Source organism: Corvus moneduloides, chromosome 1, assembly GCF_009650955.1.
Source record: "Corvus moneduloides isolate bCorMon1 chromosome 1, bCorMon1.pri, whole genome shotgun sequence".
NCBI classification, from domain to species: domain Eukaryota; kingdom Metazoa; phylum Chordata; class Aves; order Passeriformes; family Corvidae; genus Corvus; species Corvus moneduloides.
In genome coordinates, this window is record NC_045476.1 from 34,998,077 (window position 1) to 35,118,059 (window position 119,983).

Below are 119,983 nucleotides of genomic sequence, written 5' to 3' on the forward strand. Positions count from 1 at the left end.
AGGAAAGAGTGAACTGCTCACCTGATCAGCCGAAAAGGACAATGCATTACTAGGAAAACTGCTTTTCAACTGAAATTATCCCAGCACCACAAAAGAGTTGGCGAACTTCAAAAGGCACAAAGTACAAATGTTTAATAGATTGTCATTTTGGTGCCATTTGTGGTTTAACTGCAGCCAGCAACCAAGCCCCATGCAGCTGGTTGCTCACTCCCCCACCAGCAGGATCAGGGAGAGAATGAGAAGTGTAAAAGCTAGAAAAACTTGTGGGTTGAGATAAAGGCAGCATAATAGCAAAAGCAAAAGCTGCACACACAAGCAAAGCAAAACAAGGGAATAATTCAGTGCTTCCCATGGGCAGGCAGGTGTTCAGCCATCTTCAGCATCACACCTAAGAGTGACTTGGTAAGACAAACATCCCTCCAAACATCCCCCCATTCCTCCTTCTTCCCCCCACTTCATGCACTCAGCATGATGTCAGGTGGTCTGGAATGTCCCTTTGGTCAGTTTGGATCACCTGTCCTGGCTGTGTCCCCTCCCAGCCTCCCACACACCCTGAACTTCCTGGCCAGTGCGGCAGTAGGAAAAGCAGAAAAGGCCCTGGCTCTGTGTGAGCCCTGCTCAGCAATAACAAAACCTCTCTGTGCTATCAACCCTGTGTTCAGCACAAATCCAAAACACAGCCCCACACCGGCCACTGTGAACATTAACTCTACCCCAGCCAAAACCAGCACAGGGGCAAATTGTCTTGTGCTGCCTGTGCTGCCTGATACCTGGTATTTGTGTTGCCACAGCAGGATACCTCTGATTCATCTGCTGGTGTTTGCAGTTCAGCAGGCAGCTTTTGCTCGGGCTGACTGCCAGTCCTGCCTGCCACTGCCAAAGGCAACACCCTGCCTTTCTCAGAAGGACCCCTGTAGTGACAAGGCATTGCTGCAGAAGTGGACAGATGGTTAGAGGAGGAAAGGTCAAGAGGGGTGAGTTGGTCCATCAGTCCATACTGAAGGAGGTGCATGCTTTACTGTGACTATTATATTTTTATAGCCCACTTCTCTGCCATAGGAAAGCAGCCTCTTTTTCATTAGTAGGTATAAGTGCATTGTGAGTATACAATAGATGCCCATATTTCTTTCCTCATATGGTAGCAGACAACAGTCAGCTGCACTCGTAGGTTCACGTCGCAAGGATCTTACGTTGCTTTCACTTCTCTGCCCTTTACTGCAAGGTTTGCCTATGTTTTGTTTGCCCTTGTTGGGTTGAGTGTATGGTCTTGAGCCTCCACAGCATAAAGCGTGAACAAATTCAGTGGATAAATCAATCTGAATACTGGAGCTCTATCAAGTTGTGCATCTTAAAATAGCAGTCCCATTGAATAAGTCTATGAGTAAGCAGCTCCCACAAGCATGTGCTGCATTTGCTGTGTACTAGGAGTGTAGGACCCAGCTGGAATCAGAAGGCAATGTCAGACATTTCTGAAGGAGTTTCTAGAAAGAATACATCTGGAAGGACGGTCAGTTGGAGTCACTTGATCAATGAAATTGTTTGGTCAGGAGATACTCAGCCAGCTAAGAGTCATTAAGCAGGGAGAGAAGGCTGACCTTGCCACTCTGAAGGGCCTGAAGCTGTGCCAAATTATGCGGAGTTAGTTAAGGACTCTCATTCTCAGCTTTCATAGTTCATCAGTGATTCTTTGCTGTCATAGGGAAGTAGCAGAAAGATGGTGTGAATATGAGGGAGGAACCAAATAAAACTGATGTTAAAACAAGTGTGCGTGTATATATATATACACACACATTTAAAATCCAAATGCACATATACACATATATAGTTATATATGCATCTATACATATGCATTTATATATGCATGTATGTGTTGGAATTTTGCAGTGTTAGCTTCTGAGCAATACAGAGATCAATAAAATGTGTCACTGCTCTTCAAGACTGTACACATTGCAGAGCTTATTGGTGCTAATATTCCTATAAAGATACTTCTCTGCATGCAAGACATTGGAGTATTTTTGACTGGGTGAATATAAAATTAACTCTGAAGGTATGACCAGGTAAATCTGAAATTATCTCTGGAAGTAATGTTACATTAAAGCTGAAATACAAGATGCATGTCACCTTCAATTCTGGCTCCTTACAATAGATATAGATCCATTTGGACTGTGGAACTCTGTCATTTAAGCTCTATTCCACAGTGTGGCTCAGCTAAACATCACAATTTGTCCCTATGTTCCCTCATCTTGCTACAATGTGATCAGTGCCAGCTTCACTGATAGCCTCCAGGAATTTTTTCATGACAGAGTAGCTTGACTTTTTCCCCCGCTGTCCTTCCAGACAGACTTGCAAGCTAAGAAGTCTTTGAGGTCAGAACTGCTAGAGGTACACTATAGATACAGATAGATAGATAGATAGATAGAGATACAGAGATATAAATATAGATAAAAAAAATTTTTTATAAATATATGTGTGTGTGTAGCATTTTTGTCATGAGATACTCAGTAATGTTTTTCTCAACTGACCTCTCCATGTCATGCTTTTAATCAACAAAAGTGACAAAGTTTGCCCAGAGACAAAGCAGAAAGCAGGGACAGGTGGCCTTTTAGCATCCCTCCTCTGTGCCTTCTGCTGCTATTGCTTTTGGCATCCTCTTGCTACAGCCAGGAGCTAGTATGACCTAAAAAAACCTTCACACCATCCTGCAAAGGAAAAAGGCTAGCAGGGAAAGAAAAAAAAGCAAAGTGGAGGCAGCAGATTCAGGGGTCACTGAGTGCCCAAGCACTCAGGGAAAAAGGACTCTTGGACACCAGGGAGAAGTAGGCAGGAGATGAAAGAGATGGAGAGAAGGCATTCACTGGATGGAGCAAGGAGAGGGGGTAGATAAAAATATATATATAAATATATATATATATATATATATTTATATATATATATATAAAAATAGCTGTATAGTTACTGATTTCATTGCTATGGCTTCCAAAGAATAGCATCTCTAGAAGGAGAATCAGGGTCTATGCAGCAAAACCACTGGGAAGTTATGGTAAAATGGTACATTGACTTTATATTTTAGCAGTCGTCTATCATTTCTTCATCAGCTGTGCTGATTATTTGCAGTGCTTGAACCAATTCACTGGTTTTGAGGTTTTTTTCTGTAATTGCCATGTATCACAAGCAAACTCTAACCCATTAGGGATAGCTTTGTCTCTCTAAATTTAAAAGTGATTATTCAGTTCCTGCAATTTGAGATTTGGAGACAAGCCTGCAAGTTCCAGATGCTACATTGTTAGCAAAATAGTTTAGAGGCTATTTTAGGTTAAACTTGGACATGTTGACAGAGTATATATCTTCTCGGTTCTTCAAAGAATTTAAGTTAAAAGGGACATCAAATTTGTCAGCTAGGTAGAAGTGTGTTTCAGCACTGGCTCCTCATTAGCCGACTGAGAAAAATGACACCTCAGTCTTTTCATAGCTGGTCTTAAGAGTGCCTGGTTTTGACTGTTTGTGAGGCAGTAGAAAATAAAATGAAAGTATTTGCTTTAAACCCTTATTTTTGTTTTTTAATTATTGCCTGTGACGAATGATATGAAGCTCAGTAAAATTTTTCCAGCTAGGACACAGAAAGGGGTTCCCTAAAGTATAAACAAGCTGTGATCTGTAGAACTTCCTCCACTGCTACTTGATGATACAGCCAGATCTTACTGGACGGTGCTATGGAGGGAGTCTTTGTGTAGAGCACATTGCAGATATGGATTTATTGATGGGAGGGAAGGTGGCAGATATTTAAGATACTCAACTAAAGCAGCACACAACTTCCCTGCTCTCCACTCCCTGGGAGATCACTACGCTCACATGATCTATGTTAAGCACTATTGTGCTGGTAAGTCACTTTCAATTAAATTGCTCACTCCAATAAGAGTTGGCTGTTTAAAAAAAGTAAATGCATCATTAACACAGTAAAATGCTTTGATGTGTAATCCGACTTCAGTAATGCCCTTAAGTCTGCATGAAGAGTACAGAATCTTCCTACTCCGTGCCTACATCAATGGCTTACACAGCCATGATTGCTAAGATAAAATAATTTGTTCCTATTTGGTGTTCAATTTTAAAATGCACAGATTGTATTTCAAGGAGTGAAAGGTTTCACAAGCAAAGCAACAGATTGCACGACAAGTAAGGCGACAGGAGGGTGTAATATAAAGTCTGTCTTCTACTTTGAATTCTATTTACTACTTATCAATGTATGATAACCATCAGTTATCGCCCTAAACCGTTGCCCTGATGCAATTCCTCTTTTTCCATGGGATATCCCCGAGCATGAGACCCATCTCCCAGGGTGGCACATATCCTGCTAAGCACCCTTTGTCCCATGCAGTCTTTCCTCTGCTTGCCACAGATCCAGCAGATAATTACCAGTCACACCAACTATTACCAATTGCAGCGATGATGGTAGCTGATAATTATCAGAGGACTGCAACGCTGCACTATACGTGAGTTATGCTCGCTAGACTCCTGCAAATGCTGGCGCTATAGCCTCTCCGATGCTGCTGACACCTGGGGCCAGCCGTGCCGGTGCGATACGGCGGGCTGGTGCTCCCCGCTGGCGTCAGCGGGGTGGCGCCCCGGGACACGGGCCGCTGCACTACAGATCCCAGGGTGCAGCGCCCCCCCGCCCCGCCCCCGCCAGCGCACGGGCCGCGCGGAGCCCGCCGGAACTTGTAGTCTGCAACGGCGGGCGGGCGGGCGGGGGCTCTGCCGGCGCGGCTCCCGCCTGCCGGCCCGGGGCCAGCCGCGCTCCCCGGATCCGCCGAGGCGGCGACGCGGGCACATCCCGCGGCGCCGGGCGCTGCCTCCCTGCCGCCTCCCCTCAGGGCTCCCCGCCCAGGAGCCCACCGCGCAGGGGGCAGCCGGCGGGGCAGAGCGGCGGCGCTGCCCGGCGGAGCACCATGCTGGAGTCCATCTGTGTCACCGGTGAGTACCGGGAGCGGGGGAGGCGCGGTCCCCGCGGCGCCCGGGGCAGCCGGCGGGCCGCCAGCTCTTCCCTGCCGAGCGGGGAAGCATCGCCCGAGCGGCGCCGCGGGTGTCGGTGGGGTGTCACCTGGTCCCTGGGGACGAGGGTAGGGGCTCCACACCTGCCTGGCTCCAGGAGCGGGAGCCCCCCCGGTGAATATAAGGAGCGAGCGTGTTACCTGCTGACCCAGACCCTGCCCCGGGACACTGGGGAGTGCGGAGGTGACACCCGCTCCGCCGGAGCGAGAGACAGACCATGCAAGGAAGAATGCTAATAAAACTATTGCTGATTATATCTGGTGTCTTATACGCTTTGGCTCTACCCGTTGTTGCGTCCTCAGAGAAGTTAACAAATCCTTATAGTATGCGTGTATAAAAACCTTTATTATGACTATATAACGATGATATAGACAGGTGCCACACAAAACCGCTGTCTTCCGTGCTGTGTACATGTGGAATGCAGGAAAACCGACAATACAGTTGCTGCTTCAAAACAGATGTTCTCCTTGTTTAAATTTGACATCCTTTCATGTGTCATTACTTCAGCCGCTCAAGCCAATGTTACTTTGCCATGGGGAAATCTATCTACAAGCAATCTGCTGGAGGTGTCTTAGTGTGCCCTCATTCAGTACCCTTGCAATCATAACTAAGATCTCTTACAGCTACTCTTTCTCTGCATAATTGATATGCTGTTCCATCTGGGCATAGATATGACTAGAGTGTTACTTCTGATAATGGAAACAGAAATACAGTTCATGGGATTGATCAGAGCATCCTTGGAGATGTGCAATAGCTACTGTAATCTTAAAGGATGAGATTTCGTGAAAGATAGTTATTTTGAGTCAATATCCCTCCATCAAATATTCCTGACTGCACCTGTGCTGCAGTAGAACAAGCCAGAGATCTGTTTGGATGAGAGTTTCGTCCTGTGCAAGTCTGCCTATAAATCAGTGTTCTGTGCTTATATCCTGAGTTTATTAAATCAGTGGGAGTTTGTTGCTTGATTTCATTAGAGCCAAGTCTTCACTTTTACTGATTATTACTGTGCCCATGTAATTTAATTTGAAGGACCCGAATTTAGAGTCAGTTACATAATACTGTATTTCAATATAGTAGAAGCAAACATGCAGGAAACTGCTCACAAGTCAGTCCATACTTTTTTTTTTTTAAGGTAGAAAGAGTCCATCTCAAATAGCATTGTCATTTTAAAGAAGAAAATCCAAACTGCCAATCAGTCCTATAAAGTCCAGAGCTACTTACAAACCCCGGCAGCTAATGAATCAGATATACAAGTTGGCTGATAGCTGAAACCTGCCCTTGGTTTTGAAGCTCAGAATTAAAAGCTGAATGACAGATAACACCTTTAAAGGAGGAAAGTAAATAGGTGGATATTTTTTGTGGAAAAAAAAAAGTCTTAGGTTAAATGTAAAAGTTCCCAATATACAGGGAAATAACTAAGTTAATAACTAAGATGTTTGTGAAAATAGAAAGTAACTCTGTCAGTGTTTTTACAAAACTCATTGCCTAATTCTACTGTTAAACCATTTTCAGTCATTATAGACAGAGCTTCCAGTACATTCTAGTTCGGGTTGCCTGACAGCTTCTGTTCAAAACTGGAGTGCTTTTAAACTTTAAAGGTGTTTGCAGTGGTGAGGAAATGGAGGATAGGACTCTGGTCAGATTCTGTTATGCCACAAATATAAGCCTGTAGTGTTTGAGTGGCAGTGGAACATTACAGGTTTATGTTGCCTGCTTTTTTTCAGAATATTCTTTCTATAGCCCTCTGCACACACAAACCATACAGTCTAGAGCTCATAAACTACAGGGTGTTGTGAGTCTATTCTAAGTGTCTGAGTATTGGAAATAATTATTTCTTTGTAATGTAATTGTACCTTTGCACAGTGTGTCAAAGGAGGAATCTTACTTGTCACATCTGTGTAGTTCTTTCTCGTCTCTCAGTTTCAGACTTAACTATTGCTTGTAGATAGATCACCTACATTATTTGCCTTCTTATAAATTTGAAAATTCAAGTAAGCCTTGAAATAATTTCTGATTTTGAGCAAAAAGAAACTCAACCATATTCTAGCATGGTAATGGTAATCTGAAAAACAAAAGTAGTGGCTCAGACCATTACATTCCTAGGACAGGAGAAAGTCCTCCATGAAAATGTTTGCTAAGCTCCTTAGTCACACATGCAGTTTGGAAAGGATTTGTTCATTGTGCATATATAACCTGAGTGACAGCTGCTCGGAAACTGCAGGAGCTGTCTGCTAGTTTAGAGTAAGGCTAGCCAGACAGAGAGATTTGTGCCCGCAAATACCTGTCATTAACCTCATTCCACCTATGGAACAGGTATTTAGGAAGCTGCTTGGATAGTTGCTGCCCTGTAGCCTAGAGGAAGGTATTTATACAACACTCTCCAAAGTCTAGAAAAATGCATACACTGGGACTTTACCACGCGTATTATTGACTTATTAGCTCAATCCATCAGTTTCTAAAGGATGGAGACCAATAATCTGGCTCCTGAATATAACATAAAATCTAACATTTTTTCTAACAAATAATCTCTGACAAGATTAGGCAGTGTCTGCAATAGTGCAAGGTTCAAGGCTAGTGACTGGGATGCAATTTATACATGGAAAGTGTTTCATTAGTGCAGAATCGTAATGAGATTTGTGGTTCCCACGTATTCACTGTTAGCAGTCTTGGACTCCATCCCTTTTCCAGTACTGCTGTGTCACTGGAATAGCTACCTGTATATAAATGGAAGTTACAGGTAAAACTCCTCTTTTTGCAAAATCAAGCCTGTGGTATTTTGAATTGTTCTGTGACATGTAGTACACTTGCGTCTGCAGGATGGAGTAAGTCCAGTACTGCCAGCTCCAACTGATATCTTGACAATGATGGGATTTTGGCTAGGGCACAACCTGCTGTCTTGTGAGATTCTTTAGACTCACAGGGGTGGTTGCCCTGCCAGCCCACCTTATGGGATAGCAGGAGCTGAACACCATGGCTCTAAAGAGGGGTAGAGCCCCTCTTGGCCCAAGACAGACCAAATTGCCATTAACAGGAGGGTTTCCTGTTCTTTGGTACCCTAATTGTGACAAAAGGGGGACAAGCAGCCCTTCTGTCCCCTCCTTGCTTATATCTACATCACCTTGCGCTGCAAATGTGGCAGATTGTTTCATGTAATACTTCACCTATGTCTCTAGGACCATGTTTTTATTAATGTGTTGTTGCAGAAAGGAACAAGATATAAATAAATGGAAGTAAACACGATGGAGAATCTTTAGGAAGAGACTGTATTAGTTTTGTTGTGGTTTTTCAGGGTTTTTTTAATTGCTGAAGGACTTGTGGCTTTGTGACTGTTGAGCGTCTGGAGGCAAGAACAATGAAAACAATCTTTGTACATAAATTACATGAGGGAAGTTCTCAAAGGTAACTGGAGCCCTGGGCATATGTTCTTTGGCAGTTTTCTACTGCAAAACCAGAAATAAGTAAAGTCAGCAAATTCAGATTTGTACTTCTCAGAACACGTGTAACACCCGTGGATGAGATACAAAAGATAAAACCTATGGGATCTGTAGCATGATATCTGTATCCTGGTATGGAGGATGGTGTTACATCATAGCATGGTGGTTTTCACTTTGCCTTTTTCATATCTTTTAGAAGTAATCTCCAGTCATCTGTTCAATGGTATCCAGAATTTAAAAGCTGGAAATCACTGCTAAGCAATCCAAGCAATTAATCTGGGTTGATAATCCATTACAACTGGCAACTTTTTAGCAGCATGGTATCTCAGTACTTTTTGAAATACTGAAGCAGCTTTTCAGGAGGTGCAATGAATTTGTTTTATATTCAGAATATTAGACCTCTTTTTCAATCACCAGACATTGCTAATAATTGGAAACTCTTGGATATAGTAAGTCAAGTTTGCTAGAAGACAGTATATTCCTAGTTTAGTTGATGCTGTCTGATTTACAGATGTGAGTTTAAAATATGTTATAGCTTAAACAAATGTTCTAGAGAAAGAACTTTAAATTTGGTGCTTTGCAACATAATTTGACAGTCTCAAATATTATTTTCTAATTTATTTCGTAATGATATTCAGAAGACTTTTACAAAATTTTAGAACAGCAGTTATATGACTTCTGTGAAAACTGCTTTGTTATCTATTATAATATTTCAGATTTGCTGGATTACCTGTTGATTCTAGGTTTCCAGCACAAATAGGCATGGAACGGTATCCTTTAATCAGAAGAAAATTAAGGACAGCCACACTTAGTTTGGCAGCTGAAAAATCACTTTGCTACAAGATTGCACTCGTAAAGTAACTACAGATTGGGGACAACTATTTTTGATACCAGCCATGTGCATGTGAAACCTGCCAGTGCATGTTCAGCACTCAACCACCATTTGTGACACTTCCAGGAGAATTCTGACTTACGACGTTCAGCAATTGTCTACATATAAATGCATTTATTACTGGCCGACTGTACCTCTTAGCTCTGACAGCTTGCTGTCATGAGTTTTTGGTATTAGATTGACACAAGCATTGGGGGAGGGAATAGGTGGTTTAAGGTCATTTTGAGTTGTTTCCTTGAATTCAGTTTCCATTTTTTTCTTTTCTATTTGTCACTTCGTAGATACATGTGTGGTATTAGTTCAAATTATTCCATTATAGCAGCAATTTAAGGCTTCTATATTCTTTGTGGCTTTTAGAAGTTGATTAGTTGGAGAAGGTTGTGTTGGAGAAGGTGAAGTGTTAATGCCTCTAGTGTGATGTTATTTCTTTGTCTATATTTTAAGAAGTAGCTGTGTAATTTCCAATTTCAATTTTGTCTACCTAAGCAAAGTCATGTGCTCAGAAATTGAATATGTGTTCAGACATTCTGGAAACCTTAGTTTTCATTTACCCTTCTTAAAAGTAAGGATTCACATACTGTAATAGTTGATACAAGTCTGAAGTCAATCTCAAATACTTGCCAAGAAATATGAGAGTGGTCATCCTATTCTGTTGTCCAAAAAATGTATCTCTCTTATGTATTTGGTTTGATGTTGTTCTCCTTGTGATGGGGAGCTGTGGTTTCTCACCACGACAGCTCATGGGAAAGCAAGATAAGCCATGTAGGCAGGTTGTCATGTATGTGATGAGAATGATCTGACAGAATTTGAACAGGAATGCCAAGGAGCACGTTCTGTGCCAAGCATAGAAAGGGGATTCACAAACTTACCATGGAAGAAAACTGAGTTTCCACAGGATACACATGCTTTAGTGAAAGAGAATAATCTAATGCTTCTATCTCTCTTCTTTCCAGTGGAGGAAACACTCAGGCTGCAGATCACCCTTCATATGTTCATGCAAATAGGACCTCTAGTCTGTTTTTAGGACAGGGTGTTCGGGAGAACTGAAGAGCACAGGTTGACATGGAACTGACAGAGGTCCAACAGCATGAAATGCGTTGGCATAGTGCTTACATTGGGAGCAAAACCTAATTTTACTGTGAAAATAAAGCTGGAATTAAGCCACTGTGGATTTTTTCCCTGCCTTGGAGGCATTTTAATGATCTCTTGCTAGTGTTCCATTCAGAGTATAATTACTGTATGTAAAGCAATTACTGCTCAGCTATGTATAACTGTGGGATGATGCTCAAATGCCTTTTGCAGGCTTTAATCATGCTCCAGCCACATCTCCTCTTCCACAAATCCTTTTGTTTTAGGTACAGAAATAGGAAACATTTCTCGGTGACACGATATATTTGTACCTGTAGTCTCAGCTCACCTACTGTTCTAGGAGGAACTGGCTGTCAAGAGGAGGGGATGGTTAGAACCAGTGAAGCGAGGTCACGTCTCTCTAACAAGGCAGCGCAAATGTTAAATGCAGTTTTAATCCTCAATGACTTTTCCGTGCAGCTGCTCTGCACCAGGGACCAGTCTCCCCCGAAGGCTATGCCAGGGGTCAGAGCAAGAAAGGAGGGTTCACTCATTAAAGAAACTTTGTTTGCTTCTTGCATTCATTTTAGTTTACAGTGTTTCTTCTAAAGTGTTTTTTTTTTAAAGCCAGCAGTTATTGTAGAACAACTTTGATTAGATGAAATAACCAGTGTGGTCTTAAGGGTTTTCAGGAGTGTAACTAGCTGATCTCTCTTCTCTCTCCTCTTCAAACAGCTTACTGTCTGTTTTAAGACTGAACACGTGAAACCGAAGTCTTTTAAACATATATTACTATCCATACGCTGTTGTAAATTGTTCACTGTGGCTGGCCCTTTCCAATGTTCTCACCCTTTTCTGAGAGTAAATTCTGTGAATCAGATTTTGCAGATGAGATCACACCAGACTGCTTGTATTGCAGCACAGATCCCTGTGGGACTTCACTGTAAACACTGCTCACATGCTCCTATACAGTTTCCCATGTTTTAAGTTATTCTTTATGCATACAGAAAGCCTTCCGTGCATGATAAAGATCAATCAGCTCAAAACTATACATTTTCTAATGTAGCAGTAAATGTTCGTGAAGCCCTGCAGAGTCTTTTTTTAAACAACTTAGTTCTTAGCTGCCAGCAATGTAGTTGTGCATGGAGATGCAAGCATAAAATATTTGTATAGCTGGACCTTACAAGTCCCAGTCTAGTTGTTCAAAAGTGATATACACACTCAGTTCTCCCCTATGCCTAGAAGTCAAGATTAGTGTAATGTGACTGCAGTTAAGACATTTTGTGTTTCCTTTATGTTGCAGCTTTGAGTCCTTAAGATTAGTATCCCTGTGAAAATCAAGTTTGTCCTCATTTTTTTTCTTTTTTTCCCCCTAAATACAGAAAAACTTCACTGGCCTAAGACAGAGCTTTCTAGGAAATCCCTCCTGAGTCTGGAAGTTCATAAGCTGAACATTAATAATGAAAACAGCCTCCAGCATCCACCTTCTGGGATCCTTAAGGACATTTTCACAACAGGAACCAGTAGCTACAACGTCCTTCTGCAGAGCAAAGAGGAGAAGAAACACCACACACAAAAGCAGTCATCCGCCCACCACAAGAAACACAGGAAAACCACCCGGTGTTCGTCCACCTCGCGGGGCAGCGAGCACCGCAGAATCAAGGTGCCGCTGCCCTTGCTGGGCGGCGGGTGGTGCTGCCCCGGCCGGCAGCCGCCCCTCCTGGTCACTGGCCCCGGGGCCACCAGCGTGAGGTTTGCCGGCGGCGTCTCGGCCGCAGGGAGCGCCGCGGGGCTGCCCCCGCGGCCCAGAAGTCGAACTAAAAAGCATTCTAATCTGACAAAGCCAAAGCAATCCCAGTCCTCAAAAAGCCACGGGAAGGAAGGCGATGCCTCTGGCCAAAAACTCTGCTTACTGACTGCAATCAAGCCCTCCAATGTGGAGAAAGAGAAGGTTAAATTTTTCAACTCAGATTTCACATACAATCCTCAATTTCAGTATGAAAACCCTGCTCTGCCAAATGTGTTAGCTAAGCACAGCCATGCATCTGACAGATTTCTTAAGCAGGTATAGTTACTTCTTTTTCTCCCTCCTTTTCCACTGATTATTTTTTCCTATACCTACATGATATTTGGCTTTGTTTATAGCAAGTAATTCCTCCTTATCATTCTCCCCTGCTGTTTTAAAAATGCATCAAAGATGAGAATGCTCTAGTAGAACTGAAATAAAATCATTCATTCTCCCCTGCTGTTTTAAAAATGCATCAAAGATGAGAATGCACTAGTAGAACTGAAATAAAATCTTTTTTATTAAAAAAATTTAAGCTTTCCTAAAATTTCCTAAAATTTACAGGATTTCAAAGGCATGGTTCCTTCTAAATGGGTTTACATGAAGCATAATTTAAATCAAGAAAGCTTTTTAGGCAAAGAAGCAGAGTCCAGTACAGGAAAAATACAGTGCCTAAACAGGCAGAGGAAAAAGGCAGCACAGAAATCCTGCCAATCCTCTAGGTGATGCAGGGATTGCGAGGGGATAGCAATTATTTGAGGTCATCGTTATTGAATAAGCATATGTTGATGTTCCTTGTTTTAACCAACTTTGAAAGGGTATTTGAATATACATTAGACTCAATCAAGCAACAGCCAAATTCCATTCCAGAGAGAGGTAAATTTTAAGAAGACAATTTTGGTTTTTCACAACATGCAGCCATACTGATAATAGCTACAGACATTCCCATTCTGTGTAACTGCCTTGGCTTCCTGTCTGAGTTACAAAAAAACCTCAACAGTGACAAAAGCCTTACTTTCAACTTTGACCTAAGTGACAAAACCCAGTGCTTACCTATATAGTAGCAGAAGCAGTATTCTTCCCACTTTTGCTATTTTTAAATGGTTTAGAGGATTTTTTATTTTAGAATGGTTTAGATCTTATTTAAGTTTGACAAGCTTTTCTAAACAGAGAACTCTGCTTTTCTAAACTCTCATGTTTTCAAGTGGTACTTAACTTGGGAAGACATCCTGCCTTTACATGAGTTTGACTTCTTTGTGATATGAATATTTCACTTAAAACTAAAATTCCTGGCAGAAAAGATATGTGAATTAAAAGGACTAGGGATTTTAAGAACTGATTCCTGACTTGTGAACAGACTGACTTTTTTTTCTTTTTCTAAATCCAAGAATGCACAGAAGTGTTATTGCCCATTACTTCATTGTATTGATACTCTCCATTTTCACATTGAAAATATCTGTATATTTTGACAACTCAGCTTCTGGGTTTTCATTAAAAATTTATTTTCTTTATGAGAAAAGAGAACAGCTGTTCTATTCTTAAAATATTCTTCCATACTTCTAAACAACGAACTAAATTGTAATGACATCAAATAAAACTGCTCCTTGACTAGAGCTTTTTAATAGGCTTTCCTATGATTTTTTTAGCAATATTAGCAACATAGATGACAGCAAATCAACAGCTACTTATTTGACAAGCCAAATTTAATACACATGATCCCTTTCAGTGTGGGCTAGCAGAGCCTTAAAAGTCCTTTTATGCATGATGATTTTCTGGAGCAAGGCTGTCTTTGGTTTACCCTTCTTTTAACAAAAACACCTAAGCCTAAATACTGAATATTTTAATAATGAATGATTCCTTAATATTATTCTGATTTGTAACTCTACCTTTTTTTCCTGTCCATAAAAAGTATGGGAAAAATAAAGGCTTTGTAACAACTTTATAAAAGGCAATAAAGGATTTAATATTCAATGAAGTATGGTATTTCTAACAATTAACAAGGAAGATGTAAATTGTTTCACAAGACTTAGTTTGAGTCACTAGAAAAGCATGTATTCAAAGTTTAGCTCCTAAAAATACCAAACAAAAATACCTTGCACTTAAAAATGCCCAAACCAGCAGCTTTAACACAGCTCCAAGCCCAGCAGGTGTCACTCTCTCTCTTTTATCTACAACTAGCTTTAGAAATTTTCATCTCCACGCAAATTTGAATTTAATTTCATGCAAATTTACTATCCAGAAAAAGCAGCATTAATCAAAATTTTAATCAGCAAGTATTGTAGGAGCACTTGCTTTTTCTTCATTTCTATTTTTTTTTCCACAAGGATTTTACTTGTCAGAAGAAACACGTAGGTATCTTAAAGGAAGTTAAGTTCAGAAAGGATGACTGCAGTTGCAAAAAAAGTACTCACAGTATCAAGAGCTGGGTCTGCAGTAAAAAAACCACAACTGTGTGTAGTCATCCTTTTTGCTACAAAAAGGATCAATTCAGTTTTGTTGGGGTTTTTTGAAACATTTTTGGCTTCTGTTTATTGCTCCACTTATTTTAGAAAGCCTTGGTATCTGTGAACAGAATTATTCCTATTTTTTTCTACAAAAGGTGCTCATGGCAACTGACACTTGCTCTTTTAGGAGTAAAAAGCTGTAAACCCAGCTCTTACTGACTGAACCCACCATTTTTATAGGGGGCTTTTAGGATGCTTAAGTGAAATGAGCTCAAAACCTGACATTTCGGAATTTTAGAGAATTTTTCAGTCATGTCAAAAATATTTTTACCCACAGCTGTGCATAGCCTGCTAGGACATTAAAACAGATTGTGTTTACTTATTACCCTTTCTGCATTTGTGCATGTCTGTGAAATTGGTTAATATAGTGTTACTGAAATATGTCTGGAAGACAAACTGCACTCTGCCCCATTTATTTATTTTTTTAAAGGCAAAGAGCGCTGAGGGTTTGCAAACCACTAACTCAGCAATGCTGCAGTGGGGAACACACAGGCTTGTGAGCACCCACTTTACCCCATGCTTCTACTTAACTCAAAGCTTTTAAACCTTGGGCACAGTCCAACACTTTTATTGATTGACTTTTCACAGACATAGAGAAAACATTTTTGAGTTACTCATACATTTGAAAAATGCTAATTTTAGTGTCTTTCTTCTCGTACTTTACTCTGTTTGTTTCCCTCTTTCTACTTTGTGATATTTTCTTCATAATAAGGTTTTTCATGAGTCACACAATATGTGCCTTTAGGGAAATAAACTTGAGAATAGAACGTAGCATGCAGATTTGCACTTTTCACATTGATTAACATATCTGATATTACCGAAGTTAATTCTCTTATCACCGTGTTTCAAGGTCACTGCAGCAACTGTGTGCTCTAAAAGTTTTCTGGCTCAAGCTACTTGTCCTTCACTTCAGTTTCTTAACACTCAAAGTGTTTGTTATTTTTACTGAGATGCTAGAGGTGGCAATACTTGCTTAGAAGTAGTTGTTCCCAGTGTTTGCAGACCAGATGAACTTAGCAGTTGCAATTTGCTGAACCAAATCAGCAAGTTGCAATTTTAGGTAACCTGTTTCTTTGAATTGTACAAGGCAGCAAGAATTCTATTTCTACATATGTTAAAAAAAACCCAACAAAAAACCCCCAGCCATTTTGTTGAATGAGTGATCCCCCCATGAAAGAGTTATATATCCTCTTCCCTTGTACTCATAAGAGTATAGCAGTTTTGGCTTAATAAATTAACCAGTTATGCCACATTGCAAGTGTTTGTGTGACACCTTTTAAGGCAGTAATACAAGTAGCCTACAATTAGCAAATTTATCAGATGTTGGGAAGGAATTTAGGTGGAGCTGGAGGGCTAAACAACATGGGATTCAACACTGAGTAATCCCTTGCTGTGTCCAAGTGATGTCACAGCTTAGGCATGTGGAAGATTCAAGAACGTGACACTGTCTGTAAAAACCACTTAATTGTAAACCACTTCATTCTCCACTAGCAACAAATTCCCTTCTTAACCAGGATTTATAGATAGGGTGTGCTAATACATAACACAAAGCATATCAGGCCATCCAAGTGGCTTAAGTTCTCAGGGTCTGACACAAACTTCTCTCTTCCCCTAGAGGAGACTATAGATCACTTCTCGTGGTACCACAGTAGGAAGATAGGTTTCAGAACATAGTCTTGTACAAAATCCCAGTGAGGATTAACTTTTAATTCTTTACAAAGTAATTCAAAAATTTTTAATTAAAAATATTTCTACCAGCTCTAAATTACCTTAAAGTGATCTTTGTACCACTAAGAACAAGCATGCAAAAGAAAAGCCCCTACAAACACTGAATAAAACTCAAAATACTACAGCCTGAGTGGACTAGCCTCAAAAATCTGCACTTCTCTTCCTCCCTTCATTCCTCTTGACCCAAACAGCCACCATTTTATGGCTGTTGATTAAACTATCAAGCTCAATCTTGTACTTCTTAGTGTTCTTCTTACCTAATGATGCACCCTGGACACTTCTTCCCCCCCAGCAGATAAGTTATGCAGGAAGAAGACCGATGGTGTGCATCTGCCTTGTCTGTCTTACAAATCTCAGCAGAGACTGAAACCCTTTTGCAGCAGAGCTGCTTCTGAATGTATGAGCTGACTGAAATAGGGGGCTGACTCCTAGATCACTGAGCCCCTTCTCTGACTTGCTTGCCTCACACTCCTCAGGAGAAGTCTCATCAGTACATATTTCTACAATAATTCTCAAGTAACTGTGTTGCTGACCATGGGTAACTTGGGATTCAGAGACCTGCTTGGCTGTAAATAATTTGTTTTAAAAAGCCAACACCACCATAACCTAAACCAGTCAATTAAACAGGCTTGCCTTGTTCTTGTTAGCGCTTCTGAGTTACTGCTTTCTTGAGCATCAGGGGAGTTTGCTGTGCAGGGGGGCTTGTCTTGGGACTGCTACTTCTTTTGGCGCTCTTTAGTAGTGATCAGAGGGATAGGCAGACCTTTAGGTAAGATTGAAAAGAACAGGAATTATTACTCCTAACCTGTAACCTGGTACAGCCACATAGTTCTTCTTTTCTTCCATTTTTTTAGCTGTTGCTGAAGAGTTTCCAGTTTAGCTTTAGGAACTGCAGCAGTACCAGTGTTCTGCTGGCCTGGAGGCTGGAAAATAAGCTCACAGTTGGATGCTGCACTAGGCAGCAGCTGGCGTGCTGGTCTGGATTTTCCCCTTTCCCATCAAGTTCTTGCAACACCTGACTGAGTCATCTCACCTTGGAGACAAGTGCAGAACCCCAAATTAAGGGCTTGGTGTTGTAGTCAGTGCCTGGAAACCAAACATTTCCCAAATCTTTTCCCCCCAGGGACCACTCCCAACTGGGATGGTTGTGGCAGTAAGTGTCAACACCAGGAACGTCACTGGGGATGGGGCTCCTCTCAGTGCCAGGGCCATCTGCCACTCCCCAGAGATTTGTGTGTGAGAGATGGCTCTCCCTGTTGTTTCAGTGCTTCCAGAGCCACACCTGCCCACTTGGAAAGAATTTTTGGGACTTTTTTCTGTTTCACTTGAAACAGAGTCAAGAGAAAAGGTGATAGGGGTGAGCACCCTTCTTAGTAATTTCTGAATATCTGTTCAGCAATGAGGAGGCTTAAACTTAATGACTTTCTCAGTATGCAGGAGTTCAAACTTGCAACACCTATCTGGATATGGCTGGAATGCCAGGATATGGGTTACCTAGCATGGCACATAAAGAAGTTTCCCCTTGAAGCTGTGAACTCTATCAGGTTGAGGTAGGAGAGGCCAGAGTGGGTATGTACTTTTTCAGGAGGTCCTATGTCTGAAAACCTGCTGTTTATATTGTGCTGTTGATTCAAGTGTCTCACAGCATTTTAGGGAAATCCTGAACAGCCCAGGAAGGTGCCTACAGGCAGGCAGGAAGAGCTAGAACTTGGGTCTCCACTCCAGGGAGTTTGCTGCTACAGCCAGCCAAGCAGGAGGTTTGATGTGTACTCAGTGCTTATTTTCTCACTGTTTTTTGTGATGAGATGGTTTTAGAAAACACCTGCACTCCAGCTAAGATAGGAGAGTCTTCTGGGATTTCATTTCAAATGAACTTAGGCATCCTAGAATTTGAGTGGGTACTTAGTGTTTAATCTTATAGACTTAATGGAAATTTAATATCAGCAAGTTGTGAAGACAAATTTCATGCCAGAAGATTGATTGAGAGATTACTTTTTCCAGAGTGAACAAATAAAGTTATTTATTTGTTCATAGAAACCTGATATACCAAACAACTAGTAGGTAACATAAATATCTTAAGGATCTGGCACCTGGCAAAGGAAACTGAAGAACTGTTACCATGAATTGTTCAGGCTGCTGGCTGAGGATAAAATTCCTGGGAAAGGGGTAGGAATATTTAGGTTATGGGCATCATGCTAAGCTTTGCACCTACAAGGGACTTCTTCTAGCAGCAATACATAAGAGAATCATTGATACCACTCTATTTATTTCATGAAATAGGCCTTAATTTTGGGGGGTTATAAAGAATTACTGTGGTTTAAATGAAAAGTTTAAATGAAAGTTCTATAAATAAAGTTCCTGCTCTCTCTCCTCCTTTCTGACACAGACACCCATGGTACAAGGGATACATTGTAAGGAGACATTTTTGGTTGAAGTATTATCATTAAAAATATTGTTACACATCTGCTTAATCATGGTTCATGAATCATGTTCCTAAATTAGAAAATGCCAAGAAATTAAGCAAGATGACAGTAATAGTTGATCTTTTTCAAATTATTTGGAAAAACATAAAAAGAAACATGCTGTCAAACTGCAAATGTCCTGGAGACCTGTTATGTCTGTTTTACAAGGCAGTTGTGCAACATTGCCAAAATTAAAGAGAAAATTGGTACTATTTCACTGGACTGATAATCATCTAATCATCACGCTGGCGTATGTGGGTCTGAGTTGATCTGAACCTTTCTTCAGTACTTTGGCATTAATGTACGTCTGAAGATGGTATAAATTCATTGCAGAGTGTGTCAGCATGTATTAAATGAGTACAGCCTGATAGTGACTGCCAATGAGTTAAGAAAAGAAGGATTTTAAACTGAAAAAAAAAAGATTGAGAGGAGAGAAAGAATACACATGCCAGTCTGACATGGGGATCTTAGTGCGTTATTTGCTGTGCTTTTTCATTTCATAGTCCATTAATATTATGAAGCGGACATTGCAGAAATATGGAAGCTACGAAAAATTTGAACAGGCCACTGGAGGCAGCTTGCTGACCAAAAGTCGCATCTGGAATCACGTCAGGAAATACATGGTGAAAGAAGGCTGTCTTGGTGAGGTAAGGCATGCACTGCATCAGGGAAGAAACACTTATGTAGACCTTAGACATTACACATGGATGGACCCAAGAGACCCTCTGGGAGGCCCTTCCTCCCTAATTCCAAGAATTTTCCTTACATCATACTTTTCTCATGGCTATGCCCAGTCTAATGTTTGAACAATTGAAACGACACAAATTCATTGTGAATGCTTCAGTCATCTCTCTGAGCCTGTTTCCTGATTCATATATGCTTGTTCTTAAATTCGCTTCTTTTGGGAGTACCCGAGAACGACACCCTTCCTTCCCTCCTTTTTTCAGCTACTTGGAGACCAGCACATTTCCATTTATTCATCAGTTCTGCCATCCGTTCTCCTGTATCAAATTATTTACACCAAAGGAAAGAGTTAAGAAAAGGCCAAAAAAAAAAAGCAGCAGCCCGAGAGAGTGATTTATAAGAAGCAACACAAATGAAAGTGACATAAGTGAATAAAAATGTCTGAAAGAGGTTGGCTTGTTGAGTTCATTTGAGTGCTGTTTTTTCCTGGCTTTAACCATCTAATTTTTTAGAGCCCTGTGAAAAAAAACTTATTTTCTATATTCAGGATTTTAAAAGACCAGTTTGATGAAGTTACATGACATTGCTTGGAAAAGTCAGATGAAATTGAATGTATAAAAAAGGGATTGATCCAAATGAAATCACCAGATGACACAGTCAAAGACTTGGATGAGATCACTGGCAGTAAGCAAGAGGAGTCTGGAATCATGAAATAAAAATTAATTTCCCAGAAACTAGGTTTAATTGGTAAACATAATATTATTAGGAGAAACTGCTGAACTCATCACACATTTTTGCAAGACTATGATTTGACACTTGATAACCAGACTTTACCTGTGTTTCTAAGAATGGGATTAATAAACTACAGTTTAGAGCAAGCAGAAAAAATTTCTATGTTTGGTGTGCTTCTATGTTTCCTGTGCTTCTATCTCCCTCTTCATTTTTGGCTTGGTTTGACTTCATGGAAGCTGGATCCTACACCCTCATCCAGCAGCCCATGTCCTTCTTAATGAAATGCTTTATTTTTCTGTGAAAATAGGGTTAATACAGGATAGTCTAAAATATGAAAATACTCCCTCCAGCTGAAGGGGTCTTAATAAAGCTAAGTGGCACCTGCCCTTTAAATCTAAATGCTTTGGGATTTACCTATTTTTCTTGCCTCTTAAATACAAGTTTTAGGGGACTGACCGTTTGCTGTTGAACTTAAAGCTGAATGGTCAGTTTTGAATACAGGGAAGTGTTGTATTCATACCTTTGATCCCTGGGTCCTTTTTTTTGGATCTAAAAAAAGTGATCTTTCTTTTAAGTACTCTCCCTTGTACTCTCCTGAGCAGTACTGTTTCTTTAGGCTTTACATGAAGAGGGTGCTTAATCTTCAAGAAAGAGAGTTTCACTTTTCCCTCTCAGTCACTTGTTTAAAAAGGCTTTTTGAAGATAAAATATATCAATATGCATTAGTTTCCTTCTCTCCCAGTTTTTGTTTTGATTACCAATTTTCCAAGAGAGAACAGGAAAGCAAGTGCTATATTGTTGTATAGAACGAAACAATACCAGTATTTCAATAATCTTACTAAGTCTGCATCATGTAACAGGAAAAAAGTACACAGTGCTTCCCCCTCTCATTCAAGTGGATTTAAAATTGCAACTGAAATGGTTTCAGACAGCTAATTATATAGATGCCTAGTCAATTCATGTGTGCTTACCTAGTATTTTTCTGTTCTCAGTAATACTAAGATAATTCAACCCAGTTCAAAAACTGTAATTTTCTCTAATTTATTCTGCATGCAATTGCTCCCTGCCCTCTGAGTCTAGTCAGTGTTGCCGTATTATATTTTTGAGTCTCATGTTGGTCTGGCTTCACCCTCAGCCACCCCACTGAGGTCTGAGGTTCTGTCCGTAGCACAGGTGAGTAGGATAAACTCAGCCAGCAGAGTCCCTCAAGTGATTGCTGATCGCAAGACAGAGTTATGGAGGGCAAGGGACCAAAGAGAAGTGAAATAATGGAAGGGCCAGAGGAAAAAGCAGGAACAGGAGCGAGAAGAGAGCTCCTTCAGCTCTACCTGAACTCTCTCCTTTTCAGATTGTGGTCCATCTCACGGAGGACCTGCTGTCGCGAGCCTCCATGACCGTGGTGAACGGCCGCCCCACTCTCACTATCAATGTCTCCACTGCGCGAGAGCACTGGCTGGAGGGGATGCTGAGGCACGAAATTGGTATGAGCACGACATCCCTTCTGCAGGCAAAGGGGAGTACTTGCATGCATTGTTACTTATTGCACAGTGATGGGCCAGGCACTGGACAGATACTGAAAGAGGGAACATCCCTATCCAAAGAACTCGTGCTGGAGGTGTGCTAAAGGGAAGGAGAAACCTTTTTATTACTGCAGCATGCAGTAAAAGGATTCCTAGGGTTCGTGTACATTAGCATTTTAGGCCAGAGCAAGCTTTTGAAGTAAGCCTACCAGCTAGTCCCACTTACTGCACTGAGGTTCCCATGCCAAAGGAATCTTAGAGCAAGCAAAGAGTAATCCTTTCAGATGATGATAGCCCAGAGGTTCTGCTCCAGGGCATACCTTCTGTGCTGTCACTGCTCAGGGACGTTTTGCTCACGAGAGCAATTTTTTTTTTTAACTATTCTGGAGTTAAAAAAAAAACAAAAGAGGAAACAAAAATAGTGTGACCATTCAACTTTGGCTCCAGCCATGTCACTTTGCAAACCTGCTCCTGTCACGCTGCACTGCTTGCAAATGTAGGCATGCTTTAGCTATGAAGAATTTATCCAGTGATCCCTAAACTGGTGTAAAATTGCTTTGGTTTTGCATTACACAAGGCTGGCCCAGCCCTGTGGAAAATTTCTACAAATTTTTCAGTGCATCTGTTTTAATGAAACACGTAAAAAATGGATAAACTTGGCTAGTGCCTGAATATTAACTGAAGAATAAGCCTTGCAATTGCCTAGAACCACTGTTAGTCCCATTGTAAGGGACACAGCATCTTCCAAGGCTGCAGTAGTGCTGTTTAATCACCTTCAGGAGGCAATATTTCTGCCCTTTGACTTTGCTTTTCCTTCCTTCTGTTCCCTACTATGCCTATCCTATGCCAGAGACAATTCAGCTTGTAAGACACTTCTGAAAATTCCTTTCCACAGATTTAGAAAGTCAAGTTCTCCTGATAGTTGCATTCCTTAGGCATTTTCAAGAATTTCACTTGCAGTCAGCAGGTGAATATTTGCATGGTGTAAATATCTCTGACAAAATTCTCTGTTGTAGACAAGGCTAAAGTTGTCTGTCACTTTCCCCAGTGCCCAGTCCTGCCAACTCAGTGTTCTGAAATGGGTATCTCCTTATATATTTTATATTTTTTTGTTAATCATTGGATGCTACTGTTCTAGGTGCCAAATTCCTTTTATTTTTTTTTTCAGGAACTCACTACTTTCGGGGTTTTAACAACAACAGCCAGCCTTGGTGCAACCGGAATGGTCGTAGAAAACACGGGTTAAAACCAATCAACCCTACAGAAGAGGGGCTAGCGAGCATTCACAGCGTCCTGTTCCGCAAAGACCCTTTTCTTTGGAGAGCTGCCCTGCTCTACTACACAGTGTACCAGGCCAGCCAAATGTCCTTCAGTCAGCTTTTCCAGGACGTGGGGAAATTTGTCAAGGACCCCAATACTAGGTGGGATTACTGCGTACGGGCCAAGAGAGGGTGGACTGACACTTCACAACCAGGTGAGTTCTCTATTTGTCTCCTCTGGTTCTGTCCTTCAGGGAGGCTTTCAGAATGTGCACAGACCTCCTTAATCATGTCACACGGTAAAACCTTTGCCAAAGGGAGAAATGAGACTGCACACTTTCTGAAACGGGGTCTCAGGAAAATAAGGCTGAAAATGCTCATGAGTGAGACCTTCAAGCTGAATCAGTAAAGGATTTTTTTTTTTAGTGGAAGTGGAATGTAAATGCAAAACTTTGAAAAAATCCATATTCACAGTTTGACCTGCTTTCTACAGATGTAATGTTGCCTGTGGTTATTCACAGGCACTATCTTCTGTGTTTGGTTTCTTTTACTGGCTAGTGGGTTTTGCCTTCTAGCTAGTTTTTGGAAAGGTTTTCAAAGTCAGGGATATAAATATCTAGGTTTTAAAAATAAAATTGTTCTGCTCTTAATGGCTTCTGAGAACATGCCTTGACCAAACAGTGATAGAGTATAACGTATCTCCATTCCTTTCAGGCTGTTTCAATAAGGACCAGGTGTACTTGGATGGCATCCTCCGAATCCTGAGATACAGGGAGTCCATTGATTTCCATCTTCTGACAGCTCTTGGAAAGGTGACTGAACTCATTATTCCCAAGGGTACAGTTTTATTATTTCAGCAAGCCTGCCTGTAACAACCTATGAGTCATTGTGCTTGGTTTTACTTTGATCTAGAATTCTCTGCTCTGTATAGCACCTTCAATTACATTGTGCAAGTTGCAAGTATTTTGAAGTCCTAAAAATTTCTACCAGCTTGTCCTCATTCTTCACTTATCAGATTAAGATTTATGGTCATATTTCTCAGACTTTCCTCCCTTTATGGGTTACTACCTGACTTGAAGCACAACAGACTGCCTTGGCCAAACAAGACAGGTACTAGATAAGGTGGTGGTCCTACCAGAAAACAAAATGAACTATTTGACATTAATGCATCCCCCTTTCACCACAAAGAGTATTTCATCTCAAAGTTCTCTCACTGATGGCAGGTGTTTTTCAAAAATGAGGGGTTTTTTCCCCCAGAATAATGGTATTTCTACATTCACAGAACATATTTTCGGTCCATTCTAACTGTCATGGCTTGTTTGTTCTCCAAGTCATCCTAAGAAGTGCAGAAATTTTGTCACACTTCCTGAACCAAATCCTTGGGTTGCTAAGCTTTCACAGTTCATAAAGCAGGATTCATACTCACATAAACAGGGAGCCAAATTGACAGTGAGCTTGAATTTAGAGCTGGTATACCAACATTTCTGCCTACTTAGCAATCAATGGGTGATAAAGGGAAGTGGCATATTATGATAGGGTGTTTTGGTCCACATTTAAGTTTTCCCTTTACTGTCAGAAACATCCTTGTTGATAAGCAAGAGCTACTTAGGTAACTGAACCAAGTCAGGAAGCTTTGAAAATAAAATCACACTGTCAAATAAGCCTGCAACTTTCTCTCTGAAGTTTCCTTTTGCTTTAAGCTTGCTTAACTCCACACACACACTGTTCCTTTGCTGCTTTATGCCTGTCTCTCTTCAGGGAGTCTGCAGGATTGTCAAGCCACTTGAAAAACATACTAAGTCATTCCTCATAAAATTACAGATTGCACTATGATCCACATTGCATGGCTCCCACATTAGGGGGTCTACAAGCAATTTATTTCTAGCAGCATGATAATTTATAAGTGCTTGACTTTACAACTTCTAAAATCAAGGGATCTTAAAATGTATTCTGAATGTTTTTGCTTCAGACATCTGCAGTCAAGCTGGAAATTTGTGTATCAGAACAGTGTCAGCTCTCAGCATCACAGATTAGCTGAGGTCTGCAGAGACCCCTCAGCATCATCCAGTCCAACTTCCATGCTTAAGCAGTGTCAGCTAGAGCAGTTTGCCCTGGACCATGTCCATCTGGGCTTTGAATATCTCCACTGATGGTGACTCCACAATCCCTCTGTGTGGCCTGTGCCAGTGTTTTTCCACCCTCACTGTACAAAAGTGTTTTGTGTTCAGATGGAATTTTGGGCATTTTAACTGGAGCCCATTGCCTCTTGCCCTGTCAGTATGCGCTGGTGAGAAGAGCCCCAGTCCCATGCCATCAGGTGTTTATACACACTGACAAGATTCCCATGAGCTTTCTTTTCTCCAGGCTAAACAGTTCCAGCTCTCTCACAGGAGAGATGCTCCAGTGCCTTAATCATCTTAGTGACCCTTCACTGGGCCCGCTCCAATATCTCCCTATAGTCTCATGAAAGAGACAAGTATAAAACTTGCACTGGGATCCAGCCTAGTGGTTTATCACCACTTTAAATGGGGGATTTATTTGTTTTTTTTAGGGTGGAATAGGAGGATCAGGTTGTTCCAAAGGGAGTATTAAGCTTCGCTGGCACGTCCTCCAGGTCATGCCTTCCTGTTGCTTCTGACATTACTTACAGTGTGGTGTGGATACATGCAAGCTGTTCAACGTACCTAGAAGTGACTAAGGAAAACACTTGAAATATGAGAAAAGATGCTTCTTAAAAGGAGCAGTTCTAAAACTTTGCAGGAAATAATCAAATGTGGGAAGCACTGCAGAACATCCATGTGGTGACTGCATGCAAGTAATACTGAAGAGAAACAGAATGCAGATATTGGGTGCACTTCAGTACAGCATAACTACCGTAGTTTTATAAAGTAAAGCAGCGCAATACCACCCACTATTGTGTTTCCCAAGAAACATATGAGCACAAGTAAGCCTGTTTTAGCCTCAGAGTTTTTTATCTAGTGCAATGACTATTTACATGTGGTAAAGAAAACAACCCATTTCCACAATAGGATGAGATTATGTTTTTGATCTCCTCAGGATGTCAACTTTGGTCATTGTTTACCAATTGCAAGGACTGGGGAAATGCATCCCATTGAAACCATACCTCAGATTACAGATATGTATTTCTTGTTTGCAGCAGGAACAGAAACCTCTGAACATAAATATGAGGAGGGAAGGATCCTTTTTCTTTCTTTAGGGAGGAAAAGAGGTAGAATTTAATTGCATGTGGTGCTATGTCTCCAGACTGAAAGGAGATGATTTGGTTTTGTACAGCTCCTCTGTATCCACTTCTAAGTAAGTTAATTAGGTGTAATGCCACATGATTTCAATCAGCAGTAGCTTAGTGACTTGAATAAGCCTAGGCATAGGTGTATATTTGTTTCTTAATTGGGTGCATCTTGTCCTTGCAACTAGAAAAGCACACTTGTGTACGCAGATGCAAATTGATTTTCTTTGTGGACTTTGCTCCAATTATCATCGCTGAGATACGCACCTGTCTCTGTGGATCAGGTTTAGCATCTGGATTACACTGTCCTGTCTTTCCAGAAAGCCCTTCCATGCCCCTTGCACATTGGTGAATCCTTCATGTGCACTTTAAATGCTGCTGAATAGAAACCATCACCTGCCAAGAGGGCAAGCTGCCTCCAGGGAAGCCAGACTGTGCAGGGCTCAGCTCCTTAGAAGAAACATGGGTCAAAAAGGTTGGAAGGAGCCGGCTCCACTCAAGCCACCTGGCACAAACTTCCTGTGAAGAAATAGAACGTGCCAGTTAATAAGCACAGCAAGGCTGGTGGGCTTTGCCAGTGCATATGCTGCTGTCTGCAGGGTGCCCAGAACACACAGCTTGGAGACAAAGTGACAACCACACAAATTTCATCACACTGGACAGCTGCCCAAGGAGTCCTGTTCTGCGCTTCCATGGCAGCTTGTGCCGAGCCAAAGCATTCATCCTTTCTGGACTATCATTCATGAGCTACTGCAATTAGAAGTCCTAGCTTTTAGAATCATAAGACTATGAAGATAAAAATATCCATTTTCCTTAGAAAAAAAAGCTATCAGGTCCTGTAATAGCTGGAAAATGAGAGTTCGGCACCCGTACCCAGAGGGCTCTGGTGCCATGAGGCAAACCCAGTCTCCAGCCTGCTACTGAATGGGGAAAACAAAAAAAAAACCCTAAAATTGGGATGCTTAGGTATTGTTCATGTAGTTAGTTAGTAGAGATGCATTTTCATTTAGCTGTGCATAAGCACATTTACTAGTGAAAATGAAATAGCAGAGTTCAGGTCAGCTGGCACTATGCATTTCCCAAAGTCTGCTTCCTGTGCCATGCCTATTCTGCACTCCCTTTCTAGTTCCTTAGTCTTTTGCACAGTGTTGTTTCTATTCTCGTGTAAATCTTTCTGCCTTGTTGAGAAGACATTCCAGGACTTACATGTGCTCCATTCTTTCCCTCTCTATTCCTGCAGCTGCTGTAGATGATTCTCATTCACATTCCTACAAGTCTGTTTACTGAGGGAATCAAAAGCACAATCAGGAATTATGAAGGCATTTGCTAAAATTACACTTTTTTTGCATCTTTCACTGAAGCAGACAGTTGTTCATGTTTTGAAAGACTTCTCCAAGATTTTAAATTTCCCTGCTCTGAAATATTTTCTCATTTACAGGAGAGAATTTATAGCAGCAGCAGAGAAGCAACGGGACTGTACTGCTAAATTGACCCATGTCCTTCCTTACAGATCTCATATGAGGATGTGGATCGCCTGAAAGGATTAGCTGTGATTGAAAACATGAGGGTGCCGCACTTCTTGCAAGACCATGCCCGGTACATGGAACACTTGAAAAAGATCATGGAAGTCAATGAGCTGACTGATGAGGAGCTCCAGGATCTCATAAATTAACAGTATTAGACCACTATTCACTTACTGCGCAACAATGTAGAGCTGAACTTCCCAGAGCTTGCAAGAAGGGACTTATGAGAGATGGGAGGGAAGAGTGGCCAGAATATGTGGAATTCAGAAAAAGCCCCTTTATGTCCTTCTGCATTGTGATTGTATACTGATTATTTTTAAAAGGGATTGTGCATTTTTGTAAAATTTGGCTTAGAAATTCCTCTGCAGTGATTTGTCCAATCATCTACTCTGTTTTGTATGCTTGGTATAGTGCTGAGTGCTGTCTCTTGTAATATATTGCCTTTTCCCACCCAAGTTCAGAGCTGGAGGAAAGGGGACAGAGGAGAAATTCCCCCTCAGTTCACTTTTGTTTGCCTTATCTTTGGTCATAGCTGTCATGGTTCATAGCAATAGAACTGGGGTAGACTATGCTGCACTGCTGTCTGCATAACTTTCCCATTTAGTCATCATTGCAATGAAAACAGAAAGTTTAAAAACAGTGCACAGAAGCAGGTCTTTGTGCCACAGCATCAAAGTCCATATGTTACAAAAAGTTTCAGGGTTTTTTTTAAGGAGAGAATTATCATTTAAAAAAAAGAGAAAAAAAGGTAGGGGTTGCTGTTTTAATGACTGTAAACAGGTAGCAAAGCTTTCCCCTTCATTCCCATGAATTACACCATTCCACATCTTTATGTGTATAGTACATGTTTCAGGAAGCTGAATTCTGGGAATGGCCTCCCTCCTTTGAGAGCAAGCATAGTCTGTCTAGGAAATTCAGCATGGTAGCGTTTTGGAAGGAGGATTGAGCAAAACTGTGATTTCATGACCTATGGTTCAAAATAAATTCAGGAACACAGGGCCATGATCCAGCACAGCAGGCAACACTCACTTCTTCGTTGGGTCGCCTGAGCCTACAGAGGACCAGGTCACATTTTTGAGCAGTACCCCCACATTACAGCAAGCTTGAGCTTGCAGAGCTCATTTCAGAAACAAGATGTGACTGTTTCAGAAACAAGATGTGACTGGGGGAGAGAAGACAATTCTCAAGTGCCCTATTCCTGTGTTCCAACAGAAGTGCTGCACCACTCTGAACCATCTTTACCTCTGTTCTAACTACTGGTGCTATATCCAAGACAAAGGAGAGAAAGCTCCTTACAGCAAGGAGCTTTCTCTAGTCATATGATGAATAACTTAGATGATGCAGGAGGACTTACTACATAAACTACATTTTCTGATTCTGGAGTATTATGGAACTGCTGAAGCAAAGTATTTAAGTATTCTGACAAAGGGTTTTGTTTTAGTAGACAGCATTTTACTAGGGCTCCTCTGAACTCCTGGGAAGCAGCTGTGGTTGGAGAGGCTGGGCAGGAACTAGTGGGAGCCTTTGGACAGGGCTTCTGCCCCTTCTTACCCTGCTGCTTTGCCCACTGGTAACAGGCCTGGCATAGGATAAGGTGAGTAGATGGAGCCAAGGCTTCCTCCACACCATGTTTGCATGGACCTGAGCCACAGTATCCCCCCTCCCCTTATCCTGTTCTTTAATGAAACAAATGGAACCTTGTCTTACACCCAGGACATTACCAGACATTACAGTAAAATCTTGAGAACACATTTTCTGATCCATAGGAAAATCTGTGAGGAAAAACTGATGGTTGGCTAAGAAGTCTGAAGGTTTACGAATAATCCCATAAAAGCAGCTGCCTTTCAGATACTATTGCAGGTTGTTTGCAGTGGCTGGCCGATTGCTGCGAAAAAGAAAATGCATTCAACAAGCATAATTTACTAAATTTAGTTATTTTCAAGGCAGGGACTGAGAACTGCTTGCAGCAGCCTTAATTTTGTGTTGTCAGTATTGTTCAGGAGCTGAAAGCCTTTCAGCCTCTGTATGCTGTTTTCTCTCCTTCCCTCCTTCAGGCTGTCTAGTTTGATCACTGGAGACTTTGCCTGCCCAGCTTTGTTTTAGAGCTGTGCAGAGTACACACGGTGTTGCAGCAGCCTGACAGGAACCATTTGCAGTCAGTCATGCACACACATGCTCCAGGTTTTGGCTCCTTTGCCAGAAACAGCAAGAAAGCCACATGTGACTGAAGTCAAGCCAAGGATTACAGTCAAAAGCTGTCTTTGGAATTAACTGGGCAGGGATCGTTTGAACTACACCATGGAAAAATCTGGCTCACTTTGCTAACCCTGGGGTATGCAAAAGGGACAGTCCTTGAAGAAAGGAACAATTTTGGACTGATTTTATTCTGACAGGAGAGATCCCTCCCTTTCTCCCATGACTTCTACATAAGCAAAGTGGTTTTCCTCCTCCCACAGTAGTAGCATCTTATAATCTAAATGCACGCCCGTAATGTGTCCTCAAAACCAGGAGGTTGTGCCAGTCACTGTTTTACCACAAAATGCCATGCCTACAGGCCTGACTCTTTTACCACTCTGTAGCCCTAAACACTACTACAGGCCTTTTTGCTTTATTTGAAGACCTGCATCACCTTTTTTGCAAAGCAGTAGGTGCCATTAAACTTCCATTCTTCATTATTCTAGAAGTAGATTTGCCTGGTGCAAAGTTTGGAGTCTGGAAGTGGTCAGGATCAATATGTAGCAATAGGCGAAGCTATCAGCTTCTGGTTTTGGCATCAGACATGTCATTCCTCCTTCGTAAAAGTGTTTCAAATTTTGAAGTGTAGCTTTTGTAAATTTTCCTGAATTTTTGTTTTTCACTGTGAAGAGGCTGGTTACTGAGTTGTGATACTGAAGTTCTGTGATAGAGTGTGTGGACAGCAGTGGTGAGCAGCAGTGAGCTCACGTCACTGCACGGTTTCATGGTGTCAGTGCTGTGTTGGCAGCCCTTCCTGGCTGGCTGGCTTGGTTGCTTTGCTGTGTATCTATGTCTTGCTATGTTATTCCTATACAGAAACCTGGTCAGCATTGGAAAAGCCTCCCCGTTTCACCAGACCAATTTTGAAAGGCATTTTATACAACTTTTACAAATAAAGACAAAATAATGACAGATGAGAGTACTGAAGTGTTACATCCTGTTGTGTGAGGGGGTTACTCTCTCCAATGGCCTCGGCTCTACAGCAACTTGGACATGCTATGTTGTGTACAGAAGAGGTGCCTTTCTGACTCTGTTTTCAAAAACACCACTTAGGGTTGGAGTCACAAAGGGTCTGTTGAAGTCTTACACTGGGTATGGCTCTCCCTGCTCAGTCAGAAGGCCTGGCTGCTCATGAGGAAATTATCTTCCTTTTTTCTAGGATATGGTCTGAGGCAGCGTTGGAGCCTCTTTGCTGCGATGCAACTCTCAGCACCATCCATGCAGGAAATGGCAACTCCAAGTGTTCCACTTTAACACTTTAACCCACCCCCCCCAAGCCCCCTCTCCCCTGCTGCTTCATTCCAGCACTCCCCTCTCACTTTATAAAATGTGCTTACTTATCTCCAGGGAGTCCCATCGGCTCAGCTCCCTCATGCATAAGTAAGGATAACATTTAAGGGTTGTAGGTTCTTTTTAATGGAAATATTTTGGAAGTCAATTGCTGATTTGCCTTGCAAGACTGCTAAGTATTATCACACCATATTCCCCTTCCCTTCCTACAAAGCTTGGAAAACACAGCCTGAAATCTGTTCCCTTCATAGGCTCCCAGATTACCACCATTCTCCCTTGCATCCCAGATACCCCTTCTACAGTATCAGCAGGGTGAAACACAACACTCACCCATCACTGAGCAGGTATATTTCAGTACTGAATAAATCTCACATTTGTCACAGGTGATCTGCAGGACCAATGCAGCTCTGAAAGCTTTTTTGCAGCACTTGCAAAAAAGTGCCAGGCTTATGAAGCTGGATGCCCTGCCAGCAGTTCCAGGAGCAACTTAAGCACCAAGGTTCTATGAAAGGAGGGAAAGATGGAAATAATTTATGCTGGAAACCAGGATGGAAATCTGGCAACCCAGGAGTCAGAATGGAAGGTGAGTGAGACCTTATCTAAGCCAAGAGAAAGGCAAAAGGAAACAGCTGGAACAATTCTTTTCTTTGGGTTTGTTTGGGGTTTTTTTGTCCTTTATTTATTTTGTTGTTTTTTTTTAAGGTAATAGTCATTTTAAAGTGTCTTAATTTTCATAATATATTAACAAAAAATTAAATTAGAGGGTTTTTTTCAGTATGCTGTTTAAAATGAGTTTGTCTGTCTTTAAGATACAGAAGGGAGAATCTATTTTGGCTTTGCTGAACAATTATGGACTTCTCACAGTCTATTTTAGATTAAATCCAGAAAATCTGGATATTGAATTTTAAACCCATTCCTTTACATTGATTCAATTACAGGAAGATGTCATCAGGATTACCTTCAAGGCATAGCCTTACACTTCCCATAAAAGTTGTCTAAATTAATTTTTTATGCTGCTGCTGAAATATTTTGTATCTTCCCCAATCACACAGTGTCTCTGGGAGACTTTAAACATCTTTTCCTGAGGTGTCTATGGACATGCAGGGTGAAGTACAGCATTATTTCAGCTTTAGATAGTGAAGAAACTGAGGCTGAAGTTGGAACTGCACTGGCTACAGCGTGAAGAAGGCAAGAGCAGAGGTAGAGACCACACAGATAGGGCTCTCATGAATGAGCAGGGTCGGCTGGTATAGCCGTGGTTTTGAAAAAAAAAAAATTCCCGAAAAAAATACCTAAAAAAATCAGTGGCGAGAGAAATGCAGATGGTGGCACAGGAGGGGCTGGCATGAGGCCACGGTACTCCTGCCATCCCACAGGGTCAGAGGGCGGTGGACACCTCCCACAGGGACCTTCTCCGCTGGATCTGTGTGATTCCACTGCACAGCTAACTCCAATACAGCAAAGCTGGGCTCATTCAGGTCTTGTCCCAACAGTGCCCTGAAAATGGCACTTGGAAGGTCTCACATTTGTAGTTTAGGGCCCAATTTCCATCCTGTGGCAGATTCCGAGCAAGGGAACTGTCAGGCTGTTTTCTCCAGGTTACTGGCTTATTTCTGTCCTGTTTGACTTTTGTCCTGGTCTCTAGCACTCATCCATCAGATGGCTTTTTTTAAATCCTAGTCCTTCACGTCCCTTTTTATCTAAGGAATATATTCACTACTATCTCATGAGTCTCTGAGCCTAGAAAGTAAATTCACTCCCACCCACCAAAAAAATCTGCAGGTGATCTGTAAGTCAACCTCTTCTTCCTCTCCTCCTGGCAGTATTTTAAAGCTAAGGTCCCCTGTATTTTTGATCTTATTTTACAGCTTTCAGCCAAGAAGCTTTTCCAGATATGGGCAAGATATGTCACCAGACACACAGGACCATGTGGAGAAGCCTCCAGCAGTGATTCACTCCTGCATCCGTTGTCTCATCTCCATCCCTCCCCATTTCCCAGCCTCTCTACCCCACACTCCTCCAGCTCTCAGCACCCTTGGTCAGTAAAAGGAACAACAGTCCTCCAGTTGAAGGAATCAGGTTAAGGTTTCTCCAAAGGAGGGTGTGGAAGAGTACCAAGGTGCCCAGCTAGGCATGTATGTGAGTGACCTTCGTGGGAGCCTGCTGAGAACTTCAGGCAGTAGGAATGGGGGAGATAAAGTGAGCACCCAGCTGCAAGGCAGCCCCTCTTGCCTACAGAGTGACAAGGGAGTAAGGAGGTCTGAAGGAAGAGCTTCCATGAAGGCCACTCCCTAAAAACTGGTGGGAAAATGCTCTGAGAGCCTGGTGCTGGTAGTACCCCTTGTGTTTTCACACAAAGTTTGAGCAATGTTGCAGTTCACGTCTGTGCACATTCCATTTTTTTTCTTTTTAAATGAGGCCTTTCACACAGCTGATATTTAGACATCCCTCAGGCTGGGAACATCACATCATGCAGGGTTATGAGATGGCCAGATGGATGGGTCATCAAAGGGTCATCCAGCAACATATTTCCTAAGTATACATGTAACCTGTAGGTACTTTAGAGTAAATCCTTTTAGCTACTTCGATTTTACAAAGGAGCTTTTTTACTTCCAGATATGGAGGTAAAAGTTACTTAAGGCTTAAAAACCTAAAAAACAGGCAAGCAGACAAGGGCTCTGTCTGCGATTGTGGTCATGTCCTGCTCTGTGGCATGTGGGATACAACCCAGAACTGCTGAGTGGCAACAGTGAGAGCTGTGCAGTCTGCTGCCACAGCCCTCCGTCACCCTGAGAGCAGCCAACTCCCAGGATCCCGCTGCTGCATCTCTTCTGGGGATGAAAAAAGCGCTGCAGGCTGTTTCCCACAAGAGCCCTGATTCACAGTCAGTGTGACTCCTCACATGGGGGAGAATTTTGCATTTTGCTTAGGAAAAACAAAGAACATAAACCTCCTATAAAGTTTTTCCCATCTAGAAACTCTGTACAAAAGTGTGAAAGTCAGAGGCCAGGAGATGCCTGCACGCCTTTGCCTTGCTTCCTGCAGCTAAGGAAAAGCTCAGAACCTAAACATGGGACATTTCCACCCCATTTCTGAGTGCTTAAATTTATGACCTGTTGTGCTCCCAGGGAACAGCAGCTGCTGTCCCAGGAGCTCTGCTTCCCATCACATCTGGCTCCTGCCCATGGCCAGCATGCTCCTTCAATACACCATTTTCAAGAACCAAAAATCAACTTGATCTCAGAAGGCAGCACTTAGAGGTCCAGGAAAACCTTGAACTCCCCTGGACTGACCCTTTTCTGTCATTTTCTAAGAATGCTGAGCACTGACTCCCATGAGGGCTCATAAGTGCCACAACCAAGGCTGATTAGCTTGTACAGTCAAGCCTCCACCCCTGCCTGCTGCATCAGGGTTTATCAACCTACTGCTGCCACAACCTGGTTCTTGGAAGTTCATCTCCAGGACAGTTATTTACTTGTGTTTGCTCCTCAGAGGTTTTTAGCAACTCTCCAAACTCTCCTATATCATACCTCCATTTTCTTAGATGGCTTGCAACACTGCAGTGCAACAACACTGCAAAGTCAAGTGACCAAATGGTCACTTGCCATGGAAGTTCTTTTAAGAAGCCCACAGGACAAAGCAGAGGCTTTTCCATAAAGCAAATGGGTCAGAGCAAATAGGAAAGGAGAATAATTTGGCTGAGAATAATTTAAAAGCTTTCATTGTGAGGAGCCAAGAGGCTAAACGCTAGACATGGCCACCTCAGCCTTGGTGAACTGGGTGCTGCTTTAAGCTTTTCCCAGAAGATGCTAAAAGGTAGAAACTCAAACATGTCCTTCCAGGAGCCACCCCTGCTGCCAGAAGGACCAGTGAGCTCCCTGCAGAAGCTCTGTGAGGTTTGACCAACCACAGCCACTGCAGGGACCATGTGCTGTGCATCAGCTGTCACTATGTCCCTGGTCAGGTGAGGTCTGGGGCTGGCATGTGTCAGCAGGAGACAAGAGGCAGCACTTTGTTGTAAGGAAGTGGCCAAGGCTCCATGTGCAGTGGGCAGGGAAAATCTCCAACAACCTTCACTTTGCACAGGCCTTACAAAAAATTAAACCTGGACCAAATCAGTCTGTAGCCATTGGTGAATGAAGCAGGACCCTGCCTCACAAAATTTGGGCTCCTGAAGGGACCCCAAGATGTGTAAGGTGTACCCAGCCTTCTGTAAGAAAGGCTCACTGCTTCTGTACCCCCTCAGTTGCTGCCTTCCTTGGCACTGCCTGGGCATTAAAGTTCCAGCAAGCTGGACCAGCAGAGCTTCCACTAGGAGCATCTTGAAATAAAATTGCTGTTCAGGTTTACTCCCTCAGGGGCAGCAGGAGCACAGCCACCACTTCAGCTTTTGAACAACCATAACATGACAGATGTTCTTGGGAACTCCAAAATCCATCAGACTCACAACCATCTCATCCTCCTACAAGGATGCCACAAACAGCAAACAAAGCAAGCTTTTTAAAACCAGTGAGACCACAGTGAGGCACTGCTGATTGCCAACATGAAGTAACCAGGCACATACTTCATACAGATGCTCTGTGCGAGGCAGAATTCCACCTATAGGCATCCAATTCCTCTATCTTCCTCACATCTTATCCCAAGGCATCTTTTTATCCACCAAGTAATCACCATTCCAGAGCTCTCCACTGGGCTGAGGAACCTCTGAGCTACAGACTAGCCTCATTAACTTTCCCTACAGCTCCCACATGGGCTATGAAGGAGGCTCAGCTCATTTCCCACACCAGCAGCCCCTGTTAACACACAACTCATCAGCCAAAGCAAGGGCCCCTGCTGCAGCTGTGAGCACTATCACCTGCACAGGGGGCTGCTGGTGCTTCTCTAGGCTTTGGTGCCTCTGCACTTACATCCACAGCAGAATAAATGCAATCTGGCCTTTCCAAGTTTTACTTCTAGAGCTATAAAATAATTACAGCCTCCAAACATATTTGTAGCAGAGAAACACTAGCTGGTACAAGAGAGTGAGTGTGCTCTTGGGAATTTTACTGCCCCTCACCTCATGTAATATTCATTTGACTAAGGCAATTCTACTGCATCTTCGCCTAGATTTTGCAGTTATCCAGTGAGAGTTTCTTGGGGAATCTGGTGCTGGTCAAATTAAAAGAGGGCACCAAAATTGTGCCTGTTTGAAAAGGACAAAGCTGCAGCAAGGATCCAGAATGAAAGCTGGAGCCAAGATCTTCTGCTAGTTTCTTTAATGACCAGAGATAAATACCTGCACCTCCCATTTTCAACAGGGAATGTTGAGCAACTAGAGATACATTTTTGATCTGATGCTCTGAGTTCTTAGTTATTCACTTAACCTCTTGAAACATCCATGAAGTCTCCCTGAGTCTGAGAGTCACTCCAGGCTATGCCAGCTTTTTCTGGGTTTAGTTTTGCATACTGACAGAAAAGCTGTTCAACTGTGTGTGTTTGCATGGGAATTTATTTAGTTGTTGAAAAATTAGTTATTTTTGAGTCGTTAGAAATGAGGTGATATCTGAGAAAGTTAAAATAATAAAAATACTGCAAGAATATGATACTGTTTTACTCTAAAACCCTCAGTTACAACATCTCCTTTGGTGTGGCATTGCTGTCAAGAGTAGTGAGCCATGCCACAGAATTTTCCTTTCCACTCAGCAGCAGAATGTGTGGTCATCTGCAGCCTGGAGCAGCAGGTGCTGGGTGAGTGGGCAGCTCAGCACCTTTCACACTCGAGCTGTTTCTTTTGCAGATGCTGAAGTCCTGATACGTTTCCCTTCTAGGTCACTGGTTATTAATTTCTGCATGAAAAAACTCATGTAGGTGGCAATTTCAATGCTCCATTCCCAGTGCTGCTGTGGCAGGGTGCTGGCTGAATTGCTCCCACCCAGGACACGCACAGAACCCAAACCCCCTTGGCAGCAGCCCCCATCCCTGCCATATGCATGGTGACCACACGCTGTACTTAAACCCCTGTTGTGGTGAGAGAATCAGGCTTATGCAGCAGTGAGGCTCAGGAAAAGGATGCCTGGTCTGCCAGAGGGGAAAACTGACAGCCCCTAAAAAAGTCAATGGGCAGAGGTTGGTCCATCATGTGGGCCAGCCCCTGCAGTGATCACATGAAAATGGGCTCATCTATAGACCTCCCACTGATGCACAGCCCATTTCTCCCCGATGCAGAGCCCTGCGCAGAACACCGGCTCCTAGACAAAGACCCGTGGCTACATCTCACTGATGCCAGCTGCAGGGCCAGAGGACAAGGGCTGTTCCTGGGAAATCCCCAAAAGGGAGCAAGGCAAAGGGTACTGGAGAAATGGACCAGGCTATGCAGAGGGACAAGTTGGTGGTTTCCCAGCTCCTGAAAACTATTGTGTGGGAAGAAAACCCAACACTGAACGTTGCACCTAACAAAAAGACAAAGCCAAGCTCCAGGAAGCTCTTCTGGGGCACAATGACCCTGTCAGGAGCATAAGGAAGGAGGAAGGAAAGGATGAGGGGTGCCTATAAGGGGCTATGGAGGAATGATGTCTCTCCAGGCTGGGGCAGAGGGACCACTCAGGTCTCACTGCAGCTCACATAGGGACCAGCTCCAGCAGTTTTTGCAAGTGTTGAATAGCATTTGCAATTTGCCAAGAATGTCCACCTTGTCCCTCTTTTTGGGGCCTCTCTTATTACCTCAATTTACAAAGGGGCAAAGGAAAATAACCATCACCTCCCCCTCACAGCAAAACCCTGCTCAGCTGCATTTTAGCAACAACCCTGTACAGTATTAAAAGTACACTTTATTTTCTGTACAATTCTCATCCAAATCTCCAGGTGTGGAAATGTCCACTGTGTCCCTGGAAAAAGTTGCAGATTGTTCTGCTGCCATGAGACTCCATCCAGAACTGTCCAGGAGGGGCACAAAGCCAGGACCACCAAAATCATATGCTGATGCTTTCTAGGTGCAGGGAAGAGAGCAGGAAGGAGGGAGAGGGGAAGGCAGTCCTGCTCTGCCGTGGAGTCGTGAGCGACCAGAGCCTTCCCTGGGTGGCAGAAGAGGCACCCTCAAATTCATGTCATCGTTCGTGCTTAGTGTGGGAGTCGTTGCGTTCAACCGTCACCCCGTTCCCATTCCGCGTCACCTCCTTCCTGTTCCAGTCCTTTTCCAGGTAAAATTCAGCAAGCACGGGGCAGTGCTCTGAAGCCACCCCACCCCAGGACCAGTTATCGGGGATCCATGGGTTTGTAAGCCCTTCTCGCACGACAGCCCAGTGGCCTGCATCAAAGAGAATCACAGGGAAGAAGGTTGAGTGATACTGCCCAAACTGGACACACGACGCCAACCCAACTACAGGTTACACAGCCTCGCTCAAGCAACCCTACCTGTGAAGACCTTTTTCAAGCTCCGGCTGATCCAGATGTTATCCAGTGACTTGGACCCTTGTGGGTTCTTTGTGCTGATGTTGGTGAAGGTGCTGGAAGGGACCAGGTGGTGGAACTTCTCCTTCCTCAGGATGTCATGGTCGCTGCTGTCTGGGGCCTGGTTAAAATCTCCAAGGATTATTACATCTTTTTCTCCTAGAAAACAGAAAAATAGAAAAGAATGGGAAGAATGGACATCCATCACTGAAGTACAAGAGGATAAATGGAAAGAGGAAAAATACAAATACTGAATAACAGAAGTGATGGTACTCTGAACTCCTGAAAGAAATGCTATTCAAAGCCTTTTTCACTGAGTATTTATTTACTCATGGCCATTCTCCTCATGACAATAAAACCAGCCAGTACACATCTGACGCTTGTTTTTTAATATTATTTATCATAGAGTCATAGAATCATAGAAAATGTTGAGTTGGAAGGGACCCATAAGGATCATCAGTCCAACTCCTGGTCCTGCACAGGACACCCCAAGAGTCACACCATGTGCCTGAGAGTGTTGTCCACACGCTTCTTGAAACCTGTCAGGCTCAGTGCTGTGACCACTTCCCTGGGGAGCCTGTTCCAGTGCCCGACCACCCTCTGGGTGAGGAACCTCTTCCTAATACCCAACCTAAACCTCCTCTGAACTCAGCTTCAGGCCATTCCCCTCAGGTCCCGTCACTGGTCACGAAAAAATGAAGAGATCAGTACCTGCCTGTTCTCTTCCCCTCTTGAGGGTGTTGAAGACCACAGTGAGGTTTCCCTCAGTCTCCTCCAGGCTGAACAGATCAAGTGACCTCATCTGCTTCCTCATATGGCTTCTCCTCCAGATCCTTCACCATCCTCATGGCCCTCCTTTGGACACTCTCTAACAGCTTAATGTACTTTTTGTATTGTGGCACCCAAAACTGCAGACAATACTCAAGGTGAGGCTACCCCAGTGCAGAGCAGAGCGGGACAATCCCCTCCCTTCCCTGGCTGGCGATGCTGTGCCCGAGGCCCCGCAGGACACGCTTGGCCCTCCTGGCTGCCAGGGCACTGCTGACTCACATTCAGCTTGCCATCAACCAGGAGCCCCAGGTCTCTTTCCACAATGCTGCTCTCCGGCCCCTCATTCCCCAGTCTGTGCACACAATCAAGACTGACCTATCCCAGGTGCAGGATTTGGCGCTTGCCCTTATTAAAACTTTATATGATTGGTAATTTCCCACATCTCTAATATGTCGAGGTGTCTGCAGGACCTGTCTGCCCTCTAGGGAGTTGACAGCTCCCCATGATTTAGTGTTGTCTTCAAACTTACTTAGTATTCCTTCAAGTCCCACATCCAAGACATTACTGAAGATGTTGAAGAGAACTGGGCCAAAGATGGAGCCCTGCAGAACCCTACTAGTGACCAGATGCCAGCCTGATGTCACCCCATTCACTGTGATTTTTGTGCCTGATCTGTGAACTGGTCGCTCACCCATCACGTAATGTGGTTGTCCAGCTGTGTGCTGGGCATTTTGTCCAGAAGGATGAGTCAGAGACAATATCAAAAGCTTTACTAAAGTCCAAATATTGGTGTCTTTTCCCTGCTATTCCCTAATAGCGACAAACTTAAAGACAAGCATTTGTAGTCTCAGAGGTTTTTAGAAATCTGTGCCTTTTTAAGATTTTTTTCTTTTTTTTTCTACAAGAAGCACCTATTGGCTTTCACCTATGCTGACATTTTTTAAAATAGATTTTCTGTAAGAGTCAAGGACACTTTTGTGAGGAACCCAGGAAGACGCAGCCTTATGCTGGTATATACCACAGTCCCAAAAGTGCAGTGCTCATTCTAACCTCTGTATTTAAGAAATCCCAAGGAACAGGACCAAGGAGCAGACTGCAAGCCTGATGGCAGAAGATGAGTTGAGAAACCACGCAGATACTCCCTGACTACAGCAACTTTGTTTTGCCTGGCTGTCTGAAGGGATACTGCTCAACTTGGATCAGAAAATTACTTCAGTTACAATTTGTTTCCAACCCTAATGAATGAGGATAGAGACTCTGGACCCTAATTTCATATCCCCAACATGTGCTCTCCTAGCCCCACAGATGTGGATGCAGACATCCCAGCTGTGCCCTGGGATAAGAGGACAAAGCACATGCCTCAGTGCCCATCTCAAACCACTGCCAGAAATACCTGAGAAGACAGCTGAAGAATGCTGACAGCTGACCAGAGATGCTGCCACGTCACTACTTGGCACTGGAGAAGGGGAAGGATGGTGAAAGGAGGCACAAATGCACAAAAAAAATTATCCCAAAGCTGCCTTCAGAAGAGCGAACTATGAAGAGCCTATAAGCTTTTTCTTTCCTGGGATTGAAGTGTGAGAGGGGATGAGGTGGACAGATGGCATCCTCTGCCATATTTGGTGCTCTGGGTAAACCTCCTCATTTTTTGCTGTTGCTGTAGAAGTCGCTATCCAGGAGAGGGAGCACAAGCTCAACAAAATCTACTTCTGTCTTGCAGTGCAAGAAAGATGAATTGGGAAGGGGCAAGAGAGCAAATGAGACTGAGGGCATATGACTTACTTCAAAACATAGTGCTTGCTAAGACGCAGAGGGGCAATGAATTCGTTTATTTGTGGTTCCTCTACCCTTTGTAGGACACAAATCATATTGTAAATAATGTGAAGTTTAAATATTCTTCCATAAAGCATTCATGATAGCAGTCTTCCCACCTTTGAAGGAAAAAACCACCTGAATCTGAACCTGAGTTATTTTAAGCTCCATCAGAACCCAAAAAGAAAAATCAGTTCTTGCCTAATGGGATGACCCTGCCTGCTGTGAGCTGGTGGTTTTGTATGCATCTCATGACAAAGATCTCTTGCAAGATCTCTTGCTTGGCAAGACCAGGAAGCCTGAAATTTAACTTTGGTCCTTCAGTGCTAACACTTGCTAAATGGCCCAGGCACCACCTGGCTCCTTCCATGCTTTCATCTCCACCCTATATGGGAAAAGGCCATTACAGAAACCTCTGGAGCACATCCTTGGTGTTTAAAAATGACAGAGAGGCCAGGATCTCAACAGCAGCGTCTTGATTATGCACAAAATCTATTCTATTTTATCCTGAACTACTCATGCTTCCTTAGCAAATCCTCAAGCCTATCTCCTGTACATGAAAAGTCTATGAAAAAAGCCCACCATACTTACAAATGAAAATTTTAACTGACTGAAAATTTTAACCTTTCCATTCTGGACAGATTAGAAATAGCAGAGGATAAAAGACCCAGCACTTGGATGTGTGCCTGGAAGGAGGTAAGATGAGTCCCTGCCCAGGGAGGGAATCACTATATTCTTCACTCATTTGAACTTTTGCATGCAGAATAACAAAGCATAAAATCAAAGTGTAAAGTTGATAGCCAGAATAGGCTGGAGCATGTTAAAGAAGCTGAAACCCAATTTGCCATTGGGGAGAGAAAGGAGTGTTTTTAGTTCCCCTCTGACAGGAGCTTCTAGGGTTCCTCCGACTGCAAAAGAGTGGGAATACATCAGGCAGCCCTGTGCTAAGCAAGGAAGAGCAAGCAAACAGTTCTCTAGACAACCACCAACTTTATTTCCCCTTGTCCTGGCTCACTCTCAGCCCTGCTCCCACCTCTGCCAGCTCCTGCAACAACAACATCATGCATGTCAGCACTGCAGTTTCGTGTTTTGTCTGCCTCCCAAGACCCTGACAGACATCCAGCCATGCAAGGGCAGGAAGCGAACCCGCCTGGATCCTGCCTGTCTAACTGGACACCCCTGGGCCTCCCAGCAGAGGCAGGGAGCAGAGCTGCCCACAGCAGCTGCAGCTCTCAGGGGTCTCATGGATGAGCCCCAATGGCTCTCAGCCAAACTTAGCAAAAGTTCTGGAAGAAATGCCCTTACTCATAATAAGGAATGATAACTGATCAAAAACTGCAGTCATGATTCCCATAGTCACAATCAGATGGAGGGAAAAACAGTAAATGAAGACAATGCTACTGGTGCTGTGCTGTGATTTTCCTCTTTTGGAGAAAATGAATTTAAGACTGGCGGGGCTTGATTCTCCTTTTCCCTAGGAGCCAGAGGCTCCTCAGCTGATGCAATCTGGTCCTCCTTCTCCTCAACAGACAGAGCAGCAGGAGCTCTCTTACCAACCAATCTTTGGCTGCAAAGGTCCCTGACACAGACTGTACTGTCCACAAGGACCCAGAGCCTCCATCTGTTAGGACATGGTGGCAAAGCCCACAGCAGCCAGGCATGTGTCCCGTTCATGACCTCTCAGCAGTGCTCCTACACACATTCACACCCTCTGGGCCCAAAGCAACCGTGTCCTTGTCAATGGAAAACTCCTCAGGTGAAAAAAAAGTCTGGTCTGTTTGCAAATGCATCTTCAAATTCACTGAAGCACCAGTGAATTTTGGCAGTGCCTGTGGGTGGCTCTTGGCCAGCAAAGCAAAGCAGAGCCGCAACTCAGCCCTGTGCCGCAGTGGCTGAGCTCTGGTGTGCCAAGGCAATCAGCTGAGGGACTGATAGTGCCTGCAGAAAGTCTGCAGTGTTGAAGTCTGCCTCTCTGCAGGAACCAGGAAACCCTCCTTTGCTTCATGGCAGGCCAAGGGGACATCTGTAGGACACACTCTGATTTTCCCATGCCCTGGATAATTTACCTCATGAATTAAACAGACTCTTAAACACCCAAATCCTTCCTGGACAGAGTGACACACATATGATGAGAAGGATGTGATGTTACATTGGCTGCTAAGAGGATTCCTTACCATTTCTCAGAAGTCTTGTAAGCCCAGTGCCTGATGCATGGATAACCCATGGAATATGGCAAGCCACATGGGACAAGGTATCACAGAATCACAGAATGGTTTGGGTTGGAAGGGACCTTTAAAGATCATCTAGTTCGAACCCCCCTGCCGTGGCCAGGGACATCTTACATTAAACCAGGTCACTTGAAGCCCCATCCAACTCGGCATTGAATACTGCAAGGGAGGAGCATCCATAGCTCCTCTGGGAAACCTGTACCAGTGCTTCACTACCCTCACAATAAAAAATATCTTCCTAATACCTAATCTAAACCTACCCTCTTTCAGTTTAAGGCCATTCCCCCTTGTTCCATCACTACATGTCCTTGTAAAAAGTCCCTCTTCAGCTTTCTTGTAGGCCCCCTTCAGGTGCTAGAAGACTGCTGTAAGATATTCCCTAAGTCTTCTCTTCTTCAGACTGAACAAACGCAGCTACCTTAGCCTTTCTTCACAGGAGAGGTGCTCTAGCCCTCTGATCATCTTCACAGACCATCTGTGGACTTGATCCAACAGGTCCATGTCCTTCCTATGTTGAGGATCCCAGAGCTGGATGCAGTTCTCCAGGTGGGGTCACTTGGGAGCAGATTAGAGAGATAGAATCCCCCGCCCTCGCCCTGCTGGCCACCCTGCTTTTGATGCAGCCCAGGATGAGGCTGACTTTCTGGGCTGCAAGTGCACATGGCTGGGTCATATGCAGCTTTTCATCCACCAGCACTTGCAAATTCTTTTCCTCAGGACTCTCTCAATCCATCCAGCACCCTGGTCCCTGGATCCATCCACTAGCAGGGCATCCAGAATAACATCTGTGTGTTGCCCATGGACACCACACTGCAGACAAACTGGTGGAGTTCTTGAGAGAAGACAGAAGGGCTGCTGCAAAGAGTTGGCTATGAGCAGCCAACAGCAACTGTGTCTCTCCAGTACTAATGAAAGAAAAAAAGAGAGGGAAAAAGGAACCAGGACCACCAATCTAATGGGAGAAATGTGGGGTACTATGCTGTGTGTTACAGGAGGCTGTGGGTGGTAAACAATATTCCTCAGATGCTCACATGCCTCTTGGTAAGAATAAAAGGTAATAGAACAGGCATCTGTTAGCAAAATAAGAAGAGAAACTCAAATTTACTGCAGTACCCACAGACAAATCAGTCCTTACTTCCCATATTTTGTGGACTGATTTGGAAGAAATTGAAGGATGCTGGTAATTTTAAGCATGAAACTCCTTTTCAGGTAATTCAGTACTTCAAAGTCACATGTGTGCACTACCATTTTCTTAGGAGACCACACCTGCATCCCACAAGTTTGGAGGAATCTGAATTTCTTCTTTTGTGAAAGACTAAGCCAAGAACAAGCATGCTCCAGTAACGTGCCTGCCATATGAAAATTAAAACATGAAATAAAGAGAACACCAACAGTCTAAATTTAGATGCAGTGGAAGTGCAACTCAGTTGACTTCAGAAGAGCTACACATTTATCCCATGTTTCAGTTCAGCCTTTGGGGATTAAACAAATGATCCTTTTGTTTATCTTCATCCTTTCCAATTTTAAAGTACATGGACAAATACTTAAATCAGTAGCTCTTAAAATAGCTCTGACTGGCTTCTGCAACTCAAAAGGAACAACAACAGAACATGCAGAAAAACTGCAAATACCTCTTGAGTTATACAAGAGGGATATTAATGCTTCCAAGTGACCAACCTTGCTGAACTGGGCCAAGTTGAAAACCATCACATGTAAAACCTTGCAACCCTTTCACATCTTTCTTAAGTGGTAAATGAAGGGCTAGATTTTTCTGTTCCTATAACAAGAGCAGCAACATTTAGAATCTAAAATGCTTTGTTCTGCTTCACAGGAAATTGACCGTAATTTGCAGGCTTCAAAGTAAGAAGCAAATTCATAGGAATGAAGTAAAGAAATCCAGCTGCCTATTACATTGCTCAGGCTCAGGTCTAAATTCTGGTGTCATTTCATCCCAGTGTAAAGCCAGAGCAACTTATTTGAAATCAACAAAACTATTCTGCATATTACATCCACGTACTAAGGCAGGATTTGGTCTCTTTTCTCATTAGCAATCATCTGCAGATTTGCATTGGGTTTTCCAAAGAGCTTCCAATTATCAAAAAATTAAATATATAGAACCTGTTTCTCTTGGAAGAAAAAAAATAATTAAGCTTTGCTCTGATACCAGGTAGGTGTTAGTTCCAAAAAACACTTAAAATAGGTTCTCAGCTCTGGTGACTTTTCTTTCCTTTGGCAGAACTTGCTGTTACAGTAGCATAAAATCAGAAGGAACTTAATTTGAAAAAATGGTGTCAAAGCCAGTAGGATCTCCTGTGCTGTTTGTGTTAATTAGGAAAAACTGTAAAACAATGAGCGAGGGAAAAGCACATTTGTCACGCTATGCATCGCACAAATATGAGTAAAGACAATTGTGAGGGGATATTTCTGAAATGCTCACTGAGACTAATTTTACTCTTTTAAAAATTCCTTTGGATTAGATTGTGTGCATGTGATAGCTGGCAGGAACACCCCTGCCCTACCTTTCAGAGTCTCCTGCAAAGTCTGTGCACAGGCTGCCAGTTTGTGGCTGTCGTGGTTCTTCCCAGTATTGTCTCCTGCTGAGGGGGGCAAGGCCAGGTGAAGGTTAACCACAGTTAGATCATTCATTCCAACCTGGGGGAGCAAGGAGGAGAAATCAATGCCATGCATGCAGGGAATGGAAGGTCACAATGCAAAACCACGTGCCAGTTCCCAGTACTTTCAGCAGTACATCTGGGGCAGTAGGACTCACACTGCTGTGTATGTGGTGTGTCTTGGTATGTCTCCATGTGGGGAGGAAGAGGAGGAAGGCATTTTGCAGCTTTGTTTGCAATAACCTGATAACCTCTCAGTTCTGGGGAAACTGGTTTGCATTAGCAAACAGCTTCCTTTCACCACAGCTGCAGAAAGAAGTCAGCTGCTTATGAAAATTAGTTTATGCAAAACCAGTTGTTAATAAGCTACAAATAATGTCATGGTCATTACAGGGGCTAATTACTACTGCCTTGTGATTAGCCCCAGCTCGTTACAGAGACTAACCAAGAAACTTAATGTACCTTGAAAGGAGCTGTTGGCTCCCTGCAATCTCCTGTTTACCTTCTGGGAATCACTTGGACCTAATTGTATAATCAATTAATTACTAATACTTTATTCATTAATAATTATTTGATTAATGCTTCTCTCAAAGCATTACCAGAGATGTCAAGTTCCCCAAACTGGACCCCTTCATCACAGCCTGTGTGGAGATGGGCTCTCTCTGCTCATATGTTTGCTCCAGCATATGCCCAAGAACTGGTTCCAAAAGTGATGATGTTCTTTTAAATAGGTTTGGCCCCAGTGAAAAAGCTTTAAAATGGAAACTCTGAAGTGTGACAGCAACATAAGATAGGCCAGCCCAAGTCTCACTGGAGCAGTGTGCCTCATACACACACTCATATACTCATAGATATATATGTATATCTGTAAAATCCATCTCCATTCTCCCTGCACTTATCTCTCTTTGTGGCACTGACAAGAATCCCAGCCCTATGGCCTGGAGGCTGCTGGGTACACACCTCACCTTTGCTGTGTTAATTTGGCAAAAGCCAAACAAGGTGACTGGTGACTTCTGTCACACTCTCAATGGCTGTGGATGCTATGGAGAATCCACTGACCCTCAGGTTCTCAAATATTCCCTTGCACCAGGGTTTGCTCCCATGGGAGCAAGGGAAAGGACTGACTGTGATGAACTACTGCATGTATTAAGGTGCATTAAGCACCCATCCATAACTAAGCCATGGGACAGTGATGAGGTGGGTCAGAGGCTCATGGAAATTTTTATCTCCTAGAAGGCGGTATCTCTTTTCATCTTAGCCAAATTCTTTTTAGTAAAAGTTCTGCAAGGCTGGACTGGCACAGTGGCAGTTACCTTGAAATGTGCAAGATACGGATGAGGATAGGAGTGCCTCCCGTTGCCATTAGTCTGTGCAGTCTCCTGTGATGAGGCATCTTTCAGCTCAATGCCAGCTGTTGTATCCCAGAGGAAACCAGAATATTCAACTCCCTGGAATTAAAAAAGAAAAAAAGAAATGCCAGTCATAAGATCGTAAAAACAAAATGTTCTGCCCAAATGTAGCCCCATATCTATACCTATATCTATACCTATATCTATATCTATATCTATATCTATATCTAGGCATGGTGCCTGCTGAGGGCAGGAAGCCCAATTGGCTGTGCCCAGGCATAAAGGAGAAACAGCTTCCTGGGCTATCAGTGGAAGATACAGAAGACAAGTGGAAAGACTTCTTCATCTCACCCCTGCCAAAACTCCCATCAGATGTGGGAGTAATGCTTCCTGGGAAGCTCCACTGACTTCACTGAAGAGTGAGTGTGCCAAGCTGAAACACACATCACTCTGCTACTCCCAGCCCCTCACACCTGCACACTGGCTATTCGACACCCAGTTAAATCCAGCACTGCTCCAGTCAAGCCAAGGATTTAATAATCTGTTTCATCTCCTACAGGCAGAACATGTACAAGACCACTGCAGGGTGAAGGATGCTGCCTCTTGTGTGCGTGTTTGGGTGACATGGTCCTCCTTTCCTCCTGCTCCAGGCACAGCATTGGATACCTCTGAGCATGGTCAGTAATGAGGTAGTTCTTTACCCCCACAATTAATTGTCTAACCATGAGCTTGGTGCCTTGAGGTCTCACTGGGTGACTGCTAGGGCTTGCAGTGGATGATGCTGTGCACAGTTGTTCGTTCTCCCCAGGCTTGACACCATCTCACAGACTTTTTTCACCCACAACCTAAAAATATCCAGGCCCCTTCAGTCTCTTGGTGTGAAATCTGGTCTAGACCTCTCAGCCCTGTCAATTTCTCTGTTTCTTTTCCAGCTGGAATGTTTCATGCTCAGCTCTCTGCTCCTTTCAGCTCTGCTTCTGTGATCCTGAATGGGCTTTTTTTTGATTACTTCACGATGTGGAATTGGCATTTTCAGAAAGCTGTCTACGCTGGTCGCACCAGCAGCAGTATCTAATTCAAAGCCTGTCAGCCTCTTCTCCCATCACCCAGACACCATTTTCTTTGGCATCATTCAAACCCACTTCCCATAGCAAATCATACTTAAATCCATTGCAAGGAATAGTTTTCTCCATTTCAGCTGCAATAAAAAAGTGTTAACTGCTCCGCTGACTTCCCAAGAGCCTTGAAAGGATTAAGGTTGGTTAAAATTCTTTGGTAGCTCCTTTGATAACTCACCTTTAAAATATTGACAAAATTATTCCACCAGTAAGGAGCCTAAGGTCTGAAAACTCCTACAGGAAAAGATTTGGAAGAATAAAACTGCTGTCAACAGCTGTTGGCTATTTCCAGGCTCCAGACTTCATATCAACATGGTGGTCAAAAGTCATTGCCTGGTTGGAATGCTCAGAATGCATGGAAGCACAAGCTGGAAGCACCATCCACCATTTTGTGTTATTTAGCCCTACAGAGCATCCCGAAATCAGCTTGTGCCAAAGATGCTGTATTCTTGGGGTTACACTGTGTTAACCTCATGCATTTGTGTACATGGTGCCCAAACCTGACGGACTCACTAACTACCCCCAGGAATAGAAGAGACTTTTTGGCTTAGTGGAGGGTTCTCCAGCACAGCCAGATTCCTGTTAAAGCAGCTAGAAGGAAGAGTCAAGTAGATAAAATTTCTATTCTTAGTTTGGCTGCACATTTATCCCATAATTTTGGGAACCATTTGTCCTTACATCCCTATCTGTAAAATGAGGTGGAAGATCATTTTTATTTACTCAGCCTGTATTCAAAGCTGCCATTATTATCTCTGGAAGTATAGCTCAAGAAAGAACTGACTAAAGACTCTGAATTTAACATAGGAACTCTGAGACATTTATTAATAATTCTTGGTTAAAAAAAAAAAAAAAAAGGCGAGAACAACTTTGACAACTTTGCACAACTATTTATATTCAGTGTTTTAATGATCTGGCCTAACAAGAGATCCCAAAGGAAAACTCCAGCCAGGAATAAAAATGACCTGAAGGGCATTTGCACTCTGCACTGCAATTAAGTGTGAATTGTATTAAACTTTAGACACATTCAGACACTCTGTATCTTTCCAGACCCTTCTTGACCTTTGGTGTCTGTCTAGCTAGAGTACAATCCTTGTGCTGCTCAGGTGGTGGGTTTTGGTTGGTTTGGGTTTATTTTTCCCTCATTCTTGGGTTTTTCTCAGAAGGGCAATAAAAGGAGGTGCACCTCCCAAAACATCAGTCCAAAACCAGTTAACAGTCATGCAACATGATTTGGAAAAGTCAAAATAAAGAAATGTGGATTCTAAGCAGCAGGACACAACTGCAGCCACATATTTAGTTACAACAGTGCTCAGAATAGATCATTCTGGATCAATAAATTGTTAAAGACTGCCCCAGTACTGACAGGCACCACTTGGTACATGACAGGTCTCAGATCCTGCTTCTACCCACAACAACGTCCACACTGCAATAACTGCACCACGAGAATGACCCTGTTCAGCAACAACAGGCTTGAGCTAGACGAGGACACTGTTCTGAAAACTCATTAGCACACTTAAGGGTGAAAAAGAGAGATTTCCCTTGGGAGAAACTGCTTTTGGGCACTGTTAGTGATGTCCAGCCCAGTGCAGCCCTACCTTGAATATTGTCAAGGGTAGCAGGTGCAGCTGTCACCACTGTAATAAATCAGTACCTCCCTGCAGTACATATATATATTTATATATATTTCCAGAGCAGAAGATGCTGCAGGGAAAAGCACACTGCAGCACGGTGCAGATTTCAGATGGAGTCCACAGCATTTTAAACACCTGTTCCGGGGACTCTGGGGAACACACAAGGTAAACTCTTCCAGGTGAGGATGGCAAACTGCACAGCTCCTCTGCAGGCTCTTCACTTGCAAATGAGCAAAATGGGGAGTCCTCCCAAATGCCAGCCAGTGCAGCACCAGGGAGCAAGCTCAGGTGACTAGCACAAAAAATGTCAAAAGTACTGCAGCCTGAGAGGGGAAAAACTGAGGACTCTTTCCTTGTCAAAATCTGTGGCTTTTCATCTATATACCTGTACTGCTTTTATCCACTTCCCCCAAATACACATATACCAAACACGCACACACATCTTCCTCCTTGCAAGTGTGCCACAATTCTTCCAAAACATAAGTCATATTAAAAGCTATAGGAACAGTCAGCTTAAAAAACAAGAAATACAAACCTTGCCAAAAAGGATTTGCAAAAAGCGTTGCCTTAAACATTCAAAATATGTCCTTGGTTAGAAGGGGTAAAAAAAAGCAAAGCCAAAGTTCAGACTTGGGGATTAATGTACCTTGTGTAGCTGGCCTGAGGGTTTTTCGGAAACAACACCCTTCCAACATCCTCTAGGGCCCTTCCACTTGCGGATGTTTGGCAGCGTCGGCTGGTTCAGCTCCATACAAAACTAGAGAGAGAGGAAAGGGGAAAAAAATAACATCAGCTTGTAGGGATTTAAAAAAATTGCAAAATAAAGTGTGTAGTAAAGCACTGGTAAGAGGCACAGTGGAGCACAGCCTGTGCTCTCTGCCTTCCCTGAAGGTTCACAAATGAGGTGGTCTGAGCCACATCCCAGACTGACTCACCCCTGACTTGAAGATAAATAAAAACTAAAATAACTCAGTGCAAATGCTGCAAGTAGAACATTTCTCCCTCAGACCCTGTTCTTTTCCTCCAGACCTACTTGTTTGATTGGAAAGGGGTTTTCTCTGTGCAGCCTCCAAAGATGCTGACTGCACCATATCCCACCCCTGCCGGGGGCTTCACAAACAGCTGCCGAATCCTCTTGCGGGCAGGAGGCCCCAGTAGTGTGGCTGGTCCCACTCCAATGACACAGCCACTGGCACGACATGAGAGGAAGGGTGTAGGCCAAGCCCAATAGCTGGAGTTTAGGGGTTAAGTCTCCTCTGACTTTATGCCAGGGACACATACTTGATTTCCTCCGTGCATGAAGGAAGCAGCTGCACACTTGCACGCAGTTCTAGCACGTCCTTCTCATGCTTCCCAGAGGTGCTCTTCTTCCTGGTCACTGCTGAACAGCCACAGCACTTGGAAACCATTATGTGTCCAAGCACATGGTCAGAGCTAGAGAGGCTGCATCCTAATGCCCAGCAGCTCAGGGATACCAGAACTGTGGACACTGTGGAGAGCCCCTGAGTCTGCCTGTCTAACACCTTGAGATTGAAATAAAAGTAAATAAATGATAAAAACCACCCTCGAAAATCTGGAATCTGAAACTCCTTGGTGAGGACAATATGGAATACTTTTTGTCAGGGGTTTCAAAATCAGGCTCAACAGGAGCTAGAATCCTTTGCAAGACTGATGTCAGCTCCAGGCAGGCTCTGGCTGGACAGGCAGCAGTTGGGCACCCTGGTTGTGGCAGAGGTTCTGGCTGCAGAGAAAGGGGCTAGTAAGAAGTCATCCCTGTGAAAGAGCAACAGGGACTTCCACCATGCATCATTTTGTTCTGATACTGGAGAAACTGGGTTGAAATGCAGAGGCTTTCACAGTGAAGAAGGATCCTCGGACAAAATCTTGGATCCAGAACACCCCTCCAGATCAAGCAGGAATTCAACAAAGGATTTTCAAGGCAAACAATAACCTCATGTGCACAGTGACTCTTTGCAGTGGGACGTGCCTAACATGGTTTGAAGAGCTACAGAGCTACATGGATATAAATATTTCCTACATGGATATCAGTAAAATGATAGGATAGTTATTCTCATGTTTATTTTATCTTTTGATTCAGAAATTAAAGTCAAATCCTGATCTTTCACTGACTCCCTCGTCTGCAAGTTCAGCATGCTGCAGGCTGAAGCTGCAAGCATTGATTCTCAGATACACACAACCCAGGCAGCCTTATTTGCCTCAGAAGACCAAGAGTCATTTTGGCCGCACGCCCGAAGCGAAAACGCTTGGCACAGCTTTTAGAACAGAGGTCGGCTGGGCGTTCTTATTCAAGATGCCACATTAACATACCACATTGTTGCCCATTATGTACCTCCAGGCAGTGCCGGGGCTTGGCTGATTTACAGAACAAGGAGGCAGGTAGGGTGTTTGCACAGCCTGGGAACGCAGCTCTGCTCTCAGCTGATCGCCAGGTGCTACCCTAGCTAATATGATAAATCACGGCGGCAATAATTACCCACTTCTGATGCCATTCTGACGTCTTCAAACAGAGGGGATTTGGTCAGTGAGTTTTCTAACACATAAATTGCTTAAATCAGAAAAACAAAGATATTGTTGAAATTAGGAGTTCAACTGTAACCTGACAGAAAACTTATCTCTAGGTTGCAGCTGCCTGGAAAGTCCAGCCAGCACAAAGCATATGACAGGACTGAATAAATCCTACAGAAACCATCAGTTTATTAAAAAGAGCATCTGCAGTCGACTAGTTTGAATAGTTTGTTTCCTTCAAATTGATTTTTTTTTTAAGGCCTTGATTTGACTTCGTGCAAACAAAAAGACGACAAATAAGATTACACGGTTTGTTCAGAAAAAAAAAGCCCATTCTGGGTACGGCTGCAGCTATGGAGAACTTGGCCTACAGCAGCTGATTTCAATCTGAACTCATTTTCCAAGGCTTACAGGCACACATATTTTGAAGCTGTGACAGCATACTTGCTGGGGTCATGTTTTTTTGCTGAAGTGAGAATGGCATTTTTCAAATCATTTTGTTCTGCCCACAAAACCCAACATCAACCAACATTACGCTTTCCTTCATGCAGCAAAAATACATAGACAAGCTCCTAGTCCACACTGGGAATGAAAAAAAATGCCTTTCCTCTTTTGCAAAGCTAAGTTAGAACTATGCCAACCCCTTTGAGAAGCAGTTCTTCAAGTGGTAAAGAAAAATCAAAATTAAAATCTCAATCAAAACAACTTATTTTTTTCCCCAATAGAAGTCCTCCTAAGGAAAAAAGCTCTAGTTTTGTTTTTCTCTAGAGCCTTTCAGGCTGCAGGTTTCCTGAAATTCAATCAGCTTCTTCATTACAACCTACACATACCAAGTCAAAGCTCACACACACACCGTGAGACCAACAGCACCAGGGCTTATTTACACAGATGCCCTGTGGTCTCTCTTCTAGCTGGGTGCTGGTTTTTGTGGGATAGGCAGTGCTCCCAGGGAGCAGGAACATGGCAGCACCAGGCTCCAAGGCATACTCCAAACAAAGAGCAGCCTGTGCTTGTGAGGGGTCACCTTGTGCCAGGTAACTACCTGCCCACTGGATTCAATGATATTAAAGGTCTTCCCCAACTAAAAATGAGTCTGCAATTCTGTGACTGACCTCATTTGGCATGCAAGGCACCAAAAAGACCCACTACCCCAGGAACTGGGACAAGCCCTGTTGAATTTGCTGATCAGCAACACGTCATTTTCCTAAGAAGGGAGGATCAAAAGATGCAATTGCTCTTTGTCCACCCTGATAAATGGCTGGCACCTGTCCCTCCCTGCCTGTCCAGAAGCAGAGACAGGTACTTATGACTGACTTTGGAAAAGAAGAGAGGGCAGCTGGAAGAAGCTGGAGAAATGCACATTTAAGGAGTGACTGTAGAAGTTAAGGCAAGGGGCCTTGGACTAATTTGGGAGCAGGGAAAAAAACATGCTGGGCTGGCACATGCCGGAGACTGTAAGGCAGTTACAGTCTTCCTAACACACCTACCTGCCTCCCCAGGGCACTCCAAGCACTGCAAGAACATCTAATTTGTGCATGAAGTTCGATCTCCTCCAGAGCAGTAACTCTGCCCACCAGTAGAGCTGCCAGAGAGCACTCTGCAGTTCTGCACACAAGCAGCTCCCATCATCTCTTTGTCAGGATGCCCTGGTTACTCTGTGTTTTATTTTGGGGTGCTATTTCTGCAGCCAGCCCCGTTTTTGCAGCAGGGTCATCCTTCCCAGATGATGACACCACTCCATGCTGAACATCTTGGTTTGCCAAGTGTTACACTCCTAATACCAGCTCTGGGGACCACCCTGAGCCAGTGACCTCCCTCGTGGTGAACACCTTTTGCTCAAAAAGAAGACGGGCTACTCCTAAACCCCAAGGAAACTAAATGTGACCCAGGAAAACAATGCCTTCGGGTTTCATAAATTACATGTTTCTTATTAGCCAAGGGATTGGTCTTTGGAGGATACCTTTGTTTCAGACCTGGAGTCAGAGCAGAGGCTGTGAGAAGGGCAAGGGGAGAAAGAGCACTGAGGAGGAGATTCCAGGGTGAGCCTGTTGTTGTGGCGTGGTACATCTAGGCACAGTAATCATCACCTGAACTTCAGAAAGGCACTCAAAACAAATGGCCATTTTGGTTAATTACCACAGATGCTGCCAGGCCAAAGGGGCACTGCAGTTGTGGTGAACAACTACATGCTTCATGAAAGCAAAGGTGATTTTCATTCCCCTTAATGGAGAAGAGAGATGAGAGCAACAGAATAAATATTCCCTTTCTAGACGTCACATATACACATTTACTTTTCTTTTAATAAGCACTAGAGGGAGCAGCTTTAGTGAGTACTAGAGATGAGTAAGAAACTTCTATAAATTCCTTATAATCTCTGCTATGTGGAGGTGTCATATTAGCAAAGATTTGTCTTTCCGTGGGGAAAGATACTTGGACTTTAAGGTAAGGGCTGTTTTGTACTAAAGAACATCTCCCAGTATTGGACTTGGTGCATCTGGGAAGAGTAAACAGAGGAGCTCTAAGATAGACCTTGTAAATTAAGCCGTGGCACTTGAGGAGAAGGCCCAAAACACTCCTCAATAAAAATCCCATCCTGAAACATGATGTAATATATTTCAGATAGAAGATACAACAAAGTTGACAATGGCTTCATGAGACCATCTGGCACTGATCATTTTTAATCCATCCCTATGTACTGTATAAATTAAAAATTAAATTCACATTATCCTTTCTTTATTCATCCAACTGGACTGTACTTTTATTTCAAATTGAAAAAGCAGACTTGAACACCCATAATCCAAATCCAATCTACCATAGGACACAGCTACAGTTGGTGCACCCTAATGAAGCCTGACCCAGAAAGCCGGGAGCAGAAACACTGCAAATATTTCCAAGAATTTGAAATCAACACCTTTGGTTTTCAAGCAAAATTTTGATTTGACTTCCAGAAGAAGAATGTTTTGTTAGATCATGTTTGTGAGGAGGAAAAGCAGAGTTGGGGGATGAAGAGACTTGGGGGTGCTGTATTTTATTGTACTGGCTAGTGAGGTAGGTATAGGGAAAGGTCAGAGGCTTCAGGATTGTTGTCCTGGTGCAGGCACACGTGACAGTGCAAGGCAAGTCAAGAGGGGATCAAAGACACAGCAGGGCCAGGAGGCTCAGCACACTTTTGCAGCTGGGTAACACTGAAGGCACTTCCCACAGACTGGAGTAACTCAGGAAGGGGACACATAGGAGCATCAGGTGTTTCAGTGACATCTGGATTCTCCTATAACCAAATGTAAAATCATGGAAGGAAGGGTTATTATGGTTAAAGCCTGAAACTGAGACTCATCACTGGATCTCATTTCCCACTGACAAAAATGTTGTCTCAGGCCTCCATTGCTTGTTTGCCTTTCTCTCAAGCATATCCCTTTCCTGTTTGCAACACAGTTGAAAAACACACACAAGGAGATGCATCCCCTGCTGTGGGGGGTGCATTCACCAACTCCATTCCACATAAGTAGCATGTGGGAAAACTGGGGTGACCCTACGTTAAGTTATAACATCTTTCACATGCCCATTCAACTAGTCCCTTTCAGGAAGGCTTCAATAAAGACTGCATAATCTTTACTGCTTGTGTTGTTCATGTATTGATATTAGGCAAAGGCAGATGGGGGTCTGAAAGGCAGGTAATTACAAGTTTTCAAAGGAGAGCAACCCCCCTTCAGGGAATCACTTTCAGTCCTAGCCATATGTATGTATTTGTGATAGAAAACGTTTTCTATTTCTCCATGTTGTACAAAATTCTACAATGACGTTACAGCTGAGAAAATAATTTTACAATATTTAAAAGTTTGGGAGAAAAATTCTAGGACAAAGAAGAAAAAAAAAAAAAGAATCAATTCACTGAACAGGCAAAGGCCATAGATTGACACCTGGAAAACTTATCTTCCCCTTTGGCCATGCCAGCATGTCCTATTTGTACTGGGTCATTGATACCTGGGGCAATACCTTCCTGTCCTTTCTGTACTGGTTTGTTGTTCCTAGAACTAAACCAAAACATCCAGATTCATGACCAAATAAATTCTTGCTACCCTCCACATTCTTCACAAACATTATCTAATTCACCCTTCAAGAAGCTCTATATACTCATTGTGAGAGGTAAAAGCAAGGCACAGACAAATATTAATCCCTTATCTTTCTTCAGAAATAATACAGGACCCACAGGCACAGTCACCACCTCTACATACCTTTGTGTGCTATGGACATGCAAAGATCATTTGTTGGGATAATGTGCAAATTGGGGTCCCAAAGCTTGGTCCCTCTGAAGGCACCTATGGCTTCTTCCTCAACTCAAGAAGGACTCAATTTTTCCTGGAAAATGTGCTGCTTCTGCTTCTTAAAGAGCACATCAGTAATTCAGACACCCACAGAGGAAGGATTTCTTTCCTCTGAAGATCAGATTCTCACTCAGCTCCTGAATGACAGCTCCAGACACTATGTTATGGACCACAGAGCAAATGTTTACCATACTGCAGCCTCACCCCCCTTAGCCTTGTGGTGACCTGAATTCCCAGCTTTGCTGCAAAAGCCACTTCTAAGCTTTGTACTTTTAAAAAAGGAAACTTCCAGGACTGAGCTTCTCAAAGGAGATAGGATGAGGAAGGATCATTTTTCAAGCCCATCTATAGGCTAGAAACTAAGTGGTCCAGTCCCTCTGCCTGCTTCAGAGGTGGGTAATTCCATGTCTGCAGAGAGGCACTGCTCAGCAAAGCGTCAGAGGAGCCTGTCACCCAACACCTCGGGGTTAGGCAGCAGCTAAATGATGCCTGGCAGGATTGGAAAGTTTTTCAAACTGAAGGCATTGTTTCCCACATCAGGTATCTGAGCCCCTTCATGAGCTTGACTCTCTTTTGAACCAGCCCATGGATGTGGATCCAGCTGGACACGTGCCCCTCTCCTGCCGCTGCTGTGTTCAATGTACCCATTGTACTGCGGGAATGTGCGGGGAATAATTGTGCTGATAAGATCAACATTATCTCAGTTATCAAAAGTGTGTGACGGTTTGTTTCCTATATGAACTTGTTGGAATCAAATCTTTTTTTTTTTTTCTTAAGTCAGGCTTTACAGGATCCACTGGGGAGTGGTAGGAGCCTAAGTGTGCACTCCCAAGTTACTTGCTTTCCCTTTTGAGTACTTATTTTGGAAAAGCTTAGCAGTGAATTATTACACTGCCCTCCCAAATGAATTAGCTCACCACAACCACCCAAATGCTTAATTTTCTGTAATATCTAAGAGGAAATTACTGTCTTAATCTTTGAATGTATGATTCAAAAAACAGATTGTAGCCCATAAACCCAGTTCTTTGGTTGCCTTTAAACACCGTGTTCCCAGGACAACAACGCAGATCATTCACTGGCCTGTTCTCCTACCTTCATCCGAAACAAAGGTGATTATTTATACAAACAACGTCTTCTTATAGATCTTCAAAAGGAAGACACAGAAGAACCTTTGGTGCAGAGCAGCAAAACAACAACTGAAAGAGGCAATACAATAACTCCACTAACACATTTTTAGTGCTGGGGGCACTAGTGAAGAATTATGGGATGTTCAGCTGCCTATTGTCAAAATTGAATACTCACTATCTTTCATCCAGTTTGCCATTTAATGGGAAGGTGTCTACACAGGTGCTTGGTGGAAATCTATGCTGCCCTTTCCCTATGGAAGAGGACAGCCATATCTACCAGGCCTCCATGTAGAAAATTAGTGGGCCCTTAATTTTTAATGTTTCCATTCACAAGCTGAGCTTGTTCCTTGTACTTCATGGGACAGACTCATTTGGCAGAAGACACTTCCTGACTACTTCTTTCCGTACTCCTAAAGACTTTTTTTATTTTAAACATAATTCAGGAATTAAGGCTCAAGAGGTCATCAAGGATGGTCACAAATTTATTCCTGAAGTCTTTTCAAGACAATGTTTTATACTTCATAAATAGGCACTATAGTCATTAACAGCTATAATGACATGCCAAGGGGACTGACATGACATAAAGAAGAATAAAAAGAAGCCCTGGTGACTATGAGGACATCTTTTTTATAAAGCTGGTTTTATGAGAGTTGAGTGTTTGAGTTCTTGCACTATGCTGTCATAAAACAGTACCCAGCTCAACTGAGTAGCTGTGCTAAAATCACAGAATCACAAATTTCATCAACATCCATGCCGCAGTTGTTTGGAGACCTAAACTATGTGTTAATTTGGACTGGATATCAGGTACTGGGCAACCAGGAGTCAATGGCTTCCTAGGAACATCTTTTTTTGGGTTTTGTTTGTGTGGGTTTTGGGTGTTTGTTGGTTGTGGGGTTTTTGTGGGGTTTTGTTGGGGGTTTTTTGTTTGTTTGTTTGGGAAGTTTTTTTGGGTTTTGTTAGGGGGTTGGGCTTTGGTTTTTTATGCTTAATCCTGGGTCGATTATTTTCCCAGGAATCGATTTCTGAGGTGCGGTGTAAAATGACACCACTGTGAGTACAACCTTACTCACCCAGTAACTACCCGGAGCGCAGGAGGTGACAATGAGTTTATCAGAACCTAGACCTTAATATAGAAAGCAAATAGAAAACCATCCAATGAAACATGAGATACAAAAGTGATATGAAACAGTATCTTATTCACTGATCAAAATCACCCCAAACAAACTGGCCAGTGAGCTATATTGATTTGCCATCATCTGAATCTCCTGATTCACACACCGGCTTCAGCCAGAGGAAAAGAGGAGGGGGGGAGATGTGCCAATACAAAAGAAGAACAAATAAAACTGAAAGAGAACAGGGAAATCACAATATTTGAATGTTATTAATCAAGGAAAGCTGCTTAAGCATGTAAGATAACTAGGTCTCCCTCCATTCTCCTGATAAAACTTCACTAATTTCTAGAGGTAATAGTAAGTGAGTTGGGTGTTTTGTGGCTTCATTTCTTTCCTACTGTTAGTGTTACTGTTTTCCCCAACTGATTTACATCTCTGCTTAGAGCAAGCATTCTTTCCCATGGTAAGAAGACAAAAACAAGGAAGAAAGAAACATCTAATATGACTCACAACCATTGCCAGCCTCAAATATTTATTCTTCCTTCAGGCATTGATTACACCACCCTACAGAACACTGTGCCACCTTCTGTAAAGTTATTTAAATCTGTCTCACCTCCTTGTTTCTTTTTCCTTTTTTTAATGCTTATTATCTGGAGGATCTCTTCCAGGCTGCAAGCACTAGGCCATGTTATCTTACCTTTAAAAAAATAAAAAATCTCATACTGCTTTTTTTTTTTCCATAGCTCTAGCCCTTAATTTAAAGAGCCCAATTTGACACCGATTCCTCGCTGAAACAGCTCATTCTTTATTTATAAGTTTGCCTGAGTAACAATAGATGTTTTTCTGCCCATACTTACTAGCATGACCTCCACAGAGTCTACAGGACTGTCCTTGAACCCTGACCAAAGTTCTGCTCTAACAGATGCCATGGATTCTGGCTTCCCATAGAGAGCACATGCATTACTATCAAAAATTATTTGGTATGACACTAAAACACCCTTGTTGCTTTGTCAATATATTAAAAAGGAAAAAAAATGCAACAAAACCAAACAACACTCTTCCCCAAATTGCTGATTATTTAAAACTGGTCCTGTTCTTTGAACTTGCTTTGCCTTCTACCATCTTCCAGAAGAAATCCAGGAAAAAGGACTGATTAGGTCCCCTCTTACTTCTACCATCCACAACCAAATCTTAACCCATGCCAGCACTTGTAAACACGTATTTTCTGTTTCTCCCTGCTCTGGAAGTGAAGAGAATGGCTTCACTATTGGGTGAATTTGGCTTATGTTCAGAGATAAGACCAGACGATTTACAAGAAGTGCCAAGCTATTATAACAAGGAATCTCCATACCACCACTGCTCAGAAAGGCAGAGTAGTGCTCTAGGGAAGAAGAGGGCACCTGTGGCTGTGCACCTCATAAAGGGCAGCATTTTAGAGAATTTGTGTTCTCTGTAGCTCCCTGTGGTGTCTATAGCATGGCTTCTAGTGTTTTGTTTATTGAAGTCCACTGATCATCACAGAAGAGAAAACTACAGAGAAAAAAAAAAATCCAGCCAAGATCAAAGACACCAGAAATCCTAGTAGATGAAAGCCTGTGCTTCCAGTGCTGCTGACCATGTGATGATAGTTCGCAGCTGAGGGGCCTGGAAAAGACAAAGTGGTCATAGGTCCTCTTGCAGAGAGCTACTGAAATCATCATGGACCTGGCTAGAACTGTAAGGTCCACCAATACATGTCCTTAAACTTCCAGCCATCTAGATCCCTTCTAGAGGACAAAAAGGAGGAAAATATGAAAGGCCAGAAGCAAACACAGTACAGCTGCAGTGTTCCTAAGACAATTTAGTAGATAGGATAATACCAAAAAAGCCTCCCATTCAGTAAGAAATGCTACATCACTTGCAGCTCCACTCAGCCAAAAATTATTCCTTCCCAGTTACACCTATTCTTCCCTTCACTCTGAGACTTCATGACCCCACGGGATGAAGTCTGAAAAAATGAATACTTTGTATTCCTGAGTATTACCTGCACTTAGGTAAACAAGCAACACAAGGGAGAGAGGGGGAAACACAGGGAAGGTGTGGGAAAGCAAAAGGGTAAAGTAATAGGGAATAAGGTGAGAAAAAGAATTAAAGCAAAATCAGTGGGATGATTTGGAATAATCTCCTTTTACTCTAAGTGGTCAATCATTAACTCCATGGTGGCTTTGAAGGAAGAGGGCAGGAGGACCTACATCAGCTGATGGACTATGCAGAAGTCCACCCCATAGCTCAGAGACTTGACTCCACCTATCCTCTGGAAATGGGGAGCAGAAAAATAAGGCACTGACAGGGCTGAAAGAAACTGATCAAATGTCCTGACTGAGTCAGTGGCCAAGCTGACATCTCCTTTTCCTGATCTCTGAAAGCAAGACTGCTGTTTCCTTATCTGACTCTAGAGGACATCCAAATGTACTTGATTTTCAAAGGGCCCAACTGCCTTCTGGAAAGGATAGGTTTAAGAACAGGCAGTAAATACAACTCCTTTACAGCAACTAATTCATTCATTGCAAATCGCCTCATGATCAGCCCAAAGCAAGATTGCAAGATGGGGCTCACATTGTACAGAAGGATTATGGCAATTAAAAATATGCACACAAAGACTCAGTCCTGAACTAACTGCATTTCTGGGGTACACATCTGCTACATTTAAAAAATAAAATCACATCAAATGCACACACAACCACATTTGTATCCATGCAAGCAATATGCAATGTGCCTATGCTTACCCCTGCAAATGAAAAACAGCACCTCTCTTTCAAACACTGAAAAGCTCCTAGGGATAACCTTTCACAAATAAACAACCTGCTCTGCTCGGAGAGGGATTTTATAAAGAACAGAGATTACAATGGGCTTAATCATGATTAAACACTGATCTGGCTCAATCTACTCAAAAGCAGACAAAAGATAAATAAAAACCTCCAGCAGATGCATTTCATACTGGAAATTCTGGAACCTCAATTGACGTCATACTTTTTATGTTCTGATAATATCTGGAGGAAACAGTACACTGGATCAAGAAAACAAAAGCAAATTTTTAGTTAAAATTCTCTGTGTGCTGTGTAGAAAGAAGGTAGCTACAGCAGGGAACACACAGGGCAGCTCAGCATTTTACAAACCTGTTTTTGACTGCAGCTGAAATTGCACCAGCAGAGCGATGCCACGAAAAAGAAATGAGCACTCCCTTTTGCCCTCATCTCCTGTGTCTTACTCTGTAAAACTGTGCAACAGTAGTCACTGAATTTCTCCTCAGACAAAAGCTACTTCTGATCAATGGCAGGCATGTTAAATTTCTTTCAGTAAAATAATGCCACCTCATCATTATCATCCCAGTTGTGCTTCACTGATTCTTCATGCACAGTGTGAAAAGCCTGTGTGATGGAAAGAGGCTGTATTTAGCAAATGTCTCCCAAATACAGACATCTGGTCTTTCCTATGGGTGAGGAAATCCGGGAAACTGATTCCACATCATGGGAGACAACTCTAGCTGTTAGTACTGCTGAGGGAGGTGGGAAAAGTCAAAACATGAGCACAGATTGTAGCGATTGTTTGCTTACAGTGCTAAGCTTTCCATTTAATGCAACAAGGTAAATATGAGGAAAGATAAATAGCTCTTTATATGGGGTGGGAGGAATCTACCTGGAGGAGTAGGCTGATCCGAGTTTTCTCATTCTATCATCTCCATCAGAAATTCCCAACGGAAGACCAAGTAAGGTTAGGCCAGCAGACAGAAGAGATCCCTTTCTGTACCGGCAAGGTACATCGCCGCCTGTCCTCATGTCCAGAGAATGTGCTCTGTGCTTCAGAGGCACCACGTGAAAGACTTGAAATCCCTCTTGATTTGTGACCTCCAAAATTTCTCCAGTGAAGGTGAAAATCTCCACATAGACAGTGCAAGCCTACTGATAATTACTTTGTTCTTTTCACTTTCTTTTCACTGACCTCTTGGACATAGCTCACATAAATTTGCCATCACTGTTACAGGGAGACCTTAACAGTGAAACTTATGTTACTTACACTGATTTTGAGGCTGCAAGTTATCATCAACTTCAAGAACATCATCTCTACACAAAATCAAAATTCTCACCCCAATTCCTATTGTCCTTCAGCCCACCTAGTGTGTCTCATGGCAGTCTAAATAGATCTCTTCCAACTTCAGGCAGAATAACCATCACTTTGCAGATGAATTCCACACTTAACAAACTGCAGATCAGAATCACAGATTTGCATTTATCAGATGAGAAGCCAACAAACTTCTCTGTCTATGGAGTCAAGTGGACAGTACTTTGTCATCCTGGGTAACAGCAGATGCATTTACTTTTTAATACACAAATAGCAAAATAATGGGCTACTGTTGCTTGTTCACAAAGCAGGCTTACCCTATAAAAAGCTGTCAGGGGATTATTAAATTGTACAAATTATTTAGCTTTCCTCTATAACCCACCTCTGAAGGAGAAATGAGCTCAAGAGCCCCTGTTAACACCTGAAAGATGCAGGAGGAAACACTTAGAATGCCAAGAATATTTTTATTTTTCTTGTAAGATGGATGACTCTTCCTGCACAATTTACTGGCATCAAGTACGAATAAGAACAATTGCTTTGGTGTACATGCTTGCCTATGGAAAAGGACTACGAATTTAAATGCTAAAACAGTAACCAATGTGAAATGTCACCTGGCTAGGCAGTTCAACCTAATTACTTACACAGATTTATTTTTAAACTATAAAAACAGCATGTTCCTTGGGAGAATTATTTTTTCCCCTTCCCCAAATAAATACAATTAACATTTGCCAAGTAGAATTCTTCTTCTGCAATTAAGGACTTGCCAAAATTAGATAAAGTAAAGTACTCAAAAAACACACTGGGGCAAGAGTGGCGCTGGAGTCTCTCCGAGAGCTGTGCTCCTGGAAGAGGAAGAGATGTTTCATACAGGACTCAGCACCAACAAGCCTGTGTGCCTGTGATACTTCTTTCTAAAGCCTGAGTGGCCTTGAACCCTTGTGGGGACGAGGCTGGCATGACTGGAAGCCCTCCCATGGCATCTCTCCATCTGTGTTCTTCCTGCCCTTGGCAAATGCCAGCAGCCCTTCTGAAGGGAAGGCATGTAAGTAATACAATCCCACAGCAGCAGGGCAAGCTCAGCAAGGGGACAGGGGGAAGCAAACACAACAGTTTGAAGGCTCAAGATAGGACAAAATACAGGTAAGCACGGGATTGGTTTTAAGCCGCCTGTAAGAGCGCTCACGTGGAGCCTGTGCTGGAATGGGTCTGATTTGCTATGGCCAAAACAAACGCAAACAAGCCCACCTCTGACCCAGAATTTTCTCCAGGTAAAGGCTCTTGTTGTTCTTATGTGACCTGGTTCACTGAGATAAATTATTTTCCCATTCCTCCTAACAACAGCAAGCATGGTGCTGCGGCTCAGCTCCACATGCAGCACCCTGTCTGTGGTGCTTACAGGACGTGGCACCTCAGAAAAACAAACCAGCTCATTAGCAGCATCTGCGGGTCAGTCAAGCTTGTCCCAATCCAGGACGGGCTGTAATTAAACCCTGCCAATCATCCCTTCTGTCTTGGCAACCCCAGGCATAAATGCTGCCAAGTGTGGTAGATCTTTGGCTTAAAGGGCCATTTAGGCCCAATTTGCCAAAACACTGGGGTTTAGGAAATTAAGCAAATAGAGTCTTTGCACAGCACAAAGCTTCGCAAAGTGTGTTCAGTTCATTCTCAATAGCCAAGGTGGGAGAAACATTTAAAGACACTTAAATACCTAAGATAGAATGGCATGAAATGCTTTTGCAGAAAGCAAGACCCCAACAGTTCAAGCAAGTTCTCTCAGCCTGCTCCAACAGTCCACTGCCTTCATGTGCCTCACCTCACATTCTGCCTGTGTTATTTATGGCCAGAATAATTTTATGACACCGTCTCGAGGCCCTGGTTCTCAAGAGACTCGCTACACACGCACTCGACTTCAATGTGGTTTGATTTCATAGAGCTAATCTGCAGCCCCTAAGTCTGTTCAGGGGGGCACCGCTGTTCAGCAGGCAGCTGCTGCTCACTCTGGGATTCTATGCAAGTATCAAAAATATGTAAGAACACTTTGAAAGCTGGGCATCGAATTTTAGAAAGTTTCCAAAGTTCAAAACCATCTATGAAAGACTGAAAAGTGCCCTATAGGAAAAATAGTTCTAGGTTACCATGTCCACAGATGCTTTAAAGAAAATTTCCCCTCAAAAACCAGAAAAACCCGTCTTAGAATAAATATTAAAATATTATCATTTAATAATATTCTGTATTCCTGCGGTATAATGATGATAAAAAATGGCTTAAGAATACAAAACTCAGCACAGTGTTCTTAAAACCTGAGTCTGCAAGCAGGCTGGACAAGGGAAGTCTGTGGGTTTCTTTCCCCTCCTGTACTTAAAAAATAAAGACAGCAAATTTCTTTGAACTTACATCATTCAAGCCCGTTATTTTCCATAGGGCTAAACTGGCCTTTTAAATTCTTTAAGCTTGGCATTGTATGAAAGCAGATATCAAATATTCAGAGAGCTCAATTTAGAAAGATCATTTTTCTGAGGCTGAGCCTTTCTGAAGAGCTTCCTGCAGCACTCCAGACAATGCCTCAAACAGCCACTCCCACCAGGCTGAGGTCACTTAACCTTGCCAGGCCATGTTTTTGGAGGCATCAGGCCAAAGGGAGGTACGGGTCCATTGGAAAGTTGGGAAATGTACAGGGTGTGAGGTGCCAGAGAATCCGACTGCTGCAAACGATGAAAATTTGCTAATATTAACCTGTTTTGCACAATGAGTGCTTGAGAGCCACGTCTTGTTCACTTGTGAAAAACTACAGTGTCACCCGTGTGGTCCTTTGTCACTGCCTTTCATCAAAATCTACTTCTTCATGTCAAAATCCGAGTTCACAAAAGCCAGTGAAGAGATGCCCCGTGAGAATTAACTGGGGTGTACAGAGAGCCTCTGTGAAATGCATCTCCGGTCAGTGGCAAAGCTCAAGGCTGAGGCACCCACTGCTGCTATATTTCGTTTTACTCACTATTTCTAGAGTACCCAGCAAATGCAGCCTGAACACAGAACGGCAGGACCTTCTCCTTCACATGTTCAAGGCAGGAGAAGGTTTGCTCCTTCCTCCCAAGCCTTGCCACACCACTCGTAGCTACAGAGGGGCTGCTTGGGTCAGCACCAGCTCAGTGCCTGCGCTAAGACAGCAGCTTTTCCAACAGGGCTTCAAATTCAGTTGTTTTATTTGCACCCTAACAAGTCTCTCATGCTGCCTCACAGCTGGATCCTTGCTCTTGCAGGTGAATGAGTTAGTGTAGGAAGTGAAGGGAAGCCACTGGTCCCAGCAGGGGCACTGGGAGTCCAGTCCTACCTGCCGGGCCAGAAGAATCATAATGCAAAAGAAATAAAAAATTTGGTTATTCATTCAGAAGAAGGCCATAACAGAATGGTCTGGGTTGGAAGGGGGCTTAAAAGATCATCCAGTTCCAACCCACCTGCCATGGTGCCAGGGACACCTTTCACTAGACCAGGTGGCTCAGAGCCCCATCCAACCTGGCCTTGAACACTTCCAAGGATGAGGCATCCACAGCTCTGAGGAACCTGTTCAAGTGTCTTCTCACCCTTGCGGTAAAGAATTTCTTCCATATATCTGACCTAACCCTGCTGTGCCTGCAATATCCTTGGCTAAAGAGCAACACTGGATTTTATTATTTACTGCTTATTAAGCGTTGCTTACCCCAAGCTTGCTGTAAAATCAGAAAACACCAAAAGCACATGGTCAGCTTAGACAAAACATTGACCCTCTGCCTTCATGCACTATGGAGCTAGGAAAATGTCCTATTTTATGCCACATGATTTTCCATGAAGTTAGGAAGCACAACTAACACAGAGGGCTTTAAGAGCTTAAACACGTTACAATAGTTGCATTAGATGTATTTTAAATACCTTTTCCAGTGCTTCTCTGTCAGCCAGCTCCTGCACAGCCAAAAGCTTGATACTGTAAGAAAAAACAGAGAGAAAAAGAGAACTAATCACTCCACTGCAAGCATTACAGAAATCGAAGTAAGAGCAGAATTGAAACTCTCTTTTTATCTTCTTTCTTGACAAAAGAAATACAAGAAATGCTCAGGATAAAACACACCAAAGCGAGAGAGACAGTGTCACTTTGTTTGCTTTGAATTAGTCATCACAAGCAGATTTTTTGGTTTCCAAATTACAAGCACATCTGAATTTGTCTTACAGAAAAACTGCATTAATCATTACTTTTGCAATATCCCAAGTTAACACCAAAGGATCTTCTGAATGACAAACACAGAAGAATATTCTAGACATTTCTATCAGTTGTAGTCAGCTTTGTTCCTCAGTGTCAACAGGTTTCTACGAGTCCCAAAACAGCCATTCCCATGGATTTACAATGTTATATATGAGGTGCAGTAATTAAGACAACCCAGCTCAAGAAATTTGAGGGAGAGATGACAGAAATGTACACCACTGTTTAAAAGTGGGGTAGAAAGATAATCCACAATTATTATTCTTGTAATGCCCTTTACTACTCAGTCCCAAATTTCTTCACCTACTGAATCTTTCTTCTGCACACTGAATTTCATTCACTTCAACAAGGTTATGAGAGTTACTCAAGCAGGATTCTACACCTGTATTGCAACTCCACATGCTCACTTCCCTTACCCATCTTAAACCCAGTCACTTAATATATTATCCTTGGACTCCAGAGGATAATTTCCTTTACCCAGGGATACGAAAACATTTGCATGGCAGAAGAAGAATCAAATGATGCATATAAATATTGTTTAAGTTATTCTCACCACCCTGCACACAGACACAGTAAAAATCCAGTATAGTTAAAAGCTCATATTCAAGAAGGTGTGAATAGTCCACACAGAAGTCTGCCAAAGGATATAACACAAAAAGTTTTATTAGCCTTTCAGAACCCCAGAGCAATATTGCATAACTCTTGAACATCCACTGGCACATTATATGCTAATTATGTACATCCATCCTGCAACAGCAGCTGGCAAAGCACAGCTGTAGTCCTGTCCTTCTACGGCATTCCACTGCAGGTATTCACAGCCTAATCCCTAAACACCAATGCGCCTTCACTTTAATGGACTTCTAGCTTTCAGTGTCTTCAAGGCATCATAAAAAGCCTATATCCAATGAATTATAAAATAGCCACAGACAACACATTTCTAGTCTGTAGAGACTATTACTACTAAGACAGAGACGGTGGAGATGGTTCAGAAAACAGTGGGATAATCAGGAAAATGAAAAAGGTATTCCATTAAAGCCCAACCACTATGGTAGCAGGGGACATGTGATTTGGTGTTATGGTTTGGTAAACACACTAGGCTGCACACAAGCATTCAGCTGAACTGGAAGGCACCAAGGGAAAGTACAAAACCAACAATACCAAGGTATTTTTAATCATAATTTTCCTTGTAATTCAGCCAGCAGGCAAAATAAAGATGGGATGGGCAACAAGCAAAGAAGGCACCTCCATTTAAAAGACACTGAAATACTGTGTCCAACTCAGAAGGAGCCTCAGCTGATGCACCTTGGAGAAGAATGTCCAACAACTCAGGCAGTATCAATGCAGCCACAGTCAAGATCTGTCTCTGAATTCAGGAGCCACCTCTTCATTTTGGATGACTCACCTCTGTTGCAGTGCACTTGAGAAAAACACGGGACAGGTGAGAGGGAGGTAGGCTAACACACACACGGATGCATTCAGGCTGCCCACAGCCAGCTGGGCTGCTGCAAGGGGGGCTTCAAGTCTGCATGTACATGGGCTGCAGGTATGCAAATTACTTTTGTCTTTTTCTTTTTGAAGCTAGAGACTTTTTGATTACTTAATCAAATAAATCAAGGCTGCAGATGCTTCAAACAATTGACTGATTTATTTCTAGAACATTATTTGTGAATTATCTGACACTCAATAGCTGCAGAAGAAAGATGCAGACTGCCCCAAAAGCAAGTACCACTTTCACTAAAGATCATCATCTCACTGTAAAAACCTTCCTTCCTTCCCATTTATACCTGTAAAGCCCCACAAGAAGTTTTTCAACTGGTGTGTGTTTATTTAAAACAAGTAATACAGTTACACAGAAGCAAGTAACAAAACAGGAAGCAGGAATCATTTATTTTATTTCATTATATTATGGAAATGCTGTACCCTTGTTCAGAGGTGAAGAATCCATACAAAGGGTTTACATCTTGCAGAGATACTGCATATGCAGGGTCAGAATCAAATCTCAATTCAAAGTTGCTACATGATTTGCAGCAACACTGGTTTGATTCCTGGAGAGAAAAAGACTTCCTCTGCTCTTACAAATTGAGATATCAATGTTTGCCCAGTATTTTACTCTTTTCTCCTCAGGTGACACCTGAAAATACCTCAGGTATTTTTTCTTGGTTAAAAGGAATCCACAAGTGCAAGTATCAGCCTTTATACAACCAGCTGCAAGATCCTTCTTTCCTCAAAGCACCATCACAGATGCTGTCTCTGTCCACGGGATTACAGTCCACTACCTGGAACATTGTTCTTAATAACCAATTATTTACTGCTATTGCTTCTAGCAGTTCCAAGTAACATTAGTATGTGCTACTTGATGCAATGTCAGCCTGGAAATGCAGCTTCTTTCAAGGCTGCTGCTTTGGGCATTTGATGCTTCAAAAAGAAATGAGGCTGCTTATTTAGGCACTACATCACCAATCTTAAAACCACTGAGAGCAGCTCATAACTTCATTTGCTGTTTGTAGCTTTTGTGTTCACCAAGGATTTCAGAGTAGATGGGAATACAGTCAGTAACTGAGGGGAGGAGTAGGGGGGAAGTAAGTCTCCAATAAAAAAAATCTCAAATTAAATGCAAATAGAGTTACCAAAAGCCAATGCTGGAGCACAAGCTCTTGCAGTCTACAATACAACACTTAAGTATCCTGTTTATATATACCCTTGGCATTATTTCTTTCATCTTCACCCGTGTTGTGCAAACACTAACTCATGAATAAAGTCATAGAAAAATCCTATTTCCCCAAGAAACCTTATGGCTCCTGAAGAGGTTGCTCTAACCTACCAGCTTTAAAATATACTGGTTAAGAAAGCTGTAATATGAGTAACCATACTGAAAATGGCTCTGCTCGAATCTGAAACTCTATTAAAAATACTCACTGACTGAATTACTTACATGATCTATTTAAACAAAGCTATTGAAATTAATATCCTGGCACCCCAGGCACACTCAAAATACTTGAAAACATGCAGTGATCAGGATGAAGGACTCTCCTCCAGCAATGAAAATACGCAAACATGATGTGCTGTCAAGGAAACACATGACTCCCTCTTTTTTTGGCCATGGGTGACGCACAGCATTCTCCTCTAAGGGAATTCCTTTTGGTTTCCAGAAGATTAGTCACAGTGCTGAGCAAACGCCTATAGCTACAGCACATTTCTACACGTCAGGGTATCATTGCAATCCTTTCCTCAAAGTCTTCCTACTTAAAAACAAGTAGCATTGGGTTTCTCTTTCTAATCCCACATACCCAGGAGTAATTTAAATCTTTGGCAGTCTTTTGCAACGCTGTGAACTTGCAGATAGGTCCCTTGCTGGCTGGTGCATTCCTGTTCACCATGAGCCATCATGACCGTGGTTAATTCGCGCTGAGCTTCACTTCCCAGCTTGAATTCACGTTGCCCACAAAATCCTATCTACTCTTGCAGTGGGGAATGTTGGGGTTTTCCTAAGAACCACTAGAGGGTCATCTGCCTGCAAACCAGTGAACCTATGGCTCTGCAGCAAGGCACACGGGATAGACCAAGACTGCTGCACAAGGCAGATCCCAGATCCATCCATGGAGAATGCACCTGAGGTCTTCACCTGAGGAAGAGAAGCTGCTTCCTCCAAAACTAGCTTGAAGGGTGCTTTTGGGGTAGAAAGGTTTTTAGAATTACAGTCAGTTTCTGGACCACCCCTGCACAGAACTAGAACTGCAGCCACTATGGACACAGGTCACCGGGCTGCCATGAGCAAGAGAGAGGGTCCCCAGTGCAGAGCATTGATGAGCACAGTGACCTCTCTGCTGAGCTGAGCACAGCGTGGAACTGAGGCTTCCATTCAGTGCAGAACCCAGCAATTTTGAGGAAAAGGGAAAGAGGAGAAAGTGAGGAAAATGTAAAGCATTAAGTTCAGCAACCAGAGACTCAGTGAAGTGTTTAAGCCAACGCTTGGCCTCACAACGGTGTCCTACAAAAGCTCAATTACATACCTTTGCTCGAGGCCTGAGTTTTTCCAAAAACCTCATACTTTCTACCAGCAAGCGCATAAGCCTGAAGTTAACAACATTGAGAAATGCCATTTGACTTCTCTTGCTTTTCTGCCTCCTTCTTCAGCATACAGCTATACCAAATCTTGCTTCAGCTAGACTCAAAGACATTATTATGAATAGCCCATGCAAAAACCACTCAATCTCAAAGTTGTCATTTCAAACAACATTAAATAATTCCTTTCTCCCTCCCTTTTAGTCTACAAACTCTTCCTCTTTGTTCTTGAGATAAGATCCCACAAACATATTATGGCCCACAGGAAAGTATTATGGATCACTTACATATCTAAGAGTAGAGCGTGAGCGCGTGTAACTGAAGTGCTTAATGACAGACGCACGTGTGACTTAGTTAACAAAAAGAACAGGACAAAACCACTTGGGCCACCAAATTTGTACACCAAAACTGTATTTGCAAATCTGTCCAAACAGCCTTACTCATAAATCTATTCTGCTCTAAGAGATGGGCACAAAACATGAGAGTTGGACTAAAAAAAGAAAAAAAAAAATGCAGCTGAGCTGTGCTAGTGGTACCTGGTACCTGGGAGGGAGCACTCCCCATCAGCTGCCTGCTGTCCCTATCCCTCATCTTGGTCTCCAGCTCTGCTGCTGAAATCAATGCTCATCACCCTTCACACTGCAGCCCCTCTTTTTCCTTTGGCATTTTCTGGATGACAGAGTGAGTAACAATAAGGATGGGGAAGCTACCCACACGTGTATGTGTTCCCTGTGAGGGCTGTGGTGATCCCCACTGCCTCAGCTGTCAACAGCCTGAGGGTAAGGGCTGTGATTAACTGTTTTCTAATTGTTTTAAGTATAGCCAGATGCTTAGGCATCAAGCACATGCTGCTTTGGGAAATACATGGAGAGTGGGGAAAGGTAACAGCCCGAAAATGACAAACATGGAAAAACCCAGATCTTGTGGCTTAAACAAATGTGGGAAGAGGTGGTGGGGGTGGTGTGTATGGGGGGGAGGGGGTGTGGGGGGGGAGTGTTGTTTGGCTGTTTGTTTTAACTACAGAGCTGCTGCTGGAGTTGTCCCTTGCTGCTAATGCCTAATGGAACCCAAGACTTCTCTTCCTGGCTCTGTCTGCCGCTGTGATGATTACCTAGCACAAGAGTAGGTGAAAGAACAGCAGGCTCCCACCAATAGCATGGCAAACTGTTTAACACACTGAGATGATGGGGCACCAAGTCTGAGCATCCTGGGGCTGCAAAGGGATCTGTGCCACTCCTTTTTTGGGGCTGCCCACACTGACCAGGGCAACAGATCACCTAAGTGGGGTGCCTTTATAGTGAAGGAGCAACCTTTAAGACTTTCATCAATGCATGCACTGTAAAAAAACCATTTTTTCTGGCATATCCCATTTAAAAAGTTGTCTTTCCCCCTCAAGACCCTGTTCACTCACACCCCCATAAAAATAAAAGCAGCAGGAGGAAAGAAAAGCAAGCTCAATGACTTTCAGCCTTGCACACTTCCTCCATTTAGCCCTATGAAGTTGGATGAAGAAAAAAAACCCCAGTTTCTCCTTTTCCAATAAAAGCATTTGCATCTTCTCAATCACTCCTCAAATGGAAGGAAAAACGGTGTCCACTGCCACATCTTAACAGCTGCTGGAAGCTACCAGAGAGTTTATGCAGTAAGCTGATGGGCTTGGATGGGAACACCATGCCATATTGCTTTGGGACTAACTGCCAGCTAATGACACAACAAAATACATCGGAAGATTCTCAGGAAAAAATGTTATCTACAGTAAGAAGAAATTATGATAAAATCAAGGAGCTGCATTTCCTACATATTAAATGTATTTATATCTATCTATACATAGATAGATATAGATACACATAAAACAGATCATATCTGTGTTATATATAATTTTTAAAACATTCATACATATACACAACTACATATAGATTAATTTATTTAGGGCTACTTTTTTTGCAGCTTCCTCATTGGGATGAAAGCAGACATTCTTCAATGTCTAGTCATTGCTCATTTGCCTGCAGCATGGTCTGAAACCAAAAAGGAGATCAAGGCACTGCAGCTGGAAAGGGAACCAAGAGTAAATGGAAGGAGTAGGGAAGCTGAAATCCATCAAGCAAATTGGCAATGTAGTGCAGGCCACACAAACACTCCCACCCTGATGTTTGCATTCATGGATCCTATTACATTATGTGAGTGATTGAAGTATTTGTCATGGGGAGAAAGGAAACTGTAATGGAACTAGAAGAGGGAAAACATGAATTATGGATGGTTACTACTGAGAGCTGAAGGGGGAGAACAGCAGCATTACAAGGCAGGAGGCAATTGAAATAGTTCATTTCTTTCCTTTCCTATTTCAGTGGTTCCCTGGGTTCAGGGATGCTCTCTACTTGCTGTCCTCTGTCCTAAACTTGTAGCAAAGCCATCATTTTGCAGGACCTGTGAACTTCGCACTGAAGATCTGATTTATGTTCAGCTGATGCTGTGGTTTCAGTGCAGCTGTATCATTGCAGGAACAGAACGATGATTCATAAACTCTGGGCATTGTGTATTGCCAATGCACGAGAGCAAAACCAAAAAGGTTGCAAGAACAGCAAACTTCTTCCTAGAATTCTGGAAGGGAATAAAACATGCTCACAATGACCCAAACCACAACCAACTGCAGAAATCATGTGAATGCCCATGTATAATGAGATCTGGAAGCCTTGTTGACCACCTCCTTGGAAACACCCAACCCAAGCTATTTCCAAATGGATGAAATCCATGCTGCTGTGCATACAGACTTTCACTACATCAGTAAGCAGAGCAGGTCACGCTCAGCAAAATTAAGAGGGGAACTGCTCAAAACTCACAGAATCTCTGTGATGCTAAGGAAACATCACTCTTGTCCATCTTCCCAGCAAAGGTGTCTCCTGAGCTGTGAGGCAGTGATGCTTTCTCAGGACACTTGTCCAAATTCTGGGGGTTCTGTAGTAGACAGGGGGTTAAGAGCAACAGGGAGGCATCCTATTCACCTCTTTCTCCACACAGAGGATCAGATCTTGGGCATAACTCTTTCCTTTTTTTAGGTAAGGGGGAAGAAGACAGGACATCATTTCTACTTGTATAAAGTCTCTCTGAAGATTCCCTCAAACTTTTACACTAGAGGAAGTCACACAGGGCTCATCCTTTGGATGCATGCAACACACACATAAATACTGTCCTTTCTTTCATTATTAGGTTCATAAATCTGCATTTGAGGTACAGAGTACTGAAGACTCAAGCACAGTGCTAACTGTACTTATTAGAAACTCTTGACTAAGTTAGAGCCCATCCTATGGCCTTTTCTTTTGATATCCTGCTATTATTTTTCACTGTCCTTCTCCAATTCTGTCTCAGCAAACTGGTGCGATGCCAAGAGAGTGGCAGCGTTTAGAAAAGTAAAAAAGTCAGGGAAGACTTCCAAGGTCCTGAGAAGAAATGCTGGTTATTAAGGGCTGGGATACACTGCACTTGATTGAACAGAATCAAAGCTGATTCCTAAGAGGCAAAGGTTAATTAGGCAAATGGCTCAAAAGGATCAATCTGTTCCAACCCATTATTTGTTGATTTTTTTTTTTTTCATTTTAAAAGAGAGTTTAAAATAGACTAGGCAGCTGAAAGTATGTCCCAAATTCCCAAACGCATGAGATGAAACCACAAAAGGCCTGGGACTGCCAGTAACATATTGACTCCAGAGTAGTAGTCTAATGAATAAAGAAGCAGTAAATCAAATACCTATATTAAATTATACTAAACACAGCAATCTTGTCCATACATAAATATTAACAGCGAACAGGTACATGCAGGGGCAATGCAGCCAAACTCCCGAAGTCATTCAAAACTGACGGTGACAGTCCAGCAGGCTTCTCTGTCACCACTTCCACCTCCATCTTCACTGGTTGCTCCTGTGACAAACACTTCACTACATGATAATTCAGGCAACAGAAGCGAGTACTACTGCAAGTGGTACGTGTGTGTATATGTGTGTTATATTTATGCACGAAAAATTACACCAGTTGCTGCAACTCACTTCTGACAGACGGCAAACCAAAATCAGTTGCCTGTATTAAAAAAAAAGAGGGGGGGAGCTGGCTTTGAGTTTAATTCATATAATGAGAAAATGCATTTTTCTTCCTCGGTATTTAATTTCTTACTATATTTATCTAAGAGCAATAATGTCTTCATTCAAACCAGTTCACCTTACGCTCAGTGGTTTTGAAGTTGGGCAAAACCCTCTGTATAATGTCCACAGTAGTAGGATTTTATTTTTTAGTTTTTCAAAAGAAGCCTGTTCCTCTGCAGGAAGAGAAAGACTCACAGAGAATGTTGTGTTTGTGACAACATTGATTTCTTCTGAGTCATTGAAACTGGACATGAACAACATTTAACTTGCACTAAATTATTCAAATCTGTCCAACAAGGGAGGAGACCAAGACTGAAAACAAAAATTTAGAAGGTCATAAAAATCAAAGGTGACTTAGAGCTTCCAAATACAGGCATTATGTTATAGTGTACGCAGTCTCTGGCATTTGGCTCTTTTTCTGGATTTTCTGAATCACTCCCTGCTGGGGTAGAGTCTTAGTTCCAGAAACAGCACCTTCTCCCACCCAATCCTGCCCTACTGCAGCAGTGGAAAAACTGAGTAGTCGCTAGTTAAATTAAATGGATATGCTTGGGAAAGGGCAGATCACCACACTACCATTCTGCCATGAATTACAAAGCTACCAGCAAAATTATGGGGCCTTGGGAGGCAAAGTGATTTACAGGGACTCTACTTAAAAAATATACCTCTGTGTCCCTGCAAAATAAAATGTGACTTGAAATAGCCTGCTTCCCTTTCTCCATTAGGAATGTGAACCATATGCTATCAAGCCCTTATGTGAAAGCTCATCATGGCCCCTTATTCAGCCTCAGAAACTTAAGGCAGTATTACTCTGCCATACATGCACAGCCTTGTCTCAGAGAAATGAATTTACACAGATAAAATAATTACAAAGGAATATAGTGAAAGTCAGTTTGTTTTGTAAAATACTCGCTCAAGAGCAATGCTGAAGTTTTATGGTAGTACAACCACGATCAGCTGGTGACATCTGAGCGCCACCAAGATTTAGCCTGGTGTTGTGCAAAGAGCATTGAAGCTTCCTGGCTGAATCTGGATGTAGAACTCTGAAGTTTTTTACAGCACACTTAAGAAAGAGATTGACCCTCAAGAGCTGGCTTCTGCTTCGAAGAGGCTGGCAGAGTGCCACAGCCATTGTGCATTTCATATGAGCATCTTTTGCAGAAGACTTCATGCCAAACTGGAATTGTTTAAGTGATGGAGGATGCTAAATACCAGGTATTAAAACAGAAGGACGTGCACAAGAAATGCTCCAAGAGACACTATGAAATCACTGAGGAGAGGCACTGTGACGGGGGAAAAGGAGCACTACAGAAACCAAGAGCAGTGCTTTGGTCAAGTGCACTTTTCTCCATGGCTCTTTCATGAGCAGCTTATGTTGTCTTACAAATTTAAGGACATTTTGACAAAAAGGCTATAATGAAGTGCATCATTATAACAGGTAGAAAACAAAGCAGAAACTATATTAGCAGACGGCCTGTATTTTAAGGACTTCCCACTCTGTGGCCAAAAGCCAGCCCACTCGTATTCCTGGAGTGGAGCTTGGGAAGCTGGTGACAAGACCTTGACACCACTGCTCTGCAGGGGCAAGGGGCAGGCATCCAAAGACTTTGTCAAGGTGACTGAGACCTTGCTGCCATGAGAGGGGGAAGTGTGAGTTTAACAAGATAACACTCACGCATTACTACTCCAACAAAAGTCTCCAGTGCAGGCCTAGCCTAATACTATCGAGCCTGCATGTCAACAGAGTGGAGCATCAGTCAGCACAGTCATGTGCTGCTCCACACACAGGAATGGTGTCAGGACCCACCGCCAACAACTGGGTTGCTCTCTTTACAGCATCTATCCCATATGGTAAAGGGGAGGTCGCAATAGATGAGAATTCCTCAAAACTGTCACTCAGCTAGCCCACTTGAAGGTTACTGAAAACAGAACAACCCAAGCTTTGAATGAATATGAACATTCATCCTCCTAAAACTGAGGTCAACTGCACAATCCAAAACACGCAGTGAAGAAATGGAAAACTGTGAAAAGAAGCAGGCCAGAGAGAGCAAAGGCACATAACTCAAGTTCTGCATATCAGTGAAGATGACACTCCTCTGTCTTGCATGCTCTCAAGTCTTTAAATGTCAGAAAAGCCACAGAAGACAACTTAGCCTTCTCGCAGTCTTCACCACTATTTACAAGTGGCGTTGATGTCAAGCCATAAAGAATTTTGTTTACACTGGTGCAACACTCTCAAGTTGCCAGAAATGCAAAGAATATTGTAGTCAGAAAACAACAGTCAGCCAATTCTGAGGTTGCATCTGCAAGATCCCACAGAAAGCACAAATCAGGTAAGAAAATTACCTGTTAAATAAGGGTAAGAAGTTAAAAGCCTTTTTTCCAAGAGCTAATTACAAAAGTATCCTATCAGCTTGTTCTACAACATCACACGATATTGCGATAGAAAAGGGAATTTGGCTTATGGGGCATTTGAAGTGCCATTTATACAACTTTAACCCAAATAACAGACCAGATGGTCTTTCTATCAGTCCAATTGTTTTGTACTTCAGTAATGACTTTGAAGTGTGCTGAGGGTTACGTGAAGCTTAAGCCTCCAGTTAGCCAAAAGCCACAACTGCATATAGCCTTTGCTCTGAGTATCAGAGTAACACAGAAAGGTTTTGATTTAAACCTCCACGGGATGCATCACATAACTGTAACTCTAATCCAGGAGCAAATGTAATCTGTCCTCAGTTCTCAAAGTCAGAAAAACTGGCTGAGTCGACACTCTCCCAGCCAACAGCTGTCCTCAAACCAGCCTCTGCTCAGTTTGCTGGCAGAGATACACCAAGCAGAAGGGACAGACCACTCAAAAAGGAAGTATAAGCAACATAAACATGCAGCCGAGCAGACTGGCCTATTTCCACAGGCTGCTACCATTCACTTTTGCTACTGCATCCCAGGAAATTCCTTGAGACTCTGTGTGGCAAAGAGAAGAATCCTCTACCAACCAAATCCTGTGTGCCTGTCTCTAGCAGTACTACAGTACCACAAACACAGGAACATTGGTCAAAAGAGACCAAATTTGATGCAGCAGTGTCCTCAACACGGGGCTATCATGAGGTCAGCTGTAGCTTCACCCAGCTGAGTCTTGCAAGCCTCTACAACACTACGACACTATGACCTTGGGATAACATCTTCCAGTGCTGCACCAGCTTCTGAGTGAGGAAGCTTCTTAAAATGTCTGTTATGAAGACCCCAAATGAACCAACTGCCCACTTGTACTAAAGCAGGGGGTTATTTTACCTGCACTGCTGGGCTATGGGCTTCTATTTGAGCTTCACAGGGCTTTGTTGACACAGCTGAGTTTCTTCAGGATCTTCTGGATTCAAGGGCTACCATCTGCCACAGTGGCCACTCCCTCAAATTACACACTGTTATAGAGCATATTAACTTATTACTCATCATAAAGGATAATTATCCTGTGTGGCAAATATATACTGCCACAATGGTCTTTGTTGGCAAAGGAAGAGGCTTATCTGCCTAGATACAGGGGTCAAGTAATGTTTTCTTTCCCCCCCCCAATAGCAGCTTGTGCCAGATTCCTTGCTGGGTGGAGCAAGACACACAGTAAAGAAGGCAAAGGGCTTCTCCGCTTTCCCTGCTGCTCTCATCTCACATAATGGGATGCCACCACTGTCCATATAAGCATCTCACCTGGTGGTTCCCAGGCTTTCTGGGCTGCAGCCTGCTGTCAAGATTGAAGCTGCCCTCCACAGCAGATGACACGCTGTTGTGAAATATTTGACCAAAAGATACACAAAAGGGATGTCTCATCAACAATGAGACCACAGTCAAATCAGTCGCACCTCGGGAATGAGGCAGGTGAAAAGGAACTAATCCTTTATTTGAGCTTCTGCCTAGGTCTTAAACTCTGTGTAATTTTCTGGCATGGGTTTATTAATGTGCCATGTTGAAAGTTTCCTTGAAGAAAGCACAGCAGAAGGTTTTTCCCCTTGTTCTATAATGTGCTTAGAAAATAGCACAGTTGAGTTACTTTACATGCACTTATCACAGCAGCCTCTTTGTTCTAGTATCTTATGACTTTGAGATCAGGACAAACTTCATAGTTAAGGAGTCTCATTAAAGTGATCTATTTCTCCTACAGAAGCAGAAAAATCTTAAGTTTCTGTCACAGCAGTTATCACTGAGAATTTTAAACTGTGGAATACTTGGATATGTGGAACAGCAAGTTTCAAACCAAGGGTGTTACATGGGTACACACACAGAAGCTCATATCGCCTGCAATAACTGGTACAGTCACAAAAGCAGATCTTTTGGTCGATGTCTACAGAAACACTGCATACAGCAGCCTGCCTAGTAAATGCTTCCCTGCAGCTGAGGACAGTGCACAGGAGCACGACAGCTCATAGTTTCTCCTCAGTCCTAAGGAAAAGCCATGTGCTATAGAAGCTCAAGAAGAATGCCATCAAAGTGGAGCCTCCTGAAACTCCAGGTGAATGGGCAGAACAGCAACAAAGCCAGGACCCCATGTAATTTCTAGAGCAATTCCTGCAATTTCAAGGGCATGAGTCATGACTTTATGGCAAATAGAACCACTGCATTTGACAGAGAATTTAAAAAAAAAAGCAAACAAATGAGCGTTAGTGTCAGTCTTCAAGTGCTCAGATTTGAGAAGGAGTAGTGCAGCACAGCTGAACAAGGTCAGGCAGAGCAGCATCATGCTGAAACACAACAGCACTGCTCCCAGTGCCAGCACCATGACCATGCTGGCCACATCCACCCTCCTGGGGTAGTCGTATGGCAGGGTTCTGTCTCCCTCAATGGGCAGCAGGACTGATCAAATGCCAGAGGTGACCCAGGAAACCTCTCCCCACACCATGTTCCTACCACACAGCAGCTCTCCTGCCTGTGTAATTTAAAGCTAATGTCTTCATACACTATTCCCTGTGGACTTACCCTGCTTTACAGAGGCAGCAGGTGGTGATGCCCCAGGCAGCCAGGGCATAGTCTGGCTGTCTCTTGCAACTGCAGACAACGTGGTCTGAGCAGTCACCACTCCTGCTCAGTGAGCTGTATTCAGCAGCTGTTTAAGTGAAGCCAATTTACTTGGCAGACAAGAAGCTCCCAGATTAACCTGGATCAGCTCTGGATGCTGAGGAAGAGTAACAAGCAGCTAGCAGGAGATCTCAGGAACACGTGCTGCCTCTTCAGGGATCAGAATGTGCCTGAATGTGCCACAGAGAAGTGATGGCACTCATCCAACATCGTGTCAGAGATGGGGGTGGGACAGACCCAGAGTGGCTACAGTTCCCAGCCATAGGCTACTCCACTTAGACCACCTCACTTTTTAGTTCCCCATGTAGACATTTTACAGTGCAGGGAAGCATACACACTATATAAGTGCTAATTATATAGTGCACAGGGCTCCTACTTCCGACTTAAGGACAGCATTAATGCATTATTCATTACTTCAGCATTTACTCTTCGCTGTTTGGATCATTCCCCTGATTTTTGTAGTAGCCCCCCTTCCTCCTCCCCCCCCCATTTAGTCAAATAGCTCCTAGCTATAATTTTGATTACAAATTGCAAGCACTGGTTTGTGGAGGATTAATTATGGAGGTGGAGGCAGAGGAAAAACCTGGAGGATGACAAGCAGTAGTTTAGAAGCACAGGACAGCAACAGGAAGCGTCAGAGTCTTCTTCTCAGCAAGGCCCTGTTAAGCAACAGAAGTCCTAGGCTGCCTCTTTCTCAAAGGGCATCAAATAAATCCCCAAACACCGAACAGCTGCAGCTTAATCTTAAATGGCCATATGCTATTTAAAAAATAAGCCAAAATAAACAAAAATTCAAACCAAAAGCAGAGCACCTAAGAAACCACAAAGGCTGGGAGGATGGAAAGGGTCATTAATTTTATTTTAAAGCTCTCAGTAAACACTGATGCCTGCAAATTGTCACAACTGCTGCAGTACACAGCCAGTGTGCAGCTATGTAACCAGTTACTATAGAAAGTTGTAGAAATGACTATTACATAAATTGCAGAGGACTGCATCCAAGGAGGAATTCTATTTAATCAGCCTGCTAGTATCCACGAAGAAAAAAAAGGACAGATTTAAGGTCTAAAGAAAGGAGGACTTGTCATATCTGCTTTACCAGATGCATAATAGTGGACAACGAACACGATTCTGCTGTGTCAGCTCTGTCACCAAAGGTTTTTCTTTAGAGAGGGTACAGATAAACTTAAAAGCAAAATCCCGAATCCTTCTAATTTTAAAAGACTGTGAGCTTGTTGGGGATTTAAAAAAAAAAAAATCTTTTTAAAGCTCTTCAAAGAGCCATGGAAAGGAGATTTTGTTAAACACATGATTCTCAGCATCTTCTTATTTGTGCTACACAGCGTACGAAGGGCAAAGATTTAAGGTGCTCTGCCTGTGAGTAGATGCAGCCTGCCATGAGCTGCAGCAGCGTGCATTCCCTGAACTGAAGTAACCCTGCACAGGCAGGGATCCAGCCAGACATCTTAGGGGTTACTAGGATTCATACTGAAAGAGGAGAAACACTGACTCTCACTCTCTCTCACTCATAAAAATTGCCAAAGGCAGATGTCTCCACGTGCTTAAATTCAGTCGGATAGTATATGGTTGGGATTGCGTTGCCACAGGATTGAATAAGAGGAAGTTCTCTTATCTCCCCTGGTTAAGCAAAAACAACATGTCTTTTCTGCTTTACAGAGAAAAGAGAAAAATAGCACACACACCACACAGCCTCTGTACTACTGTACGGGCAAGAAGTTCCTGATGTTATGCAAGTCCTAGCAGTGTAAGAAAGGTTATTAGCGTTTACTGAACTTTTAATAGGGTATAACTCTAGCATACCTGCACAGCATCAGAAAGGTGATTTCATTCCTTTTCCTGTTTATTGCTCCATGACTGAAGGCTCAGAAAGGAGAAGGGATTTGGAGGCAGAAGCCATTTACCAATTCCCCTTTCCATTCACCTTGGCTAAGAATTCCAGTTTTTTGCAGATGTGCAGCACACGTTAAGGGTACTGAAGCTTCCAGACACATGAATCACTTCAGTGGGACAGATTCTGGTTTGCAGTCCAGGTGGCCAGGATACCCAGCAAGAAGGAAAGCCTCCACATGTTCTCCTGATGAAGGTGAGTCCATGGAACAGGATCTTGGAAGGCACAGTCCCCCCATCGGGTTGGCTCCTCTCATGCATGGTGCCAATTAGGCACCTGGGGCTTCCTGAATCTTAATCTACAGCTGAACTGCCTGTGATCCCTTAGATGCTCACCAACTTCACTAGCTTAAGCAATAAAATACTAAGCAAATGATAACCCTAACTGTGACATACACATATAAGCCGGTAAGGAAAATCACAACTGCTCTCCCTGTGCCTGAAACCCCAATACTCAGGAAAAGACTGGCCATGTCACAGATGATGAAAAGAAAGGGGGTACAGCAGCATTCAGTCACTTCACTGAATAAAAAATCTGAATGCAAGATGGCAGTTTTGGCATCTCAATAAGGTCACTGTGAAGCAGCACCATCCTTGGAGATAGGAGCATGAGGAAAGAAAAAGTGAGTCCTAATGGAGCAAAGAGGTAGGACAGGTCTCTGGGTGACACCGTAGGTCATAGCCAACCTCATACTGAGTCCACAGGATGCTCAGCAAGGCAATGATGGCAAGAATGAGTGGTCCCGCTTGGACAGTGCCAGACGCATAAATGACCGTGTAGTGACACAGGAGGATGAGGAAAGAAGCAGTACACTTGGGGAAGAAAGGCTTCAGAGGCTGCAATCCTGCCTTCCTCTTTTAGGACAACATCAGGAGGAGATGACAACATATGTAACATATCTCAAGACATAAGCACAGAGAAAAATGCTAAGTACAGCCTTCCCAGAAAAGGAGGGTAGAAGAAGGGAGCAGAAAGGAGAATTTTAAATGGCCCTTCTCCTCTTTGGAGAAAAGCACAAGTAGTTCAGGCAAAAAAATGACACATTTTAGTAGTCAGCATGGCCAGAAAAAGAGTCTGAGCTACCACTGGAACAGATCTTCAGCAGTGATGCTCCTCCCTTCATTAAAAGGGCTGGATGCCAGGGTGCTCTTCCCAGAGCCTGGATCTCTACAAAACCTCCCACCAGCTGAAGTTTGCTGACCACACAAGAGGAGTGGGCATGCACAGGCAGCAAGCAGCCAATGGCACAACTTCTGCCTATGCAAGGAAATCCAGGATCCTGGATACCAGTTGCTACTTCATGAGAGTCAAAAACAACTCAGCTTTTTTCCAGCCTTGTAAGAAGCCATTATCCCTGTGCATACACGGTAACGACAGTGGAGTTTCTGCACAGTCACAGAACACCCAAATGAATGCTCATTGCCCTGACACACAGCAAAAGAGCCAGAAGCAGAGAATCTGTTCTGATGAGCAAGCAGGGACAACTTGTGCGTGCACAGATACAAAGACAGCGTGCAAAGGGAGTTTGGTTACACTATGAGGAGAAGCCAACACTTTGCTGGAATCAGTCTGTCCCCCCTCTCCGGCAGGAAAACATGAATCAGTCAACAATGCCACAAACCACCACACCACCAGCTTTGCACTGAAAAAATCTCTCACGAGGCAAACCATCTGATTTCCTAAGTCAGCAGAGACAGCATGCTGGACTTCTGATTTCCTCTCTCCCCTACTCCCAACCCAAAACACAATAATGCCTTAAAGCCTTCTTTCAAGAGGGGAAATACCCATCGTGTCTACAGGATGTGAGAGGTGAAAGGGATGCGGGTTAGCTGGAGGAGGTGCAGCAATGCGTCTCTGACTGCTGTGCCCCTTACGTCATACCAGGACGTGACCCAAAGCTCACAGCGGCAAACCATAGAATCATAGAAACATTTAGGTTGGAAAAGACCTCTGAGATCACCAGCTCCAACCATTAATCTGACACCAACAAGCCCACCACTAGACCATGTCCCTAAGCACCACATCTACACGTCTTTTAAATACCTCCAGGGTTGGCCTGACCACTTCCCTTGTTAGCCTATTCCAACACTTGGCAACCCTTTCAACGAAGAAATTTTTCCTAATATACAATCTAGGAACATGCATATCATTGTGGGATCTGGCTGTGGAGCATTCTATCCACCTCCCATTTTAGCTGTCCTATCTCCCAGGAACACAGCCTCTTCTAGAGGACATGGCTCTAAGGGATGAAAGCAAAAAGCGTGAGATTACAGATCACAACAGATCTGCAAAATTTCTAAATGTAGCTCTAAGTTAACCCTGCTATTTTTTGTAGAAATGATCTTCACCATTTTTGAATGTTCAAAAGAGGAAAAACTGGAAAGCTAGAGCCTAACACTGCAAGGGAGGCTCCAACATCTATACAGCATTGATTTAGGGATCCTACTCACGCCGGCTGGTGCTCATGGTTATAGATATTTCCAGGTTCTTGTCATTAGGGGAAACCCTGAAAAAACCCCAAACTTTCAAACTCTGTGTACAAACTCGTCTAGCACACCTCTGTGTACCACAGACCACAGCTTTCATTCAATCCCAGTTCCCCTCTCCTCAAATATCTCTTTTAGCGCTCCAAATACACACAGCTAATAACATCAGAAGGAACAGCAGAGCGAACAGCAGCACAGCCATATGTACCAGGAGAAGTTTTAACTTCACCTGAGCTTCTGACCTGCTAGAAGGCAGGAAAAGGTGATGTAACTTAGCTAGAATAAATTTCCTTTACCTCCTTTACTTCCTCTGTCTCCTTGGGCCTGTGAATGCCTTGAGAGCTGTGCAAAGCCTTCTGGACCAGCACCTTCAGGTATCAGGTGGGTTGACCTCAAGGCCACCATCTTATAAATGATACAATCCAAACCTCTAAGGTCAAATCCCTGCACTGAAAGATGTCCTTGTAAAGACATCTGAATATACCTATTTATTCATTACCTTGTTCTCTCTCTCTACTTGTATCTGGGTTTGGGAAGAAAAAAAGCCCGTTCAGTAGAAAGCACCCTCCTCCCTGTCCCATTAACCTGCTTTTAGTTCCCCAGGCTACCAGCACACAAAAAGAAACAGCAAACCAGTTGTGAATCATCCTCTGAGCAACTGCAGGAAGGGGGATGGGGGGACGGCATTTCTTCCTGCTGAAACCCAGCCCCACCAGTGTTAAACATTTGTGTTCCTTGTTGGCAGGCCAGCAAGCAGATAAATGGAGCACGGCCACAAGCCAGCCTGCCTAGCCAGGCATCCTCACTAACCACCACAGAGCCAAAGGCTCGTCCCACCATCACACCATGTAGCCACCCTCCACCTTGGCTCATCGCTAATTCAGGGTTACGTTATTCCCATGAACTGCCGCTTGTGCTCCCGCATGGAAAGCCAACCAGGGAACATGCTAGCCTTCCGAAAAACCATATTCTATGAGAAGGAGGGGATTAGGAGGGAACAATGTCAGAGTGTCTTCAGTGAGCTGGAAGCAATCCCAGCTTTTAGCTGCACAATGACATGCAGGAAGGAGTTTTGAAAGCTTCCCCGTCACAGAGGACTCCTGCGTGCCAGGCTTGGAGACGTCTGGACATAAGAATGGCCTTTACAGCATAAGGATGCAAGAGGACTACAGAGCCCCACATGCAGACCAGCCCTGGCCAAGCAGGGAATGGTGGCTCAAGCTTAGCTTTTCCTTTCTTGGCACTGGGTGCTAATTGTGTAGCCCAGATCCTTAACCTTATTTAGGTCAGGGGCTTCAGCACAAAACAGTCTTAGAAACACCAGACTTCTGTGGGAATGAGAAAGTCTGCTTGTCCAGACTCAGAGCTCTCAAAATATTGGAGCTGAAGTGTAAATGTATCTTGGAAAGGGATGACAGGAAATCATGCTTGATGGGATCCACATAGTGGTGCAAAATTATGTCTCATGCAGCTTTTGGTATGATTTGCAGGTTTTGTAACAAGCTCCAAGGCAAACTCCCAACAAGCTCCAAGGCAAACAAGATCTAAACAAACTACATGCATGAAACAGGATTATGTGGGTGCACATGAAGACGTTCCCCAGAGGTTCTCCCTGATACCCTGACCATCCACTGCGATGCCACACATGCCTTCAGTTTGCCACTGATCTTCTCAAACCTGAACACCCCAAAAACAGTGGAGAAACAGTGAAGCTGGCAGTGCAGATGCCCCCAGGGAGCGGGAGCGAGAACATTGAATGCTGAGCCCTGGAGACAATTTTATTGGATCCAATAGTGGACATAAAGCAACATAAACAGGGCACCAGTGATTCTTTTCAATGGTATTTACAACCTGCAGGTCTACAAAGTCCATGGAGGAGAATTATAAACCTTTTACAATGTTGATCCCACACCTATTTCTTGATTATTCTGAGGATGAAGTAATCATTGCTCCATGGAAAGCATTCCAGATTATTTGAAGAGGTGTGCCTCACACAGACTTTGTTAGTATGACTGCCTCCTAAAGTTGTGCTATAAAAACAACCTATAAAAACAATCAAACCAGTAATTTAATACCTATGGACAATAACACAGTACTAAAATATATCTTGCCATTCATTGCACCCATAAGGCAAAATGCCAGTATGGAAAACAGGACATAAAAATAGGGTGACAGGGAAACATGCAGAAGCGTTTGACTGGGTGAAGCATTCAGGACGATGAAAACAAGGCATAATCGAACTGTCCAAAATTTAACCACCAATTCAATGGGAAAAAACTTCTAGATTTGACAGTATTTCCAACAGCATCCCAGTTTTGAGGAATAGACCTGGGAGGTCTATTGAAACTTGAGCGAAGCATAGGGAATAATAAAAATGAAAGCAACAATCTCTGTGCTCTTTGTGGATGGTGGATTCAAGCTGCTGTGTGACCCTTGCTCCTTGATAACATGAAACTGGCCTGCAGCAGATAAATACACAAGCTCCAGAAGAACTGAAGTTTTTAGACCATCATAATTAAATTCCTGGTGAAAAATACACTTAGGTATGAGTTAAGAGCGTACACACACTTCATGCTGGTCTGGCTGTAGACTCCAAAACATCCCACTAAGCACTCTAAAAACTGGGGCATAGGGAACCTTGCGTGGGCAACTCAGGCTTTCTCCTACTAATACCAGGGATTAACCAAATCAAATTGGCACTGATGACAAATGACACTGCCATGACGAAGCTGATATTCCTCCAGTACTTTCTATTTTTAAGATATATTCTGAACAGCGTGCTGCGCTGAAGAGCTGCTAGACAAAAAGATTCTTCTGATATAAATTCATCAGTCTCTCCTCACAGAGCTGACATCTCCAGACACTATCTTCAGGAAGATAAGATGCATATGGAAGAGGAACCGTAAACTGTCAATGCAGCATGCACCCGCACAGCATGCTCAGATAGGAGAAACATACCGAGCACTCACGCTGCCAAGTGCCTAAGGTACATACAAACTCCTTTTAAACAACTGCTCTGGGAAGTTAAAAATAATTCCATGTCCAACACACCAGGAAGTTAACAAGTTATTTTTTGGCAGAGGTTTTAGGACCTCTGAGGGTAAGAAATAGAAAATAAAAATACTTTTTTCCTTTAAAGCAATGGTACTAGAGCCTCCTCTAATTGCAAGAATTCCTAACACCCCCTGACATAAAAGGTGAGGCTGTAGTTTTCGGGAAGCTTTTGCCTGAAACTTGATATATCTTAAAAGGTACTGATTTTCAAACTGCCTGGCAAGAGGCCCCAGCAGAGAAAGAAATGCTGCAGCACATCTTGGAGCTAGAAGATGGCATTAGAATGATTTGGGAGAAGTATCACAGATGATCCAAGGAAACTGAAGTCCTTAGCCTTGTAGGTGAGAGATGATATCATTCAACCCTCATGGTGTGGAAAGCAAGGGCTTGATTAAGAAGCACTTGACATAACTGTAAGTGCTCAAGGTATGGCAAGACAAAAAGCCAAGTGAAACCAGTGAAAAGGCTTTAGATTCAGTAGGGGTGGAAAGAGGACATGGAAAGGGGGGTCATGTTCAGGTTGCAAGAGCAAGCTTCAAAGACAAGATAGGAGCAAGTTTATGACGCAATTTCCTTTCAACCTATGGACAATCAATATACACATATCTGCCCAGTTCCTTACTTTCAGTTTCTTACTTTCAGTTCCTTTTTGCCAAATTCCAGTGCTCAGCTGGGTAATATAGGTCACCATCACCCTTGCATACAGCTCCTCAAAAAATCTGCTGCTCACACACATACACACAAAAAAAAAAAAAGGGAAAAAATTGATAGGGAAGCAAGTCAAACCACATCCAAGTCCAAGTGCTCTCAGTTTAAAATAGAAATGGGAAACACCACATGCTTGAAGGTGGCTTTTGCACAGCTTCCATCCAGCAGCAATGCTTTCAGAACTTTTACTGACAACAGCTCAGAGTTGATTGACACTGTTGAAATATCTATCTATATCTACATCCATAAGCTGATGACTGAAACTTCATCTCATCCTTTAAGCCATGGCCTCCTTTTGTGCTGCTTGGCACTAGAGAACTCAGAAGCAATTAAAACAAGACATTGTGGGGGTTTTTTGGTAACCAATTGGTGATCTTCACCAAGAGATCCCTCTGGGATGTGTTGGAAGTACCTCTGTGCTGCCAGCAGTACCAACCCCTTTGCCCTTACCCAGGCCACATGCTGTTCCTTGCTCAATGTCGTGTTTTCGGGAGAGCGGCCAGCATGGAGGGCAGTGGGCAGGGCTGGTAGTGTCCATTGATTATGAAAGGGGACTGTAAACACAGCTAGAGATAAGGGAAAGAGCTGTACAAAGCAGGAAAATATAGACAGAGAGATAACCAAATATTGCACTGTCATTGCTGCCAGGATCATAGGAAAATGTGGGCAGGCCAGAATAAAGGTTGCAAAGGGTAGTCAGGTACCACTGCAGCATTTTCTTGACAATAACATTTATTTTAGCTCTTTATTCAGCAGCAGCTCTGGTGTTTTGTGTATGGGGGCAGAATCTCTTGCAGACACAGTGTACTTCCTCTCCTATGTATTGTGGTGCTGTTACGTGCCTCACCACCATCAGCCTCACACATCACAAGAAGGGAACAACTCAAAGATTTCCCTAAGGCAATCCTTATGGAAAGGGACCCCATTGTTGCCTCCAGTGGAAGAGCAATATCCGCCTATGTTAGCTTAAGATGGGATTACCACTGGAAATTTCCTGCCCTATTAGAAAAGCAGACTGTTTTAAAACAAGTCATACGAGTGTTCCCAGCTGAGACTATCCTCCCTGACAGGGGTTCACACTATTCCATATTTCTGTCTGCTTAAAAGCAGAAAAAAAGAGGAGTAAGGTCATCATTTTACATTCTACAGGCAGTAGGTTTGACAGCAAACCCGTAGAACTTGCCTTGCATGTATGAAAGAAAACCTTGCCTGACAGTTCATTTTTCAACACCAAATTAAGACCTGCTTTTGACGCAACACCCTGCAATTCAGTGGCATTGAGACGGAACCACACTTGGTCTTATTTAAATAGAATAAATAAAGAAACCAAATATAAGGTTTCTGAGTTAACATCCAGTGTGTATCCAAAAGCACACTGCTTCCAGTTCGGCAGAAAGGTGGCTAGCTTTTACTCCAGCCAAGCCTGAGCAAGAGAGGGTGGGCACTGACCAGCAATTACCTCAAGCGAGCCTGGAGCAAGCCCTTGGCAGCCGAGCGCCTGCGCCTCCGCACCCGCAGGGCTGTGACCGATAGAGCGACATGGAAGCGGAGGGGAACAACGGAGCTATAAATATCAGGGAGTCAAAGGATAAGTCTGAAGGCAAAAGCAACAGCCTCTTTATTCCCCCCTCCTTGTGAAGCAGAGGGAACAGCAGTTCTGCAGGACTGGCGTGCAGCAAGCACAAGGGATTTAGGGCAGGGAGGCTGCCACCGCCTCACACAGCCAAAGCAGAGTTATCAATTAGCTGTTCAGTAACCCATTAAAAACCCGTTCAGCTGTGAATGGCTTGGACAGCTGTTGCAGCTAAATTTGCACAGGAGCTCGAGCACGTTACCTGAAACACCTATAAAAACAGGGAAAAAAATAGCCATGCAGAAGGAAATTTTCCAGTTCCTCCTCTTTATCCGTATCCATAAGCCTACAGTGAGAACTGCTCCCAGGTATAGCTTTGCCCATTGGGATGTTCTCCACAAAGAGCAGAAGGGCATTACTGTGCTCTCCCCCTAACTCCATGACAGACACAGGGACAGAACAGACAGACAGACAGCCTACATAGCCATGAGGCTCCCTTTCAGACAGCCTCAGTCAGAGGGATTCCAATCCATTCCACACAAGCAGGCTGCATTGATTCCCCTGCACTCACAGTGCATCTACTAACCACTGTGTTCTCAGCCATCCTCAGCACACACGACAATATAATCCCAAATGAATTTTTCCATAGGAATTAACTGTTTTTAAATTATATCTTTATACACAGTTGAACTTCTGGAACGTGCACGCACATGGGGCATATGCAGGGTAAACTTATTTCTCTTACTCACTGGCCTCTAATAATTTTACCACAGGCACTGAAAATAACAGCTTGGTGCTGCTGCCGGGTTCCTTCCTGCACAAACCCCAGCAGCAGGGTTAGAAAGGAGGTCAGCAGCACTGAGCCTCTCCAACAGTGACCGAGTAGTTTAAAACATTCATGCCATTTGAAAATGCCACATGGTCTGATCGGGACACGGATATGCTGTATATGCCAGGGGTGAGATGAAACAGTTAATTGACAGAAAATATCCTTTTTTACCACAGGTACATATTTTTCCAGTTCCTCCTCTTCATCTGTATCCATAAGCCTATGGAGAGAACTGCTCCCTTCATATTTATCTACCACTGATATGATGCCCACCCTGGTCTCGGCACCTTACAAGGCATTTCAGAATCCGTTGTGGAGCACCCAGGCCTGAGATGAGGGAGAAGATCAACATGAGAAAGGAGATCTCTGGTAGGTCTCACCCTCCCCTCAGCAAAGCCATCATGCACTTTTATCCTCTGATAAATCAATGGGGATCGCCAGCTATTACTCAAACAAAGCACAGTACCTCTGTAAAATAATAATGAAAAAAATCTGGAAGTGAAGAAGCTACTGAGTTCCTATTTTTAAGCACTGTTATTATTAATGTGCCATGGTTCTTGTCTCCATCAGCACACCATATAATAGTGTTGAGAAATTACTGCAGCATATTGTAATTATTTCAGTAAGGACACTGTGCTTCCATCTGTCAGCTTACACTTGCATCACAATGAAGAACAATGCGGCTTAAAAATAAGTTACATGCACACTGTAATCCATGACCTATCACCTCTTCTCTGCTCATCCAGTCAAATCTCAAAATCATGACTTGGGCAAGACTCCCAGAGAAACACTAATTAGACACTAAAGAAGCAGGGTCCTCCTAACAGTGAAACTGTAGGAAACACACTGAAGCTCAACTCCATCAAGAAGGATGCAGCTAAATTTGAAAAAACCTGATTGTGTCCTAAACGTCCCCGTTTAACATTGCTGGAGACCCATGTTCACTGTGAGTTAGACCTGCACTTGGTTGCAGAGACAGTGTTTTCCTCTAGTTAACAGTGACTGACCAAGTTTCTGCTTGCACCTTGTCAGGACCTTAGTAGCCCCTTGGTTCTGCTTTCCCAGTTAAGAAATGGGAATGGTCCTACTGCTCTTTCCAAAGACAAAGCTAGAAAACCACCCTTCCTGCAGCTGTACTGCAAGTTTCCAAACCGCAGAAAAATCACAAAGCATTAAGTATTTCTGTTTAGAGGACGAAACCCTATGTGTAGGTACCTAGTCTGTCTCCTACAGTCATGTGGCACAAGCTTTCTGAAAAGTCAAGCAGGACGAGGTTACAGTCTTATGGCCTCTGCTTGTGATTCAGGAACAGGCAGTACGACATTACTTAATAATTCACCAATTTATTACCATAAATCAGCCAACCCATTTAATCTTTGCCACATGGAATAAAGCAAACCTTGCAGGATCTGCAGGAATGAGCTGGCAGCTCTGGCTTACCAAAATACCTGTGATCTGCAACATGAATTCAGTGACACAAAATACATGTGCAGAACAGTCAAGCAGGCATGGATTGAAACTATGTGGCCATTAAGTGCTGCCAGATGTATCAATTAGACATGTCGGGAGAAAAAAAACAATGTATGAACCAACTCTTTCCCCACTAATCTGTTTCATTTTAGTCAAGCTTTTTGGCACAAGTAACAATGGCAGCACACGGTTATAATTTTAAAAAGGAGAAAAATAATGTTTATTTTATATAGATAAACCAGCCTTTAACTATACTATTTTTCCAGCCACATTCTCAACTTCAAAGCAGATAAAAGTGACTGGTTAGATAGAGCTTTTGAACATTCAGGAAATATGCTGAAATTGCAGATGAGTGAAATTAAAACAATGCCCAGATCTCCAATAAAACCGAAAATCCATGCAAAGGCTACTGGGGTTATTTCAAGGGTCTGTCCTACGTTCCTATGTCTTGTTTGAGGAAGGAAGGCTGTGGGGGCTGTGGCAACAGAGAACAAGCAGGATCAAACAGCTCGGTGCATTCACCTCTGAGATCTCCTGCAGAGCACATGGCTCCAGATGCCTTCTCCACGTGTCTGGACACAGGGATAGCGTACACCCTTCATGGTCTTGCTGCAAGTCCACCCACTGCTTTTGATCTCTCCTGCAAAGACCCAGGACTTGCAAAGTACCTTGAACAAGCACTCCACCTCCTGCCAGAGGAGCAGGTGATGCCCTTGTACAGGGGCTCAGTACTGCATCCATACGAAGCAGAAGTTTGGAAATGGAATTTAATTAACATATTATTTTATTACTTTGAAACCGACATCACCTGTTCCCCCAGCAGCAATCCTGAAAGGGTCTGGAACCCCTATCCAAGATGGGAGCAGTACCTCAGAGGAGCCCTAATCCCCAGGGAGATGGCAGTGCTCTTTAGCATTAAGCTTGGCAGCCTTCATGTGATTTTACACAGACAAAGGAATGGACCAAATCCTGAACAGGAGTAAATCAGTCGAGTTTCAATTCACTGGAAAACTACGTAACTCAGGGTCTGTCCTGCTGCTTTCCCGTGCCAGATGGTATGCAGAAGGCAGTTCAAGGCTCCTATTAGTCTCCAGTAAGTGAAATATTGTTGGTCTCATGCAGGTGGAGGCCAAAAAAAACCAACAAAAAAGCCAACCCCCAAAACAACAGCTCTTCCATCACCCCATTTTTTTTGTCCTCTGAGGTACCAGAAAGTGCAAATTGCTGGTGGCTTTACATGCATCAATTTTTCTACTGCTCTTTAAAATCTCTTTGTGAAGTGCACATAGATGATATCATCTAACAATTCCTTTTTTCTCAAGTTTTCTCTGAAGTTGCAGGAGGCAGGATTTCCTCTCCATTACATAAGGAGAAGAGGGTGGATTTGTTCTTTTGCTGTTTAAGACTTATTAGCATGGTCAGGTTACTTGAGCCAGGCCCTCTTTCCTGATCTTTTCTTGCAGGGGAATTATTCTTGGCAAGGCTCCAGCCTAACCCAATGGAGGGAGAACCACGTAGCTTTACAAAGAAAGAGATATAAAACAGATGCACCTCAGGGCCTTGCCCGACCACTGAGAGCTTCAGCAACACATGGAAACAACAAATACGAGCTGGTGATGAGCCTCTGAAGCATGCAAGTACAACCATCACTACTACCACAATAAGTCACTACAATGTCTATTCCATGGGGGTGCAGTCCTTTTCCATCATCTTGACAGGAAACACAGCTACAAGCCTGGACGCAAGGTACCACACCATACCCCTTCCCAAGCGAAGTAACAAGCCCCAGTAGCAAAGAATTGCCCCTTGTAAAACCCCACCCCTCAGCCCAGACTAAGACACTAGAGTGGAAAGTAAAAGCTCCACCCTGTTATTTAGTGTAGGGGAGCAATGGGAAAGCAGTTATCTTGCCTTCAGCACCTAGCGCAGGACCTGAAAAGGATTAAGTTTTCCTTGTGTCTTAATAGGAAGATGCTGTTTCAGAGAGTGGCTCAGAAACTTCTCTTTTTATTAGGTGACAAGAGGATGTGCTTAAGGTGACCTGGGGTAGGTAAAGCTAAGAAGAGGAACTTTCAAGTATGGTGGCACAGCAAGGGCTACCCAAGGCTTGCCTGTCTATCCACTGCCTCCCAGGAAGCAATTTTGGGCTGAGGTTTACCTACTGTTCCCTCAGCTGGAACACTGATTTAAGTCTCAGACACAGAAATTGAGATTAATTTCTTGCCTTTGAGAGATCTCTATGCTTTTGTCTAACCAAACTGAAAACAGCTAACCAGTTACCAACTTCAAGAAGAAAGAAGGACTGACATGTTCCTAAGGCTTACTGTATCCATGCCAAGAAAAAAAACCAACACCAGTGCTAAGCACAAACCTTATATTGGTATTTGTTACTCTACAGGCATGCAAATAATAACTTTTTTACAGTGAAAAGAGTTAGTAACTCGAACAACCTCGCAGGGATGCAGACAAGCCACACTACTGGAAGTTTCTAAGTGTGACTGGACACAGCGATAACTTCATCCAGGCTCCCCTTCCCAGGAAAGGCTGGATCAGATGATATTCTGAGGTCGCTTTCAACCTGGGCTCTTCTGTGGTTCTGCAGTTTTTGCAACAAGTGTTAAGGCTTTATTACTTATACCTTTTGCATCTAGAAGATGTAACTGCACCAAGAAGCTCACCAAAGAAAGCAGCAGAAGGAAACATCAGCTTGAACTGTTTCACATCAGAAGGAAAACAGAGCTGGGCTCTGTGGACCTTTGTACCCACCATCATCCTGACTCACAGTCCCACTCCTTTAGACAGAGTGTAAGTTCAGGCCTTCAAACCCTCTATCAATTTTCATTCAGTCAACTGCAAAGTGTACTTACAAGAAAAAAAAAATAGTTAAGAGGTCTTCACAAAGTTGCTGCTCAGTATTATAAAGCATCATGAAAACCAGTTGGAAAACCTCCACTGAAAACCATGCTGGGGAAAGTGCACAACTAATTACTGCCCTCGGCTACTTGCAAACTTCTAAGCACACAGTCAAACTGGAGTTTGCACTTTTATGATGCCCTGTGTGTTGGTAGGTGGTGCACATGCCTGCCCCACACTTCTTCATGGGGTCGCCCAGCTGGCATCCCGACACCTGACAGCCAGAGAAAGCAGTCACAGAGTGTCACGGGAGCCATGAACTCAGTTTACAGCAAGGAGGGACAGGCCTGAGGCACAAATGGATGAGGAGTGGCAAAAGTACCCCTCTATGAACCTGGGGTACGGGACAGTTCTGGGGCACTTCCACTGACCTTGGCCAGAGGAAACATCCCCTGGGGTTGGAAACATGGGGCTACTTATTCTCCACAAAAACACTCATTGCCTTTGACCTGAACTTGCCCTTTTGATCATGCTGCTCTTACCCTGTATTTTTCTTTCTTTTTTTGGTGAGAAGAAGCGGTTTGTTCCTTTATCCCCCCTGCAAATGAGGAGGACATGGAGGTCAGATGCAGTGGACGACCTGCATCCCCAGAGACAGGCCAACTCTGACTCTCTGTCAATAAAACCCAGATTTTCTGAACAACACCTGCATGAAACACCACAGGTTCGGGCAAATTCACCCCAGACTTGATACTTCAATCCAATTATGTGTCATGCTCGCCTCCTCGTTCATCGTGTTAAGCTCTTCTAAAATTACCCTCTAGTCTTCTGAATGAAAACACCTTGCTCCTTCACTTCAAATGCTGGGATAAACATAGATCCTTGTAATATGAGAAAAGAGGGTGAGGACCTTGCTGCATTTCATTATTTTTGCACTACAGCAATGAATTTCAAAATAGCTTAGCAGTAGTAGTCATGCTTACTGATTTAGTGTACATTCCCTTCACCGCTCTTCAGAAATTTAGCACTTCTGGGAACAAGCGTGAAGACTTTGAATTAGGGTTTTTTTTTTCTCTCCTCCCTTCAGCAGGTTACAATATGACATTTTCTTGCTTTTTGTTTGGCTTGAATGAAGGTCTGGCCCTCTTTCCTTCCTGCACAACTGTTCCCTCAATGCAAAGGGCTGAAAGACAGGAGGAGCTTAGTCTTCTAGCCTCACCTGGAAATGAGCGGTACTTTTCCCTGTTGTTAACACCTGAAAGAACAAGCCCAAAGGGTTTTAAAGCTCCTTGCTGTGGATGGTTCATAAACAAAAAAACAATAAAAACCAAACCCCAAAGCAAGGCCCAAAGCAAGCCTTTTAAGCGGTGTAGAAGTCCCCAATACGTCAAATTAAGATTCTTTACTGCTCTTTAGACAGTTTTACTAGTCTTCTTGACTTGCTGTGCTTTATTTCTGGATTCAAAAAGCTAGCTGAGGCAGCTCCTCCAACTCTAAGTACTGCAACAAGACAGTAGTCCAGCTCCTGAGAGCCTCCTGGACTACCTGAGACCACCCCTGACTATAAGGGACCAGCATGAAGGAGCACATTTACTCATGTACATAAGCGCAGCTGTGCACAAAGTGAAGCAGCAAGCAGCTGCCCATTAGCACAACTCGTGAGAGCACCTTCTGTCAGGCCAAACAGCCTTCAGATCAACCTCCAGCTTGGGTCATAGCTGAAGACTTGAGCAACACGTGTGGGACACCCACAGAGTACCCTGAAAACACAACCCGTGGATTTTGTGAGGCTGAAGTGCTGGTGAGCTCCATGCAGCAGTATATTCTTGCTTGGAGAAGCAAGAGGTGAACTTCTCCAGCTGACTGTCTACTGAAGTTGATTTACCTGGGCACAGATTAGTTTGCAAGGCATTTTGTCCATTCCCAGGGTATGAATGGAGCTGGGAGGGAGACCACAGAGCTCACAAGCAGAATGAAGGCAGTTTTGGGCCTCAGCTGAGGCTGTTTTACAGCTGCAAAGCTCCACCGACCCCAGCAATGCTCACACAAGCAAGAGGAAATTCCTCCCTGAGTTGCTGAGTATGGCTTTTCCCAACATATATTTTTTTCCTGCATAGTGTTGCTTTTTTCTGTTCCCACGTTTATTTTCCCAGGAAAGTTTTGCAGGCTTCTCTGTGGATGCACATTGCTTTCTCATTTCTTTCCAGCTTCTCACGTTATCACAAATTGGATGAAGTACAGAAAACAATTGCATCGTGCTCACTCTGTGTGATTGATGACACAGATATGTGCAATAAAACAGAACAAAAACAAGTACTTCTATCAGGCTTCTTTGAAACTTCAAAGTATCCAGGAGACCTTTCACAGCACCCAGCACAAATGAGTGCCTGTTGGCTAAGCTGGACAGAAACTAAGCACCATGCAGTCTAAGGGCAAAAATAAAAAAAACTGCTAGGGCCACACTCTGCATACACAGTGGCCAGCTTGGGCTAAGGCAGCTTTATTTTATAAGCCACTATCTCTGCCTAGCTTTTGTAATAGGTGGGCTGTCTTGTTTGGAACATTTTCCCCCAAAGTGCTGAAGATGCAGAAGTGACAGACAGTTAACACTTTACTGGATGAGGTCCTTAAAAATCCCACGTGTGTGTATATACATTTATAAAAAATACATAAATAAATCACCGAAGTCACTTTTCTTCCAAAACTGGATTATTAGAATAATTCTGAGACTAGTGATAATCTGAGTTTCTTTCCCCAGCAGCTCCACTCCAGCCAACCAGCTGTTTACAAAAAAAAAAAAAAAAAAAAAGAAAAAGAAAAAAAAACAGAGAGAGAGTGGAGACAAAGGGGAAAGCACAGGATACCTGAACTAGTGAAGCATAATACTGACAGATGTTAGGCTGAAGCCATCAGCCTAACATCTCAATGACCCTGCTGATCATCTTCATTTTAGGGATCAAGCAGTGGTGGCTGCGAGACGACAGATGTTTCCTGTGCGGGAGCATCAGGCTCCCAAGCGGTGCACAGCAGACATATCCCTGGCCACAAATACTGTACTGCAGCACAGGATTTCGTATCACTGTCACCATCCTGCTCACACGCCTGACCTCTGCAACCACACCGACAAGATCTGTTATTCAGCATATTATTGGAAAAGGACAGAGAGAACAGTTCATCAGCACTTCCCCCCCCCCACAACATCCCTTTCACAGAAGCCCAAGAGTCCTCTGCCCCTATTCATTTCCTGCTGGAAGTCTGAATGGCAGCCAGAGAGAAAAGTTACTTTACCACTGTTGTAAACTAAATGCCAGATCAGCTGGGACAGATTTGACACATGAAAAGGAAAGGGTTAGAGTTATTTCAAGTTGCTTCTTGCATTCTTACATTCCTGCGTCAAGCAGAAAGTTTACTAAGACTGACATCCCCAGCACTCTTGCCCAATTACAGACAAAAATCAAAACGCAAACTCTCAGCTTTTCATTAATACCTGAAGTACCATCCCATTGGCAACACCACCTTGTTCTGGGCCCATAAACTCAGTGCCATCAGGGCACAAGGCCTGGCACAAGGACAGCACAGCCTCCCCAGGCAGGTGCTCCATGTCTCACACCCCCAAGGATGAGCAGTCCCTCCAGCTCAGCAGATGCCCCATGACCACTCATTAACAAGCTGTGTCACCCTTGCAGGATGAGCTGTGGCATTCCACGCCTGTTACACAGCCCTTTCCCCCCAGCTTCTGGCAGGAAACGCAGCTCTCCATGACTGGTTCAAAAGGCTCTTAATGGAGAAACAATCCTTGACCAAGCATTAACAGGCCTGTGGTGACTGACTGTAACAGCCCAGGCTTCCCTGCACAGATGTGTGTACACACACACACCTCCTCAGGAGCTCCACTGCCTATCAAGGGTTATAGCAGCTTTATCGAGGGACAGCCACTACAGTCCCAGCATTATGACTCAAACAGAGTTTCATGCAAGAAGTGGAAAACATCTAGTAATCCTGGGAAGGAGTGAATCCCACTAGGATCACAACAAGACTGTACTGTGCTCAAACCTCAACGGCATGAACCTACAATCCTGCATGGAGCTGGGCCTGCAGGTCAGGTGCTGCCTCTTACCTGTTCTCCAGCACCGTCATGCACACGACCTCCCGCACGCCTGGGTTGTTGGCCTTCTCAATGGAGCAGCTTTGCAGGTTCCACGTAGCCACCCTTAACACAGGTCTGCCATCTCTCACCCCCCCAAACGTCTCCACAGAGGGGCGAGTGGATATGATCTGCGTTGGACCCCCAGGAGGAAAGTCCAAGTCCTCGCTCTGGAGGCTTAGAGAGGTGGGGCTGGGGTGAGGCTTGGCCATGAAGTTGAGGCCACCATTGGTGTTTGTTGAAGGGGGCCTGGAGCGCTCTGCAAAAATCTGGTGCCTGATTTTGTCCAGAAAGGAGGAATTGATGCAGTCCATCCTCACCAGGTCCTCAATACTTTTGAAGGGCCCATGCTCTCTACGGTAGTCCACAATGCTGTTAGCAATCTTCTCAGTGATGCCACGGATGCTCATGAGCTGTGCCGGGGTGGCAGTATTGATGTTGATCTTGGTGGCGGACAGGTAGTGCTCAGAGGCCGGGTCCTTGCGCAGGGAGCTGGGCGAGTGCTGCGCCGAGCTGCCCTTGCTGCTCACGCAGATCTCGAACTTCACCTGCTCCAGCTTGGCCGCCCCCACCCCGCTCACCAGCGCCAGGTCCTCCACTTTCTTGAAGCCACCGATGTACTCGCGGTACTCCACGATGTTCTGGGCCACCACCCGGGTGACCCCGGGCAGGGTCATCAGCTCCTCCTCCGTGGCCGTGTTGATGTTGAGCCTCTCCTGGTTGACGAGGATGTTGCTGAAGTTGCACGCCGCGCTGAACTTGCGGCTGTGGCACAGGTCGGCCGGGTCGCGGGGGATGGAGCGGTGGCAGCCCAGGCTGCCCCCCATCTCACCGCCGCCACGGGCCGCTGCCGGAGCCGGGGGAGCGGGCGCGGGGCGCTGCCGGGGCTACCCGCCCGCGACTCATGGACCTCCGCGGGAGGCCGGCGACGGAGGGGCACCTGCGGACAGACCCCGCACTGCCTCGTACGCCCGGTCAGCGGAACCCTGCGCCCCGCGGAGGGGCCCCCGCGCCTTTCCTCCTCCTCCCGCCCTCCTCCTCGGGCACCGCCGCTCCCCGGCGCCGGAGGAGCCTCCGCAGCCGCTGCCCGCCCGGCCCCGCTCCGGCCGCCGGCGCTCGCAGCCACCACTGCCACTGCCCCGCGCCCCGCCGGCGGTAGTAGTAGCTCTGCGGGAGCCCCCGCCCCTCGGCCGGGCGAGGCGGGGCCGCCGCCGCCGCCACCGCCCCCCGGGCGTCACCCGCGCCGCGCCCGCCCCCGCCCGGGCACCGCGGGCCCCGGCCGGGCTGGGCGGGGAGCGGCTCCGCGGGGCTGCCTGCGGAGCGGGGCTCCCTGCGGAGCGGTCCCGGGCCCGGGCCCAGCGCCGGCGGGGGGCGAGGAGGAGGAGGGTGACCACCTCCTCCCGGCGTGAGCACAGGGGGACTAAGAACGTCCCCAGTGCTGTGACCTGGCCGCTGAGGGCAGGCTTTTTCCGTCCCCAGGTGACGGGACACTGAGGTCTCAGGTGTTTAGACGCTCCCTGCAGCATTGCTGTCCCTGAAGTTCCCTAGTCTCGTCTCTGCAGTTGGTGGGGCATAGGTGTGTTTTCAGACCTCACGAAAGCCTCATCAGTCATCTCCCTGGCTTTTTTATGCTCCTCCAGCCACCATGCTTTTATACATCGCGGTAAAGTCTGCATTTTTTCCTTTTTTTTTTTTAACATCTCAAGCAATTGCAAGAGTGCTCAACAAACTGAAACTCCCCACGGAACGATGCTTTTGGACACCTTAGATCTGTATGCTAGGTCTGCCTCAGCCCATGGCCCCCGGTCTGCAGCATGCCTAGTCCTTCCCTGAGAGTAACCTCATCCTGCACCAAAATCGTGGCTGTGTATTGCCCATGTGCCTGAGCTGGCTTTAACATAGTTTGTTCATGCTCTGAGAGCCACGGCAGCCCACCACAGCCCATTTTGGTAAATATTTCAGCCGCTGAAATATTTACCCAGTTTCTACTGCATCCAGTCCCATGCTGCACTGTCTGCAATGCTATCTGTAGCCAAATTAGCTCATTTAAAACTAGCTTGACTGTGCCCACACAGGAGTGACTGCAATGTCAATGAATCGAAATATAATCAGTGGGTGTAATTGAAAGGAAGGGAGAATTGAAAGAAAGAGCAACATATGATTGCAGATGCCAGCTACGTGCCCTGATGCTGCCTAGTGCTGGCAGTCTCTGTGTGCATTTCTTTAAGCTGGATAGAAGATGGTACATGTGTATTTTCAACATCAAGACTCTTGGTTGGCCCTCTAACGAAAATGAAACTGCTTGCAATAGCAGCTTATACATGTATTTTTCACGGCAAGCTAACAGAAATTATTTGGGCCCACCTGAAATAAAAAGTTGAATTTATTCAGCTTCTTGGCAAAGGAGAATGTGATGTGCTTAAGGGAGTGCAGGCAGCACCAGGCTTTACCAGGCTTTCAGACTGCACAGGGGCACTGGTGCTTTAACACTGGCTCTGGATACTCTGCTGCGCATCACACATTTCCCTTCTGTTCGCCTGAGAAGTAGAGTTAGCAAATTATCATTACGGGAATGGCACTGGCTGCATTAGGGCACTGGCTGCATTAGGGCACTCTGCTGACTGCTGGAGTGGAGAAAGTGCTCGCTTAGGTGATTAAATGCTTCCATGTCTGGAGAGTGCTCTGCGCGCTGCGATAACAGCGGCCAATGCAGCAGAAGTCATGCTGGGCCTATTCCTGCTGGGATGGTACCAGCACAGAGCTGGGAACAATTAACCATTGAAATGAGTATTTGCGAGGCAGTATTATTACAGTAATAGCTCCACAAGCTGTTATCTTGATGGAGAACACACTCTTTTGCTTTCTACAGCAGGTTGTTTTGTATTGGTCCAGGCTCATTAACTAAGTTTGGAAGCTGAAAAGCCCCAAAATCCATCTGAGGCATCATCTATGCTGCAGGCAGCACTAGGTTTTCTGTGTTTCAGAAAAAAAGGCGGGAGCATCTCTAGAAAGAAAACAGATGTCTCTTTTGTCCAGCACTTTCTGTTGACAGCAACTACTCAACATTTCTTGAATCTGCAGCACCAAAATAACCTGTGAGACTGGATGCAGCTGAGGATGCAGAGCTCAGAGGGATGTAACAAGTGTCCTACCACCTAATTCTGAGTATGACCTCATGCTAATGTGAAATGCAGGGGAGAGAATATGGGGATTATCATTCCATTAGCCCCTTACCCAAATTTTTTTGTTGTTGAGAGTTACAGGAAGCTTACTGAGGTCTGAGTCAACCTTTGGCACATTTCAGGAAAGCACCAAAAGATGTGAAAAGGTACAGGGTTGGTTTATATCTTAAAAAGTTAAACAAAGAACAAACAAAAAAAAAGATTAATCAACTGGCCTGACATCAGTGTTAGGCAATCCATTAACTTGAGAGAGCTAAAACTGAGGTTCAGTCAGTAAATTATTAAAAAAACAATGGCAAAATTATTGACAGCCAGTGTAGGCAACAGAAAATAAATCTTGTGAAACCCAGGTAGATACTAGATTTTATCTTTCATCTAATCCTGAGCTCACTGTATGTAAATATATTCAAGAAGAGATGGATTGATCATGGTCTCCTGATGATCACTGGCTGACAGGTAGCCTCCTCCCTGGTCTGCTTGGCACCTATCCTGGCAAGGGGCCATGAATCCAGGATTCCTGAATCTCCATCAGCCCCAACAGGTTTAGAGGGCTCTGAGACACCGTGGGTGGCTTATTCCTCAGGATCCCCAGCTTGCTGCCTACTGAGCAGCTGGCTGCTGGCCAGGGCTGGCTTAGAAATCTTTCGGTGACAGCAAAATTGAGTTTCGCTGCTCTAAGGGTGTGAATCTGGGGAGGACCTCACAGGGCCAGGCAGGCTCCAGCAGTGAGAGGTGTGGAGGGACACCCTCAAAAGGCCCTTGGGAGCAGCCATCACATTTCATGCAGAGTCTTTCTGTGTTTCACTGGACAGTGTTACAAAGCAAGGAGCTAGGGAACAATGGTTTTATCATTGCCCAGTGGCCATTTGTTGATCGTGGACTTGCTTTGCCACTGTCTACAGCCCTCCTCGACTGAATGTCTCACATCCTGTCCCCCTAAACTGGTAGTGAAACAAGTTTCAGGACAGCTGAGTGACACCAGGGCAAGCAGCTGGCCACATGAGAAACACAGGAGAAGGGTTGTGTCACCTGCTTGTGAGCTCTGGAGGTCTCAAACTCCTCTTCCCTGCAGGAATTCTTCAAAGAGGAAAGAATAAAACCAAACTTTTTCCATCAGAAGGAGGTTCTGCAGTACTTAAGGCCTATAAATGCAGTGTTTAAGGATGATATGGAAGTGCTTGAACCCAATGGAGTGGGAGCAGGTAGTGGTGAGCAATGCCTTTTGGCATAATTCATGCAAAAAATCAGCCTACAGGCCAATAAATTTTAAAGACTAACTTCATAGCATTTTAAGATGGTCTTAAAAGAATCTATTAATCTATTTTTACTCATTTTACCATCCCTCATCTACACTGCGAGGCTCTAAACAAACAAACTCGGTTTTATGATGGAGGATAGAAGGAGCCAGAAGATGTTACTCAACAGAAAAACATAGAGTTTGCCTTCAGTCTTCAGGCAGCAATTGCAGTTCCTGCCAGCCTGCCATGTGATAGTAGCGCCTTTTCCAGCTCTCACGCAGCCTTAGGGGGCTTGGCAGTCACACTTTGAGAGCCTGTGTTTTCAGACCTGCTGCACTGGACTCTTAACGGGCAAGGGCTCGAAAAGGCAGCTGATTAACTGCAGAGCCTGTATTCTTACTTAAGGGAGCTATTAAAATAATTGTTTTCTCTCTGCAAGGACATCTTCAGTAACACTTGCAACAGATGCCCGAGGGAGAAGACAGGCAGTGTTTTTATGAAGACAAGTAATAACAAGTAGGAGTTAGCAATTTCATGAGCAGTGGGACTAACAAAGTCTGATTCCTGTTGGCTCTTTCCTTTTTTGATTTTCTGGTCTTTATTAATAAAACTGAGTCTCCATTATTCTCTCAGTGGGGTCACTAATCTGGGTATCTCTTCTACGTGGCCGTCAATATTTGTGTCTCTTTCAGAAACTTTGTATTTTTGAGACATTTAACCTTTATCAAATTTGCTTGAAATTAGCCCACACTCTAATAAAATCCCTGGGGAAGGGATGAGGTGCAAAGTAGCAGAGTACACAATCACGTGAGTTTTTCCTTAGGAATCCAATGTCTGTGATGTGAGCTCTTTTTCCTGTAAGGCATTCTATATAGCTGCCAAACTTGTTGCAAAAAAAGTGATGTCACCAGTGTGTTGCCAGGTTACGAGTGTCACATCCTACAGAGAAATACAGTCAGAAGGGTGAGCAGAAGTGAGTCATCCTTGCACCTTGATTAGGGCTTCACTTGGGTTGGGGTTGAGCCTGAAACCCAGACTTCTCTCTCCAAGAGGGGATCTCACCCACTGGCTCACCTGTGCACAGTAGGACAGCTCATCCTAGAGGGAAACAAGCTAGAGAAGACGTTCTCCAGCAGAGCATGGGATGCATTTTCCAGTTTCCATAGACAGCAGGGGGTATTTGATTCTCATGCCCCACATCTGAGGGGACATTAAATTACCCAGATATTCCTTGAGTCACAAGGATGGAAAAGAACTAAAAGATCTAGTATTTCCTTGACCACAGGCAGACTCATCGAGGCCACGCTTACAGAAGCTTGCCTGCTCCAGGCCTCCAGTGGTGGCATCTTTAGAAATTCCCAGATGAGACACATGGGATGTGGTGGAGCTGTGACCCAGCTAAGGCTTTCTTTGAGGCCTAGTCTGTCAAGCCTCTAGTAAAAATGCCCACAAATGACTGCTGTGTGAATTTGGCATGGGGGAGAGTCAGAATTGGTGACTTGTGAGCCAGGTGCCTAAGCTCTCACCCAGGCCAAGCTTTCTGTGGTTGCACCCAAAGGCAAGCAGCAAGTGGGTTTTTATGAAAAAGATATGGGCAATGAGATTTTAGGCACCTTGAAAGCCAAGCAGGAGAAGAGGAAAGGTAAACCAATATGCTGGAAAGGGTTGTTGAGTATAGCTTTCAGCACTTCCCACTTCCCACTTTGGTCATCAACAGTTGGACTGCCAGCCCCTCAGCTGAATAAATTATTATTTTGCGTTATTTGTAATTTTATCCTTTACTTGTAGTTACTAGGTTACCACAATTAATTTTCTTGTTAACAAATTTTAGAGCAGTGTTTAAAAATCCATTTCATGTTTACCTTTTACTTTTCAAAGAGTTTCATGACCATTAGCTAACTGATGCATACAGCTTTTTAACTCAGTGATTCTGCAGTTACTGTAGCAGCTACTGCAATTCTGCCCAGACTTATATATTACTTATGACTTCCACTGTTTGGGGGGTTTGCTTTTGGTTTGTTTTTTGGGTTTGGTGGGGAGTTTATTTGTTATAAAAATTTAAGAGGTTAGTCTCTACTCCTTGAACAGTTGTGTTTCAGACCTTAAAATTATTCAGATAGACAAAACCTTAGTTCTCCAAATTTTCTCAGATATAAGGAGGGGTCAGTCAGATCTTTGTGTGGTTTACTTGTGCCATGTTTGTTTTCTGTCCTTTCGCCTTCATGTATAAAATTCTGTTCGCTAAGAAGAAAATAAACCACAAAGTAGAGTGAAACTTTCCCTTAGCCCCAAATTCTTAGAGGAGATCTGCAGAGGATAGAGCCCCAGTATAAAACCAGAGCTCTGCTGAGGATCAGGTCATTGGTTTATGAAACAGAAAATGTATTGATTACACTTTTTACACAAAACATAGCACATTGCATAAATGAACATCTCTGCAATGGTCTCCTGAGAAAGTCTGTCTCTCACATTTCAAGTTCTGCACCAACAATTAAAATGGTTTAATGGCTTCAACCACTCCCAGCAGACTTTGAACTTCTCTGAGGAGCCTCCCTGACAAGCAGCATAAGTTGCCTAGTTATTACAACACCTTCAGTGAAGGTTTGATCCAATTCCCATGAAGACAAAGGAAAAATGCCCAGAATGATTCAAAAGGTTGCTCTGCTCATTTAGGCAAGCAGGGGGACCTGTACTGTTAGTGGAATTGACTCCTGTGATTCTCCATCTGAGAGCCAGGTTTATTGACATGAAAGCATGAAGGAGGAAGACAAGCGGGACAGTATAGAGGTCTTGCTCTAGGACCAGGTCCTGTGGGATGGCTGCATGGAGGAGGCAGGAGAGATCAGGTCAGCAGCATCTGGGGGAATGGGCAGCAGAGCATCTGAGCAGTACTGGACCGGTGGAGGACAAGCAAGCCCCTGAGCACTTGGAACTGAACAGCACTGAGCTAATTAAAACCAAAAATGAAGGACTCATTAAAGCTAGCTTTGATCCCTGGAAAGACCCTGGCACAAATAAGGATTTTAAGTTCTTGGAAGATAATTAGCTGTTCAAAAAACCCCACCAGTATGGCTGTACCAAACTCACTTTTTTCTTTGATGGGATGACTGACTTGAAGGATAGGACAGAAAGAGCTAATTAATGACAGAGGGTGTGGAAGAGCATATACTTACGAAGCTTGTGGGTGGAGTCAGAAAGCCTGCAAGGACTTGAGTGGGTAAGACCAAAATTCAGAACAGTCTACACAGGTCAGAGGGACATTCCAAAACTGACAAGATGGGTTTTGGTAGAGACCTAGGGAGGAGAAATCAACATCATCCATTTAAACTGAGAATACTTGAGCCATAGATGGGGCAGGAAAGGCTCAAAAACGTAAATAAGAGTCAGCAGGGTGGCCCCATCAGGTAGAGACCAAAGTCTGTTTCTAGCTTATCTCATGAATCCCAACACCATGATTAGGGAGATAACTATGCATTGACGGAGCTGCAGTCAAAAACATGGCATTTAGAGCCACCATGCCAAAGTATTGGTGAATTGCTGCCAGGTGTTATACAAGTTGCAAAAGCCAGACAGTTCACCCAAAACAAACCCCACAGCCCTGAAGTGCTTACTGTTTTAAGGCTAGAACCTAGTCCTTGCTTGTGCCAAGTAATATGTACTCTAATAATTGGAAACACAGGAGCTATGACGTACTGTTGGACAGGAATAAAGCTTGCATAGGAGTATGCTGCCTAAATAAGGGCTTAAAGTACGTAAGATGTTGGAGTGTTCTTTTTACTGTGTGTGAAGTTTTGGCTGAGGTCACATCCACAGCTCCAAACCTTGTTCTAGCCAATTAACATGTTTTGGAGAGACTTTTCCAAAGTTTGAAGAGACATGAGGAAAAGTAGCTGTCGCCATGTTATGCAAGCTTTCGCCTTATTTCAGAGCACAAGTTGCCCACACTCTGCAGGCCGTTCATTCCTGCTCACCTGGTATGTTCTCACCGCCATGACTCACCACAAAAACAACACAGCACGTATTGGTTGGTTGTAATTTGTATGCAAACATTGTTCTGAGTATTGTGGGATGTCTATTTTTCCTGTGATGGATTCTTAGACTTCCCTGTGGTTCAGGAATGGCTCCAGCACCTCCTGCTTCAAAAGTAATCTCACTAGGTGTCCTGAAATCAGGTTTTCATCCTTCTCCCAAGTGTCCCAAAGCATGCAGTTGATTAATTCTGATTTCACACCATGTATAGCCATGTCACACACACATTCTTGCCAGCCAGTAAACGAGCCACATTCTTCCTGTGTTAGTCATGGAGCATGTCTCCTTTAACCTGTGCACTTGCAATTATGGGACATGGGGTGCTCCTCCCATGACTCAGGAGATGTTCTTCTCACCTGACACTGCAAGGTGCTGGGCATCCCCATCCTGATACCTACCAAGTGACATCAGGGAATGCTAGTAACCCACCAGCATGACTCCTAAGACAGGACAGAAGGAAGACGGGACACTCAGTGGGGTCAAACTCAGGGGAATGGTTGGATGAATGTCTCACTTAAGCTGACTAAGGCCCATCCCAAAAGTGCCTGTTGCTGACTGACTGTTTCTCATGCGTGCATACGTGCAAACTGTGTCAATCAAACAACTTTGGAAAGACAACTGCTGCTCTTTCAGTTTATGTCTGTTTACTGCCATCTCAAACTGGATGAGAACTCACTCAACACTTCGTATAGGGCTGACTGCATGGTGGTGTTCTGTGGGCTGGTGCCTTGGCCCTCAGAGTTTCAGGTACCTACTTTGGATATGCCAATTCCCTTGGTCTGCCTGACGTCCAGCATGCCTTGGCAAAGTCACGAGGCTGCCCACGCCACGGTTCACCTCTCAGACCATTAGATTTGCCAGGTATGACTTACCCAAACTAAGTGAGCAGTTGTTGTTATCTGCATTGTCACCTCCATCCTGCACGGGGATGGGGAGACTGATTTTCAGCAAACTCCTGCTATTTATTTTTTTCACCTGTAGCTTTTTACGTTGCATCTCACTGCTTGCCGTTGTTACTAGTACTAGCTTAAGACAGTAGGGTTTTAGAAAGGCAGGTTAAAAGAGAACCAACAGTGGTCTCCATGTATTTAAGAGAACTTCAGTACAGTAATTATCCATCACAGAGTTTGCAGGTTTCTAGTGGCTGCTGGCCCAGCTCTACAAGGTCTTTGGATCTGAGCCTGCTGTTTGCATGCTGTGCATGAGGATCTGCCATCTGCACTGCCCTCATTGACTCCAGCCCTCTCTAGTGTGATTATGACTAGCTGGAGAGCGGGAGATTGCCCACTGTGAGAAAGGGTATCAGCACGTGGCCTTCGCAGGGGCTGTTTGAGCCAGGCAGCCATGCACACTAACGGTTGGCAAGGACACTAAATTGCATCCCCATCAATCGATCTTGACACCATCTGGTTCTGAAAGAGCTGATTCTTCCAAAGACAAACACTTGAGGCTTCTCGCCACCTTTGTGATTGATTGAAAAGGGATAGGGAAGGAGTTTTGCTCTGTCTGTATTCTCTCATTCTCAATATTTTTAGGTAAGGTGACACAAACTTGCAGATTCCCTTTGGATTTAAGCTGGTCATTGTTTAAGGCACAATGATAACTCTGTATCACAAGAACAAGTCATGAAAGAAACATTGTTAGAGAAGAAATCCTTCGAATCAGGAAGGCACTGTGTTTTGTCTTTCATTAAGCTCTGAATTTCATTTCAGCTGGGCGGAGGCTGTGGCAGGGACAATATTGGCTGTACTGCCCAGCAAAAACATTCCACCAACTCACTGCAGCATCATAAGTCAAAGCAGATACCAGAGACAAATTCTCTGCAGTGTTTGCAAGTCCCTCAGCAGCGGCAGGGACATTCTTCCCCTTGGATTTCAGGATGGGTTAGAGATTCCCAGGAGATCAGGCCAGGCGTGGTGCATGAAAACAAAAGAGGCAAGACAAGAATTGCTGTTAGCATAAACCAAATGGGGAAAAAAAAAGACCAAAAAAAAAAAAAAAAACCCACAAAAAAACAAACCAAAGAAAAAAAAAACAACTCACCCAACCAGAAAGCAATAAAAAACCTCTGGTTATATAAAGGTCCAGGCAGGTCTCTTTCACACAATTCAGGAATTTCACAGCGCTTCCTCTAACTCACATATTTAAATCAAAATATTCAAATAGATTTCATCAAGTAGTTTCAAATTCCAGAGCTGAAACATGCAATAAAAAGTCAACTATAATCTTGATTTGAAATGTTAAATTAAGCTTTAAAAAAAAAAAAAAAATAGAAAATTGGAATATCCCAACAAAAATTCCTTTATTAGCATAGTCACCTGCTAAAGTTTTGTGATGTCGAAAAATTGTTCTAAGCTCATTGTTAAAAACAAACAAAAACAAACCCCAAAATTTTAAGGATTTTTTTTTTTTTCAAAACAGCTTGAAAAACCTGTAATATTTGACTGATTTACACTGCTAAAGGAACCAGCTGTAACGGGCTTCACTCATTATAGTGTGTCACTCTGAAAGGGAAGATACTTAATGCTCACATATTGTATTCTCTTGACAAAGCACAGAGGCTGCTCGCAGATAAGATATCCAACACTCTCCATGTTGTCTTCCCAGTTGCCTATGACTTCATTTTACAGTTCCTTGACTCCTATGATGTCACCACAAGACACTTAGGCCCATTTAGTGTCGAGCAAATTATCCAGGAGAAACCATTTTTTTTGCTTTCCACCTTCTGTGCCACCAACTCACCTTTCTCTTGGCATCCACCCCTCATCCTTAGAGCTGTTTATGACCTGGAGCTAGCAGTGGTAGAGGAGCAGCAGCAAAGCTGAACTGGATGAGGAAGCATGGGATAGCACAAGGGTTTCTCTGGGAAGCCCAGCATGCTCCCACTTTTATCTCCTCTTCACAGCTCTGCTCATAAGGCTGTGCCAGCTCACTGCTGTCAGGTTTTTGCTCTCCCTGACAAACAAGAGACTCTTGCCTATGCCTCTGAAGCATTAAAGCCATGTTAGGATTCAAATTCAGCGGTACAGATTCAGCTTGGATTGCTGAAATGGAGGAGACTCCCTTTTGCCTGGATGCAAGAGGAGAAAATCCATTACTCCTAATCATGGCCTGGCTATTAAGAGTAATAAAACTAACTTTAATAACATTAAACTCTTGAAATGTATTCAATTTCAGCAGAAAATTTTGAGTGATCTTTCCCCTGCAAATATGCCCATGACAGTGGTGCAGCCCAAGGGCAGGGGTCCAGAGAAGCTGAGGAATCACCATCCTTGAAGATACTTGAAACACAGCTAAATGTGGTCCCAAGTAACTTTGACCAGCAGGTCAGACTAGATGATCTCCCTTTCAATCTAAATTATTCTGCAGTTTTTTAGAAAATGGTGGTCTTGGACTTGTTGCCATGATAAATAGGAGCTGGGGGAGGATTTGATAAGCTGCAGAGAGCACAGCTATTGGGGGAGAGAAAAGGGAATAGAGGAGAGTGTGTATGGCATTGGTAGTTTCATATCCATGCTTTGCAGATCCGTGGGGATAACCATCCCATTCTAAACTATAAAGTAGCTTACAGCTGTACAGTTTGGGGGGTTTTTTGATAGTTAAAGAAGATATATGATCTAAGCTGGATAAAAAAAAAAAAAAAAAAAGAAAGAAGCAAAAAATCCTCATCCATCTGCTCTCAAATAATTAAGATTTGTTTCTGATTCTGCAGGAATGGATATAGTGGTTTGTTAATACCGTAAGAGTAAAATCCACAAGCCCTGAACCAAAGCTCTATTGAAATGGTCCAGCAGAGAGACTCCCTAGTCAAGGGAGTCACCTTCTCTGGGAGGAGAGGCACCTTCTCTGGGAAAGGAAAAACAAGGCAGCTTTCAACCAGCAACATCACAGAGCTTTTATTCTGCTGTCACTCTGCATATTATATGGGGTTAATTTTGGGAGAGAAAAAAAACTTCAGGTCTTCCTTAGCCAAACAGGGAGGAGTTTGATTGCTTCAGAACAATGGAAGCAAAGAGAACTCAAGGGAATTATTCATCTTGTAAATGGAATTTTATTTTCTAATGCAAAGAGCAGGCTTTAGTTACAGCAAATTGAAACAGTAGAACATTTCCTTACTAAAAAATTGGAGGGCTTTTTGTTGCTGTGATTACTATGTGAAAGGAATATTTGTGCTTAGAAGTCCTAGCAATTATAGGAAGGTTTAACTGCAGCCAACTACTTTGTAAAAGTTACCATAATTGGCAATGGGAATATTTTCTCTTAAGGACCAAACATAAATACCATGATGTGTGATGTACTACATTGGGACAGAAAGGAATGGATACCTCTGCATCAGGAAAGAAATCCTTTCTTCATTGGAGAGCATGGCCCAGAAGAGAAGAAACACAAAAGGATCTCCATCTACCACAGCAAACAGGATTTCCCATCCCTCAGAAGAAAGATATCAAACACTTAAGTCACATTATAATTCTGCCCAGTACTGGGTGAAACAGTCCTTGCTAGCTCATGGTCATTATATTTGTTAGCAGCTAAAAGAAATAATTTAGATTATTTTATTGTGTTTATTGTGACTAGTTGCATTAATGGGATAGCCCAGGGCTCAGTGCACATGATATGATATAACACTCTGGTACGTGTTCAGGTTTAAAATGTCCACAGTTTATTCCATAGCCACACTCCCGTCATGTGCTGGGGCCACGTCTACTGGTTCCTGGCATCACTTTTGGAAACAGAGGTTCCAAAACTTGAGGAAACTGAAGGAAAAGAAGAAACTCCCACACTACTGTGAGACTTTCTAAGTACGACAAAAATTTTTACTGTGTTTCTTAGAGGCTGCAGTCACATTGGCGCTTAATTACATTAACATTTAATGCTTAAAAATGTCAGGAGAGGACTAGGGGGAAGAAAAATAAATCAGAACTCAGAGACAGATGAGATGCACACAAGTTTAAATACTAGATTTGGATAATGTTAACATTATTTTTGCCCCATGCCAAACTGTAAACAAAAACTTAGTGTGTTTAATCTTAAGATTGCTAAGCTAGTTGAAGCCAATCAAATTGAACTACCACTTAAAATTAATTTTGTTCCCTGAAATGTTGTTTCATAATGAAAATTGTGATGGGGATAAAAAAGATCACGCTCTTCTGAGGTCTCAGGGCTATCAGCCACGCTCCATTTAACCTTAGCAGTCATCTGAGCAGGAACTTCAATCTTTTTGCGGGGAGTAGATGCACTCAGAGCTGACTTGGCAACTGATGCTGTGCCTGCAAAACAAGGAGTGAGTCTAGAGAGCTGCTGCTCGTGTTCAGCACCTTGTTTCTTGAGCCATGTAGCTCAGAAGTGCGCACCTTTGGGAGACTGGTGACGTGTCAGACTGAGAGAAGGCTAAACATGCAGTCAGTGCATCCAGCTGAGAGAATACAGAAGCTGTACACGGGCACAGTCCCTCCTAATGGAAGAAGTTCTATGCTGTCATTCTTTTAATCATGAGATTTCTCCTATCAGCAGCTGTACAGAAGACTCATCCTGATTATCTACTTCATAAAAGCCAGATGGAGTATTTTTCAAGCTGTTACTGAGGAATAGCTTGGGATTTTTTGTTTGATGTTTTTTCTTTTTTTAAATTATTATCCCCTCAAATATTAGTGAGGATTCTTACAAAGTATAAGTTTTGCAGTCCTAGAAAGTCCAGTAAAAGCCTGTGCATTTGTGTTATTTGCTGAATGATACTCCAGTGGGATCACATTGCCAAGAACTTGGGGTTTCATAGCAAAGTGAAATTACACATTAGAAGAGAATGCTCATAAAATATGTTCATTTTTAATGAAGACATTAAAAAACCACTCAGAGCTTTGTCTCTTCACTTCTGTGCCCAGTCTACTGCTGCTGTAATGATCCCAAGGCTTGGAACCTTGAAGAAGAGAGATGCCTCAGTGTCTCTCTGTTAGCGAGATTTCAGGGTTTTGATCTCTTCATTTAAGAAATTATTTTACGTAATGGATAATAATGAAAGTAAAGTGCCTGAAAGATTTGAGCATAAATGGTTTTGAATGGGGACAAGGACTATATGGCTCATGAGTCTTCTCACCACGCATAAAACCCTAAGAAGGCTCTCTCTCAGACTATGGTAAGCAGGGCAGTGGCCAGAGGGCTGAGGCAAATAAAGCAAGGGATCATGAATCTCTGAATACAGCCAGAGGGGTTAGTAGAGCACCACACAGAGCATTTCATCTATCCTCTCTTCTAACCTCAAGGTTCAGACATAATGTGTGGGTCTCCTGTATTTCCAGGATAGGATATGCCGGGAGAAACCCTTTGGGAAACTAACAGTGAAGCTGTTTTCCTGGAGATTTCTGATGATCCCAAGTCTCATAACAAACAGCTCAGAGGCAGTTGCTCTGTGTGATCCAAAAGGAGCAGGTCTGAAAAATGAAAAACTAACCATGTGGGATTGGAAGTCATTTCCTGAGGTCCTTTCCCCAGTCTTTCTAATCTAAGTGCTTCAGGAACATCACAGAAATCTTTCCTCATAGCACCTTTGTTACAATGGAAGTGCCATTAAGCTCTTTTTACAACTGAAAAATCAGGGAATAAAATAAAATGCCTGAAGTCACAGAGCTTGATGTGTCCCAGGCTTTCCCCTTGCCTCTGGAACATATGTGACATACAGACAATCCTGTAAAGTCAGGCTGGGCAGGATAGAAAACTGGGACAGCAATTTGTTTTGAGAAACACCATTCAGGCACTACATTTATCCTGCATGAGCCAAAGCAAATATTTTCTTCCTTCAGTATCCTCTCCTGCCAGCTCACCAATTTTTCAAGACAATATCCATAGAAAGGAATTTCTGTATAGAAATGAAAATTAGACATCACTGTACTGTAATGGCTTGTGGCATGGACATATATTGCATTTGAATCCTTGCTCATGATGGTTTTATTTCTGGACTGTGAAATCTTGGCCACCTGACTCTTTGACTAATATATTAACAAGATAAAATTATATACCATAAGGCTTCTTAGATAAAAAGCTTAGCTATGCAAGGGCTTCTTACTATCCCTTTTATCCTTTGCTATGTCAGAATGAATTGTAGCATCTAACTTCAGCTAAACCCCCTATTCAATACTTAATGCTCAACAGATAGGATAACATTTATTTTATTTTGGAGTTTAACTTTAGATGAGGTGACATGCAACGGAGCACAGACACTGCAAAACGGTCTCCCGCAGTGTGATGAATTACAAAGGAGTAATGCAGAGGCAATTCAAAATGGAATATACCCCTGGAAGCTGGCATGCCACAACCCCATGACTAAGTAGACAAGCTGAGTCTTCAGCTATGTTTGTGCAGTGTTCTGCTCACATCTAACTATACTGCAGAGTGTGAGGGGAAGAAGTCCGAACAAGGAGAACTTCGGTCTAGTTCTGTGGCAGTGGTTATTTTTCTGTACAACAAAAAAGGTCACCCTATACACCACCCTTCCCTTCCTGTGCCATTATTCATTAAGTCACTCAAAATCATGCAGTGCAGCTGAGTAAGTTGAAGACCTTGTGTGTGCTGAGACCTCCCTTTCCACGCAGTAAAGTTTCCAAGCAGCTGCTCATCTTGCAGTGTGTGCATAACCCCACTGGCTTTACTGGCCTAATGGTCCTGCCTGCATGCTTGTGTTTCTTTGGCTGGAAGAGGGCCCCTTCAAATGTCCCATTTGCCTGGTTTCTAAGAGGCTGCTTGACCTCAGCACCATGACCTACAGACTTACAGAAGCTGGGATTGTCAGCAGTGTCCTTTAAGCCAAGCAATGCACGCAGCAGTTGGCCCTGTCCTCTGGAAAAGATGCTCTATGCTGCAGCTACAAAAGGCAGTGCGAACAGGTGACAGGTGGATTGAAATAAATAAATTAAAACTTTAAAATCACCACGATAATAGAGCAGGAAAAAATGTATACCTTCTCCTAGCTTAGACTGCAGGGTGGAAAAGACATTTGGCAAAGTCCATTTCAAAAACACGCTAAGACAAAGAGTTAAGATGGGCCTAACTCTGAGTTTCATATCTGTTACCAGGGCTTTGTATAGTCTTAACTAAGTTATCACACCAAGGCACTGAAATTAGTCACACAACAGAACACTATAATTCACACTGTTAAAGCTATTTTTATTCACTTGGAGCTGTTTTTACAGACTGACATAATTGGACAACAGGTATGACAAGCCTTTACTGTGATCTTATCTACACTGAGCCAGAGATTTTGTTGTAGGAGAGGTTGAAACACAGGGCTCTGACAAACAAGACAGCATAAAGAAAGCCTACCTCACCCATGGAAACCAGGGGGCCACATTTTTCTTTCTCTGAAGCTAACACCAGTCCCACTGGAGCTACCTTATTGTAAGACAAGGACTGTAGCAATGTTTCATAATGGATATTTCCTGAAAACCGGTTATAAACAAAAGACATGGGCTATAGGGAAGAAGAAAGAGGAGAAGAAAAAAAAGAAGAGAAAAAATAATATGACTTTTTTTTTTCTAAATATTCACATTTCTGCAAGTTCTTGCATTAGGCAGCTAGCTTTTGTTTTCCCATTCACCTTCAAAGTCCACCTGGAGACCTGACCATACACATCTTCAGAGCACATGTCATGTCAGCACAACAGGATTCATTCATTCCTTTACCTTACCACATGTATGAGGTTGCCCAGAGAAGTTGTGGATGCTCCAGCCCTGGCACTGTTCAAGGCCGGGCTGGATAGGACTTTGAGCAACCTGATCTAGTGAAAGATGTCCCTGCCCATGGCGGGGGGGTTGGAAATAGGTGGTCTTTAAGGTACCTTCCAACCCAACCATTCTGTGATTCTATGTTAGCCCACACAGCTCATCTTTACTGAGCCAAGCAGTACCCCAAACCAGCCAGAATTTGTCTGTACTTCATCATTATTAGTATGCTTAAAAAGTGACTTTTTCACAAGTTCTTCCCAACTTCAAGTGCTCCCCAACTTGCAGAGAGACTGACTTCTTGTATTGGCCTTGTCATGGAAATCATTGAGATTTAGCCTCGTTTCACTCAATGAGCAATTCTAGCTGAGAAATCAAACTAGAGCTCTGCAGCCACACAAGACTACAAACTCTGCTGCTCGGCACAGTAGACTGTGCCTCAGCAAAGCAGCACCTACACGGGCATAAAGTAACCAAAATGAAACAAAATATTTACTTTCTCCTGATTTCAGCCTGGTCGGAAAAAGCAGAAAAGGAAGCCTTTGCCAACCACTCCCAGCTTTTCTCTGAGAGGCTCTGCTCAAAAGCAGCTGGCAGCTGAGGGTTAAAACTCACATTGATTAGAGCTGACCTGTGCTGAGTTAGAAAACCTGGTGCTTAAAAAGGCACCTAGTAGCTGCATCCCATGTCATTAGGAGATGTTTTCCCCATAGAGCACTAATGAGCTGGCACAGCTTTGGCTTTCAATGGGAGCTCCTCATCTTCCTGAGATTGCCTGACAAACTTCCCCCGGGCACAGGCTACTTCTTTGTTATCCTTCCTGCAGTGTTTAGCCCTGGCTAGGAATAACACAGGCTGCTATAACATGAATGAGGGAAAAAAAAATCCCACTGTGCTGCTGACACCGGGCGAGCTCACAGCCTGGTGACAAACAAGGCAATAATAATTCTACCAGTCCTGATGGGGATCACCGAAATGTCAAGGCTGATAGCTGCCCTTTCCCTTCTGACATGATCATTAGCTTCTGGGAAGGAAATAAATTACTGAGCCACTTAACACCTCATTAGGAGTTAAAACTATATATTCAGCATCTCCAAGTCAAGTTTTAAAGCAGCTTGGGAGTTTAACAGCAAGCCGGGAAGTTAGCTCTGATAGTATACAGCACTGTTTCCTTAAGGGAAGCTTTCCCTTTAAGTGTCTCTAAATCCCAGGCAAATAATTTTTTCCATTCTCCCTGCTTAGCTGAACTGGTTTGGGATGTATAGTCTCTCTGTATTTATAAATAACCCACTTTGTTTACCGATTATTTTAAGTATTTTCAGGAAAGGGAAGGAAGAAAACTCTAGGAAAATTGCAATTGCCTGTCTGCCCTCATTAGCCCAGTAATTATTGCATTGTAATTCAATTATTTCTTGTACTCAGTTCCAGATAAGAAAACTGCAGAGGCAATAATAGCTTAAGAAGTTTCCTCTTCTCTCTCTTTTTTTTTTTTTTTTTTTTGCTTTGTTCTCCATGGCAAAGGCTTTGGTTTTGTTCTTCCCTGCCTCTGCATCATTCCTCCCTCCTCATTATGATATACAGAGTGCTTGCTGCTGTGCATTGAATCAGAGCTAAAAATAATTATCTTCCTTTCTTTTTTGTAGCTTTATATTGTTTTTAAGCTCAGATCAGTTGGCATTTGTATGGTGCATACACTCTGAAAGCTAAATAAGTTTTATCTTATTTTATCCAAGTTAATAAAATCTGCAAACACGTTGTGACCTCTTACTGGAAACTATGATGCTTTAATGCCCAAATCTGTGAAGACTCAAATGCTTTGAACAGTGAACCAGCTTTTGATGCTCTTTGCTGTAGCAATGGAAGTAGGAGGCACAAATGCAGGTCCCGTGTATGGAACTCGTTCTACCAGAAGTATGAACGGTGCAAAATGGTCATGTGGGGCTCGGGTTTCTAGATGGGACCAGGTTCCTTAGGCCTAGGGCAAAAATTGATTGTCAATCTGGGCTGCCCTGTGGAGGTGCATGGTTTTAGGCTGAAGATCACCTGTCATCTTTGTGGGTTTGTTGTGTCCAGAGGTGCAACCACAGTGGCAGCTCTGAGGGCAAGGGCACAGAGATCTTCCTCGCTGTGGCTTCACTGCAGTGTCTCATCTGTCCTCTCCTGTAACCCCAAGGCTTTGGCTTGGTTATGAAAACACAGCTGTCATCCACCACAGGGTGTTTTTCTGTCACCCACAGCATTCCCTGGCTCAAGAGGGTGTCATTTGTTCTCCATTTAACTTCACATGCAAGTTGGATCATATCCAAAGACTGTCACCTAGTTCGTTTGCTAAGGGGGTCTTCTTCGGCTGACAGATGCAAGAACAGACTCAAGTTGAAGAAAAGTGACTTTATCCTACTACTACAAAGGGGGGTGGGATGTGGTGTTTAAATACAGCTCTTCCTTTTTAAAAAAGCAAGCCTCAGTCTTGGTTGCTGCAATTTCCTCAGTCAGTGTATGTTGGATCAAACTGGTTTAGAATTGTATCTTTAGCCCAGCTGTAAAGCAAAAATGATTAATCCTTCCACTGCTTGACCCAGAACTGCATTTCAGAGTTTAAGAGCTTTCCTAACTTGGGGAAGAGCTGTATATTCCTCCTTATGACACACTCACTCCCACGTAGCTCATCAGAGCAACACTGCCTCACCAGAAACCTGCTTTCTAAACCAAATGGCAGCCACCATTCTTCTTCTGCTTGGTGTTCAATTCTGTGTCACTTAGGTTTGGCAAGCTCCAGTGAGAT

The 119,983-nt window shown here is 43.5% G+C and overlaps 2 protein-coding genes across 2 annotated transcripts; one reads left to right on the top strand and one right to left on the bottom strand.

The window, feature by feature from the left end:
- The first annotated feature begins 4,808 nt into the window (after nt 1–4,808).
- Nucleotides 4,809–31,042, top strand: KIAA0895 (KIAA0895 ortholog). Its single transcript, XM_032105090.1, has 7 exons — nt 4,809–4,968; nt 11,823–12,505; nt 19,424–19,567; nt 21,685–21,817; nt 23,025–23,330; nt 23,830–23,927; nt 27,873–31,042. Exons 1-7 carry the CDS (start codon nt 4,944–4,946, stop codon nt 28,032–28,034), a joined length of 1,551 nt encoding a protein of 516 aa, XP_031960981.1. The 5' UTR covers nt 4,809–4,943; the 3' UTR covers nt 28,035–31,042.
- Nucleotides 31,043–38,196: 7,154 nt separating this feature from the next.
- EEPD1 (endonuclease/exonuclease/phosphatase family domain containing 1) lies at nt 38,197–101,133 on the bottom strand. Its single transcript, XM_032105098.1, has 7 exons — nt 100,018–101,133; nt 67,445–67,496; nt 51,003–51,113; nt 47,572–47,706; nt 46,166–46,298; nt 38,800–38,994; nt 38,197–38,692 (listed from the first exon to the last, which is right to left on the bottom strand). The coding sequence occupies exons 1-7, from the start codon at nt 100,869–100,871 to the stop codon at nt 38,493–38,495; spliced, it is 1,680 nt and encodes a 559-aa protein (XP_031960989.1). The 5' UTR covers nt 100,872–101,133; the 3' UTR covers nt 38,197–38,492.
- Between the last annotated feature and the right edge of the window lie 18,850 nt (nt 101,134–119,983).

Bases quoted from the DNA above. Each gene is read 5' to 3' on its own strand.
- KIAA0895 (XM_032105090.1), top strand. From the start codon at position 4,944: ATGCTGGAGTCCATCTGTGTCACCG. The intron at 23,331-23,829 runs GTGAGTTCTCTA...CATTCCTTTCAG, and splicing joins GACTGACACTTCACAACCAG to GCTGTTTCAATAAGGACCAG. The intron at 23,928-27,872 runs GTGACTGAACTC...CCTTCCTTACAG, and splicing joins TTCTGACAGCTCTTGGAAAG to ATCTCATATGAGGATGTGGA.
- EEPD1 (XM_032105098.1), bottom strand. From the start codon at position 100,871: ATGGGGGGCAGCCTGGGCTGCCACCGCTCCATCCCCCGCGACCCGGCC. The intron at 67,497-100,017 runs GTAAGAGGCAGC...TTTTTCTTACAG, and splicing joins ATGACGGTGCTGGAGAACAG to TATCAAGCTTTTGGCTGTGC. The intron at 38,995-46,165 runs GTAGGGCAGGGG...TCTGTTTTCTAG, and splicing joins TTTGCAGGAGACTCTGAAAG to GAGAAAAAGATGTAATAATC.